A 141,651-nucleotide genomic window follows, 5' to 3' on the forward strand; every position below is an offset into this window, starting at 1 on the left:
CAACAGTGCTTTGAAAACACTCCAAAGTTGTTTTCTGTGACAGTTTTATGACAGTTTCAGAATGTTTGATATGAGAAAGGGCGATACATCGAAATATACATCATCATTTTACTAAAATTCAATTCTGCAAAAAGAAGTGTTTGTGTTTGTATCAATATAGCTTTTTGTGTTGAAATATTAGTTTTAAGAGTCGCTGTGTCCCCCTGTATCTCGTCTGTCTGCAGCCTCTCTCTCTCTGGAGATAGTTGCACTCATGCACCCCCCCCCCCCCCCGACACACACACACACACACACACACACACCTGAAGCGTTCAACAAAACATAATGACAGACAAAAATGACGAAAAAATTGAAGAAAAGAATGTTTTGACCAAAACTTCCACCCAGGGCCGGCCTGGGCAGAAGGCACCCCAGATGAGCCCGAGACGAGCGCCCTGTGGGGGCTGGGGCGTGGGGGGGGGGGCTGGGGGTTGCCCAGCGATGCCGAGCAGTACCGAGCAGTGTGGTGCGTCGGAGCTGCAGAGCGGGGCTCACATGGAACACGGAGTGTCAGGGTGCCCCTTGTACGGCCATGCCCCCCCCCCCCCCCCCCCCCCCCCCCACACACTGCGCCCTAGGCAGCTGCCTAGTTCGCCTATGCCTAGAGCCGGCCCTGCTTCCACCCCTCTGATGGGACGGAGCGCTTTCTGTCATTGTGGTCAGTTCTGTCGAACATGTGGTCCATGGGCTGAACCCGGGACCCAAGAGGCTCTACTCCGGCCCGTGAGATGACTGCATTTAGCTGAGTCGTTGTTACATTTTTAGTTGCAGCACGGTCAAAAAAGAGACATTTCACTGTTTTCTCCACCAGGATACAAAGTACTTATTTTGAAGATATTTCATTTTCATTCTATATTCTAACTTTCTATAACATAAACACAAAGACTTTGTTTTTCACTTGAAGCTTTGCGTGAGTGAGGTGTTAGCTTACACTGTAAATATTGGACAGCGTTTGAAACAATATTCAAATTTGTTGTTGTATTGAACAAGTTTTAGAGTATTTAGGTATTTGCTTTGTGTAATCCAAAAGTCCACCGAATAACTTTCCTTCAGCTGCCTTTTAAACACATTCAACGTGCAATATGTTGGCACACTTCCCCCAAAAAACTTCACCAGTCCTTCAATAAATAAAAGATTAAAACCACCAGCTGTTGAACCACAGAATTTGACTGGAGATTTGGAGGACTATCTCAGTCAGGAGTTTCACACTTAAGTGAAACTGTGACACTCAGGAAAGGGTTGAAGGCGGTTCTGGCAGCAGAGAACTGGGTGGGAACAGCTTGTGTTTTGGAGACGGCGAACAGGCGGGTTAGCATCGGAGGAGAGCTCCGGGGTTTTGATAAATGAGGCTGCGTGGCGGCTGCAGCACTAAACTGCTTCCCTACTCAGCCGCGGTGACAGTGTGATTAATATTTGCGCGGCATTAAGCTAATTTATCATGGCCACGTGCCGGCCAATGGGAGAAGGAGGCTGTCACATGGACGCTTTGGTCCGGGCGAGGGGAGGGAGGGGAGGGAGGGGAGGGGAGGGGAGGGGAGGGTGTCGGTGATGTGAACCGATTAATTCAAGCCAAAATAAACAAATACAGCAAATTTTTTATGAGAGGGGAGGCGAGTCTGCCAAGCAGAGAATTCAGATTCAGGAACGGGAGGAAGGCGGGGAGCCAGAGATTTAATTCTGCTCTATACGGGTTTGTGTGACAAACATGAGGTGTAGAGAAAGTGAAGAAGATATTTCACTATAGTCAGCTGTGGCCTCATCTACTGAGAATAAATACAGGATCTTGTCAGGTTTGATGTGATGTGATATTCGTTTGCAGAACAGTGAGCAGTAACAATTCATCCTGACCGCAGCAACATTTAGCTGAAATTATGTGTCTGGAAACTAAAAGCCCATTAACCCATCACAAACACAGACACACTGCTTTAAATGACTCTTCTGTTTTACAACAGGATCGAGCTGAAAGGCTTTTTATCACAGAAGCGCAAGAAATATGTTTATCTCCAATATCACTTCATCATGTGATATAATTAACATTTCAGTTGCTGAGACCTACAAGTAATAAGTTAATGTGGAAAGAATTTACACAGAGAAATAATTTGCCAGCGATGCAACTTTAAATGTGAGAGCAGTTCCAGGAAAAACAGCTGAAGTTAATTGTTCCTGTCACAATAAAGGCAGGGTCTGTGAGAAACCTTTCAAATTCTTTGTCCATATCTACTCTACTCTCACAAAAGTGATACTTCATGTACACACGTGGTTGCTGAACTGCATTTTCCATGTTGCTCTACTTTTCAGGTCTTTTGCCATTGTGATAAGTTACATTTCCTTTTTCCTTTTTTTTTTTTTTTGTATTTCTGGCCAAATTCACATTTATTTTCTGTAACTTTCTCATTTAACTTTTTAAAACTGTTGTGTTTCATTCAAACATTCAATGAACACTTCAAGAAAACATTAAATTCCCTCTCCAGTCCCCTGTTGTAGCTGTTTTAAAATATTCTCAGGAGTGTTTAAATTGTGATGAGGAAGTTTTTCACCAAACTTATGAAACCTGTGGCATTTTCCAGGCCTCTGTTTCTGCAGATTTCCAGCAGCTCATTTGCAACTCACCTCTGGGTTGTGGGAAAAGTCAGCGCTGGTCTGCACCCTCCCCCATTCATGTCGGCGGGAAACGAGCTTGTCTTAGTCGCTTACAGCCACGTCCCTCTTTTTTACAGTCAGTCAATGGTTCTGCCAACCATCCTCCGCCTCCGCCCTGCTCCCCGACTCACTGCGACCTCGGGAAGCCCTGTTGCTACCAGGTGGCACATGTAAAGGGCAGCTGTCAGTAGACTGTCCCACAGTGTCTGGGATGAAGGCGTTTTGCTGCTTCTTCCCCACTAACAGGTCATTTTCCAGAGATCTGATCAGTCAGGAGGCAGAGCTTTTATACTTGATCTCGTAACCAGAACATGACCTGCTCCGATGCAGGTTACCGGTTCAGCATACCACGGTGATTTACCCTGGTAAGCAGTGACCCGGTGTGATTTTTATGGAAAATCCAGGCTGAACCCTGAAGTTACCTCAATAAATGAAAATCCAGCTTGGCAGTACAGGCCTCTGGCGGTGAGACTCACACACTCAGACACAGGTGAAACTCATCACGGCAGGGAACAGCAATCAGACACGAGGAGGGGAAGTCAAGGAGTCTGCCTCTAATTTCAGAGTCAGAATCTCAAAAAGATCACAAGAAATAAAATGTTGAAAATGACAGATCTACAGTTTGGTTTCTTTTTCTCACAGGATTTGTGTTGTTTTTTTTCATTTAAATATTTTTAAGCATTGTCAACATGGTTGGATATAAAATGATCAAACTTCGTGAAATGTTTAGTGGCCATCCGAGACTCGTGTCAGTTTTTAATGTAAGCGATCCCATTACAGCTTGACCTTTTCCTGTTTCATATGCTCAATGTAAAACAAATGCTTCGATCAATTATGTGGCACCCTTTGGCCAACTTGAGAACTTTGATAATCCCAAACGTACAATTGCATAAAAACAATGTTTTACTGAATAAGCCAGATGAGGAAAACTTTTCTCTCAGTAGGTGAAAACTATGGAGACAAACTTCCCAGGTATCCCTTTTAGCTATATATCTGTCAAATATGCAGTTGTTGCAGCAGTCAGGGTACCTCTGGTTTTGTCTCTTGGGATGAACTCGGCAAGTAAACATTTGAAATTTTTAGAATTTCCCCGAATGTCAGCAGTCAGTCCGTCAGTCTGCCGAACATCTCCTCCAGAGAGGAAGAGGAGGATCTGTCCCTGATCCCCTGCAGCCCGACCAGAGTCACAGATCTGCTTTGTGGATGTTGTGGAATTCACATCAGAGTGAGCAGCAGTATTTTGTGTCTGCTGCAGCAGGACAGACTAGCGAGGCTTCTGCCACTTGGCAGGGAATCTGCCTCCGTGGTCTGCAGCCAGTATTAAGATGCTCCTGCTGTCAAGGGGCCCGGGAAGAGAAACCAATAGCCGGGGCAGTAACTCAGCCTTTAAGACCGCTGCCTTGTTTAGGAAAGTAATCTACCCCCGAGCCGCCGCCTCATTCTACACACGATACATCATTGACAAACACTGGCACAGCAGTATTCGCAGCAGTCGCTCTCAGCCTCCCCGCTGCCCGCAGCTGCTCGCCTCGGCCTTGCAGTTTGGAATGGAGCGCTCCGCCTTCAGCTGAGGAAAAGATGTCGGAAAAAAAACTCGGTGCTGCACAGGGGAACTCATCATGCAACCTCTTGAGTGAGTCTGTATTATGATAATACTTTATGCAACTCACATTTCGTTTCCACTCCATTGTTGCTGGAGTGGCTTCTGAGTGACACCGAGCTCTACTGGAGCAGTTTTCTCTCATCAGCATATCCACTTGACTCTGTGGGATCCAGGTATGGCTGTTTCAGAAGGGGGGGGGGGGGGGGGGGGTGTTAGTGAAGGACTCTGTCACTCAAGACGAGTCTCACCGGCAGTTTCACAATAATCATTCGTAAAACCGGTTGAGGAATTGACTCGAAACGGATTCTGCAGGAAAATGCTTCATGAAAAATGGTCGGTGGAGAAGTCAAAGCTGGTGGAAAAAAAGAAGATTGGAAGGGATTCAGAAAAGAACGGAAGGCTGAAGAATAAATACAACACAGAATAAAGAAAGTCTGATATTTCATAGCCATGATGGAAAATCATGAGTGCATATATGCATCATCACACCTGCACTTGTTTCCAGAAATATTTATGAAGTCAGTTTCTTAGTGTCATGGGCAAACCGAACATGCACATTTTAGAATTGTGGGGAAAAAAAGAAAAAAAAAAACTTTTGAGTTCCCTGAAGAAATGTACAAAGAACCAGGAAGATGCAGGAGTTATGTTACTGTTGGTTGGTCGACTGTGATTGATTCACCACTGAATACTTCCCTCGATGGGTCGTAATAAACAACAGCCTTCAAAAGCTTCTGTCTTTGCCAAGAAGACTTAGATCCTATATACACAATGTTTTAAAGTGAATATGGTTAATACCAGTGGTGGGCCGTCAGGGCCTGCAAAGCCTTCTCTGCTGGCCTAAAAAGTATCTGAATTACAGACTGATGTAAATTATATTTTATCCATAAATAATTAATAAATGATTCCAAACGGTATGTTCCAGTTCCTTTCATAGTTTTCCCGTGGTTGCGCTGCTTCCAGACATGTTTTTTTCATATTAAATCATTTAACCAATCAGATTTCAGGTATCATCTGTTGCTAGGGTAAAAAGAAATCTGCCCGAGGCCTTCACAGTCTGTTCCTGATGGTGCAGTAAAGTAAAGTGAAGCGTCAAACAGACAGTTGCTTCAACCAAGCAGATTTCGAGTTGGCGACTCAGCGCCTTCTAGCTAGCGTACACCAACAACAGCATATCCAGGCCTTCTGATTTACATTCACCAAGAGATACAGTAGGGGGCGGTATGCACCTAAGTTGTTGGTCGCCTACCGCAATTATTCCAAAGAAGAAGAAGACCTGAAGAGAAATAAAACTTAAGCCAGAAATACCACAGGGCAAGCTGGACTTTCAGCCCTGGCTTTATGGAACTGAAACGCACGGATAATCTGTATGACAGAGCAGTTGAACTCTTTTTGAGGAAGGAAAGGAGGATGGATTTTGTTTTCAAATAATTGGGATTTTGGTGAGTAAAATGTTCCTAAGTTGTCCTAATGTTCTTAGGTCTTTTCCTAAATAATATTGCTGTTTTATTAAGTTGTTGATGCTCATTGTATGTGCACAGATGTAGTAGGAGACTTGTGCACTTCAGCAAAGGCATTTATTCCGGCTGCACAAGTATCTATCTGCTGTGCAACAACTCTTTATATGCATATCTGTATAATAAGATTTTTTTTTTTTTATAGACATAAAATAGTTCTTGAGAGGTGGACTGGTTCAGGCGGATCTGTTCTGAAGGCCTGAGTGTGAAATGCACGGTCCGCCACTGGTTAATACAGTAGTTGTTAAGTTTTGGGGTTCTATTCAAATGAGAGTGATGCTCAGAGTCACTGAAAAGGTTTTCAAAATAGCTTCCACAGTGGAACTTTTCTAAAATGCTCCAATGTTCTCCTTGGAAACGGAGGAAAACCCAACTTTTCTGAAATGCTGCGACTGTACATGCACGAGTAGATGGACAACAATGGACACATGTTTGAGTATTCACCCTTGTTCAACTTCAAAGCGTTCTTTTGTTTTATCTGGGCTTAAAGCATGTCCATATATCGTGTAAATGGAAGCTACAGTCAGGGAACATGCAAACTCCTCAGAAATGCCTCGTCAATCCACAAGTTTGAAAAGGGTTTCTGCTGAGAGAGGGCAAAGCTAAAGGTCAACAGCGAATTTGAAGTCAATCTGTGATTGTACAGAATGGTTTCTTGTTTCACACGGGGAGAGATAAATCCACACGCTGGACGCTTCAGATGGAACAGGCGCCGCTGATGAAGTTGCTCAGGACCATCTCAGGAAGCACAGTGCTTGATGGAGCATTCAGGCCGTTTCTCTTCCGCTGTCTTGTGAATGTAATTTATGGGGCATGTCCAGCACGTCACGCTACGAATGATAAACTGGGCAGGAAGCAGCAAGGAGACGTAATCGCTATGGGGCTTTTTTTCAGTCTTCAGGGTTGTGTTTGTTTCCTGACCAATCTAAGATTTGCCCAATGTGGAAATTTCAAGACGACGATTTTAACATCATTGAAAAGCTGCGAGAGAAAAACAGAGAGGCATTTCATTTTGCCGGGCATTATTGGTGCTGATTTAAAAATAAATAAATGTGAGTGCACTGCATACCCTGGGGGGCTCAACGTGTGGAAAATGAAAGATGGAGTAGCGAGACAGAAATTGTGCAGAAGTGGCGCAGTGCCGTTCATACCTCAGGAAAGCAGCACGCCTTGTTTTTTGTTAGCATACACAAGATTTATCAGATCCACAGCGAAAACACTTGCTTTTCTAACCACTGAGACTTAAGTGCCTGAATAATTGAGCGCGAGGAGAAGCAACTCCTCCAGCAGTAAATTTTTCTCGCCAGCTTGTGGCTGTGCAGTACGCCCTCCGAGTGTGTGCGCATTGTTTGTCCTGTAAGGTCTTCTGCTTTTGGGAACGAGCAGCAGTGTTAAACCAGTCAGAGTCCTAAAAGGAGCTGAAATGTGAGCTTTTCAGTTAAATCTGCATTGTAGCACTGGCTGAAGACAGTTATGGTGGTATTGCTTTTTGCTCAAGTCTAAATAAAAATGGTGGCAAAGTAGCCCAGATCATGAAGGAGCTCCGTTTTTTTTTTTTTTATTATTATTATTTATTTTACTTACATTGTGCTTTTAAATTACTTGAACATCCTCAAAAACAAGCTGCACTGTAAATCACATTCTCACACCATGCTCAATCCATCCACCGGGAGCGTCTTGGTCAAGGACACTTCAGCATGTGGACGGGGGAAATGGGGGATCGAACGTGCAATCTTCCAATTGAGAGACAATCCCTCTGCTCACTGAGCCACAGACACACACCAGAGAAGAGTACAGGCCCAGGAGACTGGAGGGATCAGCGGCCCTGCCTTGCAGATACCGGTCACTGTCCAGTAACATTACTGAACCAAGGACAGAAAAAAAACAAACCAAACCAAACCAGGGTAACATTTTCCATCTTCAAGCTAAGTCAATTACATTTACATAACACGCTCTATTCTTAGACTCTGGGAAAACTCCTCCGGCCTCAGATGGTCAGTCCACCCTGCTGGCACAGCAAAACTTATCGTCTTCACCAACAGATCAATACATCCAACATAATGCCGCAGCCTGCCTTTGCAGACATGGACTACATTAACTTTAGAGCTGAGGGAGAAACTCTAACTCCTGGGTGCAGGTGAAACGGACGCCATATTCTGTGCTATTATTCCCTGATTGTTTATCAACTCTCTTTCTGCCGTTTCAAATGGGAATCTATGGCGTTTCGTCGTAAACGGCTGCCGGTCCACTTCCTGGTGGGTTCAGAATATTCCTATCAACAAGATATATTAAAGTATGTCGCAGTTTGGCAGAATGGATGGTAAGCATTAGGAATGAGCTGCAAACAGAAACTTGTCATGATAAGAAAAACATGCTGTTTCACTCAAACTAATGTTCTTGTGGTTGGACTCTTGTTTCCTTTATCAATACGACACAGATTTACTTGTTCAACACTTCATTCACATCAATCCTTTTTTAATAAATAAAAAAAAAAAAACAACGTTATCTGACATATTTAAGGACTAAATTCTGGAATTTCTCCAAAGTTCTCACTGACAATTCAGTGAAGTCTCCTGCAAACTGACTGCCAGTCTAAAATAGTCTGATCTAATATATTTTTCTTTTAACCATCAACAGAAATCCATCCAGATGCAAAAAGAAACAAACCAAAAAAAACAAAAATAAACAGTAGCTAATAATAAAAATTGGTAAAGCTTTAAATCAAAACAAATAGTAAACAATGTAACATAAAGAAATGTTATGCTGATGACTTGAAACGATACACCTGACACCGTCTCACTGAAAACACTTTCAACTGAGTCAAATCTGAACCAGTAGCTTGTTGAGGTTCCTCCTTCACAGTTTAATCAGATTCAGTGAGGAGATTCATACAGTAGTATATCTGGATAAAACAGAGGTGCCTTGAGATATGTTTGTGCTTGGGCTTTGTCACGTGGTATTACTTTAAAACTAAGGCAAATAAATGAGGTGGAGTTAAAATCAGCAGATATGATCGCTCATGTCACATTTATTTGTGGTTTAAAGGACAGACATTTGCCAGGTGTCTGACACTGGTCAATGTTCAAGAGCAGCTGTGGGAGAGAAAAAAAATCCATGTTAATTATCTGTCTGTTTGCTTTGCTGCAGTGATACAGCAGAGCAACGATTTATTTAGTATATTTTACTTCATTTCTTGGTTTTGAATCTATCTGCTGCACATAGACACTTCAGGCTCAGTACTTTATCACAGTTACTGGTTTCTGCTGGAGTTACTCAGTACTTGCTCAAAATGAAAAGTTATTTTAAAGTCAGAGCATGACATTTCTTATCCATTTATTTGTTTATTTTTCGTTTTGACTCGTTGAATGAGTGAATGAGTGTTCAGTGTTTTCACGACTCCGGTGAGGAAGATGCACTGATCAGCAGTCGAGTAGGACTCAGCATGACAGCAGTTGTGAAAGGAACTGATTCAAGAAGTGATGACAAAAACGAAAGAGTCAACAAAAACTGCTCTCATGAACTCCCAACATGTATACAGCAGGACACTATTAGAAAGGAAAGCAAATCTTTATTGAGAACAATTAGTTTATGAAATCATGTCAGTGTGATTATTCCAGCATTGTTCATATCAGGCGAACTGCATTTATTCAGGATGCTAATGCTAATGCTAACAGGATAGACAGACAGCAGCATCACAGTTGTTGCATTGCAACACTGATCTGAGTCGCCAACACGTACGATCAAATAGAATCTGTCAGATAAACAGGCGAAAACGGTTCTGCTCTGATCAGAAAAACAATGCACCAACTGATTTGTAGATCAATACATGTTCTGGATGCACTGTGAGGTCTGGAACCATTTCCAGTTCTGATCTGAGTTTCCATATGTATGTGTGTACACAACTCCAGCTCCTCTTTCATTTCCACAGCAAAGCTGTTTTCACATTCTGGCTTCCTGGACATCAAGGCATGTCAACCGTTTGGGGGTAAAATTCTATTTGCAAACAATTACGTCCTGCATTTTGAATTTTTTAAAGCATAACCGTCGACACTTCATGCTGCACACATGCTCTGAGTCTGTACTTGTCACACAGCGTGCGCCATTTGGTAGGTGCTTTTATCTAAAGTGCCTTGAAATACCATTAGTGCTTTCATTTTGTGTGTTTGTGACCCTGGTGGGTTTGGACCGTTGACCTTGGATGGGTTTTTGACATGCCCTGCATATCAGAGTCTGTACATCATAACAGCTTGGCATCTCGATTATGCTATTTTCCTTTTTTATTCTTTCCAGAGAATTACATTCAGCATCGTTTTGTTGCACGACACAGAGAAGCTGATGTATGCAGAGACCTTGCGTTACCTCACTTAGTTTAATACAGCAGCAGGCACGACTAGAAACCCACTACGTAGGAAGCCATCCATATTCCTGCTACCATTCATTCGATTCACTTGCTGGTAAGCCACAGAGTGAAAAATAGCAGTAATGAGCAGTTTAATGACAAAAAGAATTAGGAGAAAAAGGAGGAAAGAGTGCTGGAGGGGACTTCAGGGCAGGTCAGAGGAAAACAGATGGATCACTCCAGACCACATTTCCTGTCCCACCTACAACCAGATGATAAGCATGGTAATTCTGTTGTGTCCTTAAAAACAAGGCATGAAGTAATTGTAGTCAAAAGCTATTATTGAAGCTGTGATTGTAAATATTTTTATGTAATTTCACCTAAAAGAATTAACATCACGATGCTTCGAGTACAAATTATTTTAAAAAGGTGAATTATACCATCTATGCATGCTCTCTTCAAAGGAATGGCTCAAGCCATTGTAATCGGTATATTACACTTTAAGCCCAAAACATTCTGGGGAGAAATAAAGAGAACAAGTACAAATTACTTCGCCGTACGTCACACACATAAATGCCAAAATCTAAGACACTGTGCAGAAAAACCATCCATGTTTTGATGACTGTCATGTACCGACAGCAAGGTAAAAAACTGGCTTTCTTTCAGGATCTACAAGCAAACACAGATCTAAGAACTCCACTTGTTTTTGTTTATTCCCCAGGAAGAACTAAATAGTTGCCTTGACGCACATCTGAAGCCTAAAGAGGTCATGAAAGCCCTAAGTAGCCATTTCAATTCAGAAATTCAAGCTAGGCAAGGAGAAGAATTTTGGCTTGCATCTTCTCCTATGACAGGAGCGATAGTCTCTTCTGGGCTCGAGCAGTGCTGACTGGAAAGGCTGTTTATTGGAAGTAATCCGAGGGATGGCGGAGGAGCCGGGCTCACGCTGCGGACTGCGTGAGGCTGATATGGACTGAGAGAGAACATCACAAGTCCCCGAGTCGGGGTTTCTCTGTCAGCCAGCGATCCCCGCAGCTCGCCTTGGGGCCCGTTGGCAGGGAAAGTTCCCGGAGCTTTCCACCTGCACTGTCACGTTGATTACACAGCGGGACGAGCGGAAAGGAGGTTACTGATCACGTTTGCTCTCTCTCCCGCTGGCTTGTCTTTCACTTTCATCCCGTTCCCTGCTTCCCTGCTCTCCTTCGCCTCACTTTTTTTTTTTTTTTTTTTTTTTTTCATGTTCCCGCCCTTCCTGAACCTCCCAGAATCAAACAATCTCAGCGGAAAATGGGCGAGAGAGGGTCAATCCTCTCGATTCCAATCGCCCACGAGGCTTAACACATCTGTCAGAACCTGCCAGGGAAGCTGAAATAAAGGCGGTTGCTATGACAACAGCGCTGCCACTTTGCCACCTAGCCATGCGTGTCCCGCGGGAGACGAGGGAGCAACGCCTTTCTCAATGCCTCTTCTCACCTCTCCGTCCCAGCAGGACGCTCTGATGGGCTGAGCCAGGTCGATATGCTAAATTTGCTTGATGCTAACAGAGACGTCTCGTTACTGCCAAGTCGTTTTTTTTTTTTTTTTTTCACCCTTCCCTCGGTCTACCAAACTTTTCTCCAACTCGTAATGCTGCTAATGCATTGTGTGAAGAGTCGTCCGTCTCAGCAGTTCACCTCTCGACCCTCAGAGAAGATCTGCGGCGCTGCAGACGGATGTGAACACAGAGGAGAAAAAGCGCAGCCTCTGTCATTATGGCGCCTTGTTATCCGGGTTCGATACAACAAGAAACAAACAATCTTCTGGACAAGCTGTGAGGACGTGCCTGTATTTTATTTATTTATTTTTTTTTTCAGTCCGAGCGAGCTGACACACCGGCGAGCTCCTGAATGAGAAGCTGCTTGTTGATCTAAGACAAGCCTCTCTTCTCTTCTCTTCTCTTCTCTTCTCTTCTCTTCTCTTCTCTTCTCTTCTCTTCTTGTGTATTTCCTCCTCTAATTGGTCCGGCCGCCATGCTCTGGCTCTCTGTGGCTTTCCCTCTCTGTCTGGTTTGGGTGGGAGGGTTGGAGAGGGAGACCCGAGGCTGGGCGGCATCATTCAGAATCTGTGTCGAGGTGGGAGGAGGAAGCAGAACTCAGGAGAGAAGGAGAAGGGGAAGATTCAGGAACATCCAGAGGGCATAATTACCGGCAAATCCGCGCGTGCCCGCCACCGCCGTATTGATGGCTTTTGGTGGACTGTTATTTGTTATCGGGCAGCGAGGGCTGCCTCACCCTCATTAACACTTCTCACCTCTGGAGCAGGAGGCAGTGGAAGTAAACAAGCCAGAGGAAGAAAAGGGAATTTGTTTGTTTTTGGGGTTTTTTTTTTCTCCCCCCCTTCACACGCACAGGTACAGACACTCAAGCCATCACACAAAAATACACTTTTACAGGAGGGTTGGGGGTTTTTTTAGGTACTGTATTACTAATACAATCACAGGTGTGTGTGTGATTGTTGTCAGGGATGTGATTTTGGAAGGAAGCAGATGGTGAAGTGTTTTCAGTGAGATGGAGGTTAAAAAAAGAAACGAGAGGAAATATGAACGTTAATTATTGATTTTGAACTTTGTTTTGTGTTTTCACCAAATATGTGTGTAATGCAATAAAAATTGCCATCATCATCATCATCATCACAATTAGATAAAAAGCCTAAAAAAAAATTTTTTTCAAATGAACTAGGGGAGAGTTAGGTCCCGTTTATACAACAATTCAAGTGAAAACGCACATTTACCTTGTGCCTCCGTTGCGTTTACATGGCAACAAAAACTGTCCATTTACACAGAAATGGGAGAAATGCTGGACTGGGAGCCACGATACTCTGGTTGTTATTGTCCGTCATCTGAAGCACGTGGAGAAGTTGGAATTATTTACTCTAATCTATTCACTCCGGTCGTGGTGGGCAGGGTTTCCCTGTTTTTTCGCTATAGATAGAGTGTTTTGGAGAAGTTCCAGCTCCGGAATCGTTTTCAAAAAGTTATGGTTTCAGTTTCACACATGTTCTTAGAATTAGCGACAGAAAAAGAAGACGCTTCTGGAAATGATCGTATCAGTGCAGTTGAGCAGTGCAGCCTGTGCAACATATTTTCTTCTTTTGGCAAAGGTAATTCAGCACAATAGCCTGAAAAACTTTCCTCCAGTTAGAAGCAGTTTTCTTGTTCTTTGAAACAAAGGGAGAGGAAAAAAAGTCGAAGAAGACCTTACAAATCTTCCAAACTGTTGTCTAGATAAATAAAACGTATGTCACCAAACCGTCACTCACTGTAATGACACTGAATCCCTCGTAGCCCTTCTCACTGTTGACATTTTGTCATCTTGATGAAGGCAAAGTTCTGATGAATTATTCAAAAAAGGCTGTTATGCAACATGTCTTTATGCTGCAATACATTTAAAACACATTTGAGGAAACAGAAATCATGCACACATTTGTCCTCATTCTTCTTCTGTTTTTTTTTTCTTTACAATCCCGATGAGTGCGGCAGTTTTTCGGCATTCACGTCAAATCGTTTGTGTCCCTGTGGTCGGTGACAGCCAGCTGAAGACGTCTCTTGTGTCGACCTCCAACTGCATCAGCTAGTTTACCGTCTAAATATAGAAAGGAAGAAAAACTGACACAATGGCAGCCTTCAGTTCTACATTGTCCCAGGCCTATGGGGGAATAATAATGTCTCTTTTAAATCTTAAATCTTAATCGGTGATCTTATTTTCAATTTCTTTTTGTCGGTTTAGTGTATGGATTTTTTCATTTAATAATTCCTACTGAAAATCAATATTTTTGCAACGTATTTATTTTGGTACACCCTTTTTTTTTAATTTGGCTGATTGTTCTCTTTGGCTTGAAGCGCCTCCATTTTTCTCCTGCAGTGTCATTTGCAAACTGTCCTTTGTACGTTTTGCAGAAAATTTTAAAGAGTATATTTTGATATGTTTTCATTTTAATATATATATCCTAAATAAATGATGCACTTTTAATGTAAATGCTTAAATTTTTTGGAGTCAGCATTTAATTAATTTATGTCATGGAGCCATTTAAAAAAAAAAAAGTTATACCCTTAAAATCAAAACCTGTTTGTGACACCTCGATGAATATTTCATGCCCCACTGGGTGGGAATCACTGGCGTGATGAACAAGGTCAGGGAAGCTTCAAATACCTGACATCCAGAGCCACCAGAGTCTGGGCGACGTCTGCCAGGACTATTCCAGTGGCAAGTACAAACTATAAGTAATATAAATGAAACAAAACAGATCTTATATGTGAGTAAAAGCAAAGCAGTAAAATATTAATTTGATTTCAAGCATCATAGGTGATGAAACTCATTAGAAGAACGATACTTCCACAATAATTGATAACACTGGTAAACAGGAAACCACCAACCAACCTGCTCCAAAAGAAAAAAAAAAAGAAAAAAAAATCAAGTCCAGGAATGAACACATCAGAATTAAACCACTGTAAAAAGCAGCAAAACATCACACTTTACCGCTTAGCTGCCTTGTTTTTCCAATCTAAAAGAAAAAAAAAAATACAAATAAAAAAGCAAAACAAATAAAAGGAATTAAAGTACCAGAAAATGCATGACTAAAGCTCAGCAAGCTGGACTGGGTGGTTTATTCAGGCTGAGCAAACTGATGAGCGGAGATACTAACAAGGCTTGAATTATCTGACAGGGATCGAAATATCAAGGGTGGCTGAAGATGTGAGGGTGATTTAAGGAAGCGTGTCGCTCCAGCAATTAGTTTCGCACTGTACTCGAGGGGGATTGCATCAGGCTCAGTGGCTGCAATTAACATGTTGTGACTTGATGCACTCATACATTTTTAATAAAGCCATTACACACATGAATATTATAGTTTCTTTAACCAAAGCTTAATGCAGTCTGTTGGTGCTGTGCATCACCCTGAACAAAAAGGAAACCCCTGGGTTGATCTGCTGAGGCCATTTTACAGACTTTAATGTACAGGAAGACACACAAGCATCTCATTTCTCCAGTTAGAAATGCATCTAAAAGCAACTGAATCCACGAGACTTCGTCATATATCTTTGAGAAGGTTTCGCCCTTTATTAAAACATACAGGTCTTTACAATCATGACTGTGTTTTACATTGTGCTCCATGCTTTAACTGTGCAACTGCTGAAAGCTCGCCATTATTAGGTGACAGTGTGAGAACTTCTCAGCTGACTCGATACACAGCACAACTAGAATATGACACAACGGTCAATGCGACAGCACCCTTTGCAGGAATGTTGGAATGTGACATTATGAGTTTCCCCCTCAGAGTTCGTTCTCAATTTTTAGGCCCTACTTACACGGCATTTCAAGTGAAAACACATAATTTTCATGTTTTCAATGCAGAAATGTTTCATAACTTACACGGCAACATTTTGAAAATGCTGTAATTAGCATGCCAGGCCACTAGTGGGTGCCATTTCTGTGCATGTGTTTGGTTTGATAACGAAAGTTGCTATAAACCTTATCAATGGCGAGTACACGGACATTCGCATGGACAGACGATGAAGTTGCTTTGCCTTTGACTCTAAACTATAAAACTCCCAGAAGTCCCAGAAGAGTACGGCCTGGGAGCCATGACACTCTGGAGGCGGCCATTGTTGTTATTGTCCGTGGACATGCACAGGAAGTACAAGAAGCCTTTACCACAGCACAGATGGAGTGTTTTACACAGAGTTAAGCCTTGAGGGCCATTTTGAAAAAGTAGCATTTTGTTTTCACTTGAAAATGTTGCCGTGTGTACAGAGCCTTGCTGAGCCTTGGTGTTATGAGGTACAATAAGGCATCATTGTCTGTACGTATCCCACGATGCAGCAGACATCGCCATGTGTTTACAGATGTCACCTCTGATTGGGTTGATATTGTGCAGTTTAAATGTAGCTGGAGCCAGGTTTATGAAACCAACATTGCAGAGTGGATGAAGGAACAGTAGGAGGCCATGTTTGATCAAACGGTGTATAACCTGGACCAACGCTCGTATCAAACAGATCTCTGTAGTGATTTCCATCCTGTTTCAAAATGCAGTAGCAGTACCGTAAAACCACACACACTAACAAGTGCATTTTAAACCAACTGGTATAATACATCACAACAACGTGACAATGGAGGAAAAAAAATGTTCATCATTACTCTTGGTCCCACACAGAGAGTGCAAGAACAAGGATTAAATATGCGAATAATAATTTTCAATCACAGCTTGACATTAGCTGGCCACTGAAGAGGCCGAACACTGAGCTTTCATGCACTAATGAAATTTTCGTGTGCGGGTCTCATTACAATCCCACGCCGCTGATACAAATGGCAGCATCAGGACATCCCCGACCCCGACTGATTCTATCTGGTCCTTATCAGTCCAGTTGGTGTATTTCTGGGTGAAGGACACCGTAAAAGGCTGCAGACGGTCATTGATCTGACGCCTTTGACTCGAAAATGCAATTAGATGCTGACCGCCGCTTCGCCGGTGGTTATCACAAGGCGCGTTGCCGAGCGCTCAGATGTCTAAATCTGGACACACACCGTAATGATTATTTCCTAATTACTCCGACCCGATTCCAGGGACTTCATGACTCTGGAAGATCAATTACAATGTGGTGTGTCTTACATCATCTCTTCAATACATGTCAGTATTTCTTTAAATCATTTCGCCTTGAACCTGGCGTAACGCTCCCCGTCTCCCCCGGTGAGCCGTGGCTGAGAGATGAGACTTCTGATGCTGTGCTCTGTTGATAAATCAGCCAAGCAAAAGTTCAAAGTCTGGCCAAAATATTCATGCATGCCCTTTGTAATCCACCCCCTCTGTTTCTCATTTCATTTAGGGGAAGATGATTTGTCTCAAATGTCACGTCACTTTCGTTACTTCTCTTCTTTGGTCACTCTTCTTCTGATCACTGTATCTGTTGGGGATTTAAAAAAAAACATTCAGACAGAATTATACAGTTTTTTTTTTTTTAACAAAAGTTTGTGTTGTCATCGGTAAATAAATAAGAAAGGGTTTTTTTTCAGAGAAAATTATTACCGATGAAACAATAAAGTCTTTCCTCTTGACAGCATTATGAAGCATGTTCAGCTGTAGGTAACATTACCTTTACTCTGCACTTACAGAAGTTTGCAACTGGAATATATTAGATTCCCTTTATTTGCATGTTGATAGTTGATCTCAGCTGCCGCTGCTTTTTCTCATTGTCACTGCGGCATAAATCCAATTTCTCTCAGAGGGTATTAACATTTAGATAATCCAGCATGTGTGAATTTAGAGGGATTTAGGAGGAGATTCAGGCCCTGTTTACATGAGAATGATCTGCTGGATTGTTTTGAGAAGAAACAGCAAGCAGTGTAGTTTCCATGCCAGACGACCAGTTTTAATGTAACCGCACGTGCACATGTGGAGGGAACAGTGCAATATAAATACTCAGCTCTCCTTCTTACAGGCCCACTTATTATCTGATGTGTGTAATAACCGCACTGCCGCTGCAATGCACAATGCAGTAAATTCTCGATATTTTCAGACGTTCAGAAAAGTCACAAAGCAAGTCACGCGTTGTGGCATGCAGAGCTTGTGTAGTGCTCTATAAATTCCCCTGGATGAACTGCAGGAAATGTGAGGTCAGGCCGCAGAGGCAGCTGGCGATTGGCTGGACTGCATGTGTCAGTCGGAGGCCTCGCAGGCTTCACCTCCTGGTCGCTCTTCACCTGGCTCCTCTCCTTTGAACTACGTCCAAACCGACAGACCACTGGTCCTCCAGGGGAGGGCTTGGAGCGGCATGACAGCTCTCTGTTTAGGCCTAAAAATACATCGAAAAAAAGCATTCTCCTCAGCATTCTCTCTTAGTATTTTTGGTAATTATTGTGAAAACTCAGAGTATCTGCCATTCTGTTGATGTCAAAACGATTTATTCTGCGGTGTAATTGTGTTCAGGGCCGCACAACAGAATGTTTTCAGTGTTCAAGGTTGTCACACACAGCAATAAAAAACAAACCTGAGGGAGAAACAAACTGTAAAGTGCTGAAGCTGTAAGACAACATGTTCATTCTCTCTCAGAGCTTTAGCCCTGAGCCCACCTTGAAAGTTGGGAGCAGTAAGACGCCGCAGTGCGAGTTCATTCACATCTGCCAGAGATAAAAAAAGAGGTCAGCTGAACAATTTCACAATGCATGCTCTCTCCTGCACACCATCATCCCCATCTATTGCAAAATCTGTCCTCATTTCACATGCACTCACAGAATAAAGCTGCTTTACAAATGCAGTCATAAAAACACCCCAATTTTAACCGTTTTGTAACTTAAGAAGAAAAAGGCTGCCACTTAATTTCTAAATGCGTGCATCTTTTCTCAGAATCCTTGTGGTTGGAGTAGATCGTGGAATCGTGCAGCTTGTTTATTAAAACTACTTCCTCCTCTGCAGTTGCTGCTTCTATGTGTCTGGTATGTTATGTGTCACGGTAACATCCACATGGACGTCCTTCCTCATTTGTGCGACCATGTACCCATTGGGCTCCTGTGTCGTCTGACGCTCTCCCATCTCAATCACCATTAACTTCTGGAGAGCGTTGGCCAACAGTTGGACGCCACATGGGTCGACCTTCGCTCCACACATGCATCAGTGAGTCTTGGCTAGCAGTCACCCTGTCCCCAGTTCGCTGCTTTTTTCCTTTTTTCTTTCCTAATTCATGAACACTGACCCCTGCAGACCGGAGCAGGCGCTGCAGCTTCAGAGATGCTCTGACTCGGTCGTGCCGTCGTCATAATTTGATCCTTGTTAGACTCATTCAACACATTAACTTGAGGTTGAAATATTAATTTACGAGCCGAAAAAGGGACACAATACACAACTCTGATATCGTCTTTTAGCTCTGGCCTCCCAGCTTGACGGTATCACTTTCAGCACACCTTCGATTTGCAAATTAGGGATATGAAGATGACTCTGACTTTGCATATGGTGGAGCTCCAGAGGGGGGATTGCTCTGCAGCATCGGATGCAGTCGGGGTGGGGGGTTGGAGAGTGTGGGGAACATTGTTTACTCATGGTTCATTAGCCTGTTTTGTGAGGTGGGTTTCTCCCTTCAGGCACCCTCCATGCTAAGTAATGCCTTTCCTCTTTTTACTACCTGCAATTAGCCTCGTACATTAAAGTGTTCGCTGATGTCTGACTAATAGCGAGTATCTATCACATCCGGCAAAGCAGGAGGGCCCGTTCTCAGCTCGGAGCCTGCTGTGTCATGTGTTTGCAGGAAACACCCCATTTATTTATGCAAATCAATCAACATCTGCAACGGGTTTTCTTCAAGCAATGTGTTTTTGTGTGAGGGAATTTTTTTTCTTTTTCTATAAATATTTCTGTCATAATGTTTTGGGAATTGGGAGCATAGTTTGTACAGAGGTTTTTTTGTGTGTGTAGATCTCCACTAAATTTACTGCCAAGTACAGAACATGTGAGACATGAAACATGAGACATGAGTGCAAATGGCTGCAGGATCCTTACAACTGCATGCAGACAATCTAACAGGAGTCGATTAAGAGGATAACACCTCGCTGACTTCTGGCCTCCTGCCGCTACATTACACCTGCAGAGGGTTTTTTTTTTTTTTTTTTTTTTAACATCCACCTACCAAACCAGGTGAGGGGAAAACATTGAATACAAAAAATCTTTCAAAACAAAATGTTTCAACAGAGCAAAGTTGAAATATGTACCTTGTTTTTGCTGTATGGACCAATTTTAAAGGTTTCATGTTGAATTAAAGGAGGCTGTCATTTCCCCATTGATCACGCAGCATATCTTAGTGTTGTATGAAAAGCTGCGGTCTAGCAGCCGTGCTCACAGCTCCATGACATAAAAACAACCTGAGAGGATTTAGAGATATCTGGAGCACGCTCTCAGGTGAGATAACAATTCTTCACCAACAGACAATACTGAATTAGTTGTGGAAACAAAACAATATAACAGAGGAAACGAAGAAAGTGTTTCACTGATGTGGACGACATATAACCTGGAAAAAAATCATACAAAATGTTTGATATTGCTGTTTCCTGAAACTCTTCCTGATGTGTCGCATCAATCAGACTGAATGAGAAAACTGAGAGTTGTGACTTCTTGCTATCTAGATACAATCAGGTCATCATACCAGCAGAGTGAAAGGAAGAACAAAAGCTGTTGTGCAGATTTGCCTCCATGTTTTACACTGCCGAACTTTTCATTATACACTGGAAACAGCTTCACAAACGTAGCTCACCTGTTGCTTTAAAAAGAGAGGCGATTAATTATTTGACAAACTTTAATTTTATCTTCAGTCGAATAAGGTGACTTCAATCAAAAATAACTGCTTCCAGAACCATTTTCAGTGTTACACTAAAACCCAGGCAATTAGCACCTTTGCATGGAATGTTTTAACTTCAGAACTTTTCTTCTTTCAGTTTAAACGTTTAACAAGAACTTTAAGTGCTTTTCTCTTTGAAAGGCTTAAAGATAATGCAATAAATGCAGAAAAGGTGAAACGCTGATTGCCTCAAGCTAAAGTTTATATCAAACTGACTCAAAAGAGGAGGTATAATCACTCATAACACACAAGAAAAAAAGGAAGTGTCTAAAGAAAAACAGCACAGGCATGGGGAGAAGATGCACACGCCACACAGTCTGGCATTTTCCAGTTGGAGTTCAACCAAAGACGATTTATTTTGAGGCGACAGAGTTACGCAGAAGACTTAAGTTTAGCGTCCAGCTTCAGGATGGGTTTATTTATTATTTGGGTGAAACAGTACAGAGCAGAATCCTAAACTTCCTGTATTTTCCTCTCCAGAAATCACATCTGTCAAGAAAATGTGTCACAAAGTACAAAACTAATGTACGTCATATTGTTGTATAGGCCATATTTATTCCTCCAAGCCCAGATGTAACTGCTCCATCGACGGTCTTCGTCCAGCAGCTGCCGTTCTACAACTTTCTATGAATGTTCCTCCTCTAGTCCACGATTAGCCTCCGTTTTCTTCATCACAGTAAAACTGTCTCTGCTTTTATCCAGTCTGTCACACTCCAAATTATTTCTCCTGTTCTGTTTGTTTGTTTGTTTTTTGTATATTTTGTCATTTTAATCTAAACTCTGCTACCTATAGCATTTTTTTGGGTGACATTTTCCCTGCACTAATGGTCATTTACAGTAATAATGGAGGATTTTCTGTGATAAGTCAACAGCTTTCTGATGAAATAAATGTAAAAATCTAGATGCTGTACTCAGAATACAAGCTAATTCCAGTGGAACTCATTTGTTTTTCATTATCTGAGCTTTAATTGACCTCATTTAAGAATCGTGGTTTTCAACATGTTTTCTGTAATTGTGAAAATTAAACTTTTTTGAGGAGCAAATCTCCATTGGATTTTGATCAGACTAGTTTTCCCTCCCTTAAAAAAAAATCTGGGACACAATTTACAGCAGAGCCTCAATGTGCAGTTTGATAAAGACGTCTTTCATGTCAAAAAAAATTAAAAAAAGAATCGCTAAGCCAAAACACACGGAGTATCTTTGGCTGTTAGCTGCTAATGAGATTTGTAAGAGATATCAGTGGAAGCTCTCGTGTCACGCAGAGACATGGGACGATATCAGCCCTGGAACCAAACACCGCAAATAAAGAGAGCAGGGCCGTTATTCGATAAAAAAGCTCTCAAATTCTACGTCGCACCTAATCAGGCATGTTTTGCTTCTCCAAAGTAAGGCGTTAATTGTTGTCTGATTCCTGGCTGAGCAGGCCCCTACAATCACCGGTGCTGAGCGGAGACCGTCTTGGCCTATATAGCAGCTAAGCCTCATTAGCCACAGCCTCAAACCTGCGAGTGACTGGGGAGGCGCGGAAACACTGATTCCTCCCGGTGACAACGAGACAACAGATTCCCACCAGAGCCTCGCTGGCTGCGGCGTATAATTGGATGTATCCCAGTGCCCCAGAAGAAATTTCCCACTGGCTTTCTGCAGTGCTTGGAGGAGACGTCTCGGTCTCCGCGGAGGACCTGTGTGATTCCTGACCTCCGTGCTCCCTGACACCAGCGCCCTCAGGTCACACCGGCTCCACATGACTGGAGATTAGATGGAGAGCTGAGGACTGTCTCGTACCAGCTGATGATTGTATATTTACTGCTAAATGCAGGAACGTGACCACAACAGAAAAGATGAGATCACTGAGCACAACTGAAAATTGAAAATACAGCCGCAGCACGTAGTCCTCCTGCAAAGTAGAAGGACAAAAACAACGTTTGCCTCCAGAATGTCATGAGTCCCTGTCCATATTCTCCTGGGACCTGATCCGACTTCGTCATGCATCCATACGAATGTCCTTGTTGTCACTATAATTTTGTACTTTGGTTCATGCCTGCATGTGTTTGTGGCTTCATTACAAAAAAACAGACTGCACCATCTCGTGTCCTGACGTGATAACCACGTTGCTCTCAGTGTTTCTGCTGGTTCCACATGAAAAGACATCATCTGCAAAACACGAAACTTTTCTAAAGCAAGAATGCAAAAACAATGCAGCCTGAGAATAACGGCATGAGTGACATGATGCAAAACAACAGGATTTTTGAAACGTGGGTTTGTTTGTGCGCGTTAACACCTGGAAGGGCATTCCAGGACAATAACAGCAGCATCTCTGCACCTCCTTCTCAGAGGCATCAGAAGCTGAGGCAATCAAAAATAACTGGTCAAAGTCATCGAGCTTCATCACACCTAAAATGTAAGACATAGATAATGATGACAAAAGAAAATGATTAACAATGAATGATGAATGCAACTTCAAAATAATACAATAGAAAGTAGTAATACGATAATGAAAAATGCTCAGGGTGCAACGGTTTGAAAAGAAAAACTTGCAGCTCTGTTTTGAAAAATCACTTCATCAGCTGTTGATTGGTTCTGTATGGATTCCAATCAGTTCAGCAGCAGCAGGGACATGAAGACAGGAGGACTGGGGATATCACTGAATATTATCCCATGTATCTGTCACGTTTTACTCTGTTGTGTTAGGAGGTACATAAGTGTGCTTGTCTTGCAACTGCATAGCTTTTGATGTTTAATAGAACTTAAAAAAAACTGTAAAATAACGTTAATATCATAGAATGAGAAACAAAATGAAGAAAATCCAACACAAACTGGGATATTTACGGCTTCGTTGTTCATTGAAATTGGCTTGTTATGACTTGTCTCGTCAAATCCGGCTTCAGTAGAAATACCAATTAAGAATGGACAGAAAACTTAGATCCCATTTGATATGACACCATATTTCACACAATTCTTTTGTCATCCATTAAGCGCTCATCCAGGAGCAGTGATCACACTTTTAGCAAAACTTCCCGATTTTACAGCCGCTGATTGAGGAAACGAGGCAGATCTGTCACAGAAGTTGTCAAAGATTACCAGCAATATGGAAGAAAGACAACTTATTTGAACGCTTTGTTCGAAAGCGGTCGTCGTGTGAGAAGCGCCTCTCGTCGGGCTCATCGGGGAGAATGTGACCAGAATACAAGCGAGCCACCTTCTGTTCTCCTCCCCGTGGCCATGCAAGTCGCACATCCAGTTTGCATATATTAGTCGAAGCCCTGATGTGGATTTATGCATCACTTTGATGTGTTTTGTTTGTGATCCACTGTCCCTCTCACTGGCACCAGGGCTTGAAGAAGGTTGGAATTCAAAGCGGGAGATAAGACGGGCTAATGAAACGCAGAAGCAAAGATGAAGGCCGATCTTCTTGTGTGTGGAAGTTTGAGCCTTGATTGTGGGTGCAGTGAAACGACTGGAACCGGGACAGGCTGCCGAAGATTGGAAACACAAAGCCATGAGGAAAAAAAAAGAAAAAGATTTGGACTTTTTGAGTATTAATAGAGTTTCCAGTTCTCCACGACACCCACTGTTCCATTGGATCTTTCTCAATATTAGATTAGTTTTTATATTATTTTCACATGAGAGAAAAAGTCATTTTTCTTCCACTGAATAAAGATTTGCAAAAAAAAAAAAAAGAAAAGAGGAGTCTAGATAAAACTAGGTGTTGGTTCAACAGAATACTGCATATTTTAAGAAAAAACCTTGCTGAATTGTCTTTTTTCTTCATTATAATAAACTGTTTTAAAGAGAAAACATTTCCACAGTGTCTCGGTCTTGTTTATGAAAGTTTCTTAAGCCCCAAAACTGCTTAATAACCCAGCGATTATGCAACCATGTGAATCTCAAACTGCCCATCTCCCAGCGCACTTTGAGGAAAATTATTACTGCGCACTTTTCTAAGATTACCAGCTAATGAGCTTGACAATTTTTAGAGTTTAGAGTGTCGCAAAAAAAAAAAAAAAAAAAAAGACCCAAATGTTCTCTCACCATGAATAGTAAAACTGCATAAAGTGTCACTGTACGCGTATCAACTTTTTAAGCATACTATAAATATTCATCAGGATGTCCTCGCGCTGCACCAGTGGGTTCGGGGTACAGATCTTGTTCCAGCGCAGCAAGCGGGGCGCATCCTTTAGAGCGGGCGTAATGGATTTGAAACAAGGGACACGCCTGCCACCCAACTTTGATGAAACTTCTGGACTGAGGAGGATGGTTTTATTTTTCCTCGGGGGGCCGGACTGTGAGTGCAGACAGAAATACTGCTCAGTCAGCACTTCAGGGAGAAGACATGCGACCGTTCAGCCGCTAAGTGCAAACGACTTCAAGGCCCAGTTGTTTAATTGCACTTTCCTGTTGTATTTTATCTTTCTGATTAATTATGCTGAGGACTCCAAACCCCAAAACTCATATGTTTTTATCAAAAAAGTAAATCACAGTTTGCATAATTATCTCATAATGTGTCGGTTCTCTAAAGTCTACCGTAGAAGTTGATCATGTTTAGAAAAGAGTGATGCAAAAACCTGCTTGTTTCACTGTGTGATCTTCACACACCCTTTTGGTCAAAGCAATTTCATTAGTGACCTTTGCCTTACATGTTGACCAACGAGGAATTAAAAACTAGTCCCTCTGCTTTCTGCACAACGTTAGCTTCAGTTTCTGTAGAATGCAGGTTTTACAGGAGTAGCTTATTAACTGGAGGACTGTGGGATCACTGGTCCTCTGCTCTCTACCCTTCAGCCTGTTCATCAAAGGATATTTGCTGTACTTCTGAATGCACAAATTGCACATCAATCACATTTCTACTGAAAGAGGCTGATTCACTGTATAAAACCGCAGCCATGGCTGGTGGTTTGTGTTGCCTTTGCCTGATTAGTTTTGCCTGATTTTTCTTTTCACCGAAGCACTTAGACCTTAAAATACCACATCAACACAAAGCAACATACGACAGCCAGGGATTCTGCTGACTAAGAAGCAGGCGGCTCTCCTCTCGTATAATATCAACAAATTAGTTTGTCTTAGCTGGTTAAAAGCTGGAGTAACGTGGATAAATGATTATTTTGAAAGCGAAAACTTTTTTGTGACAGTTTTTCTTGGAAAGGTTTACTCATGCAAAATGAAACTATTAAAGTTCATTAATCGTGATTAATCAAAATTACATCCACAGCAACCCTGTGCTTATTCTGATTAAAAATATTGTTTGACAGCACGGTGCGTGTACGTAGTCTTGTGTCAAATCAACCAACATAAAGTTGCACCCGCTGTACAAACCTCTTCATTTGCACTACCAGCTAAGTATCAATCGCAGCATCACTAACAGTACATAAAGTGACCAGCTTCCCTTTTCACAGCAGTGCTTGTTCAAGCAGAGTGAATGGAAAGATGTTGCTAGTACAACAAACTCACAGACTTCACCCTGACAAGTCTATGAAGCCCAAAAAAAAAACACTTCGGCAATTAGAACTGTGAGCCACAGGTGCATCCACCAGACAGAACTGTCATTCCTGAGACTGGAAATAATTGAAAGGCGTCAGGTTGTGTTCAGACTCTGAGCAATAGATGGGCTCAGACTGCCGACAGATTTGGAGTAAAAGCCAATTTTCATGTTTCAGATGACACAGTAATGGATTTATAATTGGTAAGAGCCCCACAAAGAGAGCAAATTGGCAAATTCATAAAAGCAGAAAGGAGTCAGAGGAAGCAACAAGTTTGAGATGAAGCTGAGCGTGAATCAAGGGGAGCTGTATGGATGACTGGGTCAGGCGGATTCACACGCCGGGCACTTTGCTGATTTTAGTCATTAATGTAACGGTAATTGCTGTCAGACAGTCCTGCATTTGAAATAGGTATTGAGTGGATATTATACACACACATCAGGGGGTTGAATCTATCTCCGTTGCAGCATCAGGTCGGCTGGACGGTCGACAGCCAGACACACTGGGACACACAATCCCAAACAACATCAGCACTAATTAGGAAGAAGCACAACTTTGGATTGTGCAACAAAGCTGGATTAGCAAGAAACCTCACGGGCAGACGTGTGAAGTCTTCACACGGTCTCCTCGTCGAGAGGTGAAAGCGGCAACCTCTTTACCCCCAGGGCGGGAAAATAGTTTAAAGCCACATACTGACAGGTCTGTGCCAAAAGAAGACGTTCTGTCTGAAATGACACACCTCCTGCATTACGGAAAAACACACGAAAACATCACTGGCACATTATAGATCTTGGAAAGTATATCAGCTTATAACAATGACAAATAGAAATCCATCAAACTATCTGCTAAGTCGAAATTTCAAGTCATAATCCTGCATAACATAGTATTGATCTGCAGGAATCGGGCCTGGCGACATGCATATGATGCTGGTTAATATGGATGAGCACAAACAAACATGTGCAAATGAGCAGAGAGACAGGAGTCAATAAGGCCCCTAATTAGACAAGAGCAGCCCAAACACAACTAGATTACCATCTGATTATCGAGCCGAGAGTAAGACATCACTGCGCATGATCATTTCTGATGTGCCGGGTTTGTGTGTGTGTGTGTGTGTGTGTGTGTGTGTGTGTGTGTGTGTGTGTGAAGACACAGCTATTCATGATCACTTTGCTTAAAGTAAACATATAAGTATGATATTAGGACATTTGATGTGAGGGTTGTTTGTTCTGTATCAAAATTTGTTGATGCTTTATGTCCTTTTCTTTAACACTGAAGTGATTTTTAGAGAGAAATAGAGGGTGATGTGACTGAATAACAGGATGCTGGGCTGCCTCGGCTACTAGATACTAAAAGCTGTGATGGAGATATTCTATTTTGATAGATGATAGCACTAAGGCCCATTTTCATAATATGATTTGTTTGTACCTTAAGCTGCGAGGCCATCTTGTCTCTGTTCGCTATGAGAAACCATTACTCAGCGTAACACCAAGAAGCAGCGGAAAAGGTTCACATGCGATCGAATGTTCTTTCTGAAACCATTTAAATGGCCATTTCCTGCCATTCCATTCGCTCCATCCAGACACTTGAAAGTGAGCGTATTTCAATTAGCCCCCAAAATAATTTATCTACTCAGAAATGCATTGAGTTTGCTAGCATGTACACACATAGACAAACAGAAATCTGTGCAAAGAGCCAGGGAGATTTGAATGTGCTGTGTTAACAAGGACATATATGAACATGACTGTTTAGCGTATTATTCTTTCAGGTCCAAACACCAACTGCTGAGTTCAGGCAGACTCAAGTCAGTTAATGATGGCTTCTGTACTCCCAACAAAAGACCATAATTCCAAGGTTTTTTGTATGTGACATAATCACAATTACCTTTAAAGAATATACAGCGTATTAGAAGAGGGGGGATAAGATTTAAATTGTTTTTTTTTTTCTCTTTAATAAGGAAGGTCTACAAATAAGAAGAAAAGAAATTATTTATCTACACCCCGGATTAAAACCACGGATCATTATTGTTTGATGAGGTATATGTGTATGTATGGATGTGTGTGTATGAATATATACGTGTAAATGGGCATTTATATGTATAGGTATGAATGTGAGTATGTATAGGTTTGTATATGTATACATATGTACGTGTCTACAGGTATGTGTATATATAGGTGTATGTAGGTGTAGATGTATGGATGTGAGTGTATGATTGTGTACACGTGTGATTGTGAGAGTGCACGTGTATATATATCTTTGTAGGTATGACTGTATGTATCCATACACATATACAATCTTTTTTTTTTTTTTTTGCGTTATTTATTTTTGTTTGTTAGTTTATTTTATTTTATTTTATTTCATTCCTTGAGTATGGTAAAAGATGTTTGAACTTAAAGAATATATGATCTCTTGACCAAATGAGCATACAGTAACTTGTTGTCTTTAAGAGATTATATAATTGTGGGAAAAACAATAAAAATATAAATTAAAAAAAAAAAAAAAGAATATACAGCATTTGCAATAAACCACACTTTCAATACTTTCTGAACAGAACATTGTACCCTCGAGTTTTATGCTAACAATTACATCTAGTGTCCTAAAGAGCAAATCAGAAATACTCCTGGTCCAAATCACATTGTCATTACTTCTTTCTGGAATAAAAGGAGTCATTTTTGTTTTTTTGAAATTCAAAGTACTATTTTCTAGACAATTTTTGTGCAGTTTGTTTGGTGGTGATGTGTTTTATGTGATTTATGGGCAACAGTATATCAATATATACCATCCTGGATCTGGATGTTGCTCTTTGACAACAGAGTGATGCTACGGTCCGGCAGATAAAACTCCATCACTGCCACATTTGACTGGCAGTTATAGACACTGCTGAAAAAAATAAAGCAAATACCTAAACAACACAAAGTCAGTTTCACCTGTTGTTGTATATTTAGAGAAATAACCCCTACAGAGGAAAAGTAGTGGTTCTACAGGTGGTGACCACAAACCATTTCTTTGTTCTCGTCCTTTCTGGTATCTTATATGTTTTGTTCTTCTTCACGCATTTTAGAGAGATTCCACTTTAAATGGTAATCCACACACAAATGATGCTTAAAGGCTATGCGTCAGTGCTACGCACACCTCCAAAAGATATAGTCGGAACATAAAGACTGTGATTGGTCCACTTCACTACGTCATGGGGCTTGTTAAAAAAAAAACAGAGATTTGATCCAGATGATGGTGTAATAAATGTGCAGCATCATTATATTCAAGAGTGACCATCTTAACACACTGCCCAGGCGCAGGAATATGAACTGTGGTTGCCGTGTCATTCACAACACTTTGCATACTTCCCATAATACAAATGACACCCTGCAGGAAGCTAGCTTCTAGCTCGATGACCAAGATTTGTGGTTTCCACTCGAAACTAAATTTCCCAGCATCCCTGCCACAAATTCCTCATTATGGCCACAAATGTGCAAGTGCCAACAGGATGATTTAGGTTGAAATACTTTCATTTTACTGGTCTGGCCTAATCAAGCTCAAATAAAGCTGAAAGGCATGAAAATGACATTGTTATCAGCATTTCTGCCGTTTCTGTGTAAACGGACATCATTTTCAAAACACTGCCACATAAACACGGAACCTTTCTGACGAAAATGCAAAAATGACATTAAATAACGGATGCAACAACCGAAGAAGACCTCAGGCAATACGGTAAGATCAAATATGTCCAGTCAGACATGCACAAATTATTCCACACGAAAAGATTATTTAGTCTTTGGATTTTGGAAAAAGGCAGAAAGATCCAGGAAGCCACACACAGGCAAAGAGAACATGCAAAGTCCAAACAGAAAGGCCTTGATTTTTCAGCACTACACATCCCGGTTTGGGAGCAGATGGTTGTGCCTCTGTGCTGCTAATCAAAGTCTATTGACTCTTTCTCCTCTAAAAACCTTTAACTATTTGAAGAAAACTCCAGTGTGTGATTTTCTGTACGCTCAATAAATAAATGCATAAGTGACTAAATCTTTGATTCATACCATTAAAACACACACAAAAAAAGTCAACACATCAAAAGGATAAAAGAAATCAGTTTCTTATTTTTCCAGCGGACTGCTTCAAATCAGTCGAGGAGCAAAAAGGAATAGATGTGACTTTGCTGTTGTGTGAGAAGTAGGAGAAATTACCACGCCGGCCTCATCATTCTTCCGCTGATAAGAACCAAACAACAAAGTTGCAGCAAAGGTCTGATAATCTGATGCCGTTTCTCAGAGGGAGCTGCCAGCAGTCGCACATCCAGGATATTTGTGCTCCTCTGAGTGCAGTTTGACCTACTTCAAGAGCATCACGAGGCATTTACAATCTCACTATAGATTTGATTAATGCTGGCATGATATGGCAAAGACAAGACCTTTTCATATCCTGTTATGTCCTTCAGGAATGTTTTTTTGTTCTGGGTTTAATTAAAAGTCTCTCATATCATAATGTATTTAACAAATTATTAAAGTAGTTAGTGAGAACTCACATTTCTTAGAAGTTCTTTGTACGTCATAACATGCTTTTATACTCTGCAGTCCATAACCTGAGACACAAAACGACATTTTTTTTCCTGCAGTTTTCAGTATTCAAACCATGGTTTCATACCAGAGGTGGGGGTGGGGGGTCTACTTGTCTGTTAAATCTGTCAAATTCGATACCCACTGCAGAAACTGAAACAAATGCATTGCTTAATGGTTCCATTTGCCTGTTTTGGCCTGATAAAACAATTGCTCCGGAACTCTGCAAAACACAGTTTCTCCTGTGATTAGAAGTGGCATGTTTTTCCTTTTTCTAAATGAACTGCAAACAAGTCACTGAAACACGGTTCAAGGCTAAATAAATTACATAAAATAGCGCTTCCAGGCTTAAATAATCAAATTAATGCCAGATTACTTAAGCATGGCTTAAGTTTTAGGCTTATTTATTTGCTTCAGGAAGAATTTATATGTATATGTACACACACACACACACACACACACACATATATATATATATATATGTATATATATATATATATATATATATATATATATATATATACATATATACATATATACATATACATATATGTGTGTGTATATATATATATATATATATATATATATATATATATAAAACTCTTTCAGCATATATGGAACTCTTTCAGTATTTCATAATCCCTCCATTTTTAATTAATTAAAAGATTCATTCATAATTTACATACATTATAAGCTTCTGTTTTCTTCTGAATTCTGAATCCATAATATGAAGTGGATCTTGGCCAAAATTAAATCACTTTGCCCTTTGCAGATTATCAGTTAGTCTGCCAATTTTAAGCAAAATACGTCAATAAGATTTTGAGTTATTACCAAATAACCCAACAGCAATAAAACAATGTTGTTGATAGCAGAGGTACATTAGATTTTTTCAGAATAGTTTCAACAGTTTCAAAAACAGACCAATGAAATAAAAGAGTGGATTATTTTGGATTTTTCTCAACTGTGAACCTTTGCAATCTACTCTTGTAGTCTTCTAGAATATTGAACATAAGAATGATAGGAGCTCCTGTGTGATTTAAAGGGAGAAATAGTTCTGGTCATCACTGATATCAGTGATACAACATTGTTTTGTTGTAGTGGACAATTCCTCACATTCATATCAATCAGGGTAAAACTACAATGGTTTGAAGTACACCTCAAGTCAGTTCCATAAATTTGCAATACATATCATTCGACTACATTTATATAACATGCAGCCAGTGGGACTGAAGCTATAGTTGAGGGCCAGAGCAGCTGTAGGGGAGCGAGTGTGCACGTTGGTTATTTCCGTGATCCGTAGTTACAGGATCCACTGCAGCTTTAGGAGAGCAGAGGGAAACGCTGTGGTGAGATGTGCTGTCTTTTACCACTTTGTACAGTGCAAAGCAAGCAGTCAAGTAATTGGTTCCATTTGAAGTTGAACATGGGGGATTGTGGGTAGGAAGTCTCTCTCAGGCTGTTAGCACAACAGATGTCACGTTGCATGTGGCTAAATATACTCTTTGGGGCTTTGTTATTTCCTCTAATATTGATTCATCCCCTTGTGTCTAGTGAGTGAACTTTCTTTTATTTTCACTTTGAAGGCTCTGATGCAGAATTAAAGTTTTTGGTTGCAGTGGAGCTGATTCATGCAGAACTAATCAGCCTTGATGTCGTAGAATTCTTCTCAATGAACAAAATTTATACAAATAGCATTTGTGAACTGTGCATAATGTTCACAAATTCCTACAATTTTAAGCATCCTAATCCCAAGATAATCACCGTTCATGGATGAAAAGGGGGTGCAACAGGTAATAGCTGGCATCAGCTGCTTCTTTAGACACCTGTCAGATGTGCTTCACCCTCTGATCCGTATTCATTTGAAGGCCTTAATACCGGCTGAGACGGATCTCAGGAAGCTTGTTTGTGCCGCAGCCGCTGCATCTCATTGTGAGAGAGGATGCACATTTATCATTGTTATGAAACCATTTTTTTTGTGTCGTTCTTTAAACATTCATACCAGTCTGGAAAGAAAAGAGGCCGCAATGATGAGAGTTTTGTCTTTTTGAGGGCTAATAAGCGAAAAGTGAAGCAACACTGACTCAGCTTTACTTTAAAATTAATTTGCTGCAATATTTCAAGTTCATCTTTCAGCTTATGGCTATTTTGAGTTGTCTGCATTCACATCAGGCTACTTGTTTTCCTCCCCTTGTGTAGCGGAGGATAACACCCTCCGAGGTGTCGACTTGACACACAGGCTCTGGAGGGAGTTCTCTGCCTCTGAGGAGAACATTATTTGTTCGACAACAGAAGACCTCAGAGGTTATTACCTTGTTTATACCACAGTCAGTTTCTAAAGAGAAAAAAAAAATACTCATCTATCCAAAGAAATGTATTATATTCAGCAACAATGGTATCTTCATTTTTGGAAAGGAAAAAAAAAGTTGTTTCAGCAGAAGATGAAACAAACTGAGTCCCTGTGGGACGCAACGCTTACAGCAAAGCCTTGTGGGCTTTAGAGAGAAGATAAATGAACCACTCCAAAAAAGCCTGTTGTTCCACCTGAAGCACATTTGTTCCTATATTATAAAAAGAAATAGCACAAGGTGAAAAGAAAATAAATGATAAAAATATGAAGATAAATAAACACAGCTTATAGTATCTAAATGGACAGCATTTGGTAAACTATTAATATAGTTTAAGTCTTTTTTACAGTCTTTATAAATATACTCCTTGAAATTTAGGTCCTTGGAGTTGAAAAAGAGAGTCCAAAATGCTGAATTTGTCACAGAATTCTCTAAGATATATCAAAATTTAATCAATAAACTCTCTCCCCTGTCCTTGACGCTTCTGAATTCTTTCCAGCTCCTCTTCAACATTTCTTTAATACTCCTCATTCCATCAAAACGGCTCCAAACATCAAGTTTCATAAGATATCCCTGTGTTTGTCGGTACTAACACCAAGATGTTAGAAACAGGTGATTGGAATTGAGTAAGCTGGTGTTTCCACACTAAAAACCACAGGATTAAAATGACAATAATTACCACACATATGTTCACATATGCATATATTTACGTTCTTATGCAGAGAGGAAGTGGGTGGTATCCATCTGACTGGATCGTTATCCGTTTAATCACTAAACATGTTCATGAATATTCAGGCAAGACAGAGAGTTCCACGACTCTGTGCCAGACTTCACCAAAATACACGAGTACCTTAAACTTTAGTCAGTTCGTTCATATTGATACTGCTGTCACGAGTAACACTCCCTTAAACGGTGGCAGTTTGTTGTGTTCTGGTGAACAAAGCCACAAATCACTGGAAGTGCTCTGCAAATGATGTGTAGGTACATTCTGTGTCAAAGTAATCCAGGTGAATGACAAGGGCCGAGGTTACAGAGAGACAAAACAAGCTGCAAGATGCTCTCGCTCTTCCAGCATGATGGAAGAGAGAGCACGGCTCAACAAAGACCATCACCTTCGCCCATTGTTCAGCGGTTTATCTCAGACCCTCCTAACACTCTGAAAGCACTGGCAATTGATAAACAATTTACAGCCAGAGTCAGTCTTGGTCGTCCATAACCCTGTTATCTGTTTACAAGGTTCTGTTTCTCTGAACCACTTTTAATGGTCACGTTGGACACACCGAAGATGAAACAAGGGTTTTTTTTGTTTTTTGTTTTTTTTGTTTTGTGTGGGAAACAGATATGAAAAAAGTGAGGTATTTTCATATTCTGAGGGTCAAAGGAGAAGGACATTCTGCTGTCTGTCGTTTTTAATGTCAAAGTACACAATAGTACTAGTAGTACAGTTTGCTTTTCATGAAGGAGTTGAACTGTACTTTGCATACAGACAAGTGTGAATGGGGGAAAACACAACTTTTCTGAGGCTGCTACAGCCATAGTAAACAGTTCTTCATCAACACACTGTTAATGTAGGGTATTAATGTCTGTGTGCTGTGGTTTTATTACAAAAACAAACAGCAGCTCCCACTGGTGATCCTGTGTGCCAACCGCACTTTATTCAGCATCTCTGCCATTTCCATGGAAATGGACATAATTTTCAAATCGTTGCCTTGTAAATGTTCTCACTTGAACATTTGTTATGTAGATGGGACCTGAGTGTCGTCGCTAATGAATCCATTGTGACGTAGAGCCAAAAATAAACTGTAAAATGAATAAGAACAAAGAACTGCCTCCGTTTTCCACGCAGCTTTTGAAGCGACTACATCATGCAGAGGTTTTCTTTCTTGTGTAACTGAAAACTGTTGAAAGAAGCCAAGAGTTTGAGAATGAAGTGAGTCTGAAGAGCACTGTAGTGATATTCACAGATTTGACTTGGCAGTTGCGGAACAGCGTCAGTTCCTATAGCTGTAACTTAAAATTAAAATGAGGTACGTCCACTTGAAACCTTGTACTCCAGCCTGCTGTGTAGCTTTTCCCTCAGATATATATAATAAAACTGTCATGTCCTGCCCCAGAGACCCTCACACCCTATTGGCACACATTTCACAGAACTGAACTGTGACCTGTGCAGAAATCTGCTGCCAGGGCCGGGAAAGGCTTTGAGACAGAGGGGAAAATCTGAGTCCTTCAGCTATTTGTGCTCCCTTCACTGACGCCGGCTCTCGCAGTGGGTTCCCTCCTGTGCTCCTTTTGACTGATGTGCTGAGAATTAGATTCTGTCACTTAAATGCTCACTAGGGCGACACCCTGCAGATTTTTTTTCCCGGGTAAAGACCGGGAGGGCTGCCCTGGTGGTATTTGGAGAAACGAGAATAAGGTCACTTTCACTTCCTGACTGCTGTGCGTGACTGCTGCTGCAATGGCCGCTGACAAAAGGAGAGACGGTGGATTAGAGTGCCGGTGCTCGGATGTTTCCCCAGTGTGACGGTCACTGTACCATGTCACCTGCTTGTTGCACATTTCAAGTAGGTGTAGACGTCTTCAGTACTGTGGCAATCCTCCAGTATTAAACTTGGACAAACATTGCACCAGATCCTCATTGGATGTTACCAGCCAGTTTCAATCTCAGTGACCACAATGGAACGGCTTCTCCATGCTGTGCTGCTGGTCTTGCACCACTTCATTGACTGTCCTGACTGGTTACCTTTCACAGATGTTGCTCAAGTGTCAGTAGGCATGTTGAGTTTTCACTGTTCTTCCATTCCGTCTCTCACATTGGTGACTTGATAAGTATTGTTGGCATTTCTCAGATCTGGGGAAAAATGTCCTTCTTTTTGTTTGTTTTTTTGTTTTTTGTTTTTCCCCACATCAATTTCCTCAAAAATCAGGAATGTGTGCTGTTCACATTTGAACCAATACGGTACCAATTCCAGGTACCTGGGATTTGGTACTCGTACTCATTGGCACCAGTTTTCGGTACTTTTGTTTACTTTTGTCACCTCTTACAGGTGAGCCTCTGTGTGAAACTGTGTCCCATCGTCTTGTGTGATACTCCCGTTGAAGCTCGTTTCCCGTTCTGACTGAAGACAGCACTATAAAATTCAGAGGTACAAACTTGGATGATCCCCTCAGTGTTTCTTACTTGTTATTGTTTTTGACAATAACAAGTAAGAAACACTGAGGGTAATAAATGTTGTGGTAGATGTGGTAATAAATGTTAATTTGTTGACGACTTGAAGAGGCGCTAATAAATGACATTAGCGTGCTAATCAGTGCTAGCATGCTAACGGTGCAGGAACTGTGCTTGTGCTTGACCAGGTGCTTCCTAACAGCAGATTACACAGCGAGCGTAATCTGCATCGTATTTTGAAAAGTGGAGCCGTAGTTTCAAGCGCTTTCCCGTCACACTTGCTTTGCTGACATGCTCGCTACTGAGGTCATCATGCTGTGAATGCTGCATGCAGGTCTGGCATGGAAAATCCCCTTCTCGTCCACGCCCTCACAGTCACAAGGAATCATTTAAGAAACATGGTACCGTTTGATTTTTCGAACTTGGTAGTACTGAGGGAATTCGGTTGGTACGTATGAAAACCGAATTTGATACCCACCCTTACCAAAGATTGGGAATTGTTGTACAATGCCAAAGTCACCCACTGTGGTGTTGGATCAAGTTGCTTCATCAAGTGTTGTCGTCAATAACTTTTTTGTAATATTCATAAAAAGAAATATACTTCAATTTACATTTTGTCAATGAAATGTGTAGCAGTTATTGGGTCATAGCTGGTTAAAACTGGATTTTGTAACTCTTCTTCTGCTTTTAGTGTTTTTATTAACCTGGAACACAAACTTCTCAACCTTCACCAGCAGATTTATTTCTGACGAACCACTGAGGCACTGATCCGAACATTGCATATCAAACATCCTGGAAGGCAATGTCAGTTTTATAAAAATGTTCCCCTGCTCCTCAGTCTAGACTTCCAAGGGTTTTTCTTTCAGTGCCATGTTCATGCAATAATACATTTTTTTCTCCATTTTTGAAAGCAAAAAGGTGAATATTGATGAGGATCCCTGAGCTCAGTAGAACTACTGAAGACTCGATTTACTGAAGCGTCGCACGGTCGCACCATTCTGCAGGATTGCTGTAATTTTACTGTATTTCTGTTACATAATTTTGAGAGAACAAATTCATTCATACAGTGAAGTTATTCTTTCCTTGTCAAATGAATAACCTCTTAGGTTGAGTGATATAATCAAAACTATCCCTCTTCACCTTATCCTCATGCGAGATACGTAATAATTAGTTCATAAATCAACAGAGAAAAACTTTAAAGTTTATATTTATTGGTTATTATAGCACTATTTTGCCAGTCCAGCTCAAAGATGGAACTGTGCTGCATGTTTCCCCTGAACTAAAATGTGTTTGACAGCCTGATCTAGAGTATGTCTCTTCGTCTGTATCTGTTTACTTCAGAGTTTAGAATGTAGCAGGATAATTTGTCACAAAGCTCTCATTATATGCATTGCGTTCCCAGCAGCCACTGAACAAGATACTTTGGTCAACAAATCTAATAAAATTCATAGTTGAGTTCACAGAATTGAAAATATTATCCATCCCTTCAGCTTTCATCTACAGACTTTCAGACTACCTATATTCATGATTACACAAGTACTGTCTTAAATACAAGGCGATAGCAATAAAATAAAAGCAAGCAATCTTGAAAATATGCCATTTTTAATGGTTTCAAACACATGATCTGGTGAAACTGATGATGTTTAATCTGCAAAGTACTTAATGCACAAGGTCCACATAGTAAATCCAAATCATTTAAATGACTGAAGCCATTAATTTTGCATCACTCTTCATACATCTTGTATTCATTCCCTTGAAATCTATAATTAGTGTTCCTGTCTTATATAATTAATGCAGTGAAATATCTTAAGAGAACAATAGGATGGTGGCTGTGTGTATGACTGTATATCATTAAAGTTTATGTTTGTGAGCAAATGCTGTCTGAACGTTTCTGCCGCATACATCACTGTAGGTTTATGTAAATACTAATACAGGCTTTACATGCATTAACACATGTCAGTATTTCCAATTGCAGAGAACAAGACACAGATTCCAGAGTGAAATCCTCTTGTGTGCAGAAGCGAAGAACAGTATAATATCTGCTCGGTATGCGACAAAGGCCGTCAGAGATCACAGCGTTTGGTGAGAATTAGCGTTACCTGTGCTGCATCACTGCTCAGGCCCGCGCTGCAGCTTATTGTCAATGCGGTTGTGGTGTTTAAGGGCTGTATGTTGAGAAACCTAAACATTTTGATGCTGCAAGTTCAGCAAGTAATTACACTAAATGCTGCAGTATTTAGAAAAAAGTTAAGTTCTTGCTTTTTGTTTTTATTTTTCCTTCTAAATCTGAGATGCAATTCAGAAAATGCTCAGAAAAAAATAACAAAGATGGCGACCTCCATAGTGGCACGAGTCAAAGTCCATATTGCTCTGGGAATCCAGCGTCCTCGTCTGTCCATGTGAATGACTGCGAACTCGTCAGTGTTCATTGTGTGTGTGGTTTCACAACAAAAACAAATAGCAGCACACACTACTGGACCAACAGGAAACCCAGAATGTTTTTAATATTTCTAATGTTTCTGATGTTTCCGTGTAAACCAACAAAGTTCGCAAAGTTCCCATGTAAACATAAAACTTTTCTGTCAAAAATAATGCAACAACGATGCATTTTCAATTGGTCTGCATAGGACTGTACCACCTGAGGCGACCAGCTGACAGATGTAATGAAAGCATCGCTGGATGGTTAAATGTAGTAAAGCTAACTTGTCTGAGGGTAGCAGTAACATCTCTGGCAGCAGTTTTCAGTTTGATTTAGACTTTTCGTGTTTTGAAAGGCCATGACATGAATCTTCAGTATCTGTGGCACACTGTGTCATCAGTTACAGTGAGATCAGGATTAAAAAAAAACAAAAGGAGTAAAAATCCTTTTATTTTGAATGATAAATGCAACGTGAAAAAAAGTGTCATGAATGCACATTCCATTCACTTCTGCAGACTTATTAAAGAGGAAATCAGTGAAAAGGGAAAAGGATTTGTTCAGGAATTTAAACAACTTGAAAGATCAATCACGAGCCAGAAGGGTTTTTGTAAAATAGCGTTGCAGCAGCAGCAGCAGGACAATGAAAAGAAGGGATTGGGATTGGGGAACGTGTATCAGAGCTAAGGGATGAATAACCATGATGACTTGCCGTCCCAAAGGGTCAGAGAGCTTAGAGATGGCAGAAATGAGGTTGGTGCCCTTGTGTCTTTCTAGCTGAAATAAAGGTTACAGTAGTAGCTTCTCTGCCCAAAGCAATAAAGCTGCGACCAACAGTGACCAGGATGTTACGGACCTGGAAGGTTAGAATTAGCACATGGCCCCTCGGAGGAAGGGATTTTCAGCATTATTGTTCACATTTATTGACACAATTAAAGCTTTTGCTACTAAAAATAGCATTATGCAGCACCAAAGGGGGAACAAAACCCAACAAAGGATCTCATAGGATTTGTTCCTGTACACTGAATTAGAGGAAAACATGTTCAGTGATGTCCCACTCGGACAAACGCCATTAATCGTTTTAAAGTATTCATCAGCTTTACGAAGGCCAACAATAAAAGGTCCAACAGTGGAATAATTAAAACAGTTTTCCTGTTCAAAACGGGCTGTGGGAACTGCAGCAAATCCCTCAACATGTGTTTTTTTCCCCCCTTATTTCTCACAGTGATGTGGGCTGTAAATAGACAAGAGGACTTGAAGTATGTGTTTTTTCCTCAGTTAGTCATGACCACCTACACACCGTGGCTAATGAGAGGAAGAAGAAGAAGAAGAAAAAAAACTTTGAACATGCAATCACTTCAGCATCAGTGCTATACTGTGGCTTTTGTTTTTCCTTCGTTTGTGAGGACGTTCATGTTCTCTCACATGTCAACACGTTGTCACAAAGCTGAGTGTCTCCTGTTTTCACCACCATGAACATGTTAAGATCTGTCAAATCAAACACGTTTACAAACACGGTTTGTAAAGGAACAGTAAAGGAACACTGTATATGTTCTTTCTCCTTTTTCTCTCCGTATTTTATGATACAACTTTTTTCCAATCTTGTGTTAATTTCATGGAGGATATAAATGTGCTAACACTGCAAAAATAAAAAAAGCTTTGAGCATTCCTGCAAGGACTCTAAAGTTTGAATTAACGTTTCTACCATACAATGAATCGTGCTTTTCAGGCACTAAAAGTATTCAAAAAGTTTCCAAAGTTGGCACATCCGTCATACCTGGCAAAACAGAATCTGATGTTTTGGGGGAGAAATACAGATTTGACCAGGAAAATGTCTCAACAGCACCACCCACATGTTTCACCAACAGCTATGAATTATCGGTACACACACGAAACACCCCAAGATGTTTGAAAAAGTCTCTTACACACAAACTGAAAACTCAACAGGAAGTAAGGCATTTTGGAGAATAGAACAGATTTTTCTAATTTTGGCCCAAGTTGACACATTTTCTCAAGTGTCCTAGTGACTAATTCCAAATGATTTCAAATTCAGCAGTTTCTTTTCATATTCCGTTGTGGCCTGGAAGGACACATAGTGAAAGTGTGATTTATAGAATATAAAGATGTTGTGCTTTAGGGATAGTGTCAAATAATTCTTCTGAGAAGCAGATATATGAAAGGTGGTGGTACTATTATAGTTTTTCTTTTGGACATTAGTCACATATTTCAAAAACATTTTGTTGGATTTATGGTGCTCCAGGAAGTCTCACTTCAGAGTTGACATGTCCGTCATGATGACAGGAAGCAGTCAACATGCAGAAAAATCAAACAGCTTCATCACATATAAACCAACACATGGATGAAATCATTCATGCAAGGTTATTTAGAAATGATCTCCAGCAGCTAAAATAAAATAAACTAAACTACAGTGGAGACTTGATCAATGACATTTGATAATTTTCACAGCCAAAGCCAGGAGGTTGGTGTATTATACAGGTTCCTGAGAAATAAAAGATTCTGTGTCAATGTTCAAATGCTGCTCTCAGCTTTTAAGATTTAAAACGAAACTACATCGTTTTGTTCCAGAAAAGCCCTGTTCAGGAAAATACAAACTCCATGTGGAAAGGTCCTGGGTGGTTTCTGAACCCAGGATATTCTTGCTGTGAGGAAAGCAGACACATCAGTGCACCATCATGTCATGCCGTTTACCACGGCCGTGATGACGATGTGCAGGAGCAGCATTTCAACCGTTCACATGGAGATGGAGGCTGGACATTTTCAGGAAGTTGGGTTTCCCCAGTGTCCACAGAGACTCAGCTCCATGTGGGGAGAAGTTTTCAAAAAGCTGCGTTTCCAGCGGCTCTGAGCATCACTGTCCTCTAACCAGACCAAACTGCACAGAAAATGTGACATTTTCACTAAAACCTCATGTAAACCTGAGCCTTTCTTCTGATCAACGTGACATAATTAATTCTCCAAAATATCAACAGAATGCTCGATTCCCACTTCAACATTCAATATCTCCTTTTAATGACATTCAGTATAAATTTCCCACATTCCTCCAAACAAGTACTGAATCCAGTTAGTGTGAATTTGACTGTTTTCACTTTGAAAAGAAATCCACAAAAAACCCTGAGACACAAGAAATAATAAAAAGAAATATTTATTAATAAAAAGTAATTAAGCTCCTGACAAGATCAAGATTAGTTCTGGGACTGTGATTCCAGATTGTTTCCAACCTGGTGACTTGTTTTTCTCTACGGTGCACCGACCGTAAATCTCCAACAAAATGGAAATATCAGCTTGAGGAAATTACAAGCTCCTGGTCCATCGAGGAGCCCCGCAAGCTCTCTTCAGACTTTTCTCATATTCTTCCGGCTGCCTCAGAACTAATGAAAATGCAGGAGATGCGGGGACGAGCCTCCCCCCTCCCCTGTGTGTAAACACATTGCATAATATGCACTTCTTCAAAATGCTAACAGCCCCAAGAAAGGGCTCAGCATTTTGGAGATATAACATTTATAAGCAGAAGTGAAATTATGGAGGGAAAAAAAAGAGGAATAACCCTTAATCTAAATATTGATGGAGCGTATAAACAGCTGACAAGACAGAGATGTATTGTTCTGATGCTGAGGGGGCTTCTGCTGCCGGCTGCTGTTGTGTAAAAGGATTTTGGAGGTTAGCTTTACCATTTTTATTTTTTATTTTTTTTTTAAAGAATACATGCTGTTAGCATATAAAACATTCTCACTTTCAAAATGAAAATGAATAAACAAGGTAAAGAAAAAAATCCTCTTCTTTCCATCTTTTAGTATTTTTTTTCCTTTTTTTTAATTTCACACTCACAGATTCTTTTAAGAATATTGAAGATTTGCATTGTGTTTTAAAGCAGAGACTAGTTTCACTTATCAGATGGGCGAGGGGTCATATGAAACAGAAAAAGGCTCAGAGATGGAGACCCTGCTGTTCCAGTTGGGGTTAAGAAGGTGAAAGAGAAAAAAGGATCTGGCACTCGAGCAGATCGTGGGTAGGGGTTCAAACCATGGTTTGTGTCTGAAGTGACACAAGGGAATCACACTAACACAATGTTGTCACTCAATAGTGCACTCCATGCATGAATTTAAAACATTCCTTATAGAATAGTAATATTTTAACTGCTGTCATTAACATTCAGAAGGGAGATGAATGGTAGCACTGTAATCCGCTTCAATCAGATGATTTAACTGCAGCAGGAAGTGAAGAGGCCTGTCCTCACCCACTGATAAGAGTTTAACTTAAAGCTCGTGTCCGGAGTTTCCGTTCGTTTCCAACGTATGTATCATTTTTCAACAGAGCTTAAATGTGTCAGTCTGGTTCAATACTACAATATAATATTAGCATAAAGCAATATAAAAAATTATTTATGAGGCCCGCCTTCGTCTCATAGACCCCTATGTTATCCGAAAAAGCGCCGGTCAGCGTCAGCCAATAGACTTCGAGCTTCCGCATTCTCGTGTTGTCAATCAAAGTGTGCGCGCAGCCAGAGAGCACGGCCGCTCGCCCAGGCGAGTTAGCTCCGCAGCAGCCGCCGCGCTTACCTCAGATATATCCATGGTCTGCTGAACATCCACCGTAAACAGCTAAACATGGAGGATGCTGTAGGACTCGGAGGCTCTCATTTTCACCCGACAGATAATAGCGTGCACAATTAAAGGCGCGTGGCTTGGTCGCTCATGAAAGCAGAGGGAGGGTGGAGCCTGAGACTTCGGATTAAAAAAAAAAAAAACCTCTCTCTTTCAAAACTCCAGACACGAGCTTTAACTTAAAAACTACTAGGAATCCTCTCAGAACAGCATTTGCTCCTCAGTGCCTCTTGTGGACAACTTATGGGAACTTTAGCATCAAATTCAGAAAAGCTTCTCAGTAACGTCGTCATCATTTACTGCTCTTAGAAAGGATCACATAGACTGATAAACACTGATTACACTTTCTTAAGTGGGCGAGAGAAATTCTTTCATGATCTCGATGAGTCCAAATTACAACGCCTTTTTCAGCTTTGATGTTCGGCCTCATTATAAGTTCACTTAATTGACACAACCACTACACAAAGGGCTAAAGCAGAGTGACTGTTAGCGGACCACACCATTAAGTTAATCCGTCTCGACAGGAAAGAGTGATGAAAGAACTTCATGCTGCAGGTGCAACATCTCTGACACCATTTTCTGGAACAATGTCAAGGAGAAGCTTGTATTTAATTCCAAATGCACAGCTCATTAGCAGAAAGCGCCGGTTCCTCTGGTGTCTGCTTCCTGTCCTCCAGAAAAACCAGTGTCTTGGTTGAGTGGTAGCGACTCACTACTATCTTCAACCAGCAGACATGCACTGTGTGCCCTGGCTCTTTGTCAAATCCGAACAGAGAGCCTCTCGGTTTAAGTAATGAGAGTGGTGATTGAATATTTAAGAACCTAATTAGATTCTCTCTTTTTTTTCCCTCACATTTTGGGGTATGCGGCGACTCGGTGGCACTTGTGCTTGAGGAGGGCGATGTATTCGAGCGCTGCGGTTATGGGAAATTGACGATTCTGCTTTTCAAAATGAACATGACATTCAGGATTATGAGGCGCTACAAAGAAATGGTTGGGAGGATTAAGAGGGATTGTGACAAACATTCTTATATTTGGAAAAACAAAATGTAACACTGAACATGACTACAGTAAGGGCTACATTAAGGTATGTTGTCAGGTTACTTGTAATTTAAGTTTCTTCTGTACATAAAACTAACAAAATCAGTCATGTCCAGGGAGCAGTCCCAGAACGGATCGATCAGAGTTTAGTTGAATATTTATTTCTTATAAGGTCTCTTGGCAGTATATATACCAAATGAAGTGTGTTTGCTTCCCTTTTGAGTGCTGGCATGTTTATAAGGAGAAAGATTTGGTTGATGAGTGAATGAGAAATTGCCTGTTCTATCCAGCAATTCTGATGCTTCGATAAGAAAATATTCCTGTGGAAATAGAGTGATAATGGGGTTGCTCAATGCAAAATATGTTTAAACATGCGTCACTGGACTAGTGGTCAGCACTCTAACTTAAGAGCTAAAATCCCTGATTTGAATTCAGAGGCTTTCTGTATGGAGTTTGCGTGTTCTCCTGGACCATCCAAGGGATATCTCTGTTGACTCCACAGACCCCAATGTTCAAAAACAAGGACTCCAAATTGCCCGGATGTTTGAATTTGAGTGTCTGTGACTGTATTTGTTTTCTCTGTGGTCTGTCCATATTGTTCCCCGTCCTCAATACAATACATTGGTGTTCAAAACAAATGGATGGTTGGATGATTTGGCGATCTACTAGTGATTGTCATGGTTGGTAGTTACATGATGGGCAAAATATTAGGGCCCTATTCACGCAAAAATATTTAAATGAGATGTTTCATGCTTTTCCAAGCCTGCCAATCATCTACAGTTGATAATAAGCTATTTTAGCACCTCCAGCTAATATCTCTGGTGCCAACGCGCCCCATCTTGTGGAAGTTATTGGTGAAGCAGCACAATGGAGGTTCTCCTAAAGTACGCTAACATGCTACATGCGTATTTGGCTCTTCATGGTTCCACCGCCTGAGGTGATCCGGTGGTAAGCCAGTTGTTTGAGCGGGGAGGAGGTGGGTAGAGCATGGACTGGACATTCATATAGATTATTCAAATATACACGAATGAGAAGAAAGACTGACAATAACTGAAGTTTTTATGAGGTGATCACACACTAACAGTGTTAAAAGCTCATAAAAGTCAGGTTTTCATGATAAGTGAAGAGAGAACACCCTTGCTGTGTTTTTGAGGTAATTGAAAAAGCAACTTGTTGAAAACTTTTCGAAAACATGCCCTCCATTTTGGTTTACATGGCAGAAAACCATTGACTATATATAGAAGATGGACGGAGCTTACGTGACGTCACCCATAGTGTTTTGAAGCTTCTAGCAGGACGTCTTCATATTGAACACCTGGATGTAAATACTGAAACCGGATGTAGAAGTGATTGGTCCACCCTGACACATGACTGCATTATGAAGACAGAGGAGGCGCTGTGACAGGGCGATTTATGCACTCATGAAATAAAATCAACAGATGATTCATATGAATCGCACGGTTGTAGAAACTAATGATAAAGACCAAAACATGTAATGAAAATGGGCATTTAATATGTTTATTTGCACACTGAAATTCTGCATTTTTGAATGGAATCTAATCAGACTTGGACTGTTTTGAAACCTACCTCCCAGTCCATAGTCTCCTTGGTAGTTTTAGAGTTGAGAGTCACCTGTAGTATCAGTCTAACTTTGTGGGCTGTTAACCAACAGCGCCATGTCGTGACCTAACATGCTAACCCAATCATTTTCAGTGTTTATGCTTTTTACATGTAAAGCGACATTGTTGTATGCAGGAAAACAATTCTGAGGAAAAAAAAAAACAACATAATGGGCTTTCAGTTAAAATATTGTCATATAAACTGAATAAAATAAACTGTCATCTTGCTTGTTTATATCTAAATTAACATTTTAAATATCAGATTTATTAAAAACAAAAGACACCAGAATTTCTGGGAGAACTGAAACTATTCACTATTTCGGGGGATTTGTGATATAGACAGAGACGAGATTCAGATCCTGCAGGTATGATGCTTTGAAAAGTTATTCTATGTCACACTGCTTGCATTTGTCTGTTCTCTTAAGTTTTCAAAAGGGGGAAAGCAATTGTTTCACTATTTATTTATTTAAAGGAATTCCTTTAAATTGTCCATCCATCATCTCTTCAATAATATCAATTAAAAATTTTTATTATTAGAGGTAATGGAGCAGACAGCAAAACTGTAATACCAATGGAAAGACAAGTATTCTTAGTATTTCAGCAAGCTAACATACACACACACGCGCAATTGAGAAGCAAGCCCAAAGCATTTTCCTGTAAACAACCTCAGTGAGTGAAGGTTAGGAGTATCTGTATGACATTTCTAGGAAGCACTCAGGAGGTCCTACAAGAAATTTCACACATGTTCATGTTCTTATAGTGACAGTTCAACAGGATCAGCAGCAATTCACTATAAAGCTCCTGAGCATTGATGCTTCTTCTTCTTCTTTTTTTTATTTCTCCACTGATAAAAGCTATGTCATGTTTACATATTGGCCCAAAGTAGTGCTCTAACCCGCATTTAAACCCTCATGTCTCCTTGTGCGTTTTCTCTCTGCAGGCACACTAATGCGAGTGCTGGGGTAAGCACTCTCCTGCTGGGCGCGCTCCTGGGATGGAGATTTCTGCTTATTAAGACATGTCCAACAAAATACAGATGCAGGCAAATTCCAGCCGCCACTTCGGGGGAGCACTGCACAACTTCAGGCATTACAGATATTTTGAAATGCATTTACCTTGTATCTCTAATATGGGTAAATACTGCTGACAACTACTGTCAAAGTCAGTGAAAGAAGGGAAACTGTCTCTAAGTCTGGGACATTGCACCAGTGTTGGGAGGAAACACATTAACTGACATTAAATGCTCTCATTTTATTCGTATCATGTGCGTTTATATAAGCCGTGCTTATCTTATTCAGCACTTACTGGTCACACAATACAGCAGTGAGGAGATATAGCCCAAAGGCTTGAAATCAACCTTGCACCTTCTTTAAAATAAGAAGGCAGAATATATTCACCGAACAATGAAGGATTGTGTCAAACTTTAAAGCTGAGGAATCTGCTTGAGCTGAATTTAAATATGATGTCCAGGTTCTCTACACTCTTACTCATATGTAGTAAACTCACTACATATTAAATGGGATGTATATAGTGGATGTGCAGAGGTCTATAACGTTCACATGCCCTCAGGCTCAACAACTGTAATGCCATTGGAGCTCATCTTCATCAGAGATCTTACTGTGTGTGTAGGTTGTAACCAGGGGAGTTCAATAACTCAGTGATCATGTAAGATCTGTGTAGCCATCTGTTTTTATTTGCCCACTATTTGACTTGTTTTCTCATGCTTTAAAGCTATGTTGCATGAAAAGTCAACAACACGCAAACTCCAGCAAATATGAAAATTGTGTTTTGACCTGTAACTTGATGGTGTTCTTGCACCAATGATATTGATAGTTTTGAGACTTTTGGAAGACCTTTCGAGAATGGTAAATATTAGTCTGGTTCATCAGTCCTAAAGCCAAAGGGTTAGAGAACCAGTGATGTAGAAAGTCATTGGTACCTGGAGTGGATGCCTACTGACAGTGTACAGAATGGGGGACGCACATTATTGTTCACTAGTCCATTAAAGAGATAACAGGGAGAGACAGACAACCGCTGATGGAGGTCTCTGTCTACTTTATCCCATCCACATTGGACAGTTGATCAATTCCACTAGCAGCAAAGCTGCTTCAGGACACAGTCCTACCCTCATCGTCACTCAGGATAACTGAAGTTTTCCTGGTTTGAAACTCTCATTCTGGGTCAAAGTGACCAAACATCTCTATGTTCAATGATTACAAAACCTTTTCCAAGGGTTTTCCCCACATATATTGCAGAAGTAGAGTGGCTTCCAGTTATTAGACTGTAGATCAAAAACCCAGTCTAAACTGAACCGAGACAGGCCAATGCAATGAGAGTATAACATGTCCTCCAAATGTTTCTCTGGTACATCATGAAATATTAAACTTTTTTTCACCAAATATCAACAAGCCACATTTTTTAATAAAAATCAAGGGTATGTTTCCACATTAACTTGCTTTTTAAAATGTCTCTTATGTACAGTATAGCCTATTGGCTGTACTGTACAATTTTTTTCTTCCTTGAGTGTTGTTACATCCAAACGTGTCATAAATGACTTCAATCTGGTCTCAGAGGGTCATATGGTGTTGTTGATGAGAGTGGAGTTAAAGTACCGGGAAAAGAAGAGGCGGAGCAAGAATCCAGCAAAGCCATAGCCATTGACTCAAGGAACCAAAAGACAGCGAAAACCTGGAATACAAGGAGGGCAGAGATAACATGAACGAAGGCAGAAACACCACATGGAAGATGCCCAACATAAACCACAACCACCAGGTGATGACAATCACACACTCAGGCACAAGAGAAACACATGAGGGCAGAGAATGGCAATCAGACACCAGGAGCGGAAATCAATGAGCGTGAAACCAGCGACAGTGTGAGAACTTCAAAATAACAGGGAGCAGAAAGCAAGTTCCATGACAGTGATCAATAGCAAAAGCTTGTAAAGAAGTGGCATATCACTTTCTCCCTTGTGTTTTCCATTCATGTACTATACCAAGAGAATTACATTACAAACTGCTTCTGTGAACCAGCATGAATTGTGGCTCATGGAGCTGTGAGATTTCCTTGAAATGGAAGTGAGATGACGTGATAGAAACATGGAAATGATCATTATGATCATTTATGTTCTCGTTTTTCCTTCAGCTATACCGTGTGGTTCCCTTTTTAACTGTGCCCTACAGCTGTGAATTTGTTATTCATCTGACATTTTCAACAGCATGGGCCTCAATCTTTCAAAAAAAAAAAAAAAAAAAAAAAGGAGGTAAAGGTGTATTCCCCAAATGCTCAGCAGAGAAATTCAAACGCTAAGTGACTTTCAATCCCCCAAGGTAGATTATAACTAAGGAGAACCCAAATGAAGGAGTCTTTCCTGTTTTGTCCATGGAGACCGGCGGGTTATTGCTCTTCACGTTAATACAAACTGCCTCTCATGTTTAATAGAGACACAGCATACACAGTCCCAAGAAGGAGGACAGAAAGGTCTGGTGTCCACTCATTCCAAATATGCTACAGTGGTTTTAAATAAAACAGCAGCCGTGAAAATTGGTGAAGAGTGAAAGCTAAAAAATGCTGAATGTGTAAACACAAAGTGTCAGTTGTCTCTTTTAATGTATTCTCAACCATTTTATAACAGCTGACTGTGACATTTATAGTTATGCCACTTCAAATTATGCCACTGACTGAGGAAAATTTTTAATTATAGGTCAAACTGGAACATAAATCTACACATAAAAATAGCCATGACTTTGGTTATTCCGTTAGGAGATATCGAGCTCTATAATGTATTGAGACAATTGGAAAAAAAAATATATGAATGATATCATAACCCAAAGATAATCTGACACAGAGATTAAGAAGTAAGAGTTCAACCAGGATGAAAAGATGTGAAATAGACAACTGATCAAGCCATTGCTTCAGTTTTTCTTTAATAGAGACAAAATGGAAACGAAATACTCCATTAATCCCAGAGAGGGAAATTCCAGTTTGTTGTAAGACAAGTGTCAGCCTGATTCAGGTACACAACTCCAACAATCCCAGTGTTGCCCCTCTGACAATATAATCAGAAGGCAGCAGTGTAGATGATTGTCTCAACGTGCTGTGGTGGAGAACAGAGAAGACACGCACGTTGAGCTTGTTAACTCCACATAGGAGGTTTTTTCTTCCTCTGCAGCCTCACTCTACTGTACATCAGCATCGCCAAGCACCCCCAAGATGTGAAATAGCACTGTGTTCAATGAGATTAGTGAGCATGGGAAATCACTTCATGAAAGCAAAATTAAATAAGGGTGTCTGTTTTTCTGCCTATTATCTTTTTGACCCTCTACAGCAGCACTCGAGTCATCCCATGGCCATTTTCAAGCTTTCAGATTCCTAATCATGAACCCAGACATGAGAAGGTCACTTGGGGAAAGAAGTGCGACCCAAGTACAAAATTCACAACAATAAACTTGTACGAGCCTCATAAATAATCTTAATAAAACTTTGCACTTCATGAAGAGTCAATGATTGTTGAAGTCTACTGGATGTAGTGAAGAGTGATTGAAACTACTTCAGCAGCAGACCAGACAAACATATCAAATCAGGAAAAAAAAACAATATCACAACTCACACAATGAGAAAGAAACTACTGCCATTTACTGACATTTGTTACTGCCAAAACCTCACGTAAGAGCCCACTCTCAACTGACAAGAGACAACCAGGAGACATGATTTTACTGCCATTGTCCAAAGAAACCAGTGGTTTTAAGTCAATTATAACATATGATTGATCAAAAATAACTTTATTTGTAAGCAGTTGTTTGGCTGACCATCTTTCTGGGACAATGTTCATCATTTGTGCATGAATGAAAGCTCCCTTCACTAAAAAATGCCTGTAATCCAGGTTAACTCCTGGCCCACACCATTTAAATGAGCCGGATTTCTTCATCTGTCTCTCTGGTCAGCATTTGTCTCGGGCACCAGTGCCCCAGCTGTTGGAATTGGATGACGTTGTCCATGCATTTGGTCCTCTGTCAAAAGTGCAGTTGGAAAACCAGCCAAATAAAAGGTGTGTGTGAAATTTCTCTGCTTCACCCCCACCAGAGAAAATCAAATCTTGGACTATCCTGATGTGAAAGCAGCCCCATACTACAGGATGCATTGTTTTGGTTTGTTTTGTTTTGTTTCATGCAGATGCGTCATTTCTGACTTGGAGGACTGCAAAACTTCAAAATGATGAGTCTGGGAAGCCAATATATTTCTCACCAGTGGAATTTCAACTTCATGAGTGCATGGTCGAGACCTGTTTTCTTTGTGATGCAAAGTCTCTGAGAGTGTCAATGACGGTAACCAGTCAAATCGGCCTCAAGCCAAGTCGCCCCCCCGACTTCACCGGGAAATTTGTCTGATGCGCTGCTGCTATGGAATCAAGCACAGGCCTGTCACATACCTGTCAATCAAAAAATGGAAGGGCGAGCTGAAATAGCGCAACAACCAATGAAAATAAGCATTGTTGTCACATGAGTCTGCTAGAGGGTGAGCAGATGTCATCACGCTGCTGTGTGTAGCAGAGAAGTAATCATAAATCGATCAGTTTTCAACTTCTGATCGAGTATAATTTAAATATAATAAAACTATTAATTATAGTAATTGTGATAATAACATGTGATAATATTAGCTATAATAGTACAATATCACAATAATGCTGATTAGAATCATACAACCATAATGTCAATGACAATCAAGTACAGTATACATCCTTAAACCAATTCTCTCAATAAAATAATCTATCAGTCTGAAGAGTTTATGACTTCATTTCATTCTGTTTATGTCTGTGTGTCCTCCATTCATGTTGATAATAAACTCAATCAGAAGTTGAAAACTGATTGATTTATGATCACTTCAATGCGGCACACTACAGCGTAAATGGGTTGTCTACGTATATGGCTTTTCATGGAAATTTTAGTACTGTGATCCAGATGTCCTCAATGTCCACAAATCAATGTGGTTTCGAAAGCTGTGATCACAGCTATGGCTTATTGCTTGCTTCAAGTCAAATGTGTCCATGCTGTCATGTGCCCTTTGCAGAAGAGTTTCCGTAGTGTAGTGGTCATCACGTTCGTCTAACACACGAAAGGTCCCCTGGTCGAAACAGGGCGGAAACATCCTGGTGTGCTTCAATGCAGCTTGTGTTTTGGCTGATTGCTTTTGACTCCAATCTGTCAGACTTTAAAAGAGGTTGTCAGAACACAAGCACTCAGGGGCACTTTCACACCAGCCCTGCAAAATCGGCACTTTTTGGGAGAACGTTCATCGTTTGTGCGTGTGTGAAAGCTCCCCTCACTAAAAAAATGCCGGTCTTCCGGGCTAACTCCTAGCCCACACCATTCAAATGAGCCGGATTTCTTCGTCTGCCTCTCTGGTCAGTGTTTGTCTTGGGCGGCAGTGCCCCAAAACCTGCAGCTGTTGTAATTGGATGACGTTGCCCATGCATTTGGTCCTCTGTCAAAAGTGCAGTTGGAAAGCTAGCCAAATCCAATGAGCGTGTGAAATTTCTCGGCTTCCCCCCACCAGAGGATATCAAGTCATGGACTATCCTGACGGGAAAGCAACGAGATACTCCAGGCTGCATTGTTTTTTTCTTTGTTTTGTTTTGTTTTGTTTTGTGTTTTCTTTCATGTACAAGTATCATTCCGGACTTGGAGGACTGCAAAACTTCAAAATGATGAGTCTGGTGAACCAAAATATTTCTCACCAGTGGAATTTCAACTTGGTGGGTGTGTGGTCGAGACCTGATTTCTTTGCGATGCAAAGTCTCTGAGAGTGTCATTGACAGCCCTAATGAAGAGGACATGTTACAACTCAGTTGTTTTTCACCAATGGGATTTGAGAAATGTTGTGCCGTAACAACAGAGTGGACTGACCACGGTGTGTCCTTTTGGGGAATTGTTCTGACGTGGGGACTCCCCTCCGATCAGCCTTCTTTTCAGGCCAGCTTACGTGGACTCGATGTCCCTTGGCAATTGCGGCTTTTCATGGAAATTTCAGTACCCAGGTGATTTCAGGAGGCTTGTGCCATGGTTCTGTTGTTGAAGCACATAAGTTGCAGGTGAGTTCTTAAGAGTTGACATTTCTCCAATGCAACAGAGAGGCTTGTCTGACTCCTTTGATCAGTTTCAGAGAAGCCCCAAAAGGCTTCCAGGCTGGCAGTGGTGGGATTTGAACCCACGCCTCCGAAGAGACTGGAACCTGAATCCAGCGCCTTGGACCGCTCGGCCACACTACCTGTCTGAGCCAAAATGTCAACGTTCATCCAAGCTGGAAGTGGCAACTGGCTGCAAGAAGGAGGAAGGAACGACGTCTTTTTTTTGTTTTTGTTCTTTTCTGAGAACAGGGACCAAGAAAAGTGCGAGCAAGCAGTGGTGTGTGTCACCAGTAGCAGAGGATGGTTTTGATCCATCGGCCTCTGGGTTATGGGCCCAGCACGCTCCCGCTGCGCCACTCTGCTTTACACAGAGGGCATTTGACAGCAGAAATGCTTACTAAGTGCAATAAGCAGACGTTTGACTGTGGCTGGCCATGTTGAGAAAGTTGGACGGCTTTGATGCTTCCACCTGTTGAGCCTGGGAGGCCAATATGCTTCTCACTTGGGAAATGGACACGTAACGCTTGTGCGGTTGGATGCCGACTCTTGCTTTTGTGATGCAAAGTATGACAGACTTTAGCCAAAGTGGCCAGGCTCAGCTGTCGTCAATGGATGGATGATTGAATTTTGGCTGAGGGAAGAATACGGTGGATTGCCTTGGTTCCCCGGCTTACTCAAAGGTGGACATTTCACTCAAACAGGAATTTTTCTACCTGCTGCCATTTGGAAGTATCACAGCCATCCAACTTTGTCAACATGGTCAACCATGGAAGTTATGTGATCCACATGTCCTCAATGTCCGCAAATCAATGTTGTTTCAAAAGCTGCGATCACAGCTACGGCCTATTGCTTGCTTCAAGTCAAATGTGTCCGTGCTGTCATGTGCCCTTTGCACAAGGGTTTCCGTAGTGTAGTGGTCATCACGTTCGTCTCACACACGAAAGGTCCCCTGCTCGAAACAGGGCGGAAACATCCAGGCGCGCTTCAATGCCGCTTGCATTTTGGCTGATCGCATTCGAGTCCAATATGTGGGGATTTCAAGCAGGCTGTCAGTTGAGAAACTCCTGCTCCCTAATGGCCAGCCTTTTTGTACACATTGAGTGTAGTGTGAATGTGGCGATGGAATGCCATGCTTGATATGATGGAGCAAGCAAAGGATCATCTCTCCTTGAGAATTTTGCAGATTTAAACCCGGCAGGAGCACGTGTCATTGTTGTCAGTCAAGTGAAGCACTGAACTAAAGTGTACAGTCAAGTCAGCCATAATTCACGCAACCTGGAAAACTGTTGTCCATGTGTGAAAACAGACATTCGGGGGCACTTTCACAGCAGCCCTGTGAAACCCGGACCGCTGACCAAATGAGGACTTTCTGGGAGAACGCTCATCGTTTGTGCATGTGTGAAAGCTGCTCTGATCAAATATTGGGGGTCTTTGGGGCCAACTCTGGTCCCCCTGTGAAGGACGGTCTCGCAGCGGACTTTCCAGTCTCCCGGCAGACTATCCAATAGCTACAGCGAGAGGACGTGATGTGGAGCACAAAGCATTTGAGTAGAAAAATAAGCAATGCCGGTCAGAGATGCACAAAGAAAGGAAGCGCAGGCAGTCATTCAAAGATGGTCAGAAGACTATTTATCAAGGTTGTTTCCATTTAGGTGCGTGCGGGCTCCTGTGACGGGGATTCAGATTTCACTCAAACAGCAGTTTTTCTACCTGCTTTCAGTAGTGGAGCATCACAGCCGTCCAGCTTTCTCAGCATTGTCAACCATAGGGTGTTCTGTGATCCAGATGTCCTCAATGTCCACAAATCAATGTGGTCTCAAAAGCTGCAACCACAGCCACGGTTTATGACGTCAAGTCCAATGTGTCCATGCTGTCATGTGCCATTCGCACAAGGGTTTCCGTAGTGTAGTGGTCATCACGTTCGTCTAACACACGAAAGGTCCCCTGGTCGAAACAGGGCGGAAACATCCTGGTGTGCTTCAATGCAGCTTGTGTTTTGGCCGATTGCTTTTGACTCCAATCTGTCAGACTTTAAAAGAGGTTGTCAGAACACAAGCATTCAGGGGCACTTTCAAACCAGCCCTGCAAAATCGGCACTTTTTGGGAGAACGTTCATCGTTTGTGTGTGTGTGAAAGCTCCCCTCACTAAAAAAATGCCGGTCTTCCGGGCTAACTCCTAGCCCACACCATTCAAATGAGCCGGATTTCTTCGTCTGCCTCTCTGGTCAGTGTTTGTCTTGGGCGGCAGTGCCCCAAAACCTGCAGCTGTTGTAATTGGATGACGTTGCCCATGCATTTGGTCCTATGTCAAAAGTGCAGTTGGAAAGCTAGCCAAATCCAATGAGCGTGTGAAATTTCTCGGCTTCCCCCCACCAGAGGATATCAAGTCATGGACTATCCTGACGGGAAAGCAACGAGATACTCCAGGCTGCATTGTTTTTTTCTTTGTTTTGTTTTGTTTTGTTTTGTGTTTTCTTTCATGTACAAGTATCATTCCGGACTTGGAGGACTGCAAAACTTCAAAATGATGAGTCTGGTGAACCAAAATATTTCTCACCAGTGGAATTTCAACTTGGTGGGTGTGTGGTCGAGACCTGATTTCTTTGCGATGCAAAGTCTCTGAGAGTGTCATTGACAGCCCTTATGAAGAGGACATGTTACAACTCAGTTGTTTTTCACCAATGGGATTTGAGAAATGTTGTGCCGTAACAACAGAGTGGACTGACCACGGTGTGTCCTTTTGGGGAATTGTTCTGACGTGGGGACTCCCCTCCGATCAGCCTTCTTTTCAGGCCAGCTTACGTGGACTCGATGTCCCTTGGCAATTGCGGCTTTTCATGGAAATTTCAGTACCCAGGTGATTTCAGGAGGCTTGTGCCATGGTTCTGTTGTTGAAGCACATAAGTTGCAGGTGAGTTCTTAAGAGTTGACATTTCTCCAATGCAACAGAGAAGCTTGTCTGACTCCTTTGATCAGTTTCAGAGAAGCCCCAAAAGTCTTCCAGGCTGGCAGTGGTGGGATTTGAACCCACGCCTCCGAAGAGACTGGAACCTGAATCCAGCGCCTTGGACCGCTCGGCCACACTACCTGTCTGAGCCAAAATGTCAACGTTCATCCAAGCTGGAAGTGGCAACTGGCTGCAAGAAGGAGGAAGGAATGACGTCTTTTTTTTTGTTTTTGTTCTTTTCTGAGAACAGGGACCAAGAAAAGTGCGAGCAAGCAGTGGTGTGTGTCACCAGTAGCAGAGGATGGTTTCAATCCATCGGCCTCTGGGTTATGGGCCCAGCACGCTCCCGCTGCGCCACTCTGCTTTACACAGAGGGCATTTGACAGCAGAAATGCTTACTAAGTGCAATAAGCAGACGTTTGACTGTGGCTGGCCATGTTGAGAAAGTTGGACGGCTTTGATGCTTCCACCTGTTGAGCCTGGGAGGCCAATATGCTTCTCACTTGGGAAATGGACACGTAACGCTTGTGCGGTTGGATGCCGACTCTTGCTTTTGTGATGCAAAGTATGACAGACTTTAGCCAAAGTGGCCAGGCTCAGCTGTCGTCAATGGATGGATGATTGAATTTTGGCTGAGGGAAGAATACGGTGGATTGCCTTGGTTCCCCGGCTTACTCAAAGGTGGACATTTCACTCAAACAGGAACTTTTCTACCTGCTGCCATTTGGAAGTATCACAGCCATCCAACTTTGTCAACATGGTCAACCATGGAAGTTATGTGATCCACATGTCCTCAATGTCCGCAAATCAATGTTGTTTCGAAAGCTGCGATCACAGCTACGGCCTATTGCTTGCTTCAAGTCAAATGTGTCCGTGCTGTCATGTGCCGTTTGCACAAGGGTTTCCGTAGTGTAGTGGTCATCACGTTCGTCTCACACACGAAAGGTCCCCTGCTCGAAACAGGGCGGAAACATCCCGGCGCGCTTCAATGCCGCTTGCATTTTGGCTGATCGCATTCGAGTCCAATATGTGGGGATTTCAAGCAGGCTGTCAGTTGAGAAACTCCTGCTCCCTAATGGCCAGCCTTTTTGTACACATTGAGTGTAGTGTGAATGTGGCGATGGAATGCCATGCTTGATATGATGGAGCAAGCAAAGGATCATCTCTCCTTGAGAATTTTGCAGATTTAAACCCGGCAGGAGCACGTGTCATTGTTGTCAGTCAAGTGAAGCACTGAACTAAAGTGTACAGTCAAGTCAGCCATAATTCACGCAACCTGGAAAACTGTTGTCCATGTGTGAAAACAGACATTCGGGGGCACTTTCACAGCAGCCCTGTGAAACCCGGACCGCTGACCAAATGAGGACTTTCTGGGAGAACGCTCATCGTTTGTGCATGTGTGAAAGCTGCTCTGATCAAATATTGGGGGTCTTTGGGGCCAACTCTGGTCCCCCTGTGAAGGACGGTCTCGCAGCGGACTTTCCAGTCTCCCGGCAGACTATCTAATAGCTACAGCGAGAGGACGTGATGTGGAGCACAAAGCATTTGAGTAGAAAAATAAGCAATGCCGGTCAGAGATGCACAAAGAAAGGAAGCGCAGGCAGTCATTCAAAGATGGTCAGAAGACTATTTATCAAGGTTGTTTCCATTTAGGTGCGTGCGGGCTCCTGTGACGGGGATTCAGATTTCACTCAAACAGCAGTTTTTCTACCTGCTTTCAGTAGTGGAGCATCACAGCCGTCCAGCTTTCTCAGCATTGTCAACCATAGGGTGTTCTGTGATCCAGATGTCCTCAATGTCCACAAATCAATGTGGTCTCAAAAGCTGCAACCACAGCCACGGTTTATGACGTCAAGTCCAATGTGTCCATGCTGTCATGTGCCATTCGCACAAGGGTTTCCGTAGTGTAGTGGTCATAAAGTTCGTCTAACACACGAAAGGTCCCCTGGTCGAAACAGGGCGGAAACATCCTGGTGTGCTTCAATGCAGCTTGTGTTTTGGCTGATTGCTTTTGACTCCAATCTGTCAGACTTTAAAAGAGGTTGTCAGAACACAAGCATTCAGGGGCTCTTTCAAACCAGCCCTGCAAAATCGGCACTTTTTGGGAGAACGTTCATCGTTTGTGTGTGTGTGAAAGCTCCCCTCACTAAAAAAATGCCGGTCTTCCGGGCTAACTCCTAGCCCACACCATTCAAATGAGCCGGATTTCTTCGTCTGCCTCTCTGGTCAGTGTTTGTCTTGGGCGGCAGTGCCCCAAAACCTGCAGCTGTTGTAATTGGATGACGTTGCCCATGCATTTGGTCCTATGTCAAAAGTGCAGTTGGAAAGCTAGCCAAATCCAATGAGCGTGTGAAATTTCTCGGCTTCCCCCCACCAGAGGATATCAAGTCATGGACTATCCTGACGGGAAAGCAACGAGATACTCCAGGCTGCATTGTTTTTTTCTTTGTTTTGTTTTGTTTTGTTTTGTGTTTTCTTTCATGTACAAGTATCATTCCGGACTTGGAGGACTGCAAAACTTCAAAATGATGAGTCTGGTGAACCAAAATATTTCTCACCAGTGGAATTTCAACTTGGTGGGTGTGTGGTCGAGACCTGATTTCTTTGCGATGCAAAGTCTCTGAGAGTGTCATTGACAGCCCTTATGAAGAGGACATGTTACAACTCAGTTGTTTTTCACCAATGGGATTTGAGAAATGTTGTGCCGTAACAACAGAGTGGACTGACCACGGTGTGTCCTTTTGGGGAATTGTTCTGACGTGGGGACTCCCCTCCGATCAGCCTTCTTTTCAGGCCAGCTTACGTGGACTCGATGTCCCTTGGCAATTGCGGCTTTTCATGGAAATTTCAGTACCCAGGTGATTTCAGGAGGCTTGTGCCATGGTTCTGTTGTTGAAGCACATAAGTTGCAGGTGAGTTCTTAAGAGTTGACATTTCTCCAATGCAACAGAGAAGCTTGTCTGACTCCTTTGATCAGTTTCAGAGAAGCCCCAAAAGGCTTCCAGGCTGGCAGTGGTGGGATTTGAACCCACGCCTCCGAAGAGACTGGAACCTGAATCCAGCGCCTTGGACCGCTCGGCCACACTACCTGTCTGAGCCAAAATGTCAACGTTCATCCAAGCTGGAAGTGGCAACTGGCTGCAAGAAGGAGGAAGGAATGACGTCTTTTTTTTTGTTTTTGTTCTTTTCTGAGAACAGGGACCAAGAAAAGTGCGAGCAAGCAGTGGTGTGTGTCACCAGTAGCAGAGGATGGTTTCGATCCATCGGCCTCTGGGTTATGGGCCCAGCACGCTCCCGCTGCGCCACTCTGCTTTACACAGAGGGCATTTGACAGCAGAAATGCTTACTAAGTGCAATAAGCAGACGTTTGACTGTGGCTGGCCATGTTGAGAAAGTTGGACGGCTTTGATGCTTCCACCTGTTGAGCCTGGGAGGCCAATATGCTTCTCACTTGGGAAATGGACACGTAACGCTTGTGCGGTTGGATGCCGACTCTTGCTTTTGTGATGCAAAGTATGACAGACTTTAGCCAAAGTGGCCAGGCTCAGCTGTCGTCAATGGATTGATGATTGAATTTTGGCGGAGGGAAGAATACGGTGGATTGCCTTGGTTCCCCGGCTTACTCAAAGGTGGACATTTCACTCAAACAGGAACTTTTCTACCTGCTGCCATTTGGAAGTATCACAGCCATCCAACTTTGTCAACATGGTCAACCATGGAAGTTATGTGATCCACATGTCCTCAATGTCCGCAAATCAATGTTGTTTCGAAAGCTGCGATCACAGCTACGGCCTATTGCTTGCTTCAAGTCAAATGTGTCCGTGCTGTCATGTGCCCTTTGCACAAGGGTTTCCGTAGTGTAGTGGTCATCACGTTCGTCTCACACACGAAAGGTCCCCTGCTCGAAACAGGGCGGAAACATCCCGGCGCGCTTCAATGCCGCTTGCATTTTGGCTGATCGCATTCGAGTCCAATATGTGGGGATTTCAAGCAGGCTGTCAGTTGAGAAACTCCTGCTCCCTAATGGCCAGCCTTTTTGTACACATTGAGTGTAGTGTGAATGTGGCGATGGAATGCCATGCTTGATATGATGGAGCAAGCAAAGGATCATCTCTCCTTGAGAATTTTGCAGATTTAAACCCGGCAGGAGCACGTGTCATTGTTGTCAGTCAAGTGAAGCACTGAACTAAAGTGTACAGTCAAGTCAGCCATAATTCACGCAACCTGGAAAACTGTTGTCCATGTGTGAAAACAGACATTCGGGGGCACTTTCACAGCAGCCCTGTGAAACCCGGACCGCTGACCAAATGAGGACTTTCTGGGAGAACGCTCATCGTTTGTGCATGTGTGAAAGCTGCTCTGATCAAATATTGGGGGTCTTTGGGGCCAACTCTGGTCCCCCTGTGAAGGACGGTCTCGCAGCGGACTTTCCAGTCTCCCGGCAGACTATCCAATAGCTACAGCGAGAGGACGTGATGTGGAGCACAAAGCATTTGAGTAGAAAAATAAGCAATGCCGGTCAGAGATGCACAAAGAAAGGAAGCGCAGGCAGTCATTCAAAGATGGTCAGAAGACTATTTATCAAGGTTGTTTCCATTTAGGTGCGTGCGGGCTCCTGTGACGGGGATTCAGATTTCACTCAAACAGCAGTTTTTCTACCTGCTTTCAGTAGTGGAGCATCACAGCCGTCCAGCTTTCTCAGCATTGTCAACCATAGGGTGTTCTGTGATCCAGATGTCCTCAATGTCCACAAATCAATGTGGTCTCAAAAGCTGCAACCACAGCCACGGTTTATGACGTCAAGTCCAATGTGTCCATGCTGTCATGTGCTATTCGCACAAGGGTTTCCGTAGTGTAGTGGTCATAAAGTTCGTCTAACACACGAAAGGTCCCCTGGTCGAAACAGGGCGGAAACATCCTGGTGTGCTTCAATGCAGCTTGTGTTTTGGCTGATTGCTTTTGACTCCAATCTGTCAGACTTTAAAAGAGGTTGTCAGAACACAAGCATTCAGGGGCACTTTCACACCAGCCCTGCAAAATCGGCACTTTTTGGGAGAACGTTCATCGTTTGTGCGTGTGTGAAAGCTCCCCTCACTAAAAAAATGCCGGTCTTCCGGGCTAACTCCTAGCCCACACCATTCAAATGAGCCGGATTTCTTCGTCTGCCTCTCTGGTCAGTGTTTGTCTTGGGCGGCAGTGCCCCAAAACCTGCAGCTGTTGTAATTGGATGACGTTGCCCATGCATTTGGTCCTATGTCAAAAGTGCAGTTGGAAAGCTAGCCAAATCCAATGAGCGTGTGAAATTTCTCGGCTTCCCCCCACCAGAGGATATCAAGTCATGGACTATCCTGACGGGAAAGCAACGAGATACTCCAGGCTGCATTGTTTTTTTCTTTGTTTTGTTTTGTTTTGTGTTTTCTTTCATGTACAAGTATCATTCCGGACTTGGAGGACTGCAAAACTTCAAAATGATGAGTCTGGTGAACCAAAATATTTCTCACCAGTGGAATTTCAACTTGGTGGGTGTGTGGTCGAGACCTGATTTCTTTGCGATGCAAAGTCTCTGAGAGTGTCATTGACAGCCCTAATGAAGAGGACATGTTACAACTCAGTTGTTTTTCACCAATGGGATTTGAGAAATGTTGTGCCGTAACAACAGAGTGGACTGACCACGGTGTGTCCTTTTAGGGAATTGTTCTGACGTGGGGACTCCCCTCCGATCAGCCTTCTTTTCAGGCCAGCTTACGTGGACTCGATGTCCCTTGGCAATTGCGGCTTTTCATGGAAATTTCAGTACCCAGGTGATTTCAGGAGGCTTGTGCCATGGTTCTGTTGTTGAAGCACATAAGTTGCAGGTGAGTTCTTAAGAGTTGACATTTCTCCAATGCAACAGAGAAGCTTGTCTGACTCCTTTGATCAGTTTCAGAGAAGCCCCAAAAGGCTTCCAGGCTGGCAGTGGTGGGATTTGAACCCACGCCTCCGAAGAGACTGGAACCTGAATCCAGCGCCTTGGACCGCTCGGCCACACTACCTGTCTGAGCCAAAATGTCAACGTTCATCCAAGCTGGAAGTGGCAACTGGCTGCAAGAAGGAGGAAGGAACGGCGTCTATTTTTTGTTCTTTTCTGAGAACAGGGACCAAGAAAAGTGCGAGCAAGCAGTGGTGTGTGTCACCAGTAGCAGAGGATGGTTTCGATCCATCGGCCTCTGGGTTATGGGCCCAGCACGCTCCCGCTGCGCCACTCTGCTTTACACAGAGGGCATTTGACAGCAGAAATGCTTACTAAGTGCAATAAGCAGACGTTTGACTGTGGCTGGCCATGTTGAGAAAGTTGGACGGCTTTGATGCTTCCACCTGTTGAGCCTGGGAGGCCAATATGCTTCTCACTTGGGAAATGGACACGTAACGCTTGTGCGGTTGGATGCCGACTCTTGCTTTTGTGATGCAAAGTATGACAGACTTTAGCCAAAGTGGCCAGGCTCAGCTGTCGTCAATGGATGGATGATTGAATTTTGGCTGAGGGAAGAATACGGTGGATTGCCTTGGTTCCCCGGCTTACTCAAAGGTGGACATTTCACTCAAACAGGAATTTTTCTACCTGCTGCCATTTGGAAGTATCACAGCCATCCAACTTTGTCAACATGGTCAACCATGGAAGTTATGTGATCCACATGTCCTCAATGTCCGCAAATCAATGTTGTTTCGAAAGCTGCGATCACAGCTACGGCCTATTGCTTGCTTCAAGTCAAATGTGTCCGTGCTGTCATGTGCCCTTTGCACAAGGGTTTCCGTAGTGTAGTGGTCATCACGTTCGTCTCACACACGAAAGGTCCCCTGCTCGAAACAGGGCGGAAACATCCAGGCGCGCTTCAATGCCGCTTGCATTTTGGCTGATCGCATTCGAGTCCAATATGTGGGGATTTCAAGCAGGCTGTCAGTTGAGAAACTCCTGCTCCCTAATGGCCAGCCTTTTTGTACACATTGAGTGTAGTGTGAATGTGGCGATGGAATGCCATGCTTGATATGATGGAGCAAGCAAAGGATCATCTCTCCTTGAGAATTTTGCAGATTTAAACCCGGCAGGAGCACGTGTCATTGTTGTCAGTCAAGTGAAGCACTGAACTAAAGTGTACAGTCAAGTCAGCCATAATTCACGCAACCTGGAAAACTGTTGTCCATGTGTGAAAACAGACATTCGGGGGCACTTTCACAGCAGCCCTGTGAAACCCGGACCGCTGACCAAATGAGGACTTTCTGGGAGAACGCTCATCGTTTGTGCATGTGTGAAAGCTGCTCTGATCAAATATTGGGGGTCTTTGGGGCCAACTCTGGTCCCCCTGTGAAGGACGGTCTCGCAGCGGACTTTCCAGTCTCCCGGCAGACTATCTAATAGCTACAGCGAGAGGACGTGATGTGGAGCACAAAGCATTTGAGTAGAAAAATAAGCAATGCCGGTCAGAGATGCACAAAGAAAGGAAGCGCAGGCAGTCATTCAAAGATGGTCAGAAGACTATTTATCAAGGTTGTTTCCATTTAGGTGCGTGCGGGCTCCTGTGACGGGGATTCAGATTTCACTCAAACAGCAGTTTTTCTACCTGCTTTCAGTAGTGGAGCATCACAGCCGTCCAGCTTTCTCAGCATTGTCAACCATAGGGTGTTCTGTGATCCAGATGTCCTCAATGTCCACAAATCAATGTGGTCTCAAAAGCTGCAACCACAGCCACGGTTTATGACGTCAAGTCCAATGTGTCCATGCTGTCATGTGCCATTCGCACAAGGGTTTCCGTAGTGTAGTGGTCATCACGTTCGTCTAACACACGAAAGGTCCCCTGGTCGAAACAGGGCGGAAACATCCTGGTGTGCTTCAATGCAGCTTGTGTTTTGGCTGATTGCTTTTGACTCCAATCTGTCAGACTTTAAAAGAGGTTGTCAGAACACAAGCATTCAGGGGCACTTTCACACCAGCCCTGCAAAATCGGCACTTTTTGGGAGAACGTTCATCGTTTGTGCGTGTGTGAAAGCTCCCCTCACTAAAAAAATGCCGGTCTTCCGGGCTAACTCCTAGCCCACACCATTCAAATGAGCCGGATTTCTTCGTCTGCCTCTCTGGTCAGTGTTTGTCTTGGGCGGCAGTGCCCCAAAACCTGCAGCTGTTGTAATTGGATGACGTTGCCCATGCATTTGGTCCTATGTCAAAAGTGCAGTTGGAAAGCTAGCCAAATCCAATGAGCGTGTGAAATTTCTCGGCTTCCCCCCACCAGAGGATATCAAGTCATGGACTATCCTGACGGGAAAGCAACGAGATACTCCAGGCTGCATTGTTTTTTTCTTTGTTTTGTTTTGTTTTGTGTTTTCTTTCATGTACAAGTATCATTCCGGACTTGGAGGACTGCAAAACTTCAAAATGATGAGTCTGGTGAACCAAAATATTTCTCACCAGTGGAATTTCAACTTGGTGGGTGTGTGGTCGAGACCTGATTTCTTTGCGATGCAAAGTCTCTGAGAGTGTCATTGACAGCCCTAATGAAGAGGACATGTTACAACTCAGTTGTTTTTCACCAATGGGATTTGAGAAATGTTGTGCCGTAACAACAGAGTGGACTGACCACGGTGTGTCCTTTTGGGGAATTGTTCTGACGTGGGGACTCCCCTCCGATCAGCCTTCTTTTCAGGCCAGCTTACGTGGACTCGATGTCCCTTGGCAATTGCGGCTTTTCATGGAAATTTCAGTACCCAGGTGATTTCAGGAGGCTTGTGCCATGGTTCTGTTGTTGAAGCACATAAGTTGCAGGTGAGTTCTTAAGAGTTGACATTTCTCCAATGCAACAGAGAAGCTTGTCTGACTCCTTTGATCAGTTTCAGAGAAGCCCCAGAAGGCTTCCAGGCTGGCAGTGGTGGGATTTGAACCCACGCCTCCGAAGAGACTGGAACCTGAATCCAGCGCCTTGGACCGCTCGGCCACACTACCTGTCTGAGCCAAAATGTCAACGTTCATCCAAGCTGGAAGTGGCAACTGGCTGCAAGAAGGAGGAAGGAACGGCGTCTATTTTTTGTTCTTTTCTGAGAACAGGGACCAAGAAAAGTGCGAGCAAGCAGTGGTGTGTGTCACCAGTAGCAGAGGATGGTTTCGATCCATCGGCCTCTGGGTTATGGGCCCAGCACGCTCCCGCTGCGCCACTCTGCTTTACACAGAGGGCATTTGACAGCAGAAATGCTTACTAAGTGCAATAAGCAGACGTTTGACTGTGGCTGGCCATGTTGAGAAAGTTGGACGGCTTTGATGCTTCCACCTGTTGAGCCTGGGAGGCCAATATGCTTCTCACTTGGGAAATGGACACGTAACGCTTGTGCGGTTGGATGCCGACTCTTGCTTTTGTGATGCAAAGTATGACAGACTTTAGCCAAAGTGGCCAGGCTCAGCTGTCGTCAATGGATGGATGATTGAATTTTGGCTGAGGGAAGAATACGGTGGATTGCCTTGGTTCCCCGGCTTACTCAAAGGTGGACATTTCACTCAAACAGGAATTTTTCTACCTGCTGCCATTTGGAAGTATCACAGCCATCCAACTTTGTCAACATGGTCAACCATGGAAGTTATGTGATCCACATGTCCTCAATGTCCGCAAATCAATGTTGTTTCGAAAGCTGCGATCACAGCTACGGCCTATTGCTTGCTTCAAGTCAAATGTGTCCGTGCTGTCATGTGCCCTTTGCACAAGGGTTTCCGTAGTGTAGTGGTCATCACGTTCGTCTCACACACGAAAGGTCCCCTGCTCGAAACAGGGCGGAAACATCCAGGCGCGCTTCAATGCCGCTTGCATTTTGGCTGATCGCATTCGAGTCCAATATGTGGGGATTTCAAGCAGGCTGTCAGTTGAGAAACTCCTGCTCCCTAATGGCCAGCCTTTTTGTACACATTGAGTGTAGTGTGAATGTGGCGATGGAATGCCATGCTTGATATGATGGAGCAAGCAAAGGATCATCTCTCCTTGAGAATTTTGCAGATTTAAACCCGGCAGGAGCACGTGTCATTGTTGTCAGTCAAGTGAAGCACTGAACTAAAGTGTACAGTCAAGTCAGCCATAATTCACGCAACCTGGAAAACTGTTGTCCATGTGTGAAAACAGACATTCGGGGGCACTTTCACAGCAGCCCTGTGAAACCCGGACCGCTGACCAAATGAGGACTTTCTGGGAGAACGCTCATCGTTTGTGCATGTGTGAAAGCTGCTCTGATCAAATATTGGGGGTCTTTGGGGCCAACTCTGGTCCCCCTGTGAAGGACGGTCTCGCAGCGGACTTTCCAGTCTCCCGGCAGACTATCTAATAGCTACAGCGAGAGGACGTGATGTGGAGCACAAAGCATTTGAGTAGAAAAATAAGCAATGCCGGTCAGAGATGCACAAAGAAAGGAAGCGCAGGCAGTCATTCAAAGATGGTCAGAAGACTATTTATCAAGGTTGTTTCCATTTAGGTGCGTGCGGGCTCCTGTGACGGGGATTCAGATTTCACTCAAACAGCAGTTTTTCTACCTGCTTTCAGTAGTGGAGCATCACAGCCGTCCAGCTTTCTCAGCATTGTCAACCATAGGGTGTTCTGTGATCCAGATGTCCTCAATGTCCACAAATCAATGTGGTCTCAAAAGCTGCAACCACAGCCACGGTTTATGACGTCAAGTCCAATGTGTCCATGCTGTCATGTGCCATTCGCACAAGGGTTTCCGTAGTGTAGTGGTCATCACGTTCGTCTAACACACGAAAGGTCCCCTGGTCGAAACAGGGCGGAAACATCCTGGTGTGCTTCAATGCAGCTTGTGTTTTGGCTGATTGCTTTTGACTCCAATCTGTCAGACTTTAAAAGAGGTTGTCAGAACACAAGCATTCAGGGGCACTTTCACACCAGCCCTGCAAAATCGGCACTTTTTGGGAGAACGTTCATCGTTTGTGCGTGTGTGAAAGCTCCCCTCACTAAAAAAATGCCGGTCTTCCGGGCTAACTCCTAGCCCACACCATTCAAATGAGCCGGATTTCTTCGTCTGCCTCTCTGGTCAGTGTTTGTCTTGGGCGGCAGTGCCCCAAAACCTGCAGCTGTTGTAATTGGATGACGTTGCCCATGCATTTGGTCCTATGTCAAAAGTGCAGTTGGAAAGCTAGCCAAATCCAATGAGCGTGTGAAATTTCTCGGCTTCCCCCCACCAGAGGATATCAAGTCATGGACTATCCTGACGGGAAAGCAACGAGATACTCCAGGCTGCATTGTTTTTTTCTTTGTTTTGTTTTGTTTTGTGTTTTCTTTCATGTACAAGTATCATTCCGGACTTGGAGGACTGCAAAACTTCAAAATGATGAGTCTGGTGAACCAAAATATTTCTCACCAGTGGAATTTCAACTTGGTGGGTGTGTGGTCGAGACCTGATTTCTTTGCGATGCAAAGTCTCTGAGAGTGTCATTGACAGCCCTAATGAAGAGGACATGTTACAACTCAGTTGTTTTTCACCAATGGGATTTGAGAAATGTTGTGCCGTAACAACAGAGTGGACTGACCACGGTGTGTCCTTTTGGGGAATTGTTCTGACGTGGGGACTCCCCTCCGATCAGCCTTCTTTTCAGGCCAGCTTACGTGGACTCGATGTCCCTTGGCAATTGCGGCTTTTCATGGAAATTTCAGTACCCAGGTGATTTCAGGAGGCTTGTGCCATGGTTCTGTTGTTGAAGCACATAAGTTGCAGGTGAGTTCTTAAGAGTTGACATTTCTCCAATGCAACAGAGAAGCTTGTCTGACTCCTTTGATCAGTTTCAGAGAAGCCCCAAAAGGCTTCCAGGCTGGCAGTGGTGGGATTTGAACCCACGCCTCCGAAGAGACTGGAACCTGAATCCAGCGCCTTGGACCGCTCGGCCACACTACCTGTCTGAGCCAAAATGTCAACGTTCATCCAAGCTGGAAGTGGCAACTGGCTGCAAGAAGGAGGAAGGAACGGCGTCTATTTTTGTTCTTTTCTGAGAACAGGGACCAAGAAAAGTGCGAGCAAGCAGTGGTGTGTGTCACCAGTAGCAGAGGATGGTTTCGACCCATCGGCCTCTGGGTTATGGGCCCAGCACGCTCCCGCTGCGCCACTCTGCTTTACACAGAGGGCATTTGACAGCAGAAATGCTTACTAAGTGCAATAAGCAGACGTTTGACTGTGGCTGGCCATGTTGAGAAAGTTGGACGGCTTTGATGCTTCCACCTGTTGAGCCTGGGAGGCCAATATGCTTCTCACTTGGGAAATGGACACGTAACGCTTGTGCGGTTGGATGCCGACTCTTGCTTTTGTGATGCAAAGTATGACAGACTTTAGCCAAAGTGGCCAGGCTCAGCTGTCGTCAATGGATGGATGATTGAATTTTGGCTGAGGGAAGAATACGGTGGATTGCCTTGGTTCCCCGGCTTACTCAAAGGTGGACATTTCACTCAAACAGGAATTTTTCTACCTGCTGCCATTTGGAAGTATCACAGCCATCCAACTTTGTCAACATGGTCAACCATGGAAGTTATGTGATCCACATGTCCTCAATGTCCGCAAATCAATGTTGTTTCGAAAGCTGCGATCACAGCTACGGCCTATTGCTTGCTTCAAGTCAAATGTGTCCGTGCTGTCATGTGCCCTTTGCACAAGGGTTTCCGTAGTGTAGTGGTCATCACGTTCGTCTCACACACGAAAGGTCCCCTGCTCGAAACAGGGCGGAAACATCCAGGCGCGCTTCAATGCCGCTTGCATTTTGGCTGATCGCATTCGAGTCCAATATGTGGGGATTTCAAGCAGGCTGTCAGTTGAGAAACTCCTGCTCCCTAATGGCCAGCCTTTTTGTACACATTGAGTGTAGTGTGAATGTGGCGATGGAATGCCATGCTTGATATGATGGAGCAAGCAAAGGATCATCTCTCCTTGAGAATTTTGCAGATTTAAACCCGGCAGGAGCACGTGTCATTGTTGTCAGTCAAGTGAAGCACTGAACTAAAGTGTACAGTCAAGTCAGCCATAATTCACGCAACCTGGAAAACTGTTGTCCATGTGTGAAAACAGACATTCGGGGGCACTTTCACAGCAGCCCTGTGAAACCCGGACCGCTGACCAAATGAGGACTTTCTGGGAGAACGCTCATCGTTTGTGCATGTGTGAAAGCTGCTCTGATCAAATATTGGGGGTCTTTGGGGCCAACTCTGGTCCCCCTGTGAAGGACGGTCTCGCAGCGGACTTTCCAGTCTCCCGGCAGACTATCTAATAGCTACAGCGAGAGGACGTGATGTGGAGCACAAAGCATTTGAGTAGAAAAATAAGCAATGCCGGTCAGAGATGCACAAAGAAAGGAAGCGCAGGCAGTCATTCAAAGATGGTCAGAAGACTATTTATCAAGGTTGTTTCCATTTAGGTGCGTGCGGGCTCCTGTGACGGGGATTCAGATTTCACTCAAACAGCAGTTTTTCTACCTGCTTTCAGTAGTGGAGCATCACAGCCGTCCAGCTTTCTCAGCATTGTCAACCATAGGGTGTTCTGTGATCCAGATGTCCTCAATGTCCACAAATCAATGTGGTCTCAAAAGCTGCAACCACAGCCACGGTTTATGACGTCAAGTCCAATGTGTCCATGCTGTCATGTGCCATTCGCACAAGGGTTTCCGTAGTGTAGTGGTCATCACGTTCGTCTAACACACGAAAGGTCCCCTGGTCGAAACAGGGCGGAAACATCCTGGTGTGCTTCAATGCAGCTTGTGTTTTGGCTGATTGCTTTTGACTCCAATCTGTCAGACTTTAAAAGAGGTTGTCAGAACACAAGCATTCAGGGGCACTTTCACACCAGCCCTGCAAAATCGGCACTTTTTGGGAGAACGTTCATCGTTTGTGCGTGTGTGAAAGCTCCCCTCACTAAAAAAAATGCCGGTCTTCCGGGCTAACTCCTAGCCCACACCATTCAAATGAGCCGGATTTCTTCGTCTGCCTCTCTGGTCAGTGTTTGTCTTGGGCGGCAGTGCCCCAAAACCTGCAGCTGTTGTAATTGGATGACGTTGCCCATGCATTTGGTCCTATGTCAAAAGTGCAGTTGGAAAGCTAGCCAAATCCAATGAGCGTGTGAAATTTCTCGGCTTCCCCCCACCAGAGGATATCAAGTCATGGACTATCCTGACGGGAAAGCAACGAGATACTCCAGGCTGCATTGTTTTTTTCTTTGTTTTGTTTTGTTTTGTGTTTTCTTTCATGTACAAGTATCATTCCGGACTTGGAGGACTGCAAAACTTCAAAATGATGAGTCTGGTGAACCAAAATATTTCTCACCAGTGGAATTTCAACTTGGTGGGTGTGTGGTCGAGACCTGATTTCTTTGCGATGCAAAGTCTCTGAGAGTGTCATTGACAGCCCTAATGAAGAGGACATGTTACAACTCAGTTGTTTTTCACCAATGGGATTTGAGAAATGTTGTGCCGTAACAACAGAGTGGACTGACCACGGTGTGTCCTTTTGGGGAATTGTTCTGACGTGGGGACTCCCCTCCGATCAGCCTTCTTTTCAGGCCAGCTTACGTGGACTCGATGTCCCTTGGCAATTGCGGCTTTTCATGGAAATTTCAGTACCCAGGTGATTTCAGGAGGCTTGTGCCATGGTTCTGTTGTTGAAGCACATAAGTTGCAGGTGAGTTCTTAAGAGTTGACATTTCTCCAATGCAACAGAGAAGCTTGTCTGACTCCTTTGATCAGTTTCAGAGAAGCCCCAAAAGGCTTCCAGGCTGGCAGTGGTGGGATTTGAACCCACGCCTCCGAAGAGACTGGAACCTGAATCCAGCGCCTTGGACCGCTCGGCCACACTACCTGTCTGAGCCAAAATGTCAACGTTCATCCAAGCTGGAAGTGGCAACTGGCTGCAAGAAGGAGGAAGGAGCGGCGTCTATTTTTTGTTCTTTTCTGAGAACAGGGACCAAGAAAAGTGCGAGCAAGCAGTGGTGTGTGTCACCAGTAGCAGAGGATGGTTTTGATCCATCGGCCTCTGGGTTATGGGCCCAGCACGCTCCCGCTGCGCCACTCTGCTTTACACAGAGGGCATTTGACAGCAGAAATGCTTACTAAGTGCAATAAGCAGACGTTTGACTGTGGCTGGCCATGTTGAGAAAGTTGGACGGCTTTGATGCTTCCACCTGTTGAGCCTGGGAGGCCAATATGCTTCTCACTTGGGAAATGGACACGTAACGCTTGTGCGGTTGGATGCCGACTCTTGCTTTTGTGATGCAAAGTATGACAGACTTTAGCCAAAGTGGCCAGGCTCAGCTGTCGTCAATGGATTGATGATTGAATTTTGGCGGAGGGAAGAATACGGTGGATTGCCTTGGTTCCCCGGCTTACTCAAAGGTGGACATTTCACTCAAACAGGAACTTTTCTACCTGCTGCCATTTGGAAGTATCACAGCCATCCAACTTTGTCAACATGGTCAACCATGGAAGTTATGTGATCCACATGTCCTCAATGTCCGCAAATCAATGTTGTTTCGAAAGCTGCGATCACAGCTACGGCCTATTGCTTGCTTCAAGTCAAATGTGTCCGTGCTGTCATGTGCCGTTTGCACAAGGGTTTCCGTAGTGTAGTGGTCATCACGTTCGTCTCACACACGAAAGGTCCCCTGCTCGAAACAGGGCGGAAACATCCCGGCGCGCTTCAATGCCGCTTGCATTTTGGCTGATCGCATTCGAGTCCAATATGTGGGGATTTCAAGCAGGCTGTCAGTTGAGAAACTCCTGCTCCCTAATGGCCAGCCTTTTTGTACACATTGAGTGTAGTGTGAATGTGGCGATGGAATGCCATGCTTGATATGATGGAGCAAGCAAAGGATCATCTCTCCTTGAGAATTTTGCAGATTTAAACCCGGCAGGAGCACGTGTCATTGTTGTCAGTCAAGTGAAGCACTGAACTAAAGTGTACAGTCAAGTCAGCCATAATTCACGCAACCTGGAAAACTGTTGTCCATGTGTGAAAACAGACATTCGGGGGCACTTTCACAGCAGCCCTGTGAAACCCGGACCGCTGACCAAATGAGGACTTTCTGGGAGAACGCTCATCGTTTGTGCATGTGTGAAAGCTGCTCTGATCAAATATTGGGGGTCTTTGGGGCCAACTCTGGTCCCCCTGTGAAGGACGGTCTCGCAGCGGACTTTCCAGTCTCCCGGCAGACTATCCAATAGCTACAGCGAGAGGACGTGATGTGGAGCACAAAGCATTTGAGTAGAAAAATAAGCAATGCCGGTCAGAGATGCACAAAGAAAGGAAGCGCAGGCAGTCATTCAAAGATGGTCAGAAGACTATTTATCAAGGTTGTTTCCATTTAGGTGCGTGCGGGCTCCTGTGACGGGGATTCAGATTTCACTCAAACAGCAGTTTTTCTACCTGCTTTCAGTAGTGGAGCATCACAGCCGTCCAGCTTTCTCAGCATTGTCAACCATAGGGTGTTCTGTGATCCAGATGTCCTCAATGTCCACAAATCAATGTGGTCTCAAAAGCTGCAACCACAGCCACGGTTTATGACGTCAAGTCCAATGTGTCCATGCTGTCATGTGCCATTCGCACAAGGGTTTCCGTAGTGTAGTGGTCATCACGTTCGTCTAACACACGAAAGGTCCCCTGGTCGAAACAGGGCGGAAACATCCTGGTGTGCTTCAATGCAGCTTGTGTTTTGGCTGATTGCTTTTGACTCCAATCTGTCAGACTTTAAAAGAGGTTGTCAGAACACAAGCATTCAGGGGCACTTTCAAACCAGCCCTGCAAAATCGGCACTTTTTGGGAGAACGTTCATCGTTTGTGTGTGTGTGAAAGCTCCCCTCACTAAAAAAATGCCGGTCTTCCGGGCTAACTCCTAGCCCACACCATTCAAATGAGCCGGATTTCTTCGTCTGCCTCTCTGGTCAGTGTTTGTCTTGGGCGGCAGTGCCCCAAAACCTGCAGCTGTTGTAATTGGATGACGTTGCCCATGCATTTGGTCCTATGTCAAAAGTGCAGTTGGAAAGCTAGCCAAATCCAATGAGCGTGTGAAATTTCTCGGCTTCCCCCCACCAGAGGATATCAAGTCATGGACTATCCTGACGGGAAAGCAACGAGATACTCCAGGCTGCATTGTTTTTTTCTTTGTTTTGTTTTGTTTTGTGTTTTCTTTCATGTACAAGTATCATTCCGGACTTGGAGGACTGCAAAACTTCAAAATGATGAGTCTGGTGAACCAAAATATTTCTCACCAGTGGAATTTCAACTTGGTGGGTGTGTGGTCGAGACCTGATTTCTTTGCGATGCAAAGTCTCTGAGAGTGTCATTGACAGCCCTTATGAAGAGGACATGTTACAACTCAGTTGTTTTTCACCAATGGGATTTGAGAAATGTTGTGCCGTAACAACAGAGTGGACTGACCACGGTGTGTCCTTTTGGGGAATTGTTCTGACGTGGGGACTCCCCTCCGATCAGCCTTCTTTTCAGGCCAGCTTACGTGGACTCGATGTCCCTTGGCAATTGCGGCTTTTCATGGAAATTTCAGTACCCAGGTGATTTCAGGAGGCTTGTGCCATGGTTCTGTTGTTGAAGCACATAAGTTGCAGGTGAGTTCTTAAGAGTTGACATTTCTCCAATGCAACAGAGAAGCTTGTCTGACTCCTTTGATCAGTTTCAGAGAAGCCCCAAAAGGCTTCCAGGCTGGCAGTGGTGGGATTTGAACCCACGCCTCCGAAGAGACTGGAACCTGAATCCAGCGCCTTGGACCGCTCGGCCACACTACCTGTCTGAGCCAAAATGTCAACGTTCATCCAAGCTGGAAGTGGCAACTGGCTGCAAGAAGGAGGAAGGAACGGCGTCTATTTTTTGTTCTTTTCTGAGAACAGGGACCAAGAAAAGTGCGAGCAAGCAGTGGTGTGTGTCACCAGTAGCAGAGGATGGTTTCGATCCATCGGCCTCTGGGTTATGGGCCCAGCACGCTCCCGCTGCGCCACTCTGCTTTACACAGAGGGCATTTGACAGCAGAAATGCTTACTAAGTGCAATAAGCAGACGTTTGACTGTGGCTGGCCATGTTGAGAAAGTTGGACGGCTTTGATGCTTCCACCTGTTGAGCCTGGGAGGCCAATATGCTTCTCACTTGGGAAATGGACACGTAACGCTTGTGCGGTTGGATGCCGACTCTTGCTTTTGTGATGCAAAGTATGACAGACTTTAGCCAAAGTGGCCAGGCTCAGCTGTCGTCAATGGATGGATGATTGAATTTTGGCTGAGGGAAGAATACAGTGGATTGCCTTGGTTCCCCGGCTTACTCAAAGGTGGACATTTCACTCAAACAGGAACTTTTCTACCTGCTGCCATTTGGAAGTATCACAGCCATCCAACTTTGTCAACATGGTCAACCATGGAAGTTATGTGATCCACATGTCCTCAATGTCCGCAAATCAATGTTGTTTCGAAAGCTGCGATCACAGCTACGGCCTATTGCTTGCTTCAAGTCAAATGTGTCCGTGCTGTCATGTGCCCTTTGCACAATGGTTTCCGTAGTGTAGTGGTCATCACGTTCGTCTCACACACGAAAGGTCCCCTGCTCGAAACAGGGCGGAAACATCCTGGTGTGCTTCAATGCAGCTTGTGTTTTTGCTGATTGCTTTTGACTCCAATCTGTCAGACTTTAAAAGAGGTTGTCAGAACACAAGCATTCAGGGGCACTTTCACACCAGCCCTGCAAAATCGGCACTTTTTGGGAGAACGTTCATCGTTTGTGCGTGTGTGAAAGCTCCCCTCACTAAAAAAATGCCGGTCTTCCGGGCTAACTCCTAGCCCACACCATTCAAATGAGCCGGATTTCTTCGTCTGCCTCTCTGGTCAGTGTTTGTCTTGGGCGGCAGTGCCCCAAAACCTGCAGCTGTTGTAATTGGATGACGTTGCCCATGCATTTGGTCCTATGTCAAAAGTGCAGTTGGAAAGCTAGCCAAATCCAATGAGCGTGTGAAATTTCTCGGCTTCCCCCCACCAGAGGATATCAAGTCATGGACTATCCTGACGGGAAAGCAACGAGATACTCCAGGCTGCATTGTTTTTTTCTTTGTTTTGTTTTGTTTTGTGTTTTCTTTCATGTACAAGTATCATTCCGGACTTGGAGGACTGCAAAACTTCAAAATGATGAGTCTGGTGAACCAAAATATTTCTCACCAGTGGAATTTCAACTTGGTGGGTGTGTGGTCGAGACCTGATTTCTTTGCGATGCAAAGTCTCTGAGAGTGTCATTGACAGCCCTAATGAAGAGGACATGTTACAACTCAGTTGTTTTTCACCAATGGGATTTGAGAAATGTTGTGCCGTAACAACAGAGTGGACTGACCACGGTGTGTCCTTTTGGGGAATTGTTCTGACGTGGGGACTCCCCTCCGATCAGCCTTCTTTTCAGGCCAGCTTACGTGGACTCGATGTCCCTTGGCAATTGCGGCTTTTCATGGAAATTTCAGTACCCAGGTGATTTCAGGAGGCTTGTGCCATGGTTCTGTTGTTGAAGCACATAAGTTGCAGGTGAGTTCTTAAGAGTTGACATTTCTCCAATGCAACAGAGAAGCTTGTCTGACTCCTTTGATCAGTTTCAGAGAAGCCCCAAAAGGCTTCCAGGCTGGCAGTGGTGGGATTTGAACCCACGCCTCCGAAGAGACTGGAACCTGAATCCAGCGCCTTGGACCGCTCGGCCACACTACCTGTCTGAGCCAAAATGTCAACGTTCATCCAAGCTGGAAGTGGCAACTGGCTGCAAGAAGGAGGAAGGAACGACGTCTTTTTTTGTTTTTGTTCTTTTCTGAGAACAGGGACCAAGAAAAGTGCGAGCAAGCAGTGGTGTGTGTCACCAGTAGCAGAGGATGGTTTCGATCCATCGGCCTCTGGGTTATGGGCCCAGCACGCTCCCGCTGCGCCACTCTGCTTTACACAGAGGGCATTTGACAGCAGAAATGCTTACTAAGTGCAATAAGCAGACGTTTGACTGTGGCTGGCCATGTTGAGAAAGTTGGACGGCTTTGATGCTTCCACCTGTTGAGCCTGTAAGGCCAATATGCTTCTCACTTGGGAAATGGACACGTAACGCTTGTGCGGTTGGATGCCGACTCTTGCTTTTGTGATGCAAAGTATGACAGACTTTAGCCAAAGTGGCCAGGCTCAGCTGTCGTCAATGGATGGATGATTGAATTTTGGCTGAGGGAAGAATACAGTGGATTGCCTTGGTTCCCCGGCTTACTCAAAGGTGGACATTTCACTCAAACAGGAACTTTTCTACCTGCTGCCATTTGGAAGTATCACAGCCATCCAACTTTGTCAACATGGTCAACCATGGAAGTTATGTGATCCACATGTCCTCAATGTCCGCAAATCAATGTTGTTTCGAAAGCTGCGATCACAGCTACGGCCTATTGCTTGCTTCAAGTCAAATGTGTCCGTGCTGTCATGTGCCCTTTGCACAATGGTTTCCGTAGTGTAGTGGTCATCACGTTCGTCTCACACACGAAAGGTCCCCTGCTCGAAACAGGGCGGAAACATCCTGGTGTGCTTCAATGCAGCTTGTGTTTTGGCTGATTGCTTTTGACTCCAATCTGTCAGACTTTAAAAGAGGTTGTCAGAACACAAGCATTCAGGGGCACTTTCACACCAGCCCTGCAAAATCGGCACTTTTTGGGAGAACGTTCATCGTTTGTGTGTGTGTGAAAGCTCCCCTCACTAAAAAAATGCCGGTCTTCCGGGCTAACTCCTAGCCCACACCATTCAAATGAGCCGGATTTCTTCGTCTGCCTCTCTGGTCAGTGTTTGTCTTGGGCGGCAGTGCCCCAAAACCTGCAGCTGTTGTAATTGGATGACGTTGCCCATGCATTTGGTCCTATGTCAAAAGTGCAGTTGGAAAGCTAGCCAAATCCAATGAGCGTGTGAAATTTCTCGGCTTCCCCCCACCAGAGGATATCAAGTCATGGACTATCCTGACGGGAAAGCAACGAGATACTCCAGGCTGCATTGTTTTTTTCTTTGTTTTGTTTTGTTTTGTGTTTTCTTTCATGTACAAGTATCATTCCGGACTTGGAGGACTGCAAAACTTCAAAATGATGAGTCTGGTGAACCAAAATATTTCTCACCAGTGGAATTTCAACTTGGTGGGTGTGTGGTCGAGACCTGATTTCTTTGCGATGCAAAGTCTCTGAGAGTGTCATTGACAGCCCTAATGAAGAGGACATGTTACAACTCAGTTGTTTTTCACCAATGGGATTTGAGAAATGTTGTGCCGTAACAACAGAGTGGACTGACCACGGTGTGTCCTTTTAGGGAATTGTTCTGACGTGGGGACTCCCCTCCGATCAGCCTTCTTTTCAGGCCAGCTTACGTGGACTCGATGTCCCTTGGCAATTGCGGCTTTTCATGGAAATTTCAGTACCCAGGTGATTTCAGGAGGCTTGTGCCATGGTTCTGTTGTTGAAGCACATAAGTTGCAGGTGAGTTCTTAAGAGTTGACATTTCTCCAATGCAACAGAGAAGCTTGTCTGACTCCTTTGATCAGTTTCAGAGAAGCCCCAAAAGGCTTCCAGGCTGGCAGTGGTGGGATTTGAACCCACGCCTCCGAAGAGACTGGAACCTGAATCCAGCGCCTTGGACCGCTCGGCCACACTACCTGTCTGAGCCAAAATGTCAACGTTCATCCAAGCTGGAAGTGGCAACTGGCTGCAAGAAGGAGGAAGGAACGGCGTCTATTTTTTGTTCTTTTCTGAGAACAGGGACCAAGAAAAGTGCGAGCAAGCAGTGGTGTGTGTCACCAGTAGCAGAGGATGGTTTCGATCCATCGGCCTCTGGGTTATGGGCCCAGCACGCTCCCGCTGCGCCACTCTGCTTTACACAGAGGGCATTTGACAGCAGAAATGCTTACTAAGTGCAATAAGCAGACGTTTGACTGTGGCTGGCCATGTTGAGAAAGTTGGACGGCTTTGATGCTTCCACCTGTTGAGCCTGGGAGGCCAATATGCTTCTCACTTGGGAAATGGACACGTAACGCTTGTGCGGTTGGATGCCGACTCTTGCTTTTGTGATGCAAAGTATGACAGACTTTAGCCAAAGTGGCCAGGCTCAGCTGTCGTCAATGGATTGATGATTGAATTTTGGCGGAGGGAAGAATACGGTGGATTGCCTTGGTTCCCCGGCTTACTCAAAGGTGGACATTTCACTCAAACAGGAACTTTTCTACCTGCTGCCATTTGGAAGTATCACAGCCATCCAACTTTGTCAACATGGTCAACCATGGAAGTTATGTGATCCACATGTCCTCAATGTCCGCAAATCAATGTTGTTTCGAAAGCTGCGATCACAGCTACGGCCTATTGCTTGCTTCAAGTCAAATGTGTCCGTGCTGTCATGTGCCCTTTGCACAAGGGTTTCCGAGTGGTCATCACGTTCGTCTCACACACGAAAGGTCCCCTGCTCGAAACAGGGCGGAAACATCCAGGCGCGCTTCAATGCCGCTTGCATTTTGGCTGATCGCATTCGAGTCCAATATGTGGGGATTTCAAGCAGGCTGTCAGTTGAGAAACTCCTGCTCCCTAATGGCCAGCCTTTTTGTACACATTGAGTGTAGTGTGAATGTGGCGATGGAATGCCATGCTTGATATGATGGAGCAAGCAAAGGATCATCTCTCCTTGAGAATTTTGCAGATTTAAACCCGGCAGGAGCACGTGTCATTGTTGTCAGTCAAGTGAAGCACTGAACTAAAGTGTACAGTCAAGTCAGCCATAATTCACGCAACCTGGAAAACTGTTGTCCATGTGTGAAAACAGACATTCGGGGGCACTTTCACAGCAGCCCTGTGAAACCCGGACCGCTGACCAAATGAGGACTTTCTGGGAGAACGCTCATCGTTTGTGCATGTGTGAAAGCTGCTCTGATCAAATATTGGGGGTCTTTGGGGCCAACTCTGGTCCCCCTGTGAAGGACGGTCTCGCAGCGGACTTTCCAGTCTCCCGGCAGACTATCCAATAGCTACAGCGAGAGGACGTGATGTGGAGCACAAAGCATTTGAGTAGAAAAATAAGCAATGCCGGTCAGAGATGCACAAAGAAAGGAAGCGCAGGCAGTCATTCAAAGATGGTCAGAAGACTATTTATCAAGGTTGTTTCCATTTAGGTGCGTGCGGGCTCCTGTGACGGGGATTCAGATTTCACTCAAACAGCAGTTTTTCTACCTGCTTTCAGTAGTGGAGCATCACAGCCGTCCAGCTTTCTCAGCATTGTCAACCATAGGGTGTTCTGTGATCCAGATGTCCTCAATGTCCACAAATCAATGTGGTCTCAAAAGCTGCAACCACAGCCACGGTTTATGACGTCAAGTCCAATGTGTCCATGCTGTCATGTGCCATTCGCACAAGTGTAGCCTGGAAGTTACATTTTAATGATCGTGAAGATTCTGGGCAGTGACCAATCAGACGGCGGATTGAGGTCGGCATGAGACACGCCTGGCAAGGAGAGTCTTGAGTTATGTCGGCTTGTGGGATCAAGCTGGACGGTTGGCTGTGGCACAGAGTTGTGGCCTGAAGCAGCAGGATCAGCCGAGAAATCAAAAGCAGGAGCAGGGCACGGGGATGGAGTATGCGGACTGGCTGTGACAGCAGGAGACCCATTCTTATTATCCACCAGAGAGCACTCCCCCTCAGTGGCGGCGGGGTGGAGCTTGGTGACAGTGTGACCAAGCAGAGACATCACCCCATTAAGGACAACAGCGAAATCCTGACCTGTCAGTTTTGCGACTCTTTGTAGCTCTGCCAAGTAGGTTTCTGTCTGCAACTTCCCTGCCTCTTTCACGCAGGCTGTAGCCAAATCCAAAATCTCATACGAAACCTCGCCATCGTCACACACGCATATATATGGTAAATATGGACGTAGTGAAACCAACGCTGCGCCCGAATTATATTCAACCACGATCGAACGGTGAAAAGCGGAATGCGGTTCATCGATATATTCAAACTTTGAAATGGAGCCGTATTGTTTTAGGAATTCGATAACCTCGTCATCCGTTTTAGTTTTGGTCCCTTCTTTTATCAAAACTGCATTTGAAATCTTAATACCATGTTTCTCGAATATGTCCATGTTTACACAATATATAAAAATACCAAAAACAAATCAAAAAAATGTTCAGCTTTTTTTTTTTTCCCCACTCCTGGCTGGGCTCGCCACTTTATGTAGCCTGGAAGTTACATTTTAATGATCGTGAAGATTCTGGGCAGTGACCAATCAGAAGACTAGATCAGCTCATGGAGTGGAGAAGTAGGAGACTGAACACGTCTGAGTGAAGCGGTACCTTTTTTATATAAATGCAACACCACAGACAACAACAAACATAAGTGAAAAAACAAAAAAAACAATGAAGCCTTAACCAATGAAGTGATCTTCGTACAAACAAATCAGTGTCGACAGCGGACACCAACGCTGTTTTCTTGATTGTTGATCACCCAGCCGGGGATCAATGAGGTTCCCGTCAGAGACGGAGCAACACAGTTCTTGAGTCCACCTTGAAACGTCCAGAGAAAAATCCAAGGGTTTAGGAGGGGAAATGAAATGATAGAAAGGTGGCCCAGAGATAGGTTGCAGAAAGGACAAGGAGATCAAGCTGCAGGGTAGAAGCCGTCCTACCAACCCAACCTGAGCAGATTGGGTTCCACTTAGACTTGCTTCTCAGGTGCAGCTTTCAGCTCGGGCCTAGCGGCTCGCCATCGACCTGGCCTGCGTCAAAACAGGTCCAATCAATATTGTGCACATTGAATCAAGACTAGTCATAAATACAAAAATATAATTCCATGTTGTACAACACATCGTCTTATTAAAACTGGATTTGAATAAATACAGACTAAGATCTTCAGTGCATAGTATCACAGACAAACACCAACAGCTCCAGCGATTGGCTGGGCTGCAGGAACAACACCAGCATCATAACTGGTGTTAAAGTGCATAATTTCATTTCATGATTACCAGACTAGTAATCAATTGTCCGATAAATAAATAACAGTGTTTCACATCTTGATTGACACAGACATATTCGGAATACAATGATGAAAAGGAATGAATGGAGGCTAAGCTAACGCTAACGCGACTCACCAACTCCTCAGATTGATCGCGCACAGCTGGCTTCCACACAGCACCGCGGCTCCGGTAAACTGCTCCTACACCCCAACATTCATGATGTTTAGTTCGGAGATGGTTTAGATTCAGTTTGTGTCAGCAATGCTCCAACCTACCGGCAGCGTCCCTGTCCGTCGTGCCTGTCTCATTACTTCCGGGTGCCAGCCGGCCACCGGTGTTTATAGATCGTGATTGGACGCACGGCGTCACGTGACCGCGTGACGTAATGACGCGCGGAGAACGAGGAGGATTTTGAATAATTATTTAGGGAAATTAATAAGGGATATTCTGAGGCAAAAACCCATTTTCCCACCTGGGTTACACAAGGGTTTCCGTAGTGTAGTGGTCATCACGTTCGTCTAACACACGAAAGGTCCCCTGGTCGAAACAGGGCGGAAACATCCTGGTGTGCTTCAATGCAGCTTGTGTTTTGGCTGATTGCTTTTGACTCCAATCTGTCAGACTTTAAAAGAGGTTGTCAGAACACAAGCATTCAGGGGCACTTTCACACCAGCCCTGCAAAATCGGCACTTTTTGGGAGAACGTTCATCGTTTGTGTGTGTGTGAAAGCTCCCCTCACTAAAAAAATGCCGGTCTTCCGGGCTAACTCCTAGCCCACACCATTCAAATGAGCCGGATTTCTTCGTCTGCCTCTCTGGTCAGTGTTTGTCTTGGGCGGCAGTGCCCCAAAACCTGCAGCTGTTGTAATTGGATGACGTTGCCCATGCATTTGGTCCTATGTCAAAAGTGCAGTTGGAAAGCTAGCCAAATCCAATGAGCGTGTGAAATTTCTCGGCTTCCCCCCACCAGAGGATATCAAGTCATGGACTATCCTGACGGGAAAGCAACGAGATACTCCAGGCTGCATTGTTTTTTTCTTTGTTTTGTTTTGTTTTGTGTTTTCTTTCATGTACAAGTATCATTCCGGACTTGGAGGACTGCAAAACTTCAAAATGATGAGTCTGGTGAACCAAAATATTTCTCACCAGTGGAATTTCAACTTGGTGGGTGTGTGGTCGAGACCTGATTTCTTTGCGATGCAAAGTCTCTGAGAGTGTCATTGACAGCCCTAATGAAGAGGACATGTTACAACTCAGTTGTTTTTCACCAATGGGATTTGAGAAATGTTGTGCCGTAACAACAGAGTGGACTGACCACGGTGTGTCCTTTTAGGGAATTGTTCTGACGTGGGGACTCCCCTCCGATCAGCCTTCTTTTCAGGCCAGCTTACGTGGACTCGATGTCCCTTGGCAATTGCGGCTTTTCATGGAAATTTCAGTACCCAGGTGATTTCAGGAGGCTTGTGCCATGGTTCTGTTGTTGAAGCACATAAGTTGCAGGTGAGTTCTTAAGAGTTGACATTTCTCCAATGCAACAGAGAAGCTTGTCTGACTCCTTTGATCAGTTTCAGAGAAGCCCCAAAAGGCTTCCAGGCTGGCAGTGGTGGGATTTGAACCCACGCCTCCGAAGAGACTGGAACCTGAATCCAGCGCCTTGGACCGCTCGGCCACACTACCTGTCTGAGCCAAAATGTCAACGTTCATCCAAGCTGGAAGTGGCAACTGGCTGCAAGAAGGAGGAAGGAACGGCGTCTATTTTTTGTTCTTTTCTGAGAACAGGGACCAAGAAAAGTGCGAGCAAGCAGTGGTGTGTGTCACCAGTAGCAGAGGATGGTTTCGATCCATCGGCCTCTGGGTTATGGGCCCAGCACGCTCCCGCTGCGCCACTCTGCTTTACACAGAGGGCATTTGACAGCAGAAATGCTTACTAAGTGCAATAAGCAGACGTTTGACTGTGGCTGGCCATGTTGAGAAAGTTGGACGGCTTTGATGCTTCCACCTGTTGAGCCTGGGAGGCCAATATGCTTCTCACTTGGGAAATGGACACGTAACGCTTGTGCGGTTGGATGCCGACTCTTGCTTTTGTGATGCAAAGTATGACAGACTTTAGCCAAAGTGGCCAGGCTCAGCTGTCGTCAATGGATTGATGATTGAATTTTGGCGGAGGGAAGAATACGGTGGATTGCCTTGGTTCCCCGGCTTACTCAAAGGTGGACATTTCACTCAAACAGGAACTTTTCTACCTGCTGCCATTTGGAAGTATCACAGCCATCCAACTTTGTCAACATGGTCAACCATGGAAGTTATGTGATCCACATGTCCTCAATGTCCGCAAATCAATGTTGTTTCGAAAGCTGCGATCACAGCTACGGCCTATTGCTTGCTTCAAGTCAAATGTGTCCGTGCTGTCATGTGCCCTTTGCACAAGGGTTTCCGAGTGGTCATCACGTTCGTCTCACACACGAAAGGTCCCCTGCTCGAAACAGGGCGGAAACATCCAGGCGCGCTTCAATGCCGCTTGCATTTTGGCTGATCGCATTCGAGTCCAATATGTGGGGATTTCAAGCAGGCTGTCAGTTGAGAAACTCCTGCTCCCTAATGGCCAGCCTTTTTGTACACATTGAGTGTAGTGTGAATGTGGCGATGGAATGCCATGCTTGATATGATGGAGCAAGCAAAGGATCATCTCTCCTTGAGAATTTTGCAGATTTAAACCCGGCAGGAGCACGTGTCATTGTTGTCAGTCAAGTGAAGCACTGAACTAAAGTGTACAGTCAAGTCAGCCATAATTCACGCAACCTGGAAAACTGTTGTCCATGTGTGAAAACAGACATTCGGGGGCACTTTCACAGCAGCCCTGTGAAACCCGGACCGCTGACCAAATGAGGACTTTCTGGGAGAACGCTCATCGTTTGTGCATGTGTGAAAGCTGCTCTGATCAAATATTGGGGGTCTTTGGGGCCAACTCTGGTCCCCCTGTGAAGGACGGTCTCGCAGCGGACTTTCCAGTCTCCCGGCAGACTATCCAATAGCTACAGCGAGAGGACGTGATGTGGAGCACAAAGCATTTGAGTAGAAAAATAAGCAATGCCGGTCAGAGATGCACAAAGAAAGGAAGCGCAGGCAGTCATTCAAAGATGGTCAGAAGACTATTTATCAAGGTTGTTTCCATTTAGGTGCGTGCGGGCTCCTGTGACGGGGATTCAGATTTCACTCAAACAGCAGTTTTTCTACCTGCTTTCAGTAGTGGAGCATCACAGCCGTCCAGCTTTCTCAGCATTGTCAACCATAGGGTGTTCTGTGATCCAGATGTCCTCAATGTCCACAAATCAATGTGGTCTCAAAAGCTGCAACCACAGCCACGGTTTATGACGTCAAGTCCAATGTGTCCATGCTGTCATGTGCCATTCGCACAAGGGTTTCCGTAGTGTAGTGGTCATCACGTTCGTCTAACACACGAAAGGTCCCCTGGTCGAAACAGGCGGAAACATCCTGGTGTGCTTCAATGCAGCTTGTGTTTTGGCTGATTGCTTTTGACTCCAATCTGTCAGACTTTAAAAGAGGTTGTCAGAACACAAGCATTCAGGGGGCACTTTCAAACCAGCCCTGCAAAATCGGCACTTTTGGGAGAACGTTCATCGTTTGTGTGTGTGTGTGAAAGCTCCCCTCACTAAAAAAATGCCGGTCTTCCGGGCTAACTCCTAGCCCACACCATTCAAATGAGCCGGATTTCTTCGTCTGCCTCTCTGGTCAGTGTTTGTCTTGTGGCGGCAGTGCCCCAAAACCTGCAGCTGTTGTAATTGGATGACGTTGCCCATGCATTTGGTCCCTATGTCCAAAAGTGCAGTTGGAAAGCTAGCCAAATCCAATGAGCGTGTGAAATTTCTCGGCTTCCCCCCACCAGAGGATATCAAGTCATGGACTATCCTGACGGGAAAGCAACGAGATACTCCAGGCTGCATTGTTTTTTTCTTTGTTTGTTTTGTTTTGTGTGTTTTCTTTCATGTACAAGTATCATTCCGGACTTGGAGGACTGCAAAACTTCAAAATGATGAGTCTGGTGAACCAAAATATTTCTCACCAGTGGAATTTCACTTGGGGGGTGTGTGGTCGAGACCTGATTCTTTGCGATGCAAAGTCTCTGAGAGTGTCATGACAGCCCTTATGAAGAGGACATGTTACAACTCAGTTGTTTTTCACCAATGGATTTGAGAAATGTTGTGCCGTAACAACAGAGTGGACTGACCACGGTGTGGTCCTTTTGGGGAATTGTTCTGACGTGGGACTCCCCTCCGATCAGCCTTCTTTTCAGGCCAGCTTACGTGGACTCGATGTCCCTTGGCAATTGCGGCTTTTCATGGAAATTTCAGTACCCAGGTGATTTCAGGAGGCTTGTGCCATGGTTCTGTTGTTGAAGCACATAGTTGCAGGTGAGTTCTTAAGAGTTGACATTTCTCCAATGCAACAGAGAAGCTTGTCTGACTCCTTTGATCAGTTTCAGAGAAGCCCCAAAAGGCTTCCAGGCTGGCGTGGTGGGATTTGAACCCACGCCTCCGAAGAGACTGGAACCTGAATCCAGCGCCTTGGACCGCTCGGCCACACTACCTGTCTGAGCCAAAATGTCAACGTTCATCCAAGCTGGAAGTGGCAACTGGCTGCAAGAAGGAGGAAGGAACGGCGTCTATTTTTTGTTCTTTTCTGAGAACAGGGACCAAGAAAAGTGCGAGCAAGCAGTGGTGTGTGTCACCAGTAGCAGAGGATGGTTTTCGATCCATCGGCCTCTGGGTTATGGGCCCAGCACGCTCCCGCTGCGCCACTCTGCTTTACACAGAGGGCATTTGACAGCAGAAATGCTTACTAAGTGCAATAAGCAGACGTTTGACTGTGGCTGGCCATGTTGAGAAAGTTGGACGGCTTTGATGCTTCCACCTGTTGAGCCTGGGAGGCCAATATGCTTCTCACTTGGGAAATGGACACGTAACGCTTGTGCGGTTGGATGCCGACTCTTGCTTTTGTGATGCAAAGTATGACAGACTTTAGCCAAAGTGGCCAGGCTCAGCTGTCGTCAATGGATGGATGATTGAATTTTGGCTGAGGGAAGAATACAGTGGATTGCCTTGGTTCCCCGGCTTACTCAAAGGTGGACATTTCACTCAAACAGGAACTTTTCTACCTGCTGCCATTTGGAAGTATCACAGCCATCCAACTTTGTCAACATGGTCAACCATGGAAGTTATGTGATCCACATGTCCTCAATGTCCGCAAATCAATGTTGTTTCGAAAGCTGCGATCACAGCTACGGCCTATGCTTGCTTCAAGTCAAATGTGTCCGTGCTGTCATGTGCCCTTTGCACAATGGTTTCCGTAGTGTAGTGGTCATCACGTTCGTCTCACACACGAAAGGTCCCCTGCTCGAAACAGGGCGGAAACATCCTGGTGTGCTTCAATGCAGCTTGTGTTTTGGCTGATTGCTTTTGACTCCAATCTGTCAGACTTTAAAAGAGGTTGTCAGAACACAAGCATTCAGGGGCACTTTCACACCAGCCCTGCAAAATCGGCACTTTTTGGGAGAACGTTCATCGTTTGTGCGTGTGTGAAAGCTCCCCTCACTAAAAAAATGCCGGTCTTCCGGGCTAACTCCTAGCCCACACCATTCAAATGAGCCGGATTTCTTCGTCTGCCTCTCTGGTCAGTGTTTGTCTTGGGCGGCAGTGCCCCAAAACCTGCAGCTGTTGTAATTGGATGACGTTGCCCATGCATTTGGTCCTATGTCAAAAGTGCAGTTGGAAAGCTAGCCAAATCCAATGAGCGTGTGAAATTTCTCGGCTTCCCCCCACCAGAGGATATCAAGTCATGGACTATCCTGACGGGGAAAGCAACGAGATACTCCAGGCTGCATTGTTTTTTTCTTTGTTTTGTTTTGTTTTGTGTTTTCTTTCATGTACAAGTATCATTCCGGACTTGGAGGACTGCAAAACTTCAAAATGATGAGTCTGGTGAACCAAATATTTCTCACCAGTGGAATTTCAACTTGGTGGGTGTGTGGTCGAGACCTGATTTCTTTGCGATGCAAAGTCTCTGAGAGTGTCATTGACAGCCCTAATGAAGAGGACATGTTACAACTCAGTTGTTTTTCACCAATGGGATTTGAGAAATGTTGTGCCGTAACAACAGAGTGGACTGACCACGGTGTGTCCTTTTGGGGAATTGTTCTGACGTGGGGACTCCCCTCCGATCAGCCTTCTTTTCAGGCCAGCTTACGTGGACTCGATGTCCCTTGGCAATTGCGGCTTTTCATGGAAATTTCAGTACCCAGGTGATTTCAGGAGGCTTGTGCCATGGTTCTGTTGTTGAAGCACATAAGTTGCAGGTGAGTTCTTAAGAGTTGACATTTCTCCAATGCAACAGAGAAGCTTGTCTGACTCCTTTGATCAGTTTCAGAGAAGCCCCAAAAGGCTTCCAGGCTGGCAGTGGTGGGATTTGAACCCACGCCTCCGAAGAGACTGGAACCTGAATCCAGCGCCTTGGACCGCTCGGCCACACTACCTGTCTGAGCCAAAATGTCAACGTTCATCCAAGCTGGAAGTGGCAACTGGCTGCAAGAAGGAGGAAGGAACGACGTCTTTTTTTGTTTTGTTCTTTTCTGAGAACAGGGACCAAGAAAAGTGCGAGCAAGCAGTGGTGTGTGTCACCAGTAGCAGAGGATGGTTTCGATCCATCGGCCTCTGGGTTATGGGCCCAGCACGCTCCCGCTGCGCCACTCTGCTTTACACAGAGGGCATTTGACAGCAGAAATGCTTACTAAGTGCAATAAGCAGACGTTTGACTGTGGCTGGCCATGTTGAGAAAGTTGGACGGCTTTGATGCTTCCACCTGTTGAGCCTGTAAGGCCAATATGCTTCTCACTTGGGAAATGGACACGTAACGCTTGTGCGGTTGGATGCCGACTCTTGCTTTTGTGATGCAAAGTATGACAGACTTTAGCCAAAGTGGCCAGGCTCAGCTGTCGTCAATGGATGGATGATTGAATTTTGGCTGAGGGAAGAATACAGTGGATTGCCTTGGTTCCCCGGCTTACTCAAAGGTGGACATTTCACTCAAACAGGAACTTTTCTACCTGCTGCCATTTGGAAGTATCACAGCCATCCAACTTTGTCAACATGGTCAACCATGGAAGTTATGTGATCCACATGTCCTCAATGTCCGCAAATCAATGTTGTTTCGAAAGCTGCGATCACAGCTACGGCCTATTGCTTGCTTCAAGTCAAATGTGTCCGTGCTGTCATGTGCCCTTTGCACAATGGTTTCCGTAGTGTAGTGGTCATCACGTTCGTCTCACACACGAAAGGTCCCCTGCTCGAAACAGGGCGGAAACATCCTGGTGTGCTTCAATGCAGCTTGTGTTTTGGCTGATTGCTTTTGACTCCAATCTGTCAGACTTTAAAAGAGGTTGTCAGAACACAAGCATTCAGGGGCACTTTCACACCAGCCCTGCAAAATCGGCACTTTTTGGGAGAACGTTCATCGTTTGTGTGTGTGTGAAAGCTCCCCTCACTAAAAAAATGCCGGTCTTCCGGGCTAACTCCTAGCCCACACCATTCAAATGAGCCGGATTTCTTCGTCTGCCTCTCTGGTCAGTGTTTGTCTTGGGCGGCAGTGCCCCAAAACCTGCAGCTGTTGTAATTGGATGACGTTGCCCATGCATTTGGTCCTATGTCAAAAGTGCAGTTGGAAAGCTAGCCAAATCCAATGAGCGTGTGAAATTTCTCGGCTTCCCCCCACCAGAGGATATCAAGTCATGGACTATCCTGACGGGAAAGCAACGAGATACTCCAGGCTGCATTGTTTTTTCTTTGTTTTGTTTTGTTTTGTGTTTTCTTTCATGTACAAGTATCATTCCGGACTTGGAGGACTGCAAAACTTCAAAATGATGAGTCTGGTGAACCAAAATATTTCTCACCAGTGGAATTTCAACTTGGTGGGTGTGTGGTCGAGACCTGATTTCTTTGCGATGCAAAGTCTCTGAGAGTGTCATTGACAGCCCTAATGAAGAGGACATGTTACAACTCAGTTGTTTTTCACCAATGGGATTTGAGAAATGTTGTGCCGTAACAACAGAGTGGACTGACCACGGTGTGTCCTTTTAGGGAATTGTTCTGACGTGGGGACTCCCCTCCGATCAGCCTTCTTTTCAGGCCAGCTTACGTGGACTCGATGTCCCTTGGCAATTGCGGCTTTTCATGGAAATTTCAGTACCCAGGTGATTTCAGGAGGCTTGTGCCATGGTTCTGTTGTTGAAGCACATAAGTTGCAGGTGAGTTCTTAAGAGTTGACATTTCTCCAATGCAACAGAGAAGCTTGTCTGACTCCTTTGATCAGTTTCAGAGAAGCCCCAAAAGGCTTCCAGGCTGGCAGTGGTGGGATTTGAACCCACGCCTCCGAAGAGACTGGAACCTGAATCCAGCGCCTTGGACCGCTCGGCCACACTACCTGTCTGAGCCAAAATGTCAACGTTCATCCAAGCTGGAAGTGGCAACTGGCTGCAAGAAGGAGGAAGGAACGGCGTCTATTTTTTGTTCTTTTCTGAGAACAGGGACCAAGAAAAGTGCGAGCAAGCAGTGGTGTGTGTCACCAGTAGCAGAGGATGGTTTCGATCCATCGGCCTCTGGGTTATGGGCCCAGCACGCTCCCGCTGCGCCACTCTGCTTTACACAGAGGGCATTTGACAGCAGAAATGCTTACTAAGTGCAATAAGCAGACGTTTGACTGTGGCTGGCCATGTTGAGAAAGTTGGACGGCTTTGATGCTTCCACCTGTTGAGCCTGGGAGGCCAATATGCTTCTCACTTGGGAAATGGACACGTAACGCTTGTGCGGTTGGATGCCGACTCTTGCTTTTGTGATGCAAAGTATGACAGACTTTAGCCAAAGTGGCCAGGCTCAGCTGTCGTCAATGGATTGATGATTGAATTTTGGCGGAGGGAAGAATACGGTGGATTGCCTTGGTTCCCCGGCTTACTCAAAGGTGGACATTTCACTCAAACAGGAACTTTTCTACCTGCTGCCATTTGGAAGTATCACAGCCATCCAACTTTGTCAACATGGTCAACCATGGAAGTTATGTGATCCACATGTCCTCAATGTCCGCAAATCAATGTTGTTTCGAAAGCTGCGATCACAGCTACGGCCTATTGCTTGCTTCAAGTCAAATGTGTCCGTGCTGTCATGTGCCCTTTGCACAAGGGTTTCCGAGTGGTCATCACGTTCGTCTCACACACGAAAGGTCCCCTGCTCGAAACAGGGCGGAAACATCCAGGCGCGCTTCAATGCCGCTTGCATTTTGGCTGATCGCATTCGAGTCCAATATGTGGGGATTTCAAGCAGGCTGTCAGTTGAGAAACTCCTGCTCCCTAATGGCCAGCCTTTTTGTACACATTGAGTGTAGTGTGAATGTGGCGATGGAATGCCATGCTTGATATGATGGAGCAAGCAAAGGATCATCTCTCCTTGAGAATTTTGCAGATTTAAACCCGGCAGGAGCACGTGTCATTGTTGTCAGTCAAGTGAAGCACTGAACTAAAGTGTACAGTCAAGTCAGCCATAATTCACGCAACCTGGAAAACTGTTGTCCATGTGTGAAAACAGACATTCGGGGGCACTTTCACAGCAGCCCTGTGAAACCCGGACCGCTGACCAAATGAGGACTTTCTGGGAGAACGCTCATCGTTTGTGCATGTGTGAAAGCTGCTCTGATCAAATATTGGGGGTCTTTGGGGCCAACTCTGGTCCCCCTGTGAAGGACGGTCTCGCAGCGGACTTTCCAGTCTCCCGGCAGACTATCCAATAGCTACAGCGAGAGGACGTGATGTGGAGCACAAAGCATTTGAGTAGAAAAATAAGCAATGCCGGTCAGAGATGCACAAAGAAAGGAAGCGCAGGCAGTCATTCAAAGATGGTCAGAAGACTATTTATCAAGGTTGTTTCCATTTAGGTGCGTGCGGGCTCCTGTGACGGGGATTCAGATTTCACTCAAACAGCAGTTTTTCTACCTGCTTTCAGTAGTGGAGCATCACAGCCGTCCAGCTTTCTCAGCATTGTCAACCATAGGGTGTTCTGTGATCCAGATGTCCTCAATGTCCACAAATCAATGTGGTCTCAAAAGCTGCAACCACAGCCACGGTTTATGACGTCAAGTCCAATGTGTCCATGCTGTCATGTGCCATTCGCACAAGTGTAGCCTGGAAGTTACATTTTAATGATCGTGAAGATTCTGGGCAGTGACCAATCAGACGGCGGATTGAGGTCGGCATGAGACACGCCTGGCAAGGAGAGTCTTGAGTTATGTCGGCTTGTGGGATCAAGCTGGACGGTTGGCTGTGGCACAGAGTTGTGGCCTGAAGCAGCAGGATCAGCCGAGAAATCAAAAGCAGGAGCAGGGCACGGGGATGGAGTATGCGGACTGGCTGTGACAGCAGGAGACCCATTCTTATTATCCACCAGAGAGCACTCCCCCTCAGTGGCGGCGGGGTGGAGCTTGGTGACAGTGTGACCAAGCAGAGACATCACCCCATTAAGGACAACAGCGAAATCCTGACCTGTCAGTTTTGCGACTCTTTGTAGCTCTGCCAAGTAGGTTTCTGTCTGCAACTTCCCTGCCTCTTTCACGCAGGCTGTAGCCAAATCCAAAATCTCATACGAAACCTCGCCATCGTCACACACGCATATATATGGTAAATATGGACGTAGTGAAACCAACGCTGCGCCCGAATTATATTCAACCACGATCGAACGGTGAAAAGCGGAATGCGGTTCATCGATATATTCAAACTTTGAAATGGAGCCGTATTGTTTTAGGAATTCGATAACCTCGTCATCCGTTTTAGTTTTGGTCCCTTCTTTTATCAAAACTGCATTTGAAATCTTAATACCATGTTTCTCGAATATGTCCATGTTTACACAATATATAAAAATACCAAAAACAAATCAAAAAATGTTCAGCTTTTTTTTTTTTTCCCCACTCCTGGCTGGGCTCGCCACTTTATGTAGCCTGGAAGTTACATTTTAATGATCGTGAAGATTCTGGGCAGTGACCAATCAGAAGACTAGATCAGCTCATGGAGTGGAGAAGTAGGAGACTGAACACGTCTGAGTGAAGCGGTACCTTTTTTATATAAATGCAACACCACAGACAACAACAAACATAAGTGAAAAAAACAAAAAAACAATGAAGCCTTAACCAATGAAGTGATCTTCGTACAAACAAATCAGTGTCGACAGCGGACACCAACGCTGTTTTCTTGATTGTTGATCACCCAGCCGGGGATCAATGAGGTTCCCGTCAGAGACGGAGCAACACAGTTCTTGAGTCCACCTTGAAACGTCCAGAGAAAAATCCAAGGGTTTAGGAGGGGAAATGAAATGATAGAAAGGTGGCCCAGAGATAGGTTGCAGAAAGGACAAGGAGATCAAGCTGCAGGGTAGAAGCCGTCCTACCAACCCAACCTGAGCAGATTGGGTTCCACTTAGACTTGCTTCTCAGGTGCAGCTTTCAGCTCGGGCCTAGCGGCTCGCCATCGACCTGGCCTGCGTCAAAACAGGTCCAATCAATATTGTGCACATTGAATCAAGACTAGTCATAAATACAAAAATATAATTCCATGTTGTACAACACATCGTCTTATTAAAACTGGATTTGAATAAATACAGACTAAGATCTTCAGTGCATAGTATCACAGACAAACACCAACAGCTCCAGCGATTGGCTGGGCTGCAGGAACAACACCAGCATCATAACTGGTGTTAAAGTGCATAATTTCATTTCATGATTACCAGACTAGTAATCAATTGTCCGATAAATAAATAACAGTGTTTCACATCTTGATTGACACAGACATATTCGGAATACAATGATGAAAAGGAATGAATGGAGGCTAAGCTAACGCTAACGCGACTCACCAACTCCTCAGATTGATCGCGCACAGCTGGCTTCCACACAGCACCGCGGCTCCGGTAAACTGCTCCTACACCCCAACATTCATGATGTTTAGTTCGGAGATGGTTTAGATTCAGTTTGTGTCAGCAATGCTCCAACCTACCGGCAGCGTCCCTGTCCGTCGTGCCTGTCTCATTACTTCCGGGTGCCAGCCGGCCACCGGTGTTTATAGATCGTGATTGGACGCACGGCGTCACGTGACCGCGTGACGTAATGACGCGCGGAGAACGAGGAGGATTTTGAATAATTATTTAGGGAAATTAATAAGGGATATTCTGAGGCAAAAACCCATTTTCCCACCTGGGTTACACAAGGGTTTCCGTAGTGTAGTGGTCATCACGTTCGTCTAACACACGAAAGGTCCCCTGGTCGAAACAGGGCGGAAACATCCTGGTGTGCTTCAATGCAGCTTGTGTTTTGGCTGATTGCTTTTGACTCCAATCTGTCAGACTTTAAAAGAGGTTGTCAGAACACAAGCATTCAGGGGCACTTTCACACCAGCCCTGCAAAATCGGCACTTTTTGGGAGAACGTTCATCGTTTGTGTGTGTGTGAAAGCTCCCCTCACTAAAAAAATGCCGGTCTTCCGGGCTAACTCCTAGCCCACACCATTCAAATGAGCCGGATTTCTTCGTCTGCCTCTCTGGTCAGTGTTTGTCTTGGGCGGCAGTGCCCCAAAACCTGCAGCTGTTGTAATTGGATGACGTTGCCCATGCATTTGGTCCTATGTCAAAAGTGCAGTTGGAAAGCTAGCCAAATCCAATGAGCGTGTGAAATTTCTCGGCTTCCCCCCACCAGAGGATATCAAGTCATGGACTATCCTGACGGGAAAGCAACGAGATACTCCAGGCTGCATTGTTTTTTTCTTTGTTTTGTTTTGTTTTGTGTTTTCTTTCATGTACAAGTATCATTCCGGACTTGGAGGACTGCAAAACTTCAAAATGATGAGTCTGGTGAACCAAAATATTTCTCACCAGTGGAATTTCAACTTGGTGGGTGTGTGGTCGAGACCTGATTTCTTTGCGATGCAAAGTCTCTGAGAGTGTCATTGACAGCCCTAATGAAGAGGACATGTTACAACTCAGTTGTTTTTCACCAATGGGATTTGAGAAATGTTGTGCCGTAACAACAGAGTGGACTGACCACGGTGTGTCCTTTTAGGGAATTGTTCTGACGTGGGGACTCCCCTCCGATCAGCCTTCTTTTCAGGCCAGCTTACGTGGACTCGATGTCCCTTGGCAATTGCGGCTTTTCATGGAAATTTCAGTACCCAGGTGATTTCAGGAGGCTTGTGCCATGGTTCTGTTGTTGAAGCACATAAGTTGCAGGTGAGTTCTTAAGAGTTGACATTTCTCCAATGCAACAGAGAAGCTTGTCTGACTCCTTTGATCAGTTTCAGAGAAGCCCCAAAAGGCTTCCAGGCTGGCAGTGGTGGGATTTGAACCCACGCCTCCGAAGAGACTGGAACCTGAATCCAGCGCCTTGGACCGCTCGGCCACACTACCTGTCTGAGCCAAAATGTCAACGTTCATCCAAGCTGGAAGTGGCAACTGGCTGCAAGAAGGAGGAAGGAACGGCGTCTATTTTTTGTTCTTTTCTGAGAACAGGGACCAAGAAAAGTGCGAGCAAGCAGTGGTGTGTGTCACCAGTAGCAGAGGATGGTTTCGATCCATCGGCCTCTGGGTTATGGGCCCAGCACGCTCCCGCTGCGCCACTCTGCTTTACACAGAGGGCATTTGACAGCAGAAATGCTTACTAAGTGCAATAAGCAGACGTTTGACTGTGGCTGGCCATGTTGAGAAAGTTGGACGGCTTTGATGCTTCCACCTGTTGAGCCTGGGAGGCCAATATGCTTCTCACTTGGGAAATGGACACGTAACGCTTGTGCGGTTGGATGCCGACTCTTGCTTTTGTGATGCAAAGTATGACAGACTTTAGCCAAAGTGGCCAGGCTCAGCTGTCGTCAATGGATTGATGATTGAATTTTGGCGGAGGGAAGAATACGGTGGATTGCCTTGGTTCCCCGGCTTACTCAAAGGTGGACATTTCACTCAAACAGGAACTTTTCTACCTGCTGCCATTTGGAAGTATCACAGCCATCCAACTTTGTCAACATGGTCAACCATGGAAGTTATGTGATCCACATGTCCTCAATGTCCGCAAATCAATGTTGTTTCGAAAGCTGCGATCACAGCTACGGCCTATTGCTTGCTTCAAGTCAAATGTGTCCGTGCTGTCATGTGCCCTTTGCACAAGGGTTTCCGAGTGGTCATCACGTTCGTCTCACACACGAAAGGTCCCCTGCTCGAAACAGGGCGGAAACATCCAGGCGCGCTTCAATGCCGCTTGCATTTTGGCTGATCGCATTCGAGTCCAATATGTGGGGATTTCAAGCAGGCTGTCAGTTGAGAAACTCCTGCTCCCTAATGGCCAGCCTTTTTGTACACATTGAGTGTAGTGTGAATGTGGCGATGGAATGCCATGCTTGATATGATGGAGCAAGCAAAGGATCATCTCTCCTTGAGAATTTTGCAGATTTAAACCCGGCAGGAGCACGTGTCATTGTTGTCAGTCAAGTGAAGCACTGAACTAAAGTGTACAGTCAAGTCAGCCATAATTCACGCAACCTGGAAAACTGTTGTCCATGTGTGAAAACAGACATTCGGGGGCACTTTCACAGCAGCCCTGTGAAACCCGGACCGCTGACCAAATGAGGACTTTCTGGGAGAACGCTCATCGTTTGTGCATGTGTGAAAGCTGCTCTGATCAAATATTGGGGGTCTTTGGGCCAACTCTGGTCCCCCTGTGAAGGACGGTCTCGCAGCGGACTTTCCAGTCTCCCGGCAGACTATCCAATAGCTACAGCGAGAGGACGTGATGTGGAGCACAAAGCATTTGAGTAGAAAAATAAGCAATGCCGGTCAGAGATGCACAAAGAAAGGAAGCGCAGGCAGTCATTCAAAGATGGTCAGAAGACTATTTATCAAGGTTGTTTCCATTTAGGTGCGTGCGGGCTCCTGTGACGGGGATTCAGATTTCACTCAAACAGCAGTTTTTCTACCTGCTTTCAGTAGTGGAGCATCACAGCCGTCCAGCTTTCTCAGCATTGTCAACCATAGGGTGTTCTGTGATCCAGATGTCCTCAATGTCCACAAATCAATGTGGTCTCAAAAGCTGCAACCACAGCCACGGTTTATGACGTCAAGTCCAATGTGTCCATGCTGTCATGTGCCATTCGCACAAGTGTAGCCTGGAAGTTACATTTTAATGATCGTGAAGATTCTGGGCAGTGACCAATCAGACGGCGGATTGAGGTCGGCATGAGACACGCCTGGCAAGGAGAGTCTTGAGTTATGTCGGCTTGTGGGATCAAGCTGGACGGTTGGCTGTGGCACAGAGTTGTGGCCTGAAGCAGCAGGATCAGCCGAGAAATCAAAAGCAGGAGCAGGGCACGGGGATGGAGTATGCGGACTGGCTGTGACAGCAGGAGACCCATTCTTATTATCCACCAGAGAGCACTCCCCCTCAGTGGCGGCGGGGTGGAGCTTGGTGACAGTGTGACCAAGCAGAGACATCACCCCATTAAGGACAACAGCGAAATCCTGACCTGTCAGTTTTGCGACTCTTTGTAGCTCTGCCAAGTAGGTTTCTGTCTGCAACTTCCCTGCCTCTTTCACGCAGGCTGTAGCCAAATCCAAAATCTCATACGAAACCTCGCCATCGTCACACACGCATATATATGGTAAATATGGACGTAGTGAAACCAACGCTGCGCCCGAATTATATTCAACCACGATCGAACGGTGAAAAGCGGAATGCGGTTCATCGATATATTCAAACTTTGAAATGGAGCCGTATTGTTTTAGGAATTCGATAACCTCGTCATCCGTTTTAGTTTTGGTCCCTTCTTTTATCAAAACTGCATTTGAAATCTTAATACCATGTTTCTCGAATATGTCCATGTTTACACAATATATAAAAATACCAAAAACAAATCAAAAAAATGTTCAGCTTTTTTTTTTTTCCCCACTCCTGGCTGGGCTCGCCACTTTATGTAGCCTGGAAGTTACATTTTAATGATCGTGAAGATTCTGGGCAGTGACCAATCAGAAGACTAGATCAGCTCATGGAGTGGAGAAGTAGGAGACTGAACACGTCTGAGTGAAGCGGTACCTTTTTTATATAAATGCAACACCACAGACAACAACAAACATAAGTGAAAAAACAAAAAAAACAATGAAGCCTTAACCAATGAAGTGATCTTCGTACAAACAAATCAGTGTCGACAGCGGACACCAACGCTGTTTTCTTGATTGTTGATCACCCAGCCGGGGATCAATGAGGTTCCCGTCAGAGACGGAGCAACACAGTTCTTGAGTCCACCTTGAAACGTCCAGAGAAAAATCCAAGGGTTTAGGAGGGGAAATGAAATGATAGAAAGGTGGCCCAGAGATAGGTTGCAGAAAGGACAAGGAGATCAAGCTGCAGGGTAGAAGCCGTCCTACCAACCCAACCTGAGCAGATTGGGTTCCACTTAGACTTGCTTCTCAGGTGCAGCTTTCAGCTCGGGCCTAGCGGCTCGCCATCGACCTGGCCTGCGTCAAAACAGGTCCAATCAATATTGTGCACATTGAATCAAGACTAGTCATAAATACAAAAATATAATTCCATGTTGTACAACACATCGTCTTATTAAAACTGGATTTGAATAAATACAGACTAAGATCTTCAGTGCATAGTATCACAGACAAACACCAACAGCTCCAGCGATTGGCTGGGCTGCAGGAACAACACCAGCATCATAACTGGTGTTAAAGTGCATAATTTCATTTCATGATTACCAGACTAGTAATCAATTGTCCGATAAATAAATAACAGTGTTTCACATCTTGATTGACACAGACATATTCGGAATACAATGATGAAAAGGAATGAATGGAGGCTAAGCTAACGCTAACGCGACTCACCAACTCCTCAGATTGATCGCGCACAGCTGGCTTCCACACAGCACCGCGGCTCCGGTAAACTGCTCCTACACCCCAACATTCATGATGTTTAGTTCGGAGATGGTTTAGATTCAGTTTGTGTCAGCAATGCTCCAACCTACCGGCAGCGTCCCTGTCCGTCGTGCCTGTCTCATTACTTCCGGGTGCCAGCCGGCCACCGGTGTTTATAGATCGTGATTGGACGCACGGCGTCACGTGACCGCGTGACGTAATGACGCGCGGAGAACGAGGAGGATTTTGAATAATTATTTAGGGAAATTAATAAGGGATATTCTGAGGCAAAAACCCATTTTCCCACCTGGGTTACACAAGGGTTTCCGTAGTGTAGTGGTCATCACGTTCGTCTAACACACGAAAGGTCCCCTGGTCGAAACAGGGCGGAAACATCCTGGTGTGCTTCAATGCAGCTTGTGTTTTGGCTGATTGCTTTTGACTCCAATCTGTCAGACTTTAAAAGAGGTTGTCAGAACACAAGCATTCAGGGGCACTTTCACACCAGCCCTGCAAAATCGGCACTTTTTGGGAGAACGTTCATCGTTTGTGCGTGTGTGAAAGCTCCCCTCACTAAAAAAATGCCGGTCTTCCGGGCTAACTCCTAGCCCACACCATTCAAATGAGCCGGATTTCTTCGTCTGCCTCTCTGGTCAGTGTTTGTCTTGGGCGGCAGTGCCCCAAAACCTGCAGCTGTTGTAATTGGATGACGTTGCCCATGCATTTGGTCCTATGTCAAAAGTGCAGTTGGAAAGCTAGCCAAATCCAATGAGCGTGTGAAATTTCTCGGCTTCCCCCCACCAGAGGATATCAAGTCATGGACTATCCTGACGGGAAAGCAACGAGATACTCCAGGCTGCATTGTTTTTTTTCTTTGTTTTGTTTTGTTTTGTGTTTTCTTTCATGTACAAGTATCATTCCGGACTTGGAGGACTGCAAAACTTCAAAATGATGAGTCTGGTGAACCAAAATATTTCTCACCAGTGGAATTTCAACTTGGTGGGTGTGTGGTCGAGACCTGATTTCTTTGCGATGCAAAGTCTCTGAGAGTGTCATTGACAGCCCTAATGAAGAGGACATGTTACAACTCAGTTGTTTTTCACCAATGGGATTTGAGAAATGTTGTGCCGTAACAACAGAGTGGACTGACCACGGTGTGTCCTTTTGGGGAATTGTTCTGACGTGGGGACTCCCCTCCGATCAGCCTTCTTTTCAGGCCAGCTTACGTGGACTCGATGTCCCTTGGCAATTGCGGCTTTTCATGGAAATTTCAGTACCCAGGTGATTTCAGGAGGCTTGTGCCATGGTTCTGTTGTTGAAGCACATAAGTTGCAGGTGAGTTCTTAAGAGTTGACATTTCTCCAATGCAACAGAGAAGCTTGTCTGACTCCTTTGATCAGTTTCAGAGAAGCCCCAAAAGGCTTCCAGGCTGGCAGTGGTGGGATTTGAACCCACGCCTCCGAAGAGACTGGAACCTGAATCCAGCGCCTTGGACCGCTCGGCCACACTACCTGTCTGAGCCAAAATGTCAACGTTCATCCAAGCTGGAAGTGGCAACTGGCTGCAAGAAGGAGGAAGGAACGGCGTCTATTTTTTGTTCTTTTCTGAGAACAGGGACCAAGAAAAGTGCGAGCAAGCAGTGGTGTGTGTCACCAGTAGCAGAGGATGGTTTCGATCCATCGGCCTCTGGGTTATGGGCCCAGCACGCTCCCGCTGCGCCACTCTGCTTTACACAGAGGGCATTTGACAGCAGAAATGCTTACTAAGTGCAATAAGCAGACGTTTGACTGTGGCTGGCCATGTTGAGAAAGTTGGACGGCTTTGATGCTTCCACCTGTTGAGCCTGGGAGGCCAATATGCTTCTCACTTGGGAAATGGACACGTAACGCTTGTGCGGTTGGATGCCGACTCTTGCTTTTGTGATGCAAAGTATGACAGACTTTAGCCAAAGTGGCCAGGCTCAGCTGTCGTCAATGGATTGATGATTGAATTTTGGCGGAGGGAAGAATACGGTGGATTGCCTTGGTTCCCCGGCTTACTCAAAGGTGGACATTTCACTCAAACAGGAACTTTTCTACCTGCTGCCATTTGGAAGTATCACAGCCATCCAACTTTGTCAACATGGTCAACCATGGAAGTTATGTGATCCACATGTCCTCAATGTCCGCAAATCAATGTTGTTTCGAAAGCTGCGATCACAGCTACGGCCTATTGCTTGCTTCAAGTCAAATGTGTCCGTGCTGTCATGTGCCCTTTGCACAATGGTTTCTGTAGTGTAGTGGTCATCACGTTCGTCTCACACACGAAAGGTCCCCTGCTCGAAACAGGGCGGAAACATCCTGGTGTGCTTCAATGCAGCTTGTGTTTTGGCTGATTGCTTTTGACTCCAATCTGTCAGACTTTAAAAGAGGTTGTCAGAACACAAGCATTCAGGGGCACTTTCACACCAGCCCTGCAAAATCGGCACTTTTTGGGAGAACGTTCATCGTTTGTGCGTGTGTGAAAGCTCCCCTCACTAAAAAAATGCCGGTCTTCCGGGCTAACTCCTAGCCCACACCATTCAAATGAGCCGGATTTCTTCGTCTGCCTCTCTGGTCAGTGTTTGTCTTGGGCGGCAGTGCCCCAAAACCTGCAGCTGTTGTAATTGGATGACGTTGCCCATGCATTTGGTCCTATGTCAAAAGTGCAGTTGGAAAGCTAGCCAAATCCAATGAGCGTGTGAAATTTCTCGGCTTCCCCCCACCAGAGGATATCAAGTCATGGACTATCCTGACGGGAAAGCAACGAGATACTCCAGGCTGCATTGTTTTTTTCTTTGTTTTGTTTTGTTTTGTGTTTTCTTTCATGTACAAGTATCATTCCGGACTTGGAGGACTGCAAAACTTCAAAATGATGAGTCTGGTGAACCAAATATTTCTCACCAGTGGAATTTCAACTTGGTGGGTGTGTGGTCGAGACCTGATTTCTTTGCGATGCAAAGTCTCTGAGAGTGTCATTGACAGCCCTAATGAAGAGGACATGTTACAACTCAGTTGTTTTTCACCAATGGGATTTGAGAAATGTTGTGCCGTAACAACAGAGTGGACTGACTACGGTGTGTCCTTTTGGGGAATTGTTCTGACGTGGGGACTCCCCTCCGATCAGCCTTCTTTTCAGGCCAGCTTACGTGGTCTCGATGTCCCTTGGCAATTGCGGCTTTTCATGGAAATTTCAGTACCCAGGTGATTTCAGGAGGCTTGTGCCATGGTTCTGTTGTTGAAGCACATAAGTTGCAGGTGAGTTCTTAAGAGTTGACATTTCTCCAATGCAACAGAGAAGCTTGTCTGACTCCTTTGATCAGTTTCAGAGAAGCCCCAAAAGGCTTCCAGGCTGGCAGTGGTGGGATTTGAACCCACGCCTCCGAAGAGACTGGAACCTGAATCCAGCGCCTTGGACCGCTCGGCCACACTACCTGTCTGAGCCAAAATGTCAACGTTCATCCAAGCTGGAAGTGGCAACTGGCTGCAAGAAGGAGGAAGGAACGACGTCTTTTTTTTGTTTTTGTTCTTTTCTGAGAACAGGGACCAAGAAAAGTGCAAGCAAGCAGTGGTGTGTGTCACCAGTAGCAGAGGATGGTTTCGATCCATCGGCCTCTGGGTTATGGGCCCAGCACGCTCCCGCTGCGCCACTCTGCTTTACACAGAGGGCATTTGACAGCAGAAATGCTTACTAAGTGCAATAAGCAGACGTTTGACTGTGGCTGGCCATGTTGAGAAAGTTGGACGGCTTTGATGCTTCCACCTGTTGAGCCTGGGAGGCCAATATGCTTCTCACTTGGGAAATGGACACGTAACGCTTGTGTGGTTGGATGCCGACTCTTGCTTTTGTGATGCAAAGTATGACAGACTTTAGCCAAAGTGGCCAGGCTCAGCTGTCGTCAATGGATGGATGATTGAATTTTGGCTGAGGGAAGAATACAGTGGATTGCCTTGGTTCCCCGGCTTACTCAAAGGTGGACATTTCACTCAAACAGGAACTTTTCTACCTGCTGCCATTTGGAAGTATCACAGCCATCCAACTTTGTCAACATGGTCAACCATGGAAGTTATGTGATCCACATGTCCTCAATGTCCGCAAATCAATGTTGTTTCGAAAGCTGCGATCACAGCTACGGCCTATTGCTTGCTTCAAGTCAAATGTGTCCGTGCTGTCATGTGCCCTTTGCACAAGGGTTTCCGAGTGGTCATCACGTTTGTCTCACACACGAAAGGTCCCCTGCTCGAAACAGGGCGGAAACATCCAGGCGCGCTTCAATGCCGCTTGCATTTTGGCTGATCGCATTCGAGTCCAATATGTGGGGCTTTCAAGCAGGCTGTCAGTTGAGAAACTCCTGCTCCCTAATGGCCAGCCTTTTTGTACACATTGAGTGTAGTGTGAATGTGGCGATGGAATGCCATGCTTGATATGATGGAGCAAGCAAAGGATCATCTCTCCTTGAGAATTTTGCAGATTTAAACCCGGCAGGAGCACGTGTCATTGTTGTCAGTCAAGTGAAGCACTGAACTAAAGTGTACAGTCAAGTCAGCCATAATTCACGCAACCTGGAAAACTGTTGTCCATGTGTGAAAACAGACATTCGGGGGCACTTTCACAGCAGCCCTGTGAAACCCGGACCGCTGACCAAATGAGGACTTTCTGGGAGAACGCTCATCGTTTGTGCATGTGTGAAAGCTGCTCTGATCAAATATTGGGGGTCTTTGGGGCCAACTCTGGTCCCCCTGTGAAGGATGGTCTCGCAGCGGACTTTCCAGTCTCCCGGCAGACTATCCAATAGCTACAGCGAGAGGACGTGACGTGGAGCACAAAGCATTTGAGTAGGAAAATAAGCAATGCCGGTCAGAGATGCACAAAGAAAGGAAGCGCAGGCAGTCATTCAAAGATGGTCAGAAGACTATTTATCAAGGTTGTTTCCATTTAGGTGCGTGCGGGCTCCTGTGACGGGGATTCAGATTTCACTCAAACAGTAGTTTTTCTACCTGCTTTCAGTAGTGGAGCATCACAGCCGTCCAACTTTCTCAGCATTGTCAACCATAGGATGTTCTGTGATCCAGATGTCCTCAATGTCCACAAATCAATGTGGTCTCAAAAGCTGCAACCACAGAAACGGTTTATGACGTCAAGTCCAATGTGTCCATGCTGTCATGTGCCATTCGCACAAGGGTTTCCGTAGTGTAGTGGTCATCACGTTCGTCTAACACACGAAAGGTCCCCTGCTCGAAACAGGGCGGAAACATCCTGGTGTGCTTCAATGCCGCTTGTGTTTTGGCTGATTGCTTTTTCACTCCAATCTGTCAGACTTTAAAAGAGGTTGTCAGAACACAAGCACTCAGTGGCACTTTCACACCAGCCCTGCAAAATCGGCACTTTTTGGGAGAACGTTCATCGTTTGTGCGTGTGTGAAAGCTCCCCTCACTAAAAAAATGCCGGTCTTCCGGGCTAACTCCTAGCCCACACCATTCAAATGAGCCGGATTTCTTCGTCTGCCTCTCTGGTCAGTGTTTGTCTTGGGCGGCAGTGCCCCAAAACCTGCAGCTGTTGTAATTGGATGACGTTGCCCATGCATTTGGTCCTCTGTCAAAAGTGCAGTTGGAAAGCTAGCCAAATCCAATGAGCGTGTGAAATTTCTCGGCTTCCCCCCACCAGAGGATATCAAGTCATGGACTATCCTGACGGGAAAGCAACGAGATACTCCAGGCTGCATTGTTTTTTTCTTTGTTTTGTTTTGTTTTGTTTTGTTTTGTGTTTTCTTTCATGTACAAGTGTCATTCCGGACTTGGAGGACTGCAAAACTTCTAAATGATGAGTCTGGTGAACCAAAATATTTCTCACCAGTGGAATTTCAACTTGGTGGGTGTGTGGTCGAGACCTGATTTCTTTGCGATGCAAAGTCTCTGAGAGTGTCATTGACAGCCCTAATGAAGAGGACATGTTACAACTCAGTTGTTTTTCACCAATGGGATTTGAGAAATGTTGTGCCGTAACAACAGAGTGGACTGACCACGGTGTGTCCCTTTGGGGAATTGTTCTGACGTGGGGACTCCCCTCCGATCAGCCTGCTTTTCAGGCCAGCTTACGTGGACTCGATGTCCCTTGGCAATTGTGGCTTTTCATGGAAATTTCAGTACCCAGGTGATTTCAGGAGGCTTGTGCCATGGTTCTGTTGTTGAAGCACATAAGTTGCAGGTGAGTTCTTAAGAGTTTACATTTCTCCAATGCAACAGAGAGGCTTGTCTGACTCCTTTGATCAGTTTCAGAGAAGCCCCAAAAGGCTTCCAGGCTGGCAGTGGTGGGATTTGAACCCACGCCTCTGAAGAGACTGGAACCTGAATCCAGCGCCTTGGACCGCTCGGCCACACTACCTGTCTGAGCCAAAATGTCAACGTTCATCCAAGCTGGAAGTGGCAACTGGCTGCAAGAAGGAGGAAGGAACGACGTCTTTTTTTTGTTTTTGTTCTTTTCTGAGAACAGGGACCAAGAAAAGTGCGAGCAAGCAGTGGTGTGTGTCACCAGTAGCAGAGGATGGTTTCGATCCATCGGCCTCTGGGTTATGGGCCCAGCACGCTCCCGCTGCGCCACTCTGCTTTACACAGAGGGCATTTGACAGCAGAAATGCTTACTAAGTGCAATAAGCAGACGTTTGACTGTGGCTGGCCATGTTGAGAAAGTTGGACGGCTTTGATGCTTCCACCTGTTGAGCCTGGGAGGCCAATATGCTTCTCACTTGGGAAATGGACACGTAACGCTTGTGCGGTTGGATGCCGACTCTTGCTTTTGTGATGCAAAGTATGACAGACTTTAGCCAAAGTGGCCAGGCTCAGCTGTCGTCAATGGATGGATGATTGAATTTTGGCTGAGGGAAGAATACAGTGGATTGCCTTGGTTCCCCGGCTTACTCAAAGGTGGACATTTCACTCAAACAGGAACTTTTCTACCTGCTGCCATTTGGAAGTATCACAGCCATCCAACTTTGTCAACATGGTCAACCATGGAAGTTATGTGATCCACATGTCCTCAATGTCCGCAAATCAATGTTGTTTCGAAAGCTGTGATCACAGAAACGGCCTATTGCTTGCTTCAAGTCAAATGTGTCCGTGCTGTCATGTGCCCTTTGCACAAGGGTTTCCGTAGGGTAGTGGTCATCATGTTCGTCTCACACACGAAAGGTCCCCTGCTCGAAACAGGGCGGAAACATCCAGGCGCGCTTCAATGCCGCTTGCATTTTGGCTGATCGCATTCGAGTCCAATATGTGGGGCTTTCAAGCAGGCTGTCAGTTGAGAAACTCCTGCTCCCTAATGGCCAGCCTTTTTGTACACATTGAGTGTAGTGTGAATGTGGCGATGGAATGCCATGCTTGATATGATGGAGCAAGCAAAGGATCATCTCTCCTTGAGAATTTTGAAGATTTAAACCCGGCAGGAGCACGTGTCATTGTTGTCAGTCAAGTGAAGCACTGAACTAAAGTGTACAGTCAAGTCAGCCATAATTCACGCAACCTGGAAAACTGTTGTCCATGTGTGAAAACAGACATTCGGGGGCACTTTCACAGCAGCCCTGTGAAACCCGGACCGCTGACCAAATGAGGACTTTCTGGGAGAACGCTCATCGTTTGTGCATGTGTGAAAGCTGCTCTGATCAAATATTGGGGGTCTTTGGGGCCAACTCTGGTCCCCCTGTGAAGGACGGTCTCGCAGCGGACTTTCCAGTCTCCCGGCAGACTATCCAATAGCTACAGCGAGAGGACGTGACGTGGAGCACAAAGCATTTGAGTAGAAAAATAAGCAATGCCGGTCAGAGATGCACAAAGAAAGGAAGCGCAGGCAGTCATTCAAAGATGGTCAGAAGACTATTTATCAAGGTTGATTCCATTTAGGTGCGTGCGGGCTCCTGTGACGGGGATTCAGATTTCACTCAAACAGCAGTTTTTCTACCTGCTTTCAGTAGTGGAGCATCACAGCCGTCCAACTTTCTCAGCATTGTCAACCATAGGATGTTCTGTGATCCAGATGTCCTCAATGTCCACAAATCAATGTGGTCTCAAAAGCTGCAACCACAGCCACGGTTTATGACGTCAAGTCCAATGTGTCCATGCTGTCATGTGCCCTTCGCACAAGGGTTTCCGTAGTGTAGTGGTCATCACATTCGTCTAACACACGAAAGGTCCCCTGGTCGAAACAGGGCGGAAACATCCTGGTGTGCTTCAATGCCGCTTGTGTTTTGGCTGATTGCTTTTGACTCCAATCTGTCAGACTTTAAAAGAGGTTGTCAGAACACAAGCATTCAGGGGCACTTTCACACCAGCCCTGCAAAATCGGCACTTTTTGGGAGAACGTTCATCGTTTGTGCGTGTGTGAAAGCTCCCCTCACTAAAAAAAATGCCGGTCTTCCGGGCTAACTCCTAGCCCACACCATTCAAATGAGCCGGATTTCTTCGTCTGCCTCTCTGGTCAGTGTTTGTCTTGGGCGGCAGTGCCACAAAACCAGCTGTGAAGTCTGTGAAAACTTGTGAAGTCTGTTATACTTTGCATCACAAAAGCAAGAGTCGGCATCCAACCACACAAGGTTGACTTCACAGACTTTTGTTTTGTTTTGTTTTGACGTTGTCCATGCATTTGGTCCTCTGTCATTATGGCTTACTTCTTTGTTATCATGGTGTTTTTCAATGCGTAATCTGAAAAAAAATTAGGCGAGGGTATAAATTTCATTTTTCTATTCTAGTTTTCCCTAAATTCACTCAGGTACATTACAATTCACAGTGTTTCTGACACTGGAACTATAATCTGTTATGTCTTACCTAATGAGACCAAGATTATGCATATTGTCCAAATAATTGTGGAGATATTGTTGATTTAAAATAGATCGTTGTTTTTATTCGAACCTTCCCTCCGAAAACCCTTGGGTTTAATAGGTAACTAGAAGTTGGCACTCAGAGAGCTCAGACCTCCGCCACAGCTCAAATCAGTCAGCAACATCACTAAGAACACCATATATAATAAAAAAAACATTTTATTTCTCCCCAACACACACAATGTATGGGAGAAAGCTGTTTGTTGCATGTTCATATCTCAATGTGTTGCCTCACAGTGGCTGACACTCCGGAATCCCCCTATTTTTTGTCTGTTCTGGATCCTGGTATCCGGAATACTTTCGTGATCTGGATCAGCAGCTGATATCTCTTATCTCTTAGAGTCATTGAAGAATTTACACTATAATTTTTTGCCAAGCCCCCTTGTCATTTATTGTTGAGTTATGCCCAACTACAGCCCCACTGACAGCTTTGCCTGGGCCTGGGACAACTTACTGTGTGTGATCAAAGCGGAGTGGTGCGGCGTATCCGTGCGGCGTGCGGCGCGCGGCGCGCGGAGCGGTGCGTCATGGTGCCTGTATGCAGTGTTGGACCGGGGAGTGGGGAGGCGCGGAGCAGTGCGGTGCCTGCATGCTGCGTCGGGATCCCTGAGTGGGGTGCTTGAAGCCCCCCCCAACCCTGGGCCCAAGACAAGAGCCGATTGTCCCCCACTGTCGGCAGGCCTGCCCAAATATGTCAAAGACTGCCCTATTTCTCAATGATAAAGAATCCTTTAAAAAATTCCTGGATCCAGACAGTGATCCGGATCATCACCAAAATTTAATGGATTCTAAGTTAGCCCAAGGGCCACCTTTCCACAAAGTTTCGTTGCAATCCGTCCATAACTTTTTCCGTAGTGTCGCTAACAAACCAACCAACCAACCAACCAACCAACCAACAAACCTACGTGATACCTTGCCAGAGGTAATTACAACGGCCTCACCACTAATTACTCTTGCTGATGAGCATGTTTATTGTTACTGTCAGGTGGACCGAGTTTTGTATTTTCTGGATCATAAGAGAGGGATATTTAGACTTGCTTAGCAAACCAATACACCCCATGTGAGACCACTGGATGCTACTGTACAACAGAATCGTGCTACAGTGTCAGATCAGGGAATCTCTTGGTATAAAGGAAATGTTCCACAAGAAAAAAATCTGCAGCACAAAACAAAATGACCAAAATGAGAGTTTGAAGTGCCGAAGAAACTTGTGATGGATCAGAGAAAAGAGAGAATGTTTTTATGCAATGAAGAAAACAAAGAAGATTAATTGTGGGCTAAAAGCACAACTGCCAGAGCCGAGGAATAAATTCGCAGATGGTTCTGGAACAACAGCTGCTGGACGAGAATTATTGATGGTGCATGAAAAGATAAATACCTCTTAAACACCACTGTGACTTAGATTTGTTTTGTTCCTCTTCATGACACTGTGATGACATATGTGATTGAGGTATCATTTACAAGACTGTAGTTTTTGCATTTTCATTTCAGAAAAATTTTACAATCTCGTGTTTCAAAAACATAGCTTCTTGCGCATGTGCAGTTGCAGTATTTCAGAAAAGTTAGTTGTTCTTTTTTCCCATGTATCCACACAGGGAGTTGGAGAATTTTTTTTAAAAAAGTTCTTCCTTGAAAGCAGTTTTTAAAAGCTTGCATTTTCGCTGGCTGCAAGACTAATAAAAAAGAAAACTTTTACAACTAAACCACAGCCTCAGGTCTTTGATCCACATCGGTAACACACAGACAAAAGTCAAAAAGCGTGTCAGCACAATTGATAAAAAGAAACAAATGGAACTCGTTGCCAGCTTACTCATGGTTGAAGCATATAAGTAGCACAATAATACAGAAAATTCTGGCAGCAAGTTTGCCTTTTTGCCTGTTATTAAAAGGAACAATTTTATTCAAACTAATGGCTTTATTAATTAGCTACCAAACTAAAAGCTGAACACCCACTGTATCTGAGATGAAATCATCCCACATGTCTTTTAGACTACTTTTTTTTTCCAGTCCGAGAATGCCTCGCTGAAAGCAAATGAGTGAACATGATATATTAATTCATTTCAGACTCAGCTATGAGCCACAGCAGCATATCAAGCATTTGGAAATGAGGCAGACAGACATTTGTTCTAATGAAGAAAAAGTACTCGATGCGCAGCAATTAAAGGCTGCAACAACTTACAGTCAGATTCACTCAATTAATAATCAGTTCACAGCACTTTGGTGAGGCTGATGCAATGTGCAGTCCAAGTCAACTATAAAGCCCCTCAAGTTTGTCGAGACTCGACCTTCGAAAGCTTCCTTCTCTCTCCACCCTTCTGTTTTCCTCTTTTCTCAAGCTTATCTACATTGCTTTTGTGACCTCTTCACTTTCAACAGCAGTTGATTTCTACAAAGTTTATACTTCATGACATGAGAACTCGTTACAGTTCAGAACCTGCCTGACGTCTTATCATTTTCACAGGGTGAGCCAGCATCTGTTGACAAATTGTTAAAGCTAGGGTTGGCGATCTTGGAAAACTAGCATGTAGCACGAATGTAGCATCTCCCCAAGGCTCCGCCCAGCTCCCACCCCATTGGAGGAGCTCCGTTGGGAGCGGAGATGCGGAGACGTTCCGCGCGTGTGCGCAGCGCTTCCGCGTCCAGTGCGTTCCTGGCGTAACCTGTCGTTTCTTCGTTTTTCTTTATTTGGACTACGCCAAGTTATGGCTCACTCACCGGTAAGTAAAGCCCCAAACATTCTTCTCCGCCATTCTGCAACGACGCTCCATCCTTCTACGCGCGCACTGAACCAGGGTCAGTGCACGCCATTGACATGTACGCGCAGGGGGCAGGTCGAACGGCGAAGGGATTTGATTGGTTTAAAAAAAGGTGTCCCGTCAAGACGATTGGTTGCTGTTTTTCCCATTTTACTCCTGCTGGAGATAGCGGATATTTTCCAAACTTCTTTAAGAACACGCCATGAATTGCTTCCTATCGGGTCATAAAGATCATTTTAACCAGTATTTAAAAAAATGTATCTCATTCAAATCGCCAACCCTGGCTTTAACCAAGGCACCTATTTTGTTCTAAGATGGAATCTGCTGAATTTCACACTGGAAACAAATTGTTTAATTCAGGATTAATACCATAAATGACTTCACACATATTCAGGTATATTAAAATTTAGTGATTCAGGTCAGTGACCCCCAGTCTCAGGCCGATCTCCATGGGGGAGGAGCTAGGGGAGGGCCGAATACTCGTTTTAAACGAGTACTTGTTACTGATAATGCATTTTTTTCGAATCCGAGTATAGTCTGAGCATTGTCAGTCATTATTCCTACTGGTGCTGATGGGAGATCCTCTTTGGTCTTTCATTCTGCTCCATGCTGGACTGAGACAACAGGGTCCTTGTCAGAGAAGCCAATCAGTGCTGGTAAATTAAAAATTAGGTCTTTTATTTCGTTTTAGCGTGCATTGTGCCTGAGGAAAACCTGTTGCGGCTGTGCACGCTCGGGGTTTTTTTTTCGGGGGGGGGGGGGGGGGGGTTAAGTTTCGTTTTCCCTCGCAGTTTTGTTTTTCCTTTTTTCTCTTATTTTTCATATTAATTTGGGCTTGTGCTCCACCGGGAGGCTGTGATCTGTGGGAGAGAGATGATAACTGGACCGAGGTCCACGATGATCGGTGCTGCACCTGCAGACAGGACCAGGAAGCTCAGCAGGGGCGGATCAGAGATTTTCCGGGACACTGGAGAGATTCCGGTGGGGATCGTGGGGGAGGCAGGCCCAAACCAGGAAGGCTTCTTTCTTTCCTTGGACTCCAGCTGGAGTCCGGACAACAATTATAGAGAAGCTGTTATGTAAATTCATTCATATCATGTTCTGCCTCAATAAAAACACTTGTTCTGTAAATAGTTCTTTTACTATTGTGACAAAAAAAAATATTCAAATCTTTATTCTGAGGCTGTTGTGTGAATGAATAATCATTTATATAACTTTACAAATGTTCATGTTCTGACTAAAATTAAAAAAAACTTGTACATTGTATCATTGAAACGGTTCTGTAAATAGTTTTCAAATAAAGAACAAATATAGCAACTTCTGAGCAATCCATATCAATTTCAGACTTAAAATAGTGTGCCGATTTTTGCCCAACCCCATTTCCGGTTAAACCACGCCCACTTCCAGTTTAGGCCACGCCCCCTCCAAGTACAGATACGGATACAGATCATTTGGATGGGTAAACAGATACAGATACAGATAGTGGTGTACTCGCTCATCCCTAGGAGGAGCCAAAGATTTACGGCAGCTCAAGAAGCGCACTTGCGTTTAACATTTTTTTATGTCCTTGAAATAGGTGAGTCAGTCTTTACTTCACTTATGTGACAGTAAGGATCGCAACATAAGAGTTTTAAAGGATTTTCTTTCAAAGTGTCACACTCAGTAAAAAACATATTTAAAATAAAAAAAAAACACCAACTACACTACTTGAAAGTGTAATATGCACACAGGTAACCTCATAAATAAGAAATAAGAAATAAGTCTCAGTTGAAAATAAAGGAAAACCCAATCTGGGAGATGAAAAGTGAAAGATTTGGAAAAAACGATTAGGAAAAAATGGCAAGACCTCACTCAACTTATGCATCAGTGAGATCAGACATGACGATTAGGATATTAATTTCTTAGCTTTTTCTCAGTGAATCATTATGATTATAATTATTTGCAAAATGTCCACAGGAAGTTCATTTGTAATCCACAGAAACAGGGTTCCTGAGTAACTGTGTACCAGCCAAATTTTGTGGACAGATTCTTGGCACTTCTTATTTTTGTAAATCATCCATCCATTCCCTTTCGCAGTGTCCAAGCCAATACATGGGGAGACACCTGGTCCACTCAGATTACCCGTCCATCATAGGGGTAACACACAGAGATAAACAGCCATATTTACACACAGCTACACGCAAATGAGAGTCATCCATTACCGTGTTTGGATTTTGGGAGGAACGGGTACAGGAAATCACTTGTTTTTCGACGCAAAACGCTTTCGCCAAGATTCCTTTAAAGAGAAATACTGTTGCCGAGAGTGAACTGGGAACTGAGAAAGTCTGCAAGAGAGGAAGAAGTTTCTTGCTGTGAGATGGCAGCACCGAGCTACCCAACAAGGCTAGATCTGCAATTCTGAAGCCTTGAATCATGTTTCGGTAGTTATCATCAACATCAAACACCCGAAAAGACCCAGGTGCCATCCCGTGGATTAAAAGACACATCATTCATCAAATTAATTATTTCCAGCAGTATCTACCATTTCTCTTATGTTTTCCTGCGATCCCACAAGAAAAAAAGAAAAATTAAATACCTCTGCTGTGTGCTGAACAACATTGAAGGATTAAAATAAACTCAGCATACAGCTGTATGCGTGGGGTCAGCGGATGACGTCAGTGTCGACAGTGGCAGTGTTCAGCGTCGAGCTCTTTTAGCATTAATAATGGGTTGCCACAGGGCTCTTTCCTTGGTCCATTACTGTTTACATTAGATATAAATAACGTCACATTTCCTACTCACAACCGTTTTTGCAGATGACAGTTTTACCGACCCGAGGCATCACTTGTCAACAGCGTGCATTCAACATGTTTCAAGAATAAAAGAATAATCACACAAACCTTTTCCTTGATCAGTAGAATATTCCATTAAAGGTTTGAAGGTTAGTGATTGCATTTCACATTAATGGTTACCAACTTTTTTTTTTTTTCTGTGAGCCACAACAAATTGTCTTGAAAATACACTGCAAAAGTCACTCTTCTATCTCTGATTTGTATAAAGATGATAGTGAAATCAAACATGTGCAGACCCACTCTCTTTTTCAGACCAAATCAATGTACAACTACCCAGATCCTCTCTTGATTCTAAAAAATGTCTGATGATTTTAATTTATGCAAATACATTTCAACAGTCTCAGAGCAGGGACATCAGTGCTTGTTGAACTCCAGGGCCATCATTTAAGATTAAGTGCGGCTACACAGAAGTGTTTATAGGAAAGGCGTGCAAACAGTCCCATGCATGGAATTTATCAACCTGTACTGTAGTTAAGAATGTCTGTAAATTTGAGCAGGACTCTGACCATGCTTACATAATTTAGAATAGTGAAACTAGGAGTACAAAACATGATGATGAAAGGTAAATTTTTAAAAAAAATTAATAGAGAGGTGTATTGTTGCTTACAGAGTTAACTGGAGCTTTTTCTAAAGAGAAATTAGCACGAGCATGGCAAATAAAAATAAGTGGAATTTATCAACACTGATCACTTACCGATGTGTGCATGACCCATATACGCAGGTTTAATAAATACCGATTTGTTTTGTACTTACGCAAAATAAAAAATTGCATTAGTAAGACAAAATTTGGAACATTTTCTGCACACCGATGATAAGTGAGGCCTCAGGAATTCAGGTTTGAAACCCATGTTAAAAATAGAAGAAACACAGCAACATGGTGTTCTGACAAAAACCGGACTCTATAGAGAAAGACTGTCTTTAGCAGAATAAGTGGTCAGCTCGTTTGAATGACTGGTTCTTGATCCTAAACACTCAATATCTTTGAAGGTCCAGACAGACTGGAAATCAGAACCATGGTAGATTCAGGTAGAGGTAAGGTATGGAACAAGCAGCCCCTGGACCAACTGCGGTCCAGCTCTTCACAGTCGAGGGACATGGGAGTAGGGCTGTCGCGGTAAACCGGTATTGACGATAATCGTGGTATTAAAAAAATGAAATTTCAATATCGTGTTCAAAATGCGCACATGATAATATTGCATAGAGGATGTAGTGCCACTTGAAACGTGTTGAAGTGTATTTTCAAAATCCGCTCCTGTTCTTCCGCCCTGCTTCGTCTCCCTCCTGCAGCACCCCAACCTCTCCCCCTCCCCTCACATATAAACACAGCAGGATCAGCGGTAGCGGCACGGCTCCTAGCTAGCGTGTCTCCTAGTTAGCAAGCGTCACGAGTGAACTAAACATGTCGGCGGTGGCCGACAACGACAGCGACGCGCTATCCTAACCCAAAAAAAGTGTGTTTAGCAACACTGACTGCACGTTGATGCCAGTCTGGTAGTAATGGGGCCCCATTAGGTAGGTTCCAGACGTGTCATTGTAATGTGTCCGGGGGGTTTCAAGTTGTGTCGCTGATATCTGCCGTCTTCTCCGCCGGCCCCCTTCTAGCAACTAACCGGTGAGTACTCAGAAAAAGGCCCCATGCGGGGGATTTTCAACACGTTGTCGTTGCAGCGTCTAGTGTAGCGCCTTAAATTTGTCATTAAAATTGACTGATGTCAGCCGTCCCTCGGGGCCCCCTTCAGCTCGGGGCCCTAGCCAGTAGCGGCGCCTCTGGCTGGAGAGAAGCAGAGAAGCAGCTGCTGCGCTCATTCTGCCTCGGATTTAAACAAACAAACAAACAAAAATTCTCGGCAGTGTGGTGGTGGGACAGGATTTCACCCCAACAGGGCCCGTGGGTTTTCAGAACCCACCAACCCTACGTAAATTACGCCTCTGCTGTGGATCCTCTGTTAATCAGTTCATCAGATTTGAATTAGTTGAGTGTAACTACACTTTTGGTATGCAGTTGTACAGTTACTGTTCTCATATTGTTTCAACACCTCATTTGAAAGGTATTCTGAATGTAATTCATCTGGGAAAAGAGAGAAAACAAGCAAAAATAAAATTAAAGATGAATCTGAATGTTTGTACCATTATTAGTAAAATTTTTGCTGATATCGTGATAATATCGTTATTGTGATATTTTTTGCCCATGATAATCGTGTAGAGAAAATTTGATATCGTGACAGCCCTACATGGGAGTTGGAGAGTCCAGTCAACATGTGTTTAGTAAATTTGGGGATTCATTAGTACCGGGACCACCACTGTAGAACAAAAAAAGAAAATAAATAGTGCATTTATCCAGCATTTATTCAGGCTTGTTCAAAGCGGACCCTGGATTGCAGTGCCCAGGTTGTACACCATATCCACTTCTGTTCTTGATTTTCATGGACAAGGTGTCAGATGTAGCTGGGAGGGCAACATGTGGGGGTCCTGAGGGTGACGTCTCTGCTGTTCATGGATGATTTTGTCCTGCTGGCACTGTCACATGATGGCCTACATCATTTCCTGGAACGCTTCACCCGGTCTCCTCCCATAGGGAGATCAGGTTTTTGGGAACATTAACTGGAAGATAATCCTGTTGCAATTAATGTTTATTCATAAAACTCGTTTCACACAGTCACATGATGAAAACAGAGCCGTTTCCCCGACCATCCTTCCTTCTTCTAATTCACATCCTCAAAACTGCATCATGTCACAATTAACTTATATTTCATTTTAATTTTCAGTGCTAATAAAAAAATATTTTAATTAATTTAATCTTCATGATTAGTATTTGTTTGCCCTAAAACTATAGATTATCCTGGTGTTTTACTGATCAGGCAATGCAGAATCCAGTCTGGCAACTGTACTCTGAAGGATAATGACAGCCCATTTCCTCAGTTTCTCTGTGTATACTGTATGAATATGTGTGTGTATACTGTATGAATATGTGTGTGTGTGTGTGTGTGTGTGTGTGTGTGTGTGTGTGTGTGTGTGTTTCCTTCTCTGTCAAGAGTCTTGATTTTCTCCGTGTGATTCATACGTTTATCCCCAAGATATGTACTGGTGTGTAGTACATAGAAAGCTGAAATGTAAAATCCGAATTGGTTGAGAGCCTCTGAATTTATTGTGCTTATATAAATAAATAAATAAATAAATATATATATATATATATATATATATATATATATATATATATATATATATATATATATATATATATATATATATATATAGTCACTCTGACAGTGAACAATGTGCGTAGCATCAAAGAATGCCCTGAGCATCATGTTCCGATGAGTGGCAAAATAACATATCCGCTTGATTTCCTATATGTGGTAATATCTATGAAATTGGAAACGTGCATCCCCTGACAATGTGGGATTTGTTTCGCGATCGCCCCGTCATGGTCCGTCTCCCCGCAGACGTCGGGGAGGCTGCCGGTGGTCGCGGCGGCATTAGCGGCTGCTTGTGGGGAAGTGGCGGCGTAAATGCCGGTCTGGAGGGAAATGAATCAATTATGATCCCCGGCAGCTCTGTGTGGCAGGTTATTAATCAGTCCAACATGCACCACTTGCTCATCAGATAAGTATGAGGCTGGAGTCTGTTTCAATCAGCGCTCCTAGAGCGTTAGCATGATGGTTAGCCCTTGATGGCGCTGATAGAAATGTGCTGGCGTGGCGAGTATCGGATGTGACACTGGGAAGCTCGTGGACAGCAGACATGCTTGTTCAGCTTTCAGAGGCACGGAGAGAAAAAATATATATCTTGATTCATTTACAGTGAGCTCATATAATGTGGAAAAAACCCAGAACAGGGCCGCGGTAGCGGGGATAGTGTGATCATGTTTAATGGACTGTGAGGCTCATCAATCAAACCTGAGACTATGCTGCATCTGCTGACAGCGTAATTTTCTGTACGCTTTATTCTGGTTTGAAAGAATCTCAGAGGTATCTTATTTATACAGAAATTAAGAGTGATGTATTTGATTAAGAGCAAAATTTTAAAAAACATAATTTCATTAACTTTTCAATTTCATGAAAACGTTCAAACTTATTTGATGTGAATTATCCAAAAACCCCTGAAACATTTAGGCAGCAGAGAAGGAGCCACTTAGAGTTTTATTGAGATATCACACCTTAATTTCTCTCTTAATAATTCTTTTCCCATTCAAGCCGTGAATGAGTTCCATCTTTTCAAAGAGAACCTTTTATAAAGGACGCTGGGATGATATTTAATAAAATCCTTTTCAACTCTTTATTTCTATTCAGGTCAGTGGAAACAGAAGTTAATACTGTATTATATGAATGACAATTGAATTAAAGCCATGGCAGATAATAATGTGTTACTTTCACAGCTTAAAATATAAATTGGAACAGTGGATGACTCTGATTGATGCACCAGAAAGCTACTTTTTAATATGAGCTGAATGGAAGTGAACGGATAGCTAAATGGACATAAAATAATATTATATACAGTCAGTGTATCTTATATATATATTATCTATGGTGATGTGTTAGTTGGTGTGATGTGTTCAGGAATGATTCTGGTCTAAAAGTAGTTGTAATTGCTCCAAAATTGATGTTCATGAAGAAACGTAAAACACACAACGCTTTACAAAATCTGTGACGATAAAAGGATCCACTCTTCACCCCCTCCGTCAAGGCTCCCTGTGGCTTCCAAAAATTTCAGGATAAAGGAACTTTATTTTTATCTCTTATCGCACAGTACAGTTGAAAAATGTCACTTTTGATAAAATAGATGCTCGAACATTTTATCACCTAAAACGTCCAACACAATCACCGCTATAAAACGTAAAAACAAGAAAACTAAAGCATCGATAACAGTGCTGAAACAGATGTTTGCTGATGTTGCTAAACTTTTCCAAGGCTGTTTCCAAGTAGAGTCACAGCTGCCCCCAAGTGGGGAATAATGTATCGTCTATGTCAAAAAGGGTGGTTTAAAAAACATAGCTTCACTTAATACATACGTGGAGCACAGAGGATTCTTAATCCTGTTGTTGGTCAGAAACGCGGTCAACATCACGCCTGAAGGCAACGTCGTTCAATGATGCAGAGTGTGAGAAAAACCAGACGAAATGCTATTAGGAATGTAACGCACAGCGTTTCTTCACCCATCTTTATCAGTTTTAATGTTGTCAGTCACAGTTATTGGAAAATAATTCACCACAATGCTTCATGCTGCACCTTGTCCACAGAATTAACTGCAGCGCTTCTTAATTCTGCAGAGGAGGCGGTTGAAAATCAGCTGAAATGCACATTTCCTGGCTGGAGTTTTGAGGGCAAGTTCCTGGAAAATCTCAAGCGGCGAAGTCTTACTTCAACGTTAAATATCTGTCAAGCTGTTTTCTGTCTATGTGAGGATGCTTGGCTTCACCCCGGAGCGTACTGGAACGGCGGAGCGGCGGGCTGCTTGCACCGCAGCGCCTCATCTAAACCCTCCAGGACTGGAGCTGTGAGGAAAGGGATTGAGCTGTTTGAGCTCCGCTCCTGAGTCAGAAACAAACAGCACAGATTCCACATAAGAACACAGTAATGGACATCAGACAGATCCAACCTTCCTCGTGGGCGCAGCGGCAGAGCGGCGGACTGCCGGGTCATGAGTGGAGCTTTCAGATGAGACGTCTCGCGTCCGCATGCTGTCGGCGATGTGGCCAAACGACTGGATGCGCTCGGTCCTGTGCTGCAGAGGTCACTGTGAGCTGACAATGTGCGGCACATGTGAAAGATGCGAGGATGAAAAAGTGGCACGGCGGAGATGGAACCGATCAGCGCTCTGCCAGGACAAGGGCACCGAGTTGTTTATTGGACGGGCGCCCTGCAGGTCACCCACGCAGACAAGATTTTCCGTAGCATTTAGCAAGAGATTGATTGATACCACATTGTCCCTAAATCACAGCCTGTCAGTCACGTCAAGCCCAATTCACTGGGTGGAGAGCAGAGCAGACATCTTTGAGTGTTTTCATTTCCACTCATATATGGAGACAGAAAATCCAAAGTAAGAAATAACATCAGGAATGATTACTGCTACGAGGTTGATTTTAGAATCATCTATCATCATTTTATGATCCTTCACCAAGAAAACAAATTTGAAAACTTCCAACAAATAAAACTTCTCTGGACCTGCAAAAATTCACAAATTAGCAATTTTACGAGTTCTGTTATAAGTTTAAATGCTGCTTTAAGTAGATGTATCTGTTTTAAGCCAATTTCACTCTTGTAAATGTTTTGACTGATTTTTGTTTAATGCAGACTGTAAATGTTCACCTGCTTTTCTTTTGTACCTTTTCTACTGATTCTACTGTTTTATGTATTTTAGCAGTTTCATATAATGTAGATCCAGTTTAGTTTTATCTTTATCTTTCTCAGTATAATTCTTTTAAATCTTTATGTCATTTTTAATAACTGTTAAACATATTTATGTCACTTTGACCCTTCTAGATCTTTTGCTTTAGCTCCACCATCTTTGTTAAAATGAGGTCTGTTCAAATTGAAAGTCTCTTCTGTAAACTCGAAGATGATGGTTGAAAAGTAGTAAAATTTAGTTATTTCTCTTTAATTCTCTTGAAATTAGGTTTTCTGGACTGGGTGCTTGCAATTCCTTACTGGATGTACCTCTTTGGAAATCCTCAAGTTAATTTAAAATGCATCAGCAATAGAGGAAGATTACTGAAAGGAACGAGCCAGAAAGATTGAATTGGTGCCACGTCGGTTTCTCTTCATTCGCCTCGCATAATTCTTCTCTAAACATTCAAAATCTACACTGAAAACCAGGCTTCAAGCCTTTTTCCTCAGAGGACACCTCGTTGTGGAAATGGAAACTGCAGGGTTGAAGCCTTTTTCAAAGCAGTTTGGAATTCCTCCCTATTCTCTTAATTTTAGTCCGTAACCTTTTATCATGCTCTTCAAGTAGAAAATAATCTCGATACATTTTTTTTTTCTTCTATTGACTCTTCTATTTCTACAAGCACTCTGTTAAATCAAATTGGCTTTATAAAAAGTAGGTTTTTAAAACTACACCTTGGAGCCTTTGAAACCTTTCAAAAGCACAACCTTGAAATAAGAAGATCCAGATTTTTTCCGTCTTGAATAATACACCACTCATAGCAGCTGGTAGTTTATCTTAAAGTCTTTTATTTGGCAATGAGTTCACAACAAAAACCTAAAAAAAAAAAACACTGAAATCTGGCTGGAATGTGACGACACAAGACAAGACACAAGACTGTCTGTACACTGAAGTGAAGGCATGATATGAAACCATATTTAGACTATTTGAAGGCTTTAAACTCACCTCACACTCCTTGAAATAAACCTGAGTTCTTTTCAGGAACCTATCTTAACAGATTAAAAAAAAAAAAATACTTCCCAGTGCTTTCCAGGAAAGTGCTGAAAGCGTCATATCATCCTGCAAAACCCTTTCTTCTACTTTGCAGAATTAGCATGGTTGTTTCAGGCCACTATGGAGCTTTTTCTGGGGTTAGCTGCTTTAGGTTTATACTGTTAAGAGACTTCATTCAGTGCCCGGAATTAAAAAAAAAAAAAAAAAAAAAAAAAATGGAATTATTTTTAATTTGGACAAATTCATTCCAAATTAAAAAATGTCTTGTAACCGTGGCCTTGTCATTGTATCTCCAGCTCCATGCATCGTGCTCATTGGATTACCAGGAACAGTGTCGAGGAGGGTTTCTGTTCATAATCAACACACACAGCGACACACTCACACACACACACACACACACACAAAGCCAGTGAGTGAAAGTAACGAGAACACAAACTCTCATGGACCCAAAAGTCCCAGATTGATATCCTCACGCTGACTGGAGTATCATCTGCACGCGGCGAGATAAAAGGCCGAACTGGCCGTGGATCCAAAGTTCTCCGCAGAAGGATGAGCTCTCACGGCTCGACACCAGTGAATCTTTCTTCCCAACTGAAACTCGCGGCCAGCACCATAATCCCTGCCACTGGAAAGTTCAGACCGTGGCATGTTGGCCACAGAAACTACAGCAGTGTGCAGAGTTTGGATGTTTTGACGCTCTGGCTGATAATCTTTTTTGATAAGATAAGCAGAGTCAAAGTGTAATGAAAGACATCGAGCCAACATGCAGAGATCTGGTTTGCAAAATGTATTTCTTTATCTCTGTGGCTTTATTGACCAACCCTGTTTAACGTCACTAAAACTGAAGAATTCATCCCAGATCACAACCCTCTGTAGGCTTTTTACTAATCTTCTTTTCCCTCTCCGCTTTCAACCTGAACAACTGAGAGAACGTTTTATTTTTTCATCTTATTTAACTGACTATCATGTTACATTGGGGAGTTAGAATTGTTCCCTCTGGCTCTTTTCAGCAGGGTTTCCTTTGTCTGATTGACACGACCCACCTCCATCTTCCCCCATTCCTGTGTTCATTAGAAGAAGCCTGGTGTGTGTGACACATCCTGGACTCCAGTCCCGTGTGAGCGCTTCGGGAACTTGACATTTTCAGAGACAGAAAAGAAAAAAAGAATATCCTTCCAACTGACAGGAAATCCTACTTTTGCTTGTAAAAAAGTAAATAAATATATATATATACATACATACATATATGTATATTAATTAAGTTTCATTGGAATTCTTGATTTCTTTTGAGTATGATTGTTGATTCAACAGATCAAACTATTTGTGTTACATATATTTTTTTCACAGCCTATAGATGAAGTTGCTCTCACTGTAGAAATGAAAGCCTGATTTACTGGCTTTAAGACACACTTTCATTTCTTTTCCTGCTATTGTGTTGATATGAAGATCTTTGTGAGAATTACAAACATAAAGAAAATGGCATGATCTATATACTTTTCTTTTCTAAATGTAGCTAGAACTTGTAGAAAATAAACATTTTCTTGTCATTATTCCATCTCATTTCAGCAATGTTTTTTGAGCAATTTGAGTAATTTAAGCAGCGCAGCCGGGTTCAGGTCCAGCGATAAACACAATTCATTTTGAAAAACCAATAAGTAGAGAACCAAATGACTGTAGCGCCACTGGGAAAGGGAGGATAAACTTGATAAATAAAAACTGGATTTTGGTTGTGATTTATTTAATACCAGCGGCTAAATTCAGGGGACGACCATAATCCATACGGCTGCTATGAGTCGGAGAACAAGTGTGTGTTAGTTTTTATAGGTAGGGATAATAAGGTGCACGGCTTTCCAGTGCTTCTCAGACCTCATCCTTTACATTCAGGTCAGTGAGGTTGAGACTCGGCTGTAGAGAAACACTGTTAAAAGAACGATTTTCCAGATTTGATAAAACCGAGACGCTCCTTACATTAGAAATATTGATCCGCACTATTGAATTAAGCAGTCACTGGGCCAGCGACAAGGAGACAAGGATGCATTACCCGAGCCGGCAGCGCCGGGGGCCGGGTTAGAAGCACTCTCTTTGTCTGAGCGCTAACGGAATCTGTTGGGTCCCTAAATGAGTTATCACGTTTAAAGATCCCGACACCTCCTGTCATAAAGTGACTAAAAACAAAGAATGAAATTAGTCCCCGTGCAATTTCAGAAGGATGATAGGCAAATTATGCAGCTGTCAGATTACAGGTAATGATTTTCTCCCCACAAACCAATATGTTGCTCTTTAGGAAACGACTCTACAATTACAAAGGAGCAGATAGTGAGTGCTTCTAGGAGCGTATAAAGCATAACGCAGAGAGAGGAAGGGGGAAGTGTGAGATTCTGCTATGTGCTTTCTGCACAGCTGTTCGCTTTCTCTGGGCCAGGGTGACAACCATTATAAATGTGGGGCGGGGGGTGGTGGGGGGGTGGTCGGGGCACACACCAATTACTTCTTCTACGCCATGTAATATTTATGAAACACTTAGCCAACGGTCTGGAGGTTAATATTTCATTCACAGATAAGACAGAAATTTACACCCGGAATGGAACTTCAAAGAGAATCGTTTTGGGTGCTTCTTCACACTGCGAGCAGAATATCCTGGGTTGTTTCAATGTCACCCCCCCCCCCCCCCCCCTGTTTCCCTATAGCCACTCCTTCACTCACATGTAAATGAGATTGATTAATGTAAACCCTTTCAGCACATGGTAAATGTATTCTGGACTGTACGGCATACTGTATGTGTGGTTTAAAGACTCAAGCCAGCGACAGGACATTGATCAGGTCCCACTCCTTTCCTCCTGCCTCAGGCAAAGAAGGAGGAGCGCAGATTAGTTGCTCAATAAACAATCTGCCAGTGCCGGGGTCATTTTCAACCGCAATTAGACTTTGTTAGAAGAGGATTGATGAATTGCCTTCGTAGAGCGGGCAGATGTCAGGCTTCTTCATTGTACAGTAATTCTAAACCTTATCTGCTCCCATTCACTTGGTGAGTTTTGTAATGATCTCGCTCAGCAATTATTAGCTATTCAATATTTGCAGTCCAGTGTCAAGCTCTAATGACCTGCCTCTTGGTATTGTTATTCATGACATTAGAATAAGAAGTTATTGTGGCGGGCTAACACCCTGCCACTTCCATGTATAAGCAGCTACAGCGGTGTTTTTCTATTAGACCTGATAACACTGAGCACTTAGGTGTTGATTAGAAATTCCCTTCTTAGCCCAGCTTAAACCTTCAGGCCAATCTTTCCATCGCCATTCTACCATCCTGTGTAAGCTGCTTACTGAGAGAAAGTCTTCAGATTTTCTGATTTTTCCCAATCCCCACAGAAACCTTCCCTTTTTCTGTTCGCGAAGCACCATTTTCAGCAACGCAGCTCATGTCACTCTTTCCCATTTTGAGTCAGACTGAAATATCTCAATCACCACTTCCTGGTAAAAGCTTTGAAGGAATGCGCAGATATTCCCAGATGCTCAATACCCATTATTCCCCAGACTTAATTAACTGGATTTTGTTCTGAAACTAAATTGCGACTGAAATGATAAATCACATTGATTTTCTGAACTGGATCTTGGCTACTATTATTAAAAAAAAAGTCCACTTCTTCTGATAGCTGGGGAGCATTACACAGAAGTGAAAATTCAATTCAGTTTCATTGTTATCGCGTCAAATTCAACACAGTCATCTGAAGACACTTTTACTGAGAAAAGCCCAACAATTGCAATGAGTCCAACCTTTTACTTCTGTGTTTTGTCTGCAGAGAAAAAGTCGAGGTGAAAGCATATTATTTTCAATTCGGTGCACAATAATCTGTGTGAATGCTCTCTGAGACTCACTAAAAAGCTGGCTTTCTTGAAATAAGCTGCTGTGTTTTGATTGACAGTGCTTCCAAGGCATGTGGGCTCCTCTGGTGCTGGAACAACTTTTCCGTTTCAAGTCGACTGCTGTTGCTTGTTGTATATTCAGTATCATGACTTCTGTCTTCTGATTGATCTTCAGGCCTTTACGGCAGCGCCGTCTCACGCAGTGGCAGAGCCGACAGCAACAAGATGAAATTTTAACTAAATAGCTCACTAACAATATGGAGTAACCATCTCATAAAAACTATGTTTTTGTACATCTGGGATCACGTCATTTTGCTGCCTTTTTCAATCCAATATTCATTATGATTTCACCAGAAAACCTAGAAAACTTCTCTTTCTGTTTAACTTTGTCCAGAAAAACCAGACAACAAATGTAAATTCTACTCCAGTCTACTTTTGTAGCATTCACATAAATCAATCTTCATTTCATTTTACAAGTCTGTATCATCTGATTAAATGTTTGTTTTAATACAATTTCACTCATCTCAGCCTTTCCAGTCTCCCCTGGACAGATGTGCCTAATGATTAAAATGTTGCATTTCATGGAGCTTTGCCCATCTTTTCCTGTTCCATTAGCTCTGTAAAATCACTTACGCTGTTCTCTGGGTTCATGTAATTCACACTTGAGATTTTCAATGGGTTTTAGCCCAGCATGACTAGAAGATGATAGCAAACAGGGAGAACACTCTACAAATAAACAGCATATTTACCAGGAAAAAAAGCTTCCAGCGTCACTTTTTTTTATTTAGTTTCAGCCCAAATAAAATTATACTTTTCATGTGAGTTATTTCCAAAAATCAGCTTTGTCTTTCACCAAATAAGAGTCATAATCATAGTAGAAATTAAATTAAACATACAGATGATGACAAAATGTGCAGTTAATGAGTGAAACTATCAGTTAACATAACTCTAGATTACTATTTACTGTCTTGACATTTAATTAACACATTTTTTTTTACATGTTATATTTACACATGTGAGAGTGATAACTTCAGTCGGAGCAGCCATACTGAGGAAAGTATGTGATCTACTTGTACCTGTCTTCTGTGATATTGGCTATAATTACCATTCAGGACCCAATGGTAGATGAATTTCATTGCAAAACAAAAACAAAAAAAAAACAAAACATCACAAAGGGTGGAGTACATGGCGGTGTGGTTGTAATTTGGATGGAAAGAAGGTCTCAGTCTAACAGGGGGTCGCTGCAGGATGGGGTGTGTGTGTGTGTGTGTGTGTGTGTGTGTGTGTGTGTGTGTGTGTGTGTGTGTGTGTGTGTGTGTTGGGGGGGTTGGAGCGCTCATGGATGCCACAGATGTTGCACTGTCAAGTCTCACCCAGCAGCATGGTGCTTGGTGAAGATCAAATTCATAAAAAGTATTGTGGATAAACATTATTCAGAATATCCCAAAGTCATCTCAGTCCCCACAAGGTGAATTTTACAGATGACTTTTTTCTGCTAACTACACTCAGACCAGGTTGAGCCTTGAATGAAACTGTGACGTTCATTTCAGGTGAATATTTTCTGCTGTTCCAGGTGGGGCTAAAGGTCAGAAACAGAGAAAAACATGAGACAGGGACAGAGAGCAACAGGTACAGAAGTGATCCTCTTCCTGCTGATGTGACGGTTGTTGGAGGCTCCGAACAAAAGCTTCCAGTTTCACCGTCAGGGATCCTGCAGGAAGGTACAGTGACAGAGGACAAAGAGAGCAACACACAGGAGTAATGGTTCTGACATGATTTGTTGTATAAACAACATTCAAGGACAAGGGATTCAAACTGAATTTTCTTTTTTGAAAAGATATTCTATAGAAGTGACCAAGAAAAAGCCAGTGAATGAAAACATTGGCTCTTTTCAAGCCAGAAAAAATATAGGTAACACTTTACTTGAAGCCCCCCTGCATAACACATTATAAGTACATTCATAAAGCATTATAATGCCATTATAACATGTGTAGCTGTAGTTATAAACATTCATAGATGATCACAATGCCAGGACCAAACCCAAACCCTAACCCTAACCCTAACCCTAACCCTAACCTTAATCCTATGCTGTATACTGCTGTGTAGTGAGTTATAAAGCATTGTGATCATGTATTAGTGTTTATAACTACTTATAATGTGTTATAAAGAGGGGCTTCAAGTAAAGTGTTACCAAAATATATATTCCAAAGCCGAACTCACTTTTGCTGACACGGCAAAGCTTCTTAAACTTGAAAAGATGCAACGCTACATCTCACTCCAGCCAAAGCTTTCATTCTTTCTTTTCAATAACCCACAGAGAAGAAAATTAGGTTCCCTGTCACAGAAAGTAGAAAAATCAGAAGCAAAACAAGTGAAATTATATCTAATACCTCAAATAAATGGAAAAAAAAAAACCTATTGGTTTTTCTTTTATTTACTAGTCGCAGTGCCTTTGTTTCCATCTGTGGTCTGTTTTTTAATGCTCAGCAAATAACTGCATGAAAAAAAAAGACTTTTGTTATTAACGTTAACAAAGTCATCATTTGTTTTCACTTCATCGGTGCAGCAGAGAAAGCAGAGATTTATGTTTCGTGGAACGTATAATACCCTCCGTCCTGTCCTCTGCCTGCTCACACAATAGCTGCACTCTCTCCATTGTTCTGAAACGAGGCTAATAGGAGCGTCAGACAACAGACACAAGAGATCACTTTTTTTTTTTTTTTTTGGAGCTAATTAATGGTAATTACACACCATTCAAAAAAAAAAAAAAAAAAAAAAAGATGTTAAAGAGGCATCCCAGTTAGCACATACAGCGAGAGTGTTACAGTGGGAAAACAAACTGCCCAGTGGTTTTATAAGCCCATTAAAATGTGAAATCCATTTTGACCACCGGACCTACTTAACAAGTCTACGAGGGCTTCCATAATCCAGCTCGGATATAGCATGAAATGATTCACAGGATAATTTGCTTCATCCTGAGGAAAAAAAGAAACATAATTAAAGGGATATTTACACTGTTTTATATTTTGCACTTGTAGCCTGGAGCAAATCTCGTTGAAAGCAGCAGTATTTCTAGAAGGCAGTGCGTTTTTTGTATAGAGTGACTGAGCACTTTGTAGTTTTTCACGCACAATTCATCAGGTAATAACAGCACCTTTCAGCCTCGGCTTGAAAATTTTTCCTTAAAAATCACTATTTGCAGACATTCAGTCATTAAGACTTTATGCTCCTAAAGTTTTTTTCCTCAAGAGTTTCATTGCTTCCAAATCATCCTAAGAGATGGGGTAACTTTTCTGCCAATTTATTATTCATTGCATCTCGGGCCAAGGGAAAATTAATTTCCTAACATGAAGATATTTGCAAAGGCATGAAAGCAATCTCGTTCGCCTTAATCTCAATAGCTGACGCTGAAAGAGAACGCCGGCCTTACATCAAAAGGCGGTGTTTGTTTGCCTGGCCACTTTCGGTCACTTTGATTAGGTCCACATCAAGCCCTGGTGCAATCTGGAGTTTGGTGTTGTGTGATCATGACATTTCTTTGGGAGACTGGAAGACCATGTGTTCAGCGCTGCGGATTAAGATCCCTTAAGTAAGAATCCATTTCACAGGAATGCAAATGTGCTTCAACTGTATGCATTATGATGGAAAATATAATTTTGCTTCTTAGATGTAAATAATCACATTGATCAGCACAATATTATCCTTTTGACACCATCGCCTTCCATACTAATATAATATAATATAATAATCTATATATTTAACAACATTAAGTTCCACTAAAGAAATGGGGAGTCCCAAATAGATCTTGAATTGGAACCAAAATCATTCTAAGCTCTGGTAAAAATCGGTATTACTTGAAAACACTGTTGGCCCGAGGGCAGTGGCCGAAGAAAGGTCACGTTACCGCCAATACAAAAGCACCTGGTTTTCTCGAAACTGGAAGTTTTCTGAAACCTTTCAGCTTTCTCTATATAGTCAGACTTGCATCCCGTTTCATCAGTCCCAACAGCAGGGCGGTTCGGATGCGCTTTGAGCCGCTTGTGCAGCGTGAAGATGGTGAGCTGCCATGACTGGCGGCGCTCAGGTGGATTTCTACATGCTAATGCATTGAACAAGCTGGAAAGTGACATGTCCGTGCATCGAAGATCAAAGGAAGAGGATCAGCAAGGTCAACAAATCATTTACTTTATAGAACCCGTACATACAGGGTTAGTGCACAATCCGAAGGTGGCTAAATAGTGTTGAAGAGCATTGCTGGATGGATGGATGAGTGGATGAATGAATGAACAGGGATGCATGGAGACTGGTAACAACACAGGGAAAACTTGAAAGCAACACCAACATCAAATGTTGCCAGAACTGCTTCAACACATTGGCATTGACATGGACTTCACAAGGTTTTGGAACTCAGCTTAAGGAATGAAGTAGATTCTTCTCCAATGTAACCAGTGTGGCCAAAATGCTGTCAAATTATTCTACAAACACATTTATGTAAAGTACTTTAACACATAGCTATGGAACCATCACCAGGTTTTACACCCATACAGTATAAAATCCTTCTAAACTTAACACAAAGAGAAAGTCAATCCATCTCCACACCTAATAACAATAATCAAAGTCACTTTTTTAAGCTCATACAGAAGACTGAATAAAAAAGGCCCATTGATATTAAGAGACTACAGATAACCGATGAACCAATGTCTCCATTAATCAAAATGGTCACACAACTTGAGAGGTTTCCTCCTTGTAATGTCAAACCACCTGTAGTGTTGTGTTCCCAGCGTGCATGGTGTCAAGGTAAAATAACCAAAACTGACAAGGAAACTGGAAAAGTGCACAACCGCCTTAAACTATAATGCAGACGCAGCGTGAATAAATGGTGTTTAGAGCAGATCCAGGGTCAGACTGATGCATGTGAAGACTCTATCATGATCATCAAGGTTCTGCTTCCATGGCACCACTTTCTAAAGTCTTTCCATTCTTCCATTTCCACTCAAAGTCCTCGCTGGGGTGTATTTCACACATGCAGCGAATCACCAATGGATGTTAAGACTTCCAATAATTTGTGCCAGTGTCAAAGCACCTTATTTTTACCTCATTAACCCAAAACATAGATATATTTTTTCTAATTTGTCACTTCACACAACATAATCCCGTTGTTATGATCAACTCTTCTGAAAACTGAAACTTTATTTCCTTGATGCCATTATTCTTTCAATAACTTCCTGGTAAGCTGTGCAGTTTAATGCAGTGCCATTTGATGAATATTTCTGTGTGGTGGCCTGGGGGTAGACGGTAATGAGCTTGAATAGTGATTTTACCATTTCAAGGTCAAGCTGAACCCTTTATGAGGAGCCGCTGCTTTTCATTTCCTCTCATCTCTCCAGTGTGTGATTGGAGAATACATTTAAAAGTTTCTATTAACAACATGACACAGGAACTCAAACGACTCCATGTTTTCCTTTCATCGTGGCATCGTGTGAGTAGCCCCGTGAAGGTGGAATTTCAAAAACATTTTTCGATTTTCTACCAATAATGATAACGGCGCCCTTTGCTGTCGGGTTAAATCTTATAAATCAAACATATAGCGGCTCTTTAAAAACTGTGAAGCAAAACCGAACTGACCTCAAAGTTATAAATAATAATATGAAAGAAGTATTGTATTTTCAAAATGATAGCGGCATCATTTTGGATTATAAGTAAAATGGACCCAAAGTCATACATCTTAGTAAAACCACGTTTATGCTGCAACTATTGATTTATATATTGTGAAGCAAAATCACTGCAAAATAGCTTTTTAAATTGGATTTCACAAGTTAACATAAATTTCAATCATCGTTTTCCTATCTATTCACCAAAGCATATTCATCATCGATAGTATAATAATGTTCCATCCACTGTTTGAGCGGTGACAGAATAACTCCCCTCCAATATTTATTATGCTACATTATTGAATTATGTTCAGCAGTTACGCTTTGTTTTCTTTCCCCTTTTTCACTCTCACTGCATTCCCAGATACCCAGTGGCATAAAATACCATTAACTTTGGTCCCTGGCTGCCAGCTGTCTGTTTGTCTGATACCGTATATTTAACTCCTCTGTTTAAGCCAAGTCCCCCCTCCTCCTCCACCACCACCACCACCACCACCTCTCTTTCATGCACACAGGCGCAGGGCTCCCTCATCCCATCTTTTAGAGAGAATGGGTAATTATATAAACAGCTTTTGGCGAGGCAGGGATTAGGTCCCGGGGAAAGTGACGCTGTCTAATGTTGGCACATTTCTATCACACGCGCCGAAAGAGGGACTGATGAGTGTGTCACTGAAGGAGCTGAGGAGACCAGGAGGAGCAGGGGGAGGGCGTAGGTGGGAGTCGCAGCGCGAGCTTTCTGAAACAATGCTGATGTGGCAGATTGTTTGATTAAATTTAACAGGAGTGCCCCCGGCAGAATCGGGGCCGTGAGTAAAATGTGTTTATCAGGACCATCGGTGCTGTCAATCACATACCAGGGAGGAAAAAAAAATCATTGTGCCTTTGATTTAAGGAAAGAAAATGCATCACAAAAAGAAAAAGAAAAAGAAAAAGAAAGAAAACTGTAGTTATTATTCATATATGTGTGATTTATCAAAACTAAAATTGAGTGATGGAAGGACTGAAGAGAAGAAAGTCAATGTGACAGACGTGTAAAAATGTGTATTTTTCATATGATCTACAAACACCGCACATACACTGCATATTATCAGGTCAGGAATAAGAAATTAGGATTAAGCCAGCAGACACTGACAGTTTTGAGCAAGAAAAAGACAACTTTTTTTTTTTCTTCACTCAAGAAACAAGTGCTCTAGCGGCTCCCAAAGTGCTTTACATCGTTAATCACTTTCACCCAACCACACAGGGAAGGAGGAAGCTGCCGTGCAAGGAGTTCAGTCCATCCATCAGGAGCAGTTTGGGGTTCACTGTCTGTCTTGCTCAAAGACATGGCGATGGGGAATCAAACCAACATCCTGATGGAGAGATGAGCCACTCCAACAGCTCTGATACATATATGAAATTAAACTACATCAAGGCAAGTCTTAAAAATGTGATTTAAAAGTAGTGACTGATCGTGAGTCACTGACTGTGTTTTCAAGGCCCTATAGCTCGACAGCGGACAATGATCAGACTACAGCGGGAATAAAAAATGAATCAAAACTTTGACTTTGTTTACAACAAACACTCGAGCATCCCAACAATCAAACTTAATTTTACAGTTTGTGATTTAGGCTCAGTAGATCAGAGTATTTCAGCTTCCATCACAAGACTGGTCAAAGTGTCCTTGAGCGAGACAATGAACCCTGAATTGCTCCCAAAGGAGGTCAAAGACCTTGCACAGCACTCATAGACATTGATTAAAGAATTTAAGGACCTGTTTGCACATCTGAATTACATTTGTCTTAAGTCTAGTTTTCTTTAATAATAAGGCATTGGTTTTATATAGCAATTTTCTGGACACTCAAAACACTTTACATTATTCATTTGTTCCATACTGGGTGGTGGTAAGCTACTACTGTAGCCACAGCTTCCTGGGGCAGACTGACAGAAGTAAGGCTGCCAATCTGCACCATCAGCCCCTCCAACCACCACCTCTCACACTACTTTCATACTTAGGCAAGGTGGGTGAAGTGTCTTGCCCAAGGACACAACAACAGTTTTACGCCTGTGGGAGCAGGGATCGAACCGCCAACATTCCGATTATGAGACAACCCACTCTACCATCTGAGCTACTGTCGCTGTAATTTCCTGAAACTTTTGTCACTCAAATGCTGTGAATAAAATTCAACAATCAACACAGTACAGTTCCTGACACTGTTAGGATATGGGCGTGATCCGGCACCACGCCACTGGATACAGGTGTTAACACCAAACCATGTTTGGTGTTAACACCAGACGCCTGATTAACAACCGCTGCAATACTGTGTCCCACAAATCTGTGCTTCAGTGCTGACGTGTTGGCAAACCGACATCTTTGCTCAGAACAATGTGTGAACCTGAAGGGCAGGAGTTGACTCTGCATAAATAAGCTAAAAAATATGTCCTTTGTGATGTTTATCAATAATTTCTGCAAAATCCAGGTGGAATTTCACCTTCCCATTCATCCTAAGTGATTTTATTCCTCCTTAAATTCGACTAGAGGGTCTGCAATGAAACATTAAGACACCCCTGTGTGGACCTCGGCCGCCAGGCTCTACAGGTAATTGCCAGCAACTGGGACGGAGAGAACGGCGGCAATAGGAGAGGAGTGAGACATCTTCACGAAGGACGTAAAGGCCTGCAGAGATGGTTCTGCAGTCGGCGGGGCCTTCTGGCAGGGGGCACTTCCTGACATTGTACAAGGAAAATAAAATGTCAAGCTCCATCCCATTGCAACCTGAGTACAATGTCTAGGTGTCAAATGAAATGTTCCCCCGGACCACAATGAGCGCGCCATCTGTAAAGCGCACCTCGGGGCTGAGCGGCGCATCTTGGCATGAAACCAGTGAGACAAATGCACATCTGGCCTACAAGGAAAGACTAAGAGAATATCCAGGAGTCATTAAAAGTTTAGTTGAAAACACTTTGCCCTGTGTGATTCACTGACGAATGTAGAACTCCAACATTGAAGCTAATTTAGCATAATAAGCAACAAGCAAACAGCTTCTCTGCTTGTGTGCTAACATACAGTATATATATAAATTACGTGTAGTTTGTAATGCACAGTGTTTTGCATGGTAAACGCTCCAGAGATCAGGGACAGACTGTTATCACGAAAAATGTAAAACAAGTCCTAAAAAACAAAAATTCTTACATTTTTCACTAATGACCACAGCGCAAGGACCTGTTGTTACATGACAGGTCTTTACTTTTTACTTTTTAAATCAGTAAATGGGTTAAAAAGAATCCATCTTAACATCCTAAATATGACGGACAATAACAGCAGACATTAAAATGGCTCCACTCACCCAATGTGATGTTGCTTCAACATGGTTATTTTGAACTTAACAACTTTATTGTGAGTCTACCAGAAAATCAAGAAAAAACAATAAAACTTAAAAAAAAAGAGAACTATATTTTGTCGCTGCATCATTGCAAAAAAATGAAGAAATTATTCAATTGAACACTCTTAATAATATTCTGTTAAAAACAACTTAACAAGACAGAGTCACCAGTATTTCATAGTTTCAGTGTAAAATTGTTGTTTTGGAAGAAACAAAAATAAATGCAGATATTTCTGAATGTTTTTTTCTTGCCTTGGGTTATTTTGTGCATGTAGCTGTAATATTTGACAATGTAAAATAACAGCATTAGTAAAATAATAAAAAAAAGAGCTTCTCTCTACTGAAAACAGTAGATTCAGATTGATGCTACAGGTCTAAGGTCTGCGAAGTCAGAGGTCGCAGCTCAGCAAGCAGCTTTACAACCACTTCAGTGACTCCAATTTATCTACTAGTTCCATGATAATGAATTATCAGCCATTACTGCTGAAAGTACTGGTACGTTCTTCTGCACTTAGATGCACAACAACTTCAGAAACAATGTTTGGCTCCAGACTGTCATGACTCCCACTCCATTTTCTCCTGGGACTTTGTAGCTTGTTGTGCAAATGATTGATGTTTCATGACAAAAAAAACAACCAACAGGCTCTACCCGTGGCCTGGCATACTAATTTTTTACAGCATTTTCGTGACAGTGGGCATTATTTTCAAATCGTTGCCATGTAATCGTGAAACTTTTCTGAAACCAATTCATGAAAATGATCCATTTTCGTCCTGTAAATGGGGCCTGAGACATGAATCCGTCAGCCATCCAATAAATAATATCAATATTTGGTCTTTTAAACGTACCTTCCTTCTGTTTAACAGTGAATTCTTTTTGACAGAGCTGAAAAAATGAAGCTGTAAGTTTACATAAGTTGTAGAATATGTCAGTTCTATGAGTGAGCTGTCATGTGGCAAAACACAGGACGCTCCCGGTTTCTCGTCTCTGTCAGGTTACCATGGATGCAGCACAGAATCCAGGCAAGAAAGTGAATGTTTGAACTTTTGAAAATGTCACATTTTTTTCCTTTAAGCATGGTGCCAAAACGGAATGCTCGACAGCAGTGGGGAAGAAATGTTAACTGGAAATATCTTCGGTTTTTGCTCCATGAGATTTCCTCTTGTTGTGGTTGAGAGCAGATTGACTTTGCCCTCAGTCTTTTTACTCGTCTCAGATTTGCAGATGCTATTCTTCCGTCTTGAGTAAATCCTTTAATGGCGCGCAGAAGACCTTGCTGTCAGCTACCACTGCTCCCTGAATGTAGGCTATTTCACAGCAGTAGGTGGAGTATGAAAGGCAGATATCGAAGGCAGCGAGTTGTCCAGCACAGCTACTGTTAGCAGCTGTGAGGTATTGTGAGAGCAGCGTGATTTATCTACATGTGCTCAATATTATAGTGTTATGATCACCATTTTACACTCAATTACTGAAGATCCCATAAAGATCTGCAGCTTTAAAGCCAATGTCAAACGTGGCTCTTCACGTCAACTCTGTAAAACATGCAGACAGCAATAAGCGGCGGCGCTCGCCCATCAAGACGTTAAATCACACGCCACAAAAAGATAGACGCGGTTTGACGGGCCGCTTCTTAAAGTCTTTCACGTCACAGCAGTTGCTGCAGATAGAATCTTTCATTAAATACAATGCCAGTCGCCTCTGCCGCGCTCATGAAAGGCCGTGTCAACGGCTAATCCGCCATTATAGGCATCATTTGAGGCCTGATAAGTTGTCTCAAGCAATTCCCCCACTCGCTTGTAGGAGGGACCCTAAAGGACAATCTGATAGGCTCCCAATCAGAGGTCCAAGGAACACAAAGGTTGTCTGGGGGTGTGCGCAAAGACATTTAGTGGAAAAACAAAGCGCAGAAGCAGGCGGATCTAATTCCTATTCTTTTCCCCGAGCAGTTCTTCAATTAAATTGTCAACTATCATCTCAGCTTCACCGGCAGACAACTGGAGTGAGAGAGGAAGGGAATTAAGGATAGATTTACAGCCGTGGAACTCAGCCATCCACAGTGTTATTTTACCCCAGAGCCAACCTTGGCGATATCAAAGCGGAGCGTGATGTAACGCCTCCCAACGCCACACAGTGAATCAAGCCCGAGATGAGTGCTGGAAGAATGGCTCACAGAGTGCTCCTGCTACTCAACTTTGTGTTTGTCATCTTCTCTGGAGTCTTCCTAAAGTCCAATAAGTAAATAAACTGAGCGGAGACATTACCAAAACTAGGCAAAGGTCAGAAACCCTGGACAAAGTCGGCTGAATGAGACATGTCAGGCAGGCAAGACATTCCGGAGCAAACCGAGAACAAATGACACAGTGGACGGTTTTGCAACACCTGAAGGAACGAGTCCGGAAAACATGAAGCAGTTCAGTGGAGAATTAAAGCTCTATCAGCCTCAATAATACCAGAGCAGTATTGGATTGGATTTGGCATCAGAAGTTGATGAGCAAGACGCTTGACCCCCAGCAGCTCCACGCAGTGCTCTGGGCTGCCCACTGCATCCTGGAAATAGGATGGGTTCACATGGATTTCCACCAAGGGGACCAATAAAGCACGTTTAGTTTACTTTAGACAGAACATGAATAAAAATTTTGCACAAAACCAGAAAATATAACAAGCGCTGAAAAGATTTAAGAGATTAAACTTTGATAATACTGTATGTATAATTCATTCTATCAAATCTGAAATATTACAATCAACCTAATAATTAAATTAGAGTGAAATACTGACATGGCACTATCGGGATCATGTGATTAAACTATCACTGGCATGTCTCTCTACACACGACTGATTCCCATTAATTTTCTTTATTGTGGAAGAACGGTTTAGTTAATAGTTATCCATCTTTACTGACAAATGCACCGTGTTTGTTCACCTGTGGACATTTTTCTTAACCTACTCCGTAAATTATATTAGCATAGAGGAAAGGCTTTCATTTCCTCATGTGAACGCAGATCCCGCTCCCAATCAGGAGGATGTAAGCTTTCTGGGACTTATTAAAATATTAGTCTACTACAAAGCCTGCAGCAAAGCTGCTAAAAACCACCCCAGAGAGAACTTCAAAGAAAAATGTCACAAATGGAACAAGGCTCGGCTTGTTTGCAGTAGTTTTCAGTCATGTTTTCCTTGTTTGTTGCTCAATAAATTAGAGGTATTGTCCACCTCGGTGCTGTCACAGCTGTCCACCCCCCTGCAATTGCAGTCATCTTACTCATAACATCTTTCTGGTGAGAAGACAACAGGTCAAACAGCTGGTGTGTGAGCATGCACTATAGGTGTGTATGAAAGTCAAGCTTGACATATAAGTTACAGGAGTTACTGAATAGCATCTTACGAGGAAATACTGGTGCATCTGACCAATAGCCGCAGTAACAAATCTAAAAAAAACTACGACATGCAAACATGTAAATACAATGCAACCATTTCTGATGACATACCTTACACTTTCACTGAAATCTGAAAAATTAAACAAATGTTTGAGAAATGTTCAAGGAATAGCACTTCATTCATGGGCTCAATAGCTCATCCATCCGTCCATCTTCTGTGTAGTTTACTCCTGTGCAGGGTCACTGGAGCCAATCCCAGATTCCGATAGATGAGAGCAGGATAGAGGCCGGACAGAAGATCACCAGTTCATCACAGGACGAACACAGAGAGACAGACGAACACACACACACACACACACACTGAAGGACGGCCACCAGGGGAAGATGATCACACAATCAGGTACAGGTGAAAGACATCAGGGAGGAGAACAGCAATCAGACACATGAGGAGGGAAAGCCGAGGAACCTGGAACAAGAGAGAGTGAAAAATACCACAAGAAAAAAAACATCAAACACAACAGAGGACACGAATCTCTTCCATAGAACAAACTTACAGGACAGACAGTCAAAAAAATTTTTTATCGTTCTCATCCTCTTGGAGAGCCTTCTGCTCATGTACAGATGATTCAGAAAACCAAGGGCAAAACAGGAAGACTTACAGAAATGTCTTGTACAGCAGCTGTTTGCGTGAGCGGTGAAACGGAGGCGTTGATGAGTTTTTTGTGATTTTATTTTTCTTTGTGTCTCAAGTGTGGTTTGATGTGTTGTGTTTTTTCATGGTGTGACTTTATGGAGAAAAACAGAATCGGATTCCCACATTCTGAGATTTTGTGTTTGAAGAGAAGGTCAAAGTTCATTATCTTTTGAGCTTAGAGGGTGAAATCGGATTGAAATGAACAAAAAAAAAAAATCATATATTTGTAGTTATGAAGACAAGGCTAAGCTGTTTGCCTGAGCTGCTTGTAGTCTCTATTAGCAGTGAAGGAATTTGCCCAGTTCGTGAAGAACTGACTTGCTTTCTGTGCTGAAAAGGAGCCAGACTGACTGTTATGATTAGTGAGGCACAGCGATGTCTTAATTTCTCTGATTTGTCATCAGTAATGACGTCCTTACCGCTACTAATCAGTTATGATGAGTGATGAAAAGTCGGCTGGAAAGAATAGATTTATAGATTCCTCGGAGTAGTCCAACATGTGGATTTAATATATCATCAGAGCTTTAATAACGCGGCCAGCTCTGAACGTTGATCCTCAGTTTTAATTTAAAAGTTTGGGGGTATTTGCACAGTTGTTAGGTTGAGATAGACTTTTATCCTTCTGTCTGCCTTTTTCAGGACCTTCAGACTCCTCTTGGACAAGTTTGAACGAAGGCCCCGTTTACATGATGCTGCATTGTTGGTTTTGGGTGTTTGTTTTTGAAGATGGTGGAAACTCCGATACTGTGCAGATGTGGGTAAGTAGTTGTGCTATGGGATGTGATATGCGATGCTATCGGTCTGTGCATGCGGACAGCAGTGGTTTTCATCGGTGGAAGCAGGCTTAGACTGAATCAGTCAGTTCAGGCTGTCGTGAAGCGAGAACAACCCTGTAAACGTGTCCAAACTCCCATCTACAAACATCTGCTCTGCTGAAGTGTTGGAGAGCCAGATTCAGAGCCTTAGCCAACACCGTGGAGGCTTGTTTTGCAGACAAGGCCGACCTCTGACCTCCCCCCGTGGGAGGAGAGCGGAGAGGGTTTTTGGATTCAGTGGAGAACCGCAAACAGCCCCGGGAAATGCTCTGAACCATCGGAATACCAAATATCTTCCGGAGTGAGGAAGCGGGCCGAGCAGCCGGCTGGAGCTGGAGCTATCAGTCGGGGAGTTATGGATGAGATGGGACAGGTGAAACTCAATTGACTTCACTTACACAAGGCCAGCTGCTTGTGCAGGTGTTCTCAGTGCTCGTGGCAAATCAGATCACGCTTTCCTCTTCCATCGCAGCTAAATCCCCCTCAAACACGGTAGCTATATACAGGCACATAGGCATTTTTTCCTGACGTGATTAAATCCACTTGATACGTTCTAAATAATGTCTGCGAAGATTTCATCTTATTCCTGAAAGAACTCAACAGATATTGGCCAGCAGGCACAGCTCAATCCACACATTGCTGGAATTTACACATGACCTAAATGAAGAATTCATTAAAACCTTAATTAAGGCGACACACCGGGCATTCTGAGCAGGCACTTTCCAAGACTGCCGCGATTGGGTCGCTGGGCCCAGAAGTAGAGCATCAGCATTTGTGCAACTCCACAAAAACAAAACAAATGACGTGTCACAGGGAATGAAGCAGGCTTTCGTTTAAAAAGGGACCGTGCGAATAATCTCGCTGACTTAGCATTTGTAACTAAAAAAAGGAGAATGAGAGATGAGGTGAGGGAAGAGGAGGAGAGGGAGGGAGGGAGAGCGAGGAAGAGGCACAGAGGCAAACACAAAAACAAGAGTGGCATCGCAGGAACACTTGAATATTAATGTGTGCAGTCAGTGTCCCCTCGGAAAGCCTCTGAGTCACATGGGAGTCATGATTCGGCATTTAGGAGGAGACCCAAAAGAAAAGCCAATAACGACCTTCGAGAAAAGGGGTTTTTTTGTCCTTAAAGGGAACAAAGTTTCTGGCTTTTTGGCGTAATTGGTTGTGACAGACGTAAAAATAGTGGAATGACTGCAAGAGACTTGTAGTTTTTGTTTCAAAACTTTGATAGAATCTGTTTTATTCTATGGATGAATCCAGAGATGTGCATCATGAGGCAGTTTATTAACACTTACTGTCAGCTTATTAGCGAAAAGTGACGGCGTGTGGGGCAAATTACCTCAATGAAGGAAAAGTCAAGCAGCTACTCTGTGTCAGCTAGTTGGGCTCCATCCCCATAAATTCTTCTTTATTTGTTATTTTAGCAACAGCCAAAGTTGGATAAAGTCTGTTTGAGTCAGTGGGTGCAGAAAAAAAGGATTTCTGTCTACAAGCATGAAACTATGTGCAGTTTTTCAAGGATAGTGCAAATATACTGTATATACTGTTGTTTATCCAATTAAAGATTCCAATACATGATTCAATTGGAAAAACAATTACTTTTATTTTTTTAGTAATATTTATGTATTTATATGATATACAGTATATGGTAATATAATATTTTTACTCCATTTCACTATGAAGAACCACAATTGCTGTGAAATAGTATTCATTCATGAATTCAGATCTAGATTCAGGACAATGAGTAAAATTAAACTACAAGACTATGAATGAGGAATTAATTCAATAATGACAACAGAGTGCTCCTGACCCACAACCAAAAAGATACAAACCTGCTGATAAAAGAGGAAACACGCTTAAAGAATCTGCCTCAATATGTCAGCATATAGGTGCAATTCTGTGAATGAATGAAATAGGAAATGTCTGCAAACCATCTACCGATGAGGCTTTTCCTCATAAATCAATTGCACTGATTTTTATTGCAAATAGAAATTCCCATTTTAATTCCACATCTCGAACAAACCTGGCGATTTAAATGTTATTTTATACTGTTTCTGTGGCGTTAAATGCAGATGATGGAGAAAATTAGAATGAAGAAACCTGGATCATATATACAGCAGTAGGTTTCACATAAATCTGACAAACCAAGGACGGGCCAAAAGCAGCCCACAAGAGGCTCCAATCCACAAGAAAATTCCAGAGAAAACAGACTTTTTTTGTTTTCTTTTATTTCTTCAGAGTAACTGACACAAAACAACACTGAGACCCGAGCTGAGATATTAGTGGTGCTGCCAGGAAAGATATCAAACCAGCATTCGCCTCAAAGCCGTGCTGTCAGGGTGGGTTTATAAAAACATGCATTACACGACAGCCATAGGAGGGTTTCTGCACCAGAAGGTATCATTAAAATTGACTGATTGTTGAGATTGCAGTAATTTTTAATAATAACTGTTTGTCTTTGTGACAATATTCTCATCACATATACTCCACAATGCCCCCACAACAAAGAAAAACTTTAAAGTTTAAGTTGAAATGTTTTCACGGCGCTATTTTAACGGTCCAGCTCGCTCGAGATGAAACCGAGCTGCACTCGGCTCCTGAAACAAAAACGTGTTTGACACCCCTGATCTACCTCCATTACCAGCTAAGCTCTGTGTAAACTTTTCCAAAACTTTCTCTCGAGCAGTGGTCAGAGCAGATCTCCTCACAGGAAAGAACATGGGTCAGAATTTAAATCAAATGTATGCGATCCCGATACATCGGCCTGTGATCCCCTCCTGGGTGGGTCCCGCTCCGAGAGACTCCTCAAAAGCAGGGCATCCCTTCTTCATCACGGTCATCACCAGAATACCATCATGAAGCAACATTTCTACATTTGTCTGGATTGCAACAATCAATCAACTAAACTAAGTTTTTCTAAAGATTCTTAAGAGAACCATAAAGTTGCACTGAGTAAATCATATTTCCTCTTCAATTGTTCAGGAGACATTAACAGTGCTTCCTCATAGCAGTTTCAGGGATATTGAATTCCTTTAGGATGCCATGAGTCTAGTGTCTTGTTGTTGGAGTAAAGCGGTGTACGTTTCAAATCCGCAGACGTGTTTTGACTCCGTTTCACTTCCGATGAAGTTATTAGCCTTTTCCAGACCGGATTGATCTTTATTCTGCATGAACAGCAGCAGGAGTCCAGGTCTTCCACAGAAAGCCAGCATGCGGCCGAAGCGGGAGGCAGACACACACACACACACACACACACACACACACACACACACACACACACACACACACACACACACAGAGAAATATAAAAATCGGCCAGCGCTTGCCCTTGTGGAGCCCCAACCAGCCTTGATCCAAATCCAAACTGACACCTCATAAACAGGTTGTCAAAAGGCTTTACCTTGATTTTGTCTGTCATTCTGTCCAACTGTGACTCTCCTCCAGACCTCAGTCAATAAATTAATTACATTCTCTCAGCAACAACATTGATTGCCGGCCCTGCATAAAGACTTTTCCAGGGGTTTTTGGACCCTCTGATTTGAAATCAACTGAATCAAAGGAAAGCGATATCAGTGCATCCTCAGAGAGAAATATTGTATTTTTCTTGGAACTGCAAGCCGAATTTGAAACTCTGTTCATTTCGAGAGAGGTAAAGTCAATAAGGACAGATGGTTACACATCTGTCAGACGCATCCGCAGCTGAATTAATGTTTTTTGTTTGCTATAATTTGTTGATTCAAAGGTGGGGGTTGAATGGGTAATCGCTATTTTCCGACGGCTCTTTGCTTAACTAAGTACATTTCAATTGCCTATTAAAATGCAAATTGTTTCATTAATTGAACTCAGGGGTTTGCTAACTGCCGAACACAGCTATTGTGTTTGCGTAGGTAAATAAAGAAACACCAGTTAGTGATCATGCTGCACAAATTACTGCCGCTAAATTGTTGGGTTACACTATTTATGTGTCTTTTCATTACGGCCGACTTTACAGATATGAACGCACAGAGGGAGACTGTGCGGACTGATGTGCCACTTGACCCACAGGTTAGGCTCCACAATATCACAAGGGAGGGATTTGGGACGCTGCAATCACATGTTAAGAGTCAAATATTTGATCATAATTATGAGGAATAATGGTGAACTGCATTCTAAAGCAAATCCAAGACCATATGTTTGCATGTATACATTTTCTTGTGTTTATCTGCTCCTCTTTTATAAATAATCAACATTAATGCCAGGCATATGTGAAACATTTCTTGCAAAAAGCCAGAAGAATAAC

General features: G+C 43.5%; 41 non-coding genes across 41 annotated transcripts; 24 read left to right on the top strand and 17 right to left on the bottom strand.

Moving 5' to 3' along the window:
- Positions 1-51,792: 51,792 nt before the first annotated feature.
- Positions 51,793-51,865, top strand: trnav-aac (transfer RNA valine (anticodon AAC)). The gene has a single exon. It is a non-coding gene; the product is annotated as a tRNA-Val (tRNA).
- Positions 51,866-52,904: 1,039 nt separating this feature from the next.
- trnal-cag (transfer RNA leucine (anticodon CAG)) lies at positions 52,905-52,986 on the bottom strand. Its single transcript has one exon. It is a non-coding gene; the product is annotated as a tRNA-Leu (tRNA).
- Positions 52,987-53,744: 758 nt separating this feature from the next.
- On the top strand, positions 53,745-53,817 carry trnav-cac (transfer RNA valine (anticodon CAC)). Its single transcript has one exon. It is a non-coding gene; the product is annotated as a tRNA-Val (tRNA).
- Positions 53,818-54,739: 922 nt separating this feature from the next.
- trnav-aac (transfer RNA valine (anticodon AAC)) lies at positions 54,740-54,812 on the top strand. Its single transcript has one exon. It is a non-coding gene; the product is annotated as a tRNA-Val (tRNA).
- Positions 54,813-55,851: 1,039 nt separating this feature from the next.
- On the bottom strand, positions 55,852-55,933 carry trnal-cag (transfer RNA leucine (anticodon CAG)). The gene has a single exon. It is a non-coding gene; the product is annotated as a tRNA-Leu (tRNA).
- Positions 55,934-56,692: 759 nt separating this feature from the next.
- Positions 56,693-56,765, top strand: trnav-cac (transfer RNA valine (anticodon CAC)). Its single transcript has one exon. It is a non-coding gene; the product is annotated as a tRNA-Val (tRNA).
- A 2,034-nt stretch (positions 56,766-58,799) lies between these two features.
- Positions 58,800-58,881, bottom strand: trnal-cag (transfer RNA leucine (anticodon CAG)). Its single transcript has one exon. It is a non-coding gene; the product is annotated as a tRNA-Leu (tRNA).
- Positions 58,882-59,640: 759 nt separating this feature from the next.
- trnav-cac (transfer RNA valine (anticodon CAC)) lies at positions 59,641-59,713 on the top strand. The gene has a single exon. It is a non-coding gene; the product is annotated as a tRNA-Val (tRNA).
- A 2,029-nt stretch (positions 59,714-61,742) lies between these two features.
- Positions 61,743-61,824, bottom strand: trnal-cag (transfer RNA leucine (anticodon CAG)). The gene has a single exon. It is a non-coding gene; the product is annotated as a tRNA-Leu (tRNA).
- Positions 61,825-62,576: 752 nt separating this feature from the next.
- trnav-cac (transfer RNA valine (anticodon CAC)) lies at positions 62,577-62,649 on the top strand. Its single transcript has one exon. It is a non-coding gene; the product is annotated as a tRNA-Val (tRNA).
- Positions 62,650-63,571: 922 nt separating this feature from the next.
- trnav-aac (transfer RNA valine (anticodon AAC)) lies at positions 63,572-63,644 on the top strand. The gene has a single exon. It is a non-coding gene; the product is annotated as a tRNA-Val (tRNA).
- A 1,034-nt stretch (positions 63,645-64,678) lies between these two features.
- On the bottom strand, positions 64,679-64,760 carry trnal-cag (transfer RNA leucine (anticodon CAG)). Its single transcript has one exon. It is a non-coding gene; the product is annotated as a tRNA-Leu (tRNA).
- Positions 64,761-65,512: 752 nt separating this feature from the next.
- On the top strand, positions 65,513-65,585 carry trnav-cac (transfer RNA valine (anticodon CAC)). The gene has a single exon. It is a non-coding gene; the product is annotated as a tRNA-Val (tRNA).
- A 922-nt stretch (positions 65,586-66,507) lies between these two features.
- Positions 66,508-66,580, top strand: trnav-aac (transfer RNA valine (anticodon AAC)). The gene has a single exon. It is a non-coding gene; the product is annotated as a tRNA-Val (tRNA).
- Positions 66,581-67,614: 1,034 nt separating this feature from the next.
- Positions 67,615-67,696, bottom strand: trnal-cag (transfer RNA leucine (anticodon CAG)). The gene has a single exon. It is a non-coding gene; the product is annotated as a tRNA-Leu (tRNA).
- A 751-nt stretch (positions 67,697-68,447) lies between these two features.
- On the top strand, positions 68,448-68,520 carry trnav-cac (transfer RNA valine (anticodon CAC)). Its single transcript has one exon. It is a non-coding gene; the product is annotated as a tRNA-Val (tRNA).
- Positions 68,521-69,442: 922 nt separating this feature from the next.
- trnav-aac (transfer RNA valine (anticodon AAC)) lies at positions 69,443-69,515 on the top strand. Its single transcript has one exon. It is a non-coding gene; the product is annotated as a tRNA-Val (tRNA).
- A 1,035-nt stretch (positions 69,516-70,550) lies between these two features.
- On the bottom strand, positions 70,551-70,632 carry trnal-cag (transfer RNA leucine (anticodon CAG)). Its single transcript has one exon. It is a non-coding gene; the product is annotated as a tRNA-Leu (tRNA).
- Positions 70,633-71,384: 752 nt separating this feature from the next.
- Positions 71,385-71,457, top strand: trnav-cac (transfer RNA valine (anticodon CAC)). Its single transcript has one exon. It is a non-coding gene; the product is annotated as a tRNA-Val (tRNA).
- Positions 71,458-72,379: 922 nt separating this feature from the next.
- Positions 72,380-72,452, top strand: trnav-aac (transfer RNA valine (anticodon AAC)). Its single transcript has one exon. It is a non-coding gene; the product is annotated as a tRNA-Val (tRNA).
- A 1,034-nt stretch (positions 72,453-73,486) lies between these two features.
- trnal-cag (transfer RNA leucine (anticodon CAG)) lies at positions 73,487-73,568 on the bottom strand. The gene has a single exon. It is a non-coding gene; the product is annotated as a tRNA-Leu (tRNA).
- A 752-nt stretch (positions 73,569-74,320) lies between these two features.
- Positions 74,321-74,393, top strand: trnav-cac (transfer RNA valine (anticodon CAC)). The gene has a single exon. It is a non-coding gene; the product is annotated as a tRNA-Val (tRNA).
- Positions 74,394-75,427: 1,034 nt separating this feature from the next.
- trnal-cag (transfer RNA leucine (anticodon CAG)) lies at positions 75,428-75,509 on the bottom strand. Its single transcript has one exon. It is a non-coding gene; the product is annotated as a tRNA-Leu (tRNA).
- Positions 75,510-76,266: 757 nt separating this feature from the next.
- On the top strand, positions 76,267-76,339 carry trnav-cac (transfer RNA valine (anticodon CAC)). Its single transcript has one exon. It is a non-coding gene; the product is annotated as a tRNA-Val (tRNA).
- Positions 76,340-77,373: 1,034 nt separating this feature from the next.
- On the bottom strand, positions 77,374-77,455 carry trnal-cag (transfer RNA leucine (anticodon CAG)). Its single transcript has one exon. It is a non-coding gene; the product is annotated as a tRNA-Leu (tRNA).
- Positions 77,456-81,270: 3,815 nt separating this feature from the next.
- Positions 81,271-81,343, top strand: trnav-aac (transfer RNA valine (anticodon AAC)). Its single transcript has one exon. It is a non-coding gene; the product is annotated as a tRNA-Val (tRNA).
- Positions 81,344-82,377: 1,034 nt separating this feature from the next.
- On the bottom strand, positions 82,378-82,459 carry trnal-cag (transfer RNA leucine (anticodon CAG)). The gene has a single exon. It is a non-coding gene; the product is annotated as a tRNA-Leu (tRNA).
- A 3,681-nt stretch (positions 82,460-86,140) lies between these two features.
- trnav-cac (transfer RNA valine (anticodon CAC)) lies at positions 86,141-86,213 on the top strand. The gene has a single exon. It is a non-coding gene; the product is annotated as a tRNA-Val (tRNA).
- Positions 86,214-87,247: 1,034 nt separating this feature from the next.
- Positions 87,248-87,329, bottom strand: trnal-cag (transfer RNA leucine (anticodon CAG)). Its single transcript has one exon. It is a non-coding gene; the product is annotated as a tRNA-Leu (tRNA).
- A 756-nt stretch (positions 87,330-88,085) lies between these two features.
- Positions 88,086-88,158, top strand: trnav-cac (transfer RNA valine (anticodon CAC)). Its single transcript has one exon. It is a non-coding gene; the product is annotated as a tRNA-Val (tRNA).
- A 1,033-nt stretch (positions 88,159-89,191) lies between these two features.
- On the bottom strand, positions 89,192-89,273 carry trnal-cag (transfer RNA leucine (anticodon CAG)). Its single transcript has one exon. It is a non-coding gene; the product is annotated as a tRNA-Leu (tRNA).
- Positions 89,274-93,088: 3,815 nt separating this feature from the next.
- On the top strand, positions 93,089-93,161 carry trnav-aac (transfer RNA valine (anticodon AAC)). Its single transcript has one exon. It is a non-coding gene; the product is annotated as a tRNA-Val (tRNA).
- A 1,034-nt stretch (positions 93,162-94,195) lies between these two features.
- Positions 94,196-94,277, bottom strand: trnal-cag (transfer RNA leucine (anticodon CAG)). The gene has a single exon. It is a non-coding gene; the product is annotated as a tRNA-Leu (tRNA).
- Positions 94,278-98,091: 3,814 nt separating this feature from the next.
- trnav-aac (transfer RNA valine (anticodon AAC)) lies at positions 98,092-98,164 on the top strand. The gene has a single exon. It is a non-coding gene; the product is annotated as a tRNA-Val (tRNA).
- A 1,035-nt stretch (positions 98,165-99,199) lies between these two features.
- trnal-cag (transfer RNA leucine (anticodon CAG)) lies at positions 99,200-99,281 on the bottom strand. The gene has a single exon. It is a non-coding gene; the product is annotated as a tRNA-Leu (tRNA).
- Positions 99,282-100,033: 752 nt separating this feature from the next.
- On the top strand, positions 100,034-100,106 carry trnav-cac (transfer RNA valine (anticodon CAC)). Its single transcript has one exon. It is a non-coding gene; the product is annotated as a tRNA-Val (tRNA).
- Positions 100,107-101,139: 1,033 nt separating this feature from the next.
- trnal-cag (transfer RNA leucine (anticodon CAG)) lies at positions 101,140-101,221 on the bottom strand. Its single transcript has one exon. It is a non-coding gene; the product is annotated as a tRNA-Leu (tRNA).
- Positions 101,222-102,968: 1,747 nt separating this feature from the next.
- trnav-aac (transfer RNA valine (anticodon AAC)) lies at positions 102,969-103,041 on the top strand. The gene has a single exon. It is a non-coding gene; the product is annotated as a tRNA-Val (tRNA).
- Positions 103,042-104,086: 1,045 nt separating this feature from the next.
- Positions 104,087-104,168, bottom strand: trnal-cag (transfer RNA leucine (anticodon CAG)). Its single transcript has one exon. It is a non-coding gene; the product is annotated as a tRNA-Leu (tRNA).
- Positions 104,169-104,926: 758 nt separating this feature from the next.
- On the top strand, positions 104,927-104,999 carry trnav-cac (transfer RNA valine (anticodon CAC)). Its single transcript has one exon. It is a non-coding gene; the product is annotated as a tRNA-Val (tRNA).
- Positions 105,000-105,921: 922 nt separating this feature from the next.
- On the top strand, positions 105,922-105,994 carry trnav-aac (transfer RNA valine (anticodon AAC)). Its single transcript has one exon. It is a non-coding gene; the product is annotated as a tRNA-Val (tRNA).
- Positions 105,995-141,651: the final 35,657 nt, after the last annotated feature.

This window comes from Salarias fasciatus, chromosome 7 (genome assembly GCF_902148845.1).
Source record: "Salarias fasciatus chromosome 7, fSalaFa1.1, whole genome shotgun sequence".
Lineage (NCBI taxonomy): Eukaryota > Metazoa > Chordata > Actinopteri > Blenniiformes > Blenniidae > Salarias > Salarias fasciatus.